General features: G+C 41.3%; 1 protein-coding gene across 5 annotated transcripts; it reads left to right on the top strand.

Moving 5' to 3' along the window:
- Positions 1-27,197: 27,197 nt before the first annotated feature.
- MYB (MYB proto-oncogene, transcription factor) lies at positions 27,198-115,588 on the top strand. 5 transcript variants are annotated; one of them, XM_075203186.1, is made up of 17 exons: positions 27,198-27,230; positions 54,122-54,214; positions 101,962-102,076; positions 102,807-102,878; positions 103,896-103,988; positions 104,321-104,541; positions 105,057-105,291; positions 106,491-106,559; positions 107,041-107,145; positions 108,424-108,666; positions 109,425-109,787; positions 110,231-110,379; positions 110,988-111,102; positions 111,203-111,328; positions 112,977-113,084; positions 113,586-113,693; positions 114,867-115,588. In XM_075203186.1, the coding sequence occupies exons 3-17, from the start codon at positions 101,999-102,001 to the stop codon at positions 114,975-114,977; spliced, it is 2,196 nt and encodes a 731-aa protein (XP_075059287.1). In that variant the 5' UTR covers positions 27,198-27,230; positions 54,122-54,214; positions 101,962-101,998; the 3' UTR covers positions 114,978-115,588. The 5 variants fall into 5 exon arrangements, with proteins under 5 accessions (XP_075059287.1, XP_075059286.1, XP_075059290.1 ...); XM_075203185.1 differs by lacking the exons at positions 27,198-27,230; positions 54,122-54,214 and adding an exon at positions 97,878-98,066; XM_075203189.1 differs by lacking the exons at positions 27,198-27,230; positions 54,122-54,214; positions 109,425-109,787 and adding an exon at positions 97,880-98,066.
- Positions 115,589-144,179: the final 28,591 nt, after the last annotated feature.

Below are 144,179 nucleotides of genomic sequence, written 5' to 3'. Positions count from 1 at the left end.
TTTGGGTGGAAAAAGGGGGACAGTCTCGAGAAAAACAAGACAATTGGGAGCCCTACTTATAAGGTCATTTATTGTATCTACATAATTTCTTGATCATATATTTGCTCTCTATGTAGTTTAACTAGGGTGTAATAATCTACACAATGCATATGTTCTCTTGTATTGGTATTGCATTCTCTTAAGTAATATGGGTTAATGCGGCGGTTCCCAAAGTGTGCGCCGCAGCTCCCAGGGGTGCCGCGGGCCAGCCATAGAAAAAACACACAAAACAAAAACTTACCAATCCGCTCAGCGGAGAGGAGGATGCTCGGTCCCGGCGCCGCGCGGATTGGTACGTTTTTGTGTTGTTTGTTTTTTCTATGGTTGGCACGCGGCAAAGGGGGACAGCGTGACAGAGAAGAAAGACAGCATGAGAGGAGCAGTGGAGGGGGACACAGCGTGAGAGGGGCAGTGGAGGGGGACACAGCATGAGAGGGGCAGTGGAGGGGGACACAGCATGAGAGGGGCAGTGGAGGGGGACAGCGTGACAGAGGAGGGGGACAGCGTGACAGAGGAGGGGGACAGCATGACAGAGGACAGGAGGGGGGACAGCGTGACAGAGGGCAGAGGGGACAGCGTGACAGAGGGCAGAGGAGGGGGGACAGCGGGGCAGAGGATGGGGGACAGCGGGGCAGAGGGGACAGCGTGATAGAGGACAGAGGAGGGGAGGGGGGACAGCTTGACAGAGGGCAGAGGGGACAGTGTGACAGAGGGCACAGGAGGGGGGACAGCAGGGCAGAGGAGGGGGGACAGTGGGGCAGAGGAGACAGCGTGACAGAGGGCAGAGGAGGGGGGACAGCATGACAGAGGGCAGAGGAGGGGGGACAGCGTGAGAGGGGGCAGCATGAGAGAGGGCAGAGGGGGCAGCGTGAGAGAGGGCAGTGGAGGGGGACACAGCGTGAGAGGGGCAGTGGAGAGGGACACAGTGTGAGATGGGCAGTGGAGGCGGACACAGCGTGAGAGGGGCAGTGGAGGGGGACCAAGTGTGAGAGGGGCAGTGGAGGGGGACACAGCGTGAGAGGGGCAGTGGAGGGGGACACAGCGTGACAGAGGAGGGGGACAGCGTGACAGAGGAGGGGGACAGCATGACAGAGGGCAGAGGGGACAGCGTGGCAGAGGGCAGAGGAGGGGGGACAGCAGGGCAGAGGAGGGGGACAGCGTGACAGAGGGCAGAGGAGGGGGACAGCGTGACAAAGGGCAGAGGAGGGGACAGCGTGAGAGGGGGCAGCGTGAGAGAGGGTAGAGTGTCTGGATGCAGAGGGGGCAGAGTGTCTGGATGAAGAGGAGGCAGAGTGTCTAGGGGCAGAGGGGGCATTTTTGCATACAACTAAGTAAGTATTTCTGTCCTGAGCTAAATACTTACAATTTTTTGACCCAACTACTTAGAAAACAGGACTGCTCAGTAATTATTTTGGAGGGGTGCCTTGAAAAAAATGATGGGGACTCTAAGGGTTCCGCGAACTGCAAAAGTTTGGGAACCACTGGGTTAATGTAAAAAGAGAAACCTAGAACAAAAAGCAGAGACATAAGTTATATGTTCCTCACCTGCATTTTTGGTCCATGACAGTATTTTCCTGTCCGTATTTTCTTCCTTGACAAGATGACAATCTCGTTTCCTTGTGCCTCCCTCTATCACAGCCAGATACTGTATGTTATCTAGGGCCTGTGCATTACAAGATAAGCTGTCCTGCCCTTCCTGATTATAAAGATATATCACTGCTGTATATCACTGTGTAAAGCTACCATATTATGGCATTAAACAGCTTTATAAATGAAGAAGTTTAGTTTTAAGAATAATAGAATTCAATGAAATGAGCTGTCTTAAATGTTATATTTTTTTAGTACATGCAACATAACATGGTAACATTAGTAACATAGTTGATGAGGTTGAAAAAAGTCCATCAAGATCAACCAATTTTGGATCCCCTGCTATCCCTCTTTTATATTTGAAATTTATCCAGATAAAGTATCCGCAATCTGTTTCAATTGGACAGCACGGTGGGTAAAGCTGGGTACACACTACACCGTTTTCGCCCAATAATCGGCTCCAACAGCCGACATACGACCACTCGTTCAAAATTCGGGTCAGTGTGTGCAGTGACACGATGGTCGAAAGTCTGCCCAAATGGACGATTGTCGCCTCATTTGGTTGGTCGTACCGTTTAATATTTTCGTTCCAATCTCGTTTCGGCTCTGTAGTGTGTATAAACTTCCGACCGATCCACGACAATCCTCCGATAATTCCTCGACCTGGGGGGCGTGTATATGTAAATTTTTTGAGGTCTGTCCCAGTCCCACGTGGTGTGGAATGCGCACATCACTGTGTTTTGTATCGATGTATATTGCACCTGTCTGGCTGCAGACCATTACACTTGTGTAAAGCACGTGTGTTATTACCCTTTGCGTCTATGTCGGCAATGTATTCATATTTACTCTTTATACACTTATACCTTTATAACCTATTAAAGTTATATTAACCTTTATTAACTTATAATTGTGAAGTACCCAGAATAAACCACACAGTGTTCAAGCAACATTTTCATTGCATGAAAAAGGTACAAAAATTGTAACACACACACAGCTGTCAGAATGATCCGCATGAGAAGTGAGCGCGCCCAAACCAATCAGAGAGCTGAGTACTGCAGAGTATTATTTTTAGTATTTAGTATTTTTAAAGGTGCTACTGGTTCGTGGCAGAACAGGTCTTGATGTCGCTTGAGTTTCTATTCCTTTTGATTTCTTTATCTACGAAACAAGGAAATAAAAAATGATTACCATTTAACTTTTATATCTGTAATTTATATTCTACGACATAAATACTCTCATTTTCTCACTTTGCACACTGCTCGAGATCAGTTTATATTTTGGTCCCTGTAGCGATGTATATTACTAAACTTCTATTTTATAGAAATGAATGAAGAGACAGTGTAGCCTTCTCTTTTTAGGCAGCTTTGGGAGTTAACTATAGCGAAAGCTCTGCCCCTGTATGCTAATGTGTTTGGTATCTCGTACATTTCCCGCAAATGTTGCTGCAATGTGTACGAAATTTAAATCATTGCTCACGACAACATGGCTGTAAAAAGTCGCTAAAGGGACGTCCGCTCTTCCCTTTATCGTCCTAAACAAGGCTAGTGTGTATGCAGTCCATGGACCGAGCGATCGGACCATCGATCGCATGTAAAATCGCTCGCCATAAAAAGTTGGTTGAAATTTCTGTAGTGTGTACCCAGCTTTAGTGGTTAGCACTTCTGCCTCCCAGCACTGGGGTCATGAGTTTGATTCCCGACAATGGCCTTATCTGTGTGGAGTTTATATGTTCTCCCCGTGTTTGCGTGGGTTTCCTCTGGGAGCTCCGATTTCCTTCCATAATCCAAAAACATACTAGTTGGTTATCAAAACCCTAGTCTCTCTCTATCTGTGTGTGTGTGTATGTGTGTGTGTGTATGTTAGGGAATTTAGACTGTAAGCCCCAATGGGGAAGGGACTGACGTGAGTGAGTTCTCTGTATAGCGCTGCGGAATTAGTGGTGCTATATAAATAAATGATGATGATGATGATGATGAATTGAGTAAAATCCCTCCTGACCCAATATTGCTGTCCTATTTCTCCCTTGAGACACTACTAGCCTTCATTTTAATTAACAGTAGTAACCTTGAATACTCTTTTCAGCTAAAATTTGTCTAACCCTTTCGCCATCACAAGCTTCCCTGACAGTAAATTCCATATCTTGACTGCCCTTACTGCAAACAACCCTTTCCTTTGCTGGTTGTGAAACTTCCTTTTCTCTATCGTTAGGGGGTGACTGTGTGTCCTGTGTACTGTCCTTGGGGTAAAAAGTTCCCATGAAAGTTTTCTGTATTGACCCTTAATGTATTTGTACATAGTAATCATATCCCCTCTTAGACGCCTCTTTTCTAAAGTAAACATGCCTAAACTAGCTAACCTTTTCTCATAACTTAATGTTTCCATACCCTTGTTGTGCTTCTCTGAACCCTTTCTAGTTCCAAAATGTCTTTTTTTTATAGACTGGTGCCTAGAACTGTACTTCGCATTGAAAATGAGGTCTTACCAACGATTTATATAGTGGCAAAATTACACTGTCTTCATTTTCATCTATGCATGCCAATACTTTATTTGCCCTTGCAGCTGCTGCTTGACATTGAGCACTATTGCTAAGTCTACTCTCTATAAGCACGTCCAAATCCTTTTCCATTATAAATTCCCCTAAACTTATTCCATTTAATTTATAGAATGCGTGCTTGTTCTTGATCCCTAAGTGCATAACTTTACATTTATCTATGTTAAACTTCATCTTCCATTTGGCCGCCCAATCCTCCAGTTTATTCAAATCCCTCTCCAGAGAGACTACAGCTTGCTCTGATTTTATTATTTTGCAAAGTTTGGCGTCATCTGCAAAAATGGAAACTTTGCTTTCTAAACCATCACCATGTTCATTAATAAATATATTAAAAGGGAGTGGCCCCAGAACAAAACCTTGAGGTACACCACTTAAAACTTGTGACCAATTAGAAAATATTCCATTTATCATAACTCTCTGTTCCCATTTCTCCAACCAGTTTCCGACCAATGTACAAATGTTGTTTCCTAGAACCAGTTCCCTTATTTTGTAAACCAACATCTTGTGTGGCACTGTATCAAACGCCTTTGAAAACCTAAGTAGACCGCATATACTGTACTACCATGGGCTAAGTTCCCACTAACTTCCTCATAGAGACTAATTAGATTAGTTTGACATGACCTATCCCTCAGAAATCCATGCTGATTCCCACTAATAATCTTATTGCGCACCAAGTAATCCTGAATACTATCCCTTAATTGACCTTCAAGTAGTTTCTCCATTATTGATGTCCGGCTTATCAGTCTAATTCCCTGGTGGTGATCTCATTCCCTTTTTAAACAATGGTACCACATCTGTTATTCACCAATCCCTTGGTACTGAGCCAGATGAAAATGAATCTATGGAAATTAGGAATAGTGATCTAGCTATTTCTGAGTTTAACTCCATAAGAACCCTTGAGTGTATGCCATCTGGACCTAAAGCTTTATTTATCTTAATGTTATTTAGTCATCTTTGGACTTCCTTTCTAAGCCAAGTATTAATTAATGGTATGGTTGCATTTCCATTTTTATGTATTATTCCTATTATTTGTCCCTCTATAGTAAATACTGAAAAAAGAAGGTATTCAATACCTCTGCTTTTTCATTATTATCATAAATCTCTCCACCCATCTCACTTCTTAGGGGTCATATATTGTCTTTTTTAATTATTTTGCCATTTATATACTAAAAAAACTTTTTAGGGTTTGTCTTACTTTCTTTTGCAACGTGTTTTTCATTTTCTAATTTAGCCAATCTAATTTCCTTTTTGTATAATTTATTACATTCCTTGTAGATACTGAAGGACTCCTCAGACTTAAGCAATTTAAATGCACGTCTCTTCCTTACCATTTCTTCCCTTACCTTTTTATTTAGCCACATTGGTTTAGACTTAATTCATTTACATTTATTTCCCATAGGAATGAACTTTTATCTGTATTAAAATTAAATTGGAGTTTGTTAGAATTTGTGGGTTTTTGTTTGTCTGGAAAGTTTCCTGGCCATGGACCCAAAATTTCGATATTTTGATCCCCGAGCCACTTAGTTATCACTTTTGCCTTATGGCAAGGTGCTCCACCATGCTGGAAAAGGCATTGTTCATCACCAAACTGTTCTTGGATGGTTGAAATCATCAATGAAGAATTTGCTCTTAGAGGATGTTTTGGTACCATTCTTTATTCATGGCTGTGTTCTTAGGCAAAATCGAGGTAGTTCTAGAAAGGTTCTACCTTTTCCCTCCATGATGTTAGCCAGACACCTTTGTTGCTCACAATAGGCCATTCAGAAATTTGAGCTCTAGGCCCCTGGGGCCATTAACCTGTCCCTGGCTGTACCTCTGTGTACTACATAAGTCTAAAGCCCATACTAACTAAAATATTTCTGTGCTCAGTTCCAGTTCAGACTCAACAGGACATTGTTTACAGTTAGGATAGTTTATATTGGGAAGGGCCAATTTTTATCCCCTGTATATCCAGGTTCAGTCGGATTGTCGCTGCAAAAAGTCCAATGCATAAGGTGTATAACAGAGGCGAAAGAGTGCACCCTTGTTGTGTACCTTTATCCAAAGTAAATATGAACGAGGCTGTTCCATTGAACAATACCAATGATAGAGCGCTCGGATGCAATGGCGGTACTACCATTGACGTGGCAGGTGCAGTGGACCGGGGCCCATGGAGATAATGGGCCCGCGGCATGGCAGATGCAGAGGGTCGAGGGCTTTGGTTCCCTCCTCCCTGCACCGGGGCCCACAGCTCGCTACTTCCGCATCTGCTTGGATGGCTTGCAAAAAATTGCCTTGAAGGCTGAAATGTCGCAAGGTGCTAACAATAAAAGGCCAAGAGTCTATCTAATGCCTTTTCAGAATCTAATGAAAGTACAATAGACAAATAGTTGTCGCATTAATATGAGAAATGATATCTGTCATTCTCCTGGTTTTGTCCAGGGATCATCTAGTGGGGACAAACTCCAACTGGTGAGTCATATAATGGTTAAAACAATTGACCAGAACTTTGTTGAAGAGCTTCACATCAGCGTGCAAGAGCAATATTGGCCTATAGTTGGAGCAGTAAATCTTTATTTGATTTTGGTATAGCGATGATAGGATATCTGGATGGAATTTGCCACCATGCAACAGTACATTATATATCTTGAATAGATGTGGGACCAATTCACCATGTAATAACACATCGTGTAGCCATCAGGGCCTAGGACCTTAGATAATTTTTGGCTTTGAGAGCCAGAGTAATTTCCTCCTTGGTGATGTCACCATTCAGAGATGTAACGTGTGAGAAATATAGTTTAGGAACAGAGTATTTATCTAAAAATATTTGGATAGCAGGGAGGTTGGTCTCCGGAGAGGAGGGTGAGTTATGTAAATTATACAGTAATTCATAATAGGAAGAAAACGGTCATTAATGATTCTAGAATCGTAAGATATTGTACCCATCTTATCTCTGATAGCCGTGATGGCTCGCTCGCGATGCCCTTGTAGCTTTCAACTATTCATCAGGAGTGCCTCTGCTTAGTTTCCCTTTCATAAAAGGATTGGTTCAGCCAGCGCAAGCTTTGCTTTTTCTGCTTGTAATGCATGTATTTCACTCCTCAGCTTTTGGATCTGTCGTAGCAATGTAGGAGAATGTGAACATTCGCAAAGATTTTCTACCCTTTGTAGTTCAGTGGTAAGTTGTTGCTGTTTCCTGAGAGAGGTGAACTTAATGATCCTATCCCGAATGACGGCATTATAGGATTCCCACGTTGTGGGGGTTGGGACTTCTGGTGCCGAATTTAGGCAAAATAGTCTTTAATGGAGGCCGATATAGTCTCTTGTGTGGGATATTATGGAGGGTCTCGTTAAGCCTTCAGGTAGAGCATCCACGAGGACTCTTCAGGAAATCAATGTCGATAGTATGGAATGGTCAGACCAGGTATTGGTAATTATGTCTACTTTTGTCAAGTGTTGAATAACATGAGCGCAACCCAGAATCAAATATATGTGTGGGTAGGAATCATGAGGAAAAGAGTAAAATGTATATTCCCGGGTGGATGGGTACAACAGCCTCCAAATATCAACCATATATATGTATAGAGACTTAGAGTGACGGGAAAGCGATGAGGTAGTCCAGGAGGACGCTATATCCAAAGATTATTAGAAATTCTTTTGTATGACATCAACCTGCAAATTTTATAACTAAGCTGGATAGTACATTTAACTTGCTTTGATATTATAAAGGTGCTTGTAACAGACAGCAATTCACAGCATCTGAATTGAATTGTTTCATAAAGCACAGACTTTTCTTTATGTTACCAGCAGTCCTAGGTTCCGTGTTTTGCTCTTTTGAACTCTGATCGAATGAATTCTACAGCTACAGGATCTAGCCCATCACATCTTGTATAGTACTCTACTTTTTTTTTCTTACACATTGAACTTGTAGCTAGTATAGGTAGTCAAGACGTACTTAAATTTGTACTAGTTTACACCAAGCCAGTAAGATCCAAGATCTAATGCAACAGCGGTTTACTAAGATCTGGTATAGTTGAGAACTTAGGGCTTAGTCAAACATATGTATTTTTCAAGTGGCTGAACTACATGCATTCACTGTAATTGCCATAGGGATCTAAGCTGCTTTAAAGATAAGGCTCTGTTTTTGCTGAGTCATCCATTCCTATGTGGACAAGTTTGAACTGAACTCTTATGCATCAAATAAGTGTGCACAGACTGTTTTCCATATGCCCACCATATTCCAATATGGAAAATGCACAGAAACTGTCAGCTCAACGATGCTCCAAGATCAGACAGAATAACATGGCTTTGCAAGATGACCCTTTTCATTAGATTAGGTATGAATTTAACAATATAATAGTGGTCACATACCAGAAGTACCGGTATACTTACCAGGGTCCAGTGTGCTGTTTGAGGCCTGTTAGCAGGCACCACTGGCAGGCTGCTCCCAGACGAACAAGCCCAAGCTTTAAATACTTGGTCACATTACCAAGTCCTGCCCATGATATGCTTCCTAGTTAAAGAGCAGACTATATAATCCTACTCAGTGCATCTTCAAGGTGCCAAATATTTTAGTCTATTAAGCCTTGCTACTTAGACGATTTTTGGCTTCTGTTTACTTACCTGTGTTCCAGCTTCAGTTATACCTGTATACTTACCTGTGTTCCAGCTCCAGTTATACCTGTATACTTACCTGTGTTCCAGCTCCAGTTATACCTGTATACTTACCTGTGTTCCAACTTCAGTGTAATCTTTGTCCTTGCCGCTAGTCCTGCTCCTGCACGTATCTACACGTATTTGGGTGCTCCAGTATTTCTTTTCCAGTTCCTACATACCTTATGCTTACTGGCCGGTCATGTCTTGTACCCGCACGACGTGACCCCAGCAAATACTGTACCTAATTGCAGGGGTCACTGGTAAAAGACCTATGCCATGTTAGACTCCGCATCTCCAATGCAGGTAGTGCCAAACCAGACTGAGCGTGTCAGATCTACTAGTATTCCTGTGTGTTCCAGACAGAATGGCACTAGGTTGAGAAAACTGGAGCTTTTTTGACAATTATGTATAAATCCCAGGAAATTCACCACAGTTTTAAATGCTAACAGGTTATTTTTGGTATACATGGTGTAGTTCTTACCTACACCAATCTAACCTGAGGATGTGTTACATATGCTCTGTATGGCGAGCTATGAGAGATGTGTTGTTGATGTTTATTCTATAGTGGTGATATATATTGCTCACAAAATCATACAAAGCAATCTAAAAAGTGTTACACTATGTTTGTATTCTTGGCAAAATACACATTTTTCATTATTATCTATTTTCTTTATCACAAATCATATAACTTATTATATAATTTAACTTTGTTCCCATTTGAATCTTTCTTTTATCCATTTCCAGTGTTTATAAAAAAAGTTGGCTTAAAATAAAGGGTGGGTCCAAAAAGGGATTTTCCTCTGGATTGAAAACAAAATAAAATAGATTGGCTGAATCTTAATAAATTCTGCATACAAACCTACCAATAAAATAATGTCAGTTGGGCAAAGGTGATTTCCATATGACTGTGTTAACTTTGAGAAACAGTTAGGGCCTGATTCATTAAGGCACGTAAATACTGATACATGCCGTATTTTGTGCAAAATCACTATGCGCATACCAAGAAACATATGCCAGAGAATGATGCAACATTCAATTCATATTCCACTGCAAGGACCTTTACTACTGTCTCCAATTTCATGGGCGGAACGGGGAGGGAAATGGGCATACGCAAGTAGTCAATGCAGCAGCATCCGATTCAAGCTTTGGGCATCTCAGTGGTACGTATTTTTCTGTAACACCTGCACCAGCTACAGGTCAGGTGTAAGTGCTGATGACGGTCGCATATGTAAGCTAGAACATGCATTTGTAATCAGAGGCAACTGTAAAAATGCATTTTATGTACAGTAGACATTCATAAAATCCTAATAAATGTACTTTATGGATAAAATCACTTTTTATTATTTTTATATTCACTAATGTCTGTATTACTAATAGGTGACATTAATTGTATACTTTTTTTCTGTGCATTCTTTTAGGACATTATATTCCACATAGGTATTGGACGTATCCTGCAGAGTATTGTCCGCTAACCTTGTGTTCATCAACCGACGTATCTTTACATCTGCTCCTTGTAGAATATGGACGCACTAATGTCCAATTTATGTGTGTTTAAAAAAATAACACGATATGTTCACTTTGCGAACCTTAATCAATCAGGCCCTTAATGTGCTATCCAGTGTCGGACTGGGGCATGAAGGGCCCACCGGGGGCTGCAACACCAGGGGCCCACCAGAAGGGGTGTGGCCAGCCATCAAAGAGGCAAGACCGTCAGACACTAGAGGGGGAGTGATCAGCCCACAAAGGACAGCTAGCACCCTAGTGTAGTATAAAAAGAATGCAGTGTGTACATAAAGAGTACACAGTCTTGACCTGCCCCATAGATTGGGCACAACAGTCACCAAAAAAAGAAGAAAAAAAAAATCAGGATTTTCCCACTAGACTCAGAACATTCGACAGACTGTCCTACCTGTTCTTGTCACCACCTGTGGTTGCTGGTTTCTTTAGTTGCGGCTTGTCTGGATCCTGGAATTTTGGGGGCCATATCTGGAAAAAAATGGGTACATTTAGAAAATTCCAACCAGTCGCGATCTTAAATCAATAGGACCCACAATTAATACTTAAGCCTTCCTAAAGCCCCAACATTAAAGTAATAGCATTCCCATTTAATAAATTAACCTATTTCCCTCCCTTCAGACAACCCCAGCAATAAATTAATAGCATTTATGTATAATAAATATACCTATTTCCCGCAACCGTCACTGCCATTACATAATTCATATTCACATTTAATAAATAGACCTCATGCTCCTCAAACTCAGCCCCACATTCAATTAATAGTCCCCAAACCACCTCATCTTAAATTAATAGTCACCACTATAAAATTAAATTGCTGCATCACTCCACAAACAAAATAGCACCCATTAGTTAGCCACCAGCTACCACACACATTACATTGCCACAAGCCCGCTGTGCCATCATACACACACTACTGTGCCCCTTCATCACCATGCTCACCATGCTGTGCCTCCTTATGATCAAACTGTGCCCTCCATGCTGCTTTTGCTCCCCCTTTCTCCTGGCTCCCCATCATCACCCTGTGTCATGCTGCTTTGGCCCCCCCTTCACACTCTGCCATGCTGTGCTCTGCCCCCACTTCACACTCTGCCATGCTGTGCTCTGCCCCCCCTTCACACTCTGCCATGCTGTGCTCTGCCCCCCCATTCACACTCTGCCATGCTGTGCTCTGACCCCCATTCACACTCTGCCATGCTGTGCTCTGCCCCCCCCTTCACACTCTGCCATGCTGTGCCCTGCCCCCCCTTCACACTCTGCCATGCTGTGCTCTGGTCCCCCCCCCCCCCCATTCACACTCTGCCATGCTGCCATGGCAGTTCACATGCCCTTATTGCCCCTCATCTTTCATGCCACTTTGTTTCTCTCCCCTCTTCCCCAAAATGACAGGCTGCGCGCTTTACTGACCTTATCAGAAATGGCTTCTGCTGCTCCTGCATTGTTCATGTAGCTCCTCTGGGCGGCAGGAGCCAGGACCTCTCCAACTGCGGGCGGTTCTTCTTTCCAGATGAGTCATGTGACATGACTCATCTGCCAATGACTGTGTCTGTACAGCGCATGTGCAGAGAGCCACAGACGCGTCTGGGCTCTCTGCACTTCAATCACCAGGCTGTCACCGGAGAATTTAGAGAACGGACCCAGCGGGGGCGTGGCTAACGTACCCAGCGGGGGGCATGGCTAACCAGCGTCTGGGCCTACCGGTGGATTGTCCGGCTCACCGGCAGGCCAGTCCGACGCTGGTGCTATCTATATAAAGTATTTGTCAATAATCAATGAAATGATTATTTATAGTCCAACTTCAATATTAATAATTTCATGTTTGCTTTCTAAAATGTTTAGCAGTTGACGTCATAACTATTATCACCTTCTCACATCCTAAGCACTTTAATATAAAAAAATGGACACAACACGTAACTTGTGGCCAATAATGAGCAGTTTATTTACCCAAAAAATACACTGTATGTAGAGGAGAATACTGTGAGATCGGCAAAGGCCCAAAGCCATTGTGGGTCACTTACCCTCTGGACATCAATAACCTGTACACCACATTTGTCTGAGCGCACCATTACCTTTATCTAGGGACAATTTGTCCCAGGCATTCCATAACCTGGAACCCTTCTTGTCTAATGTAACATACAAGCCCACCCCCATGGGTGTTACTTGTATCGAAAACCTAAGCCGACTTCGAAGGGAAACAGTTCCTCATGTCTCAATACTGTGTTTTTTCATCAAGAACAAGGACTCAACCAGCCGTGTAGCCACAAACACTTCCAAAGCACCGACACAAAACCACTGTCACTCACCGGACGGTTAGTGCCTCTGGTTTGGGACATGGGTCTCTCTCTCTCTTGCCGGCACCTGTTCGGCGCCGCGGCCATCCGCCATCTTGACCAAGGATTGTGCATGTGCAGAAACCACGGACTGTTAAAACCTTGCCCATAGTCTCATTGGTCAATCAATCACCTCTCACTACTTAAGGCACCTGTTACTCTATTACCGTTGCCTGTTCCTGGTTCTCATTCCCTTGTGACTCCGAGGTGTTTCCGGTTTCTACTCGTGCTCTCTGTTTACTGTGGAATATACCTGCGCCTGGACAAGTCTTCTCTCCATATCAGTGGTACAACTTGCTAGCCACAGACCACTTCACGCTACCTTGTAACATACCTGCACCCAGACAAGTCTTCTCTCCATATCAGTGGTACAACTTGCTAGCCGCAGACCACTTCACGCTACCTTATAACATACCTGCACCTGGACAAGTCGTCTCTCCATATCAGTGGTACAACTTGCTAGTCGCAGACCACTCTACGCTACCTGGTAACATACCTGCACCCGGACAAGTCGTCTCTCCATATCAGTGGTACAACTTGCTAGCCGCAGACCACTTTACGCTACCTTATAACATACCTGCACCTGAACAAGTCTTCTCTCCATATCAGTGGTACAACTTGCTAGCCGCAGACCGCTCCACGCTATCTAGTATTATACCAGCATCTGCACAAGTCTTTACATTTACCAGCGGGAACATATGTCAGGAGCAGCTTACCCTACTATTTTGCATGGTACCTGTTATTAGGACTAAAGCCTATAGTGCCTCTGAAGTATAGCTGCGAGTTGCTGACTCTCCTGCTGCATTAATGATTGGTCCTTCCATAGACTTTATCCAGTTGTCATATATTGGTCTGCTGTATGCTACCTGTGTGCTAATGCACTTTGGAACTTTCTCCTCCTTTTATTACGGCTCATTAGTCTACAGTGTTACCATTGTTTCCATTGTTCAGAGACTCTGCATTTATATCATTGAGATTCTCTTTCCTGTTCAGTTGTACAGTTCCGTATATTCACCACAATTCCCAGAGGGCCGCGACCTGCACAGTGGCAGCCACTAAAACCATACTCCCTTGCGGGAGTTCCTGGAGAAGACCAGCCACTGTGTTAGACTCCGCGCCTCTGGTAAAGTGAAATTCCACCTGGTGAATTCTGGGTAAAACTCCTAGTGTCCGTGACATCCACACTCCACCAGGTCCGCACAACAAGGCGGAGAACCTCCCTCACTACAGGCAGGACCTAGAAACAACTACCACACACCAGAGCCAGCAAACAGGAATGGGAGGGAAGCTTTTCTTGGATCTAAGAGGCAAAATTCACTCCTCCATGTAGCTTTATAGCCTGCCCCCTAAGCCTTCCCCCAATGATCAATACCGGGCGTACCCAAACCCTATACTCCTTCTTAACCATTTAGCAAGGGCCAACTAGTTACGTACACAAACTCAGCTTTTAATTTCCCTCAGGCTTAATTTCATCCCTCAGTTATAAAGGAATTAGAAGTCAATCGATCCCAAAAAACACATTTATATGAGAACTGAATCTCATGTAAGAATGCAACGTTAAGGTTTATAGGGTAAATCAGGATAAATGTATACATTTGATAGAGTGTTGGTGACATGAGTGAAACACCTAGGTTGTGATGCATAGACTACTCCAACATTTTGCTTTGTGTAGGACTCAAATAGTTATAACATGTAAAACAGGAACACTCAAGTATTTTCAGGACATAAAAACCACTCCACACTTCCCTTTGATTGCAAAATATGTAAACAGATGTAGATTTGGTACTGCATTTTGGAAGGTTAAAGACTTTCTATAATCTGTTTGTCTTCTATGGAATGCCTGAGACTAAGGTGCCCATACACGGGCTGATACCGTCACACAACCTAAGTACTAGGGATGTTCACCGGCGACTTTTGAGGTCTCGTGTTTTGTGTTTTGGATCCGGATTTTCTCGATGTTTTGGGTTCGGATTTGTTTTGCAAAACACCTGCCGAAACGTTTTGGTTCGGATTTAAGGTTTTGGATTCGGATTTTTTTTGAAAAAAAACTAAAAAGTGTAAAAATCAAGTTTTTGGGCTTATCAATAACATTCAATAACAATAATTTCCACTAATTTAAAGGCTATTCTGAACACCTAACACCTCACAATAATTATTTTTTTTTAGTACAAAACGTTGCAACGAGGTATCTTTCTGGACTGCGTAGAGGAGTGTTCCCCACAATACAATTAAAAACCCATCAACTGGTCTGAATTACACCCAAAAATAGTATCTGGACTGCGTAGAGGACTGGCCACTGGCCACCACAATATAATATATAGAAAACCTTCAACAGGTCTGAATTACACCCAAAAATAGTATCTGGACTGCGTAGAGGACTGGCCACTGGCCACCACAATATAATATATAGAAAAACTTCAACAGGTCTGAATTACACCCAAAAATAGTATCTGGACTGCGTAGAGTAGTGGGCACTGGGCACCACAATAAAAAATATATAGAAAACCTTCAACAGGTCTGAATTACACCCAAAAATAGTATCTGGACTACGTAGAGGACTGGCCACTGGCCACCACAATATAATATATAGAAAACCTTCAACAGGTCTGCATTACACTGCACATACGGCTGCTCCTCCATCCTCTCCATCATATACATGTTGGAGTTTCAGCGTGTGAAAACCTCTTGTTTTTGATAATGTCAGTGCATTTTGAATATTTTTCAATTTGCCCCACACCACTGAATGTACTTTATCTATGATACGCATCTATCTATCTTGACTGCGTAGTATGGTGGCCCCGGTACACAATTTGGTACCGAGGCCACAATATAATTAAAAAACCCTCCACGGGTCAGAATTCCACCAAAAAAGGGTATGGACTGCGTAGTGTGGTGTGCCCGGAACACAATTTTTTACAGCGCCAACAATATAATTAAAAAATTGGGCATCAACTGTCACCGTTGTTTAATATCTGATACACCTAAATATGGACTGCACAGTGGAGTGGCCCCGGTAGTAAATTTGGTGCTGGGGCCACAATACCTCCTCCAACTTCCAAGTGTAGTGTTTATAAAGACAGACAGCGTCGAAGTGTTATTAGTTGACTTTCTTAACCCTAAAATTGTCCCTGTTGCAAATATTCGTGCAATGGACAGTTACTTTTTCATTGAAAGACTCAAGCTTTCAAGTGTAGTGTTTATAAAATATAAACAACAATGCAGTAGTTTTAGAGCACGTCAATACCTCTTGTTTTAAATTATGACACGGCATTTTACTTTTGGTTTAATTTCTTGAATTTGTTTAAATTTGGTTTTACTTTTTGAACATGGCAAACGACTGTTGATTGGTCATATAATGCAAAAAAAAAAAGTTCCAAGATGGAATTGTCCTTGGGCCCTCACACCCACCCTTATGTTGTTGAAATAGGACATGCACACTTTAACAAACCAATCATTTCAGCGACAGGGCCTACCAAACAACTTTGGCTGAAATGATTGGTTTGTTTGGGCCCCCACACCAAAAAAGCTATTCATCTCTCCCTGTACAGACTAAACAGGCTCTACTGAGGCAAGATGTCGTCCTCATCCTCAACCTCTGATTCCTCTCCCCCTACAGTGTGTACTTTCTCCTCATCACACATTATCAATTCGTCCCCGCTGGACTCCACAACCACAGGTCCCTCTGTACTATCTGGAGGGCAGTGCTGTACTTCATTGAGGAATTGATTATTCATTTTTATAAACATCATTTTTTCAACGTTATGAGGAAGCAACCTCCTTCGCCGCTGAATGACCAGGTTTCCCGCTGCACTAAAAACTCTTTCCGAGTACACACTGGAGGGGGGACAACTCAGGTAAAATAGAGCCAGTTTGTACAGGGGCTTCCAAACTGCCTTTTTTTTCCTGCCAGTAACAATATGGACTGTCTGACATGTCTACTTGGATGGTGTCAGCAAAGTAATCATCCACAATTTTTTCTATTGTGACAGCATCCAATGCAGCGAGAGTAGACATGTCTGCAATGGTTGGCAGGTCCTTCAGTCCAGACCAGATGTTATCAGCATCCCCGCCAGCGCCTCTTTTGGGAAAACTGAGCTTTTTCCTCGCAGCCATAGATGTGGAAGAAAATGAGGGTGGAGCTGTTGGCATGTCACGGTCCTCTTCAGAGGACAATCTCCTGACCAGCAGGTCTTTGCACCGCTGTAGACTTGTGTCCGCCGGAAACAGAGACACAACATACGCTTTAAACCGAGGATCGAGCACGGTGGCCAGAATGTATTCCTCTGACTTTAAAAGAGTGACCACCCTCGGATCCTGGCAAAGCGTACGAAGGGCTACATCCACAAGAGCTACATGCTTGGTGTAATCGCAATGGCTTACCAGCTCCTCCCTCACTTTCTCCAGCTGCTTCTGCAACAGCCTGATCAGGGGAATGACCTGACTCAAGCTGGCAGTGTCGGAACTGACTTCTCGTGTAGCAAGTTCAAATGGCTGCAGAACCTTGCACAACACGGAAATCAGTCTCCACTGCGCTTGACTGAGGCGCATCCCCACTCCTTTGCCTATGTCGTAGGTGACTGTGTAGGCCTGAATGGCCTTTTGCTGCTCCTCCATCCTCTGCAGCATATAGAGAGTGGAGTTCTAGCGCGTCACAACCTCTTGTTTGAGGTGATGGCAGAGCAGGTTCATGCTTTTTTGATGTGCCTCTAGTCTGCGGTAGGCACTGGCTGAATGCCGAAAGTGTCCAGCAATTTTGCGCGCCACCGCAAGCATCTCCTGCACACCCCTGTCACTCTTGAGGTAATGCTGCACCACCAAATTAATGGTGTGGGCAAAACATGGGACGTGCTGGAAATTGCCCATATTTAATGCCCGCACAATGTTACTGGCATTTTCTGACACCACAAATCCCCATGAGAGTCTAAGTGGGGTAAGCCACTGGGAGATAATTTCCCTCAGTTTCTCTAATTTGTTGTCAGCGTTGTGCCTCTTATTAAAGCCTGTAATACACAATGTTGCCTGCCTTTGCACGAGCAGCCATTTTGTAGATGCTGCTACTGATGCAGCTGTTGCTGTTGCTGCGGAAGGGGATGCATCTACCCAGTGGGCTGTCACAGTCATATAGTCCTTCGTTTGCCCAGAACCACTTGTCCACATGTCCGTGGTTAAGTGGACAGTGGGTACAACTGCATTTTTTAGAGCACTGAGGACACTTGATCGTACTTCTCTGTACATTTTTGGTATCGCCTGCCTAGTAAAGTGGAATCTCGACGGGATTTGGTACCGGGGACACAATACCTCCATCAACCCTCTAAATCCCACTCTACTGATGGCGGACACCGGGCGCACGTCTAACACCAACATTGCAGTTACAGCCGCAGTTATACGCTTTGCAATAGGGTGACTACTATTGTATTTTGTGGTCATGGCAAACGACTGTTGGACGGTCAATTGTTTTGTGAAAGACTTAGCGGTCTTACGACTTCCCCTCTGGGAAGATGACTGACTAACAGCAGCAACAGCAGCAGTGGCAGTAGTAGGCGTACCGCTGCAGGATTCCTCGGATGAATCCCGTATTGAGGAGGACTCAGTCTGGCTGCTGACTTGGGCTGCAGGACTGAATCTGATGGAGATTGTGGAGAAAGTTGACGAGGAGGGTGTTGCTGGTGTGTATCCAACTGGACCACGGGATTTAGGTGTCCCTGTACCGATGAGGGTCCTAGCCCCAGTTCCTGAACTAACCACTGAACTATGAAGGTTATTCAGGTGACGTATAAGAGAGGATGTTCCTAGGTGGGCAAGATCCTTACCCCTGCTTATTTGAGCTTTACATAAGCTACATATGGCCATACATTGGTTGTCTGGATTTGGATAAAAATAACTCCAGACCGAAGAGGTGCATTTTTTGGTCTTCTGACCAGGCATGACGATGGGCTTTTTCATCCCATGGACATCAGCTGTTTCCCCCCCTGGTGCCTCATTTACAATAACCACATCACCATCCTCATCATCAAGTTCCTCCACAGCGCCAGCTACATCATCAATAGCCTCCTCCCGAGCCACCTCTTCCCGTACAGTGATGGGAAGGTCAGGCTTGACAACCACCAACACCCTTGGACTCGCCTTGAGGATTTGTGATAATTTCTCTTTAGAAGGCAGAGTTGTTTGCTGTTTTGTTGCTGACAGCATAACTCTCTTCAATTTTTTGTAGGGGGGGGAGGAGGAGGAGGGATAAGATCCGTGGGTGAAGCTGAACCACTAGTCATGAACACGGGCCAGGGCCTAAGCCGTTCCTTGCCACTCCGTGTCGTAAATGGCATATTGGCAACTTTACGTTTCTCCTCAGATGATTTTAAGTTTCTCTTTTTGCTACTTTTTCTTAACTTGGGCTTTTTGGATTTTATATGCCCGGTACTACGAGATTGGGCATCGGGCTTGGAAGACGACGTTGATGGCATTTCATCGTCTATGTCATGACTAGTGGCAGCAGCTTCAGCATTAGGAGGAAGTGGGTCTTGATCTTTCCCTACTTTATCCTCCAAATTTTTGTTCTCCATTATATGTAGCACAAGATACTGCAGAATGTGTGAACTTGGTAATATTGCAGTACCAATGGACTTATACTGCTGGATTGGTTTTGCAAATTTGGTTATAATTACTTTTTTTTTTTAATTTTAATATTTTTTATAACTTTTTTTTATTTTTTAAAAACTTGGGAATAATGGGGAAATAACTATGCCCTTAGAAGCACAGAGCACAGGACACAGCACCACTGGACTGAACAGGACACAGCACAGGACCCAGCAGCACTACTGAACTCAGCAGGACAGAGCACAGGACACAGCACCACTGGACTGATACTGCAGAATGTGTGAACTTTGTAATATTGCAGTACCACTGGACTTTTACTGCTGAATGTGTGAACTTGGTAATATTGCAGTACCAATGGGCTTATACTGCTGGATTGGTTTTGCAAATTTGGTTATAATTATATATTTTTTTTAAATTTTTTATTTTTATTTTTTTTTATAACTTTTTTTTTATTTTTTAAAAACTTGGGAATAATGGGGAAATAACTATGCCCTTAGAAGCACAGAGCACAGGACACAGCACCACTGGACTGAACAGGACACAGCACAGGACCCAGCAGCACTACGTAACTCAGCAGGACAGAGCACAGGACACAGCACCACTGGACTGATACTGCAGAATGTGTGAACTTTGTAATATTGCAGTAGCACTGGACTTTTACTGCTGAATGTGTGAACTTGGTAATATTGCAGTACCAATGGGCTTATACTGCAGGATTGGTTGTGCAAATTTTGTGGTAATTAAAAAAAAATTAAATTAGTTTTTGGTATTTTTTTAAATAACTTTTTTTTATTTTTTTAAACACAGGGGAATATTGGGGGAAATAACTATGCCCTAAGAAGCACAGAGCACAGGACACAGCACCACTGGACTGAACAGGACACAGCACAGGAGCACCACTGAACTCAGAAAGACAGAGCACAGGACACAGCACCACTGGACTGAGCACAGCACAGCACAGCACTGAACTGAACAGCACGAGATATAGCAGGACAGAGGACCACCTAACACACCCTCCCTCTACCCTGATCAATGCCCGAGTGAAGATGGCGGCGACTAGCGGGGAATTTATAGGATCCGAGTATCGCGAGATCCGACAACGGGATTATGAGTCAGAGCCTCAGTTTCAGATTTGAATTTGGCGCCAATACCCGGATCTGTCTCGGATCCGACTCGGATCGGCAACGTTCGGGTGGGCTCGGATTTCAGAAATCCGAGTGCGCTCATCTCTACTAAGTACCAAGCGAAAGGATCTATATGCAACTTGGCTGAACACGACTGTGCGAATTTGAAGACTCTGGTTATTTGCTACTTGCGGCAGACATATTAATCATATGGGGTACAATTAATGCAGTCACGTCACCGCACACACAGTCCATTCATGGCCATCATCTGATTTAAATTTCTGCAAGTCAATATCTGACATATTGTATTTAAATGTTGATCGATAAAAATAGTTATTTTGGACCCATAGACAAGGAAATTTGCAGCTCATTAGAGCTAATATAAATCACATTGTGTATGAGCAAAAATGCTTAAGTTGTGTGGACTAGTGGGCCATGCTGCCATAATGAAATGGCATCTGCTGTAGGTGAAAACCATATTAAGCGAGGTACCCAGGTGTTCCTGGAGAGAGGTAAAAATGTCATGCATGAGAAATAAGGACAACTGAACAAGTCATTACATTTATAATATACAGTAAATGTAGAAACTTCCAAAGCTAGTAAATGCTTGATATATCCAGCAAATGTATTGTTATCAGGCTATACTTATGTTAATACTTTTTAGTTTACATTAAGTAATTTATTACTTTTTCTGGCTGCGATTTTATGGGTTTTTTCTTTTAAAGACAGGATAAAAAACAAAATCTTGCACATCTATAGCATTATCAAATCTTCTAAAAAGTAAAAGTGGAGGTGTTGTTCATCGCCACCAATTAGATTCTAGCTATCATCTAGTACATTCTACAAAATGTAGCTAGAATGTGATTGTTTGCTATGGCCAACGCCTCCATTTTTCCTTTTTAGAAGGTTTGTTACCCCTACCCCCTAATATTTCAGGATTATTTATTTGAATTATAGGAAAAATGCCACTCTTGTCATTTTCTCTAAAACCAAGCAACATCAATACTTTAACTGTCTGATACAATGTAAATCATAGGTTCCCAAAGTGTGTGCCGCAGCTCCCAGGGGTGCCGCAGTGCTGTCACAGGGGTGCCGTGGCCATGGGACAAAAAAAACAAAGCAACAACTTACCAATCTGGTGGGGCCCGGGACCCAGCATCCTCCTCCCTCCTCATTGAATGTTGGGCGTGATGACGTCATGCCCGACATTCAGTGACAAGCGGCAGGAGAGAGGAGGATGCTGAGTCCCAGGCACCGCCGAATTGGTAAGAAGAAAGAAGAAAAGACAGAAGAAATAGAAGAAAGAATGTCAAGTATGGTAAGTAAAGAAATGGAGGGGAATAGTGATAGAAAACAGAAATGGAGGGGGCAAAATAATGAAGGAGGGGGCAGAGTGAGGATCCAGAGGGGGCAGCGTGTGTGTATGCTGATGCAGAGGGGCACAGAGTGTGTGGATGATGATGCAGGGACACATAGTGTGTGGATGATAATGCAGGGGCACAGAGTGTGTGGATAATGATGATGCAGGGGCACAGAGTTTGTGGATGATGATGCAGGGGCACAGAGTGTGTGGATGATGATGATGCAGGGGTACGGAGTGTGTGGATGATGATGATGCAGGAGCGCAGAGTGTGTGGATGATGATGCAGGGTCACAGAGTGTGTGGATGATGATGATGCAGGGGCACAGAGTGTGTGGATGGAGATGATGCAGGGGCACAGAGTGTGTGGATGAAGATGATGCAGGGTCACAGAGTGTGTAGATGATGATGATGCAGGGTCACAGAGTGTGTGGATGATGATGATGCAGGGTCACAGAGTGTGTGGATGATGATGATACAGGGGCACAAAGTGTGTAGATGATGATGATGCAGGGTCACAGAGTGTGTGGATGATGATGATGCAGGGGCACAGAGTGTGTAGATGATGATGATGCAGGGTCACAGAGTGTGTGGATGATGATGATGCAGGGTCACAGAGTGTGTAGATGATGATGATGCAGGGGCACAGAGTGTGTGGATGATGATGCAGGGGCACATAGTGTGTGGATGATGATGCAGGGGCAAAGAAGGTGTGGATGATGATGCAGGGGCACAGAGTGTGTGGAGATGATGCAGGGGCACAGAGTGTGTGGATGATGATGATGCAGGGGCACAGAGTGTGTGGATGATGATGATGCAGGGGCACAGAGTGTGTAGATGATGATGCAGGGTCACAGAGTGTGTGGATGATGATGCAGGGGCACAGAGTGTGTGGATGATGATGCAGGGGCACAGAGTGTGTGGATGATGATGCAGGGGCACAGAGTGTGTAAGTTGTAAATTATTCTTTGACAGAAATAGAATTGAAAAAAATATATAAAAATATTCTTTTCCCTTGAATTTATGTGTATATTTGCATACAACTAAATAAGTATTTCTGTCCTGAGCTAAATACTTATTACGTTTTTTGACCCAACTACTTATAAAACAGGACTGCTCCGTAATTATTTTGGAGGGGTGACTTGAAAAAATTATGGAGTCTCTAAGGGTGCCACGAACTGCAAAAGTTTGGGAACCACTGATGTAAATAGATATAATGCTTTAACATTGCCACTACTTACTTAGTTTGTGAATGCCTCAGTGTAAACATTGACAATCTGTGGGTAGAGGGACTATAAATTATTTAAAAAATATATGTTTAGAGATATTATTTTACAGTTAGATCTCATAACTCAGTGATTCATATTCACCATAAAGGAAAACTCCTTTGTATGAGTCAAACTGTGGGCTTCTACCACGAAAATATGTTTGTTCCTGGGAGCCACTGAAACAAAAAAACAGGGCTTCCCTCATATTGATGTACCCTTAGTACAGTACACCCGCACACAATGGCAGTTATCTCTTCCTGTGACTATTTTTAAGGGATCTCATGAACCCTCCTACACTGTTTATTTGCCCTTTTCTTGTGGTTTGTATGTGATGTAAAGATAAACCAAACATTACGTTTTGCCAGATTTTTTTTCATTGTATTCTAGATGTTTATCACGATAACAATCAGTGTTTTGAAAATGTTCTACTTTTAAAAAATGTTTTATTTCCATTTTAATTGTCTATTATGCTTCTTAAAGGGCGCAAACAACTTTAGTATACGGAATACAATTTATAGCTTTTTAATGTGAGACTTAAATAAAGAGACTTAGTTTACAGTGATACTGATTTTATACTGCTGTACCCTAGTCCACTGCTTCTCAATTACAGTATTAATTTATCCATAAAATTCCATTATAAGTACAGATGAACATTGAGAACATTGGTAGAGTCTTAGGAGTATATTTACTAAACTGTGGGTTTGAAAAAGTGGAGATGTTGCCTATAGCAACCAATCAGATTCTAGCTATCATTTATTTAGTACATTCTTCAAAATGATAGCAAGAATCTGATTGGTTACTATAGGCAACATCTCCACTTTTTCAAACCCACAGTTTAGTAAATATACCCCTTAGTGTGATATATATCGCTGATCACAGCGATACAGAAAGAAGTACAGCTGCTATTCAATAATACTTCCCTGCTGTGTGATCCTCACTGAAAATCCCTCGCTGCAATGAAACTCTTGTTTTGTGACAAACAGTACAGGATCAATTAAAGTGACAGAGGGGACTTTCGTCGCACATGCACAGTAAAAGTCAATTATGGGATAAGAAAGAGAAGAGTATGCAATCTGCGAAGAGGATCCTCTCCAGCTGGACCACACTGGAAAAGGTAAGTAACAACATTCTGAAATGGCGTTAAGTTTTTAGTGCTTGCAGTGAAAAGATTTTATTTTCACCGCTTGATGAATAGATGCGGTTCACCGTTCCCATAGAAGTCTATGTTGACAGTGCTAAACAGCTGAAGGTTGCTTAAGGCCAGAGAAATCTCTGATTTCTTTCTCTGGTGTTAAGGCATTGTTGACGGATTACAGGTACTTTACCCCTTATTAAATACACCCCTTACTGAGGTCCGACATTGATGTTGGGCACAAAGGACTGACTCCCTGTCGGTGTTCCAATACATCCCAAATGTGTTCCATGGGGTTGATGTCAGGTCTCTCACATTCTTCTACACCAAACTCGGAACACCATTTTTTGATGGACCTTGCTTTGTGTATGGAGACATTGTCAACTGGCCACACTCTAGAATGTCATTGTAGCATTAAGGTTTCCCTTCACTGGAACTAAGGAGAGCCCAGACCAAACAATGAAACACAGCCCCATGCCATTATTCCACCTCCATCAAACTTTACAGTAATCAATATGCATTCAGGTAGGAAGAGTTCCCCTTGCATCTGCCAAACCTAGATTCGTCTGTCAGATTGCCAAGTGGTAAACCATGTCTCACCACTCAAAGAACACATTTCCACTGTTTTAGAGTCCAATTGTGGTGTGCTTTACAACACTCCAGTTGACGTTTGGCATTCTGCACAGTGATCTGAGGCTTGTGTGCAGCTGCTTAGCCACAAAAATCCAATCAATTAAGCCCCCAATAAACAGTTCTTGTGTTGATGTTGCTTCCAGAGGTCATTCAGAATATGGTAGTGAGTGTTGCAACAGAGGATAGATGATTTTTGTTCGCTACGCGCTTCATCACTTCTGCGAGCTTGTTGTCCTACCGCTCTGTGGCTGAGCTCCTAGACAATTAACCGTCACAATAACAGCATTTGCAATTGACTGGGGCAGCTCTAGCAGGGCAGACATTTGATGAACTGACTTGTTGGAAAGCTGGAATCCTATGACATTGGCACATAGATAGACACTGTGCTTTTCAGTACGATAATGTTTGGCTATGGCTGTATGCTTTATTTGATGCACCTGTTAATAATGGGTGTGGCTGAAATGGCCATAACATTAATTAAAATTGGGGACCACATACTTTTGGTTGGTGATGTAGTGTATGTGAAAGGTAAATTCAGCCTTTCTCTTGAGGAAAGTTAGCATTCATGTTATAGTAACCATTCCAACTACATTTAATAAGGCCATACATACATGAATACTTCTAATTTGTCCTAGATAAGTCAGCCTTCCATTATTTGTATACAGTGTATGGTGGTGCAATTTAGTAAAATAGCTGTACTTGGATGTTAGATTAATTAAATTGACTCTTGACATAAGATATCAGTAAACTACAATAATTATGCAACAGGCAAGGATGTTAGCTTTGCTATTTAAACATTCATAATTATATATAACAATACAGAGGACTCTGATTTAATTCCATGGATTACATGTGAAGGAAGAAATGCTTGTTGAAGATTTACACAGTGCACACAATAGACAGCCAGGCATACCTGTCTGCCATTTGATATTTTGGCAATGTTTATATTTAGTTTTCCTTCCTAATGTAATGCTTTGTGAGTGACCAAATCCTACTGTCTTTGTGTATTATTTTGAAGGTTGTGGCTTCCTTCATTTGGGCCCACCCTTAGGAATGTTTAATTAAAGGAGTACATAGTCTGGATCCTACTAGTATTCTCTGTGTTTACTGTCTACAAACTACATCTAAAAGTCCCTTGTTACAGAAACAAACTTTTAGGGTAGGTACCCATCTGAATGTGAGGTCAGTAGATGGCATACTTACCAACTTTTAAAAATTAATTTCAGAGACATCATTAATTGAACACAGCCAAAGGGAGCTTGGCCTGCTTCTCCTAAAGGGTATGTCCTGCTCTACCCATAGGCATATATAACCATTTATTAAATTGCATACTATTGTACTATTTTATTTATTAATTATACATTACTTTATTTTACCTGTAACACCTAGTATATTGTACATGCCACTACATATATGTCACTATACTGTATCTATCTATATATATATATATATATATATATATATATATATATATATATATATATATATATATATAAATATAAAACAATTTGGCACATCTTATGGAGATTTTACCCCTGGTCTGAGAATCTCCTTCTGTGTAATATACAGGTGAACAGGCTACTCGTTGTTTCTCCATCTCAGGAGCCATCTTTCCTGAGCCTTCTGCGACCCCCTCCTCAGGGCGCGTTGTCTTTGGAAACATGGCCATCCAGTAGATCCTAGTTCATTCTAATTTGAGACAGGCACACAAATTGGTATTCACAACACAAGTCAGGGAACAGTCTACTCTCCCAAGAGTCAGGGAGGTCTCTCAATATTCTGGGAGAATAGGCAAGTATGGTAGATAGGCATCCACAGATTTTATCAAAATGTTCACTAAAAACCTCATGTTTTAGAAGTTATAGTACAGAATTTATATTACAGAGCAATACTCTACACATTGTGTTTATTATGGTTCTAGAGTGTGATTTAGTTTATATGTTATATAGTTATTTACAGACATGTAGTACTTTTTATACACTTGATAAAGTAGAGTGTGTGGTTCAAATCCTAATTCCCACTGTTTTTATGTTTTGTGAGTCATCATCATAATTATTATCATACAGTCAGGGCCGGCGTCACCATTAGGCAGCTTTAGGCAGTTGCCTAGGGCGCCGTGCTCTGGGGGCCAGCACTATGGAGTTGCAGGTCCGCCCATCTGCTATGTTCCAGCCATTGTGGAGATGTTAAGGAAATGCAGTGTGTACAGCACCGCCTCTTCTATCGCTCCAGTGTTGGGCTCCCAGCAGCGTTGTGACGTCACAATGCTGCCAGTGTAGAGGAGCCGAGAGGCTCAGAAAAAACTAATTACCTGGGCCCAGGCATGCCAGGGGGCCTGGCCCGGGCCCTCACTGCCCGCTTTTTTTTTTGTTTTTTTTTGTATTTTGCACTGTGAATACTTTCCGGATGCACTGTATGTGTGAGAAAAGCTGGTGGGTAGCAGGGGACATGTCAGTTTGTAACAGGTGAGTGTTTTTTTGTTTTGTTTTGAAATTTAACATTTGGAGCCACCCCTCTAGGTATCCTGCATTTGCTCCTGGGCAGCAGTGAAGCCTGGACAACATTCTGCGTCAGACATTAGTACATATGGACATCACTGCATCTGGATTGCAGCCTTACCAACCAGCCAGGAGGAGGTAAGAGCTACTATTTTTATATTACAAATGTCAAGTGTGTGAGGGGTTAGGTAGTGGGAATTGGGGTGAACAGGGGCGGTTGGCTGAAGCTTTGCCTAGGGCGCTGAGAAACCTTGCACCAGCCCTGCACACAGTACAGTATTACAGGAGAGTGATGTCATAGCTCTAACAACAGTGGGTTCCTTAAAGCACAAATCATTTCTAAAGTGAAAATATGACATACAGATTGCCAGATAGACATAATAAATTAATTATTTCCCGTCCTCTATTTAATATGACCTGCTATTGTATAATGTAGGAAAGTAAATTGACAATGGGGCTTTATTTATTTTTCTATCTATCTATCTATCTATCTATCTATCTATCTATCTATCTATCTGTCTATCTATCTGGATTTGCTGATTTTAAATTCATGAGTTTATATGTACAGAATAATGTTTTGGCTTAAATCATATGTCTAGGCAGAATAATCAGTATCCTGTGGACAAAAGAAGATAAGTACTGATGTATGTCTCTCTAAGGCTTTGTAAATTTCCTGTGTATTTGGTCACCTGTGTATGTTGCAGTACATAGAAAGTCTTCAAATAGCTCAACCTATTTTAATACCCTGATCCACGAGACAATATCTCACAGAATTCTGCATCATTGCAGCTATCCTGCTTTCCATAAGGAACGCTTAGATCCCAAGTAAATATTTGTTGCTTCTGCATAATACACCATCACACACCCACTAAAAACAGACATAAGCCCCACTACAAATGACTCTACAATCTATTAATGTAACAGTATGTAGAGTCTGTTTTAATTGCGAGAAGTTTGTCAATTTATTTATAGTAACGTTTATTTTATATAATTTCTAATAGTTATGAGTTATGTTCATTATGTCTCCTGGACTTCATCAACAATATGGTATCTGTTCTGTAATATACCGATATATTATTTGCTTTTTAACGTAAAAGGAAATCATGTTGTCTGTAAATAATGAAACACAACTGATCTATTTACTTTTGAGATGTTACTTAACTACTTGGGTGGTAGCAAAAAGTCAATAATTCATCCGAATCATGCACTGATCCTGTAAAAATGAAATGCTTTTACATTAAGTATCTAAAGGCTGAGTAGTATTGACTTAGATTTTCCTGGACTGTACCACTAAAAATTAAAGCACTATCTGGTGAAATGCTTATTCTGTTGGCCAAAGTTGGGACGGAATGTTGGACATGGCTTACTGCTGAGTGTTTGCAGAACATCATACAGATCTATGCTTCCAGGAAAGACGTGTACAGAGATTATAAGATTTATTGAAGAAGAAAAACTGTAGATGTACATAACATTGTATGACAGCACTGCTTAGGGCAATTGGAACTTGGAAAAGAAATGCATATGGCTTTGAAGACAGTCCATCTTATTGAGTTATTCACATTGTAAGCAACTTTCCCCAAAATACTGCATGCTAAGGAAAACTGGTTTTTAGTTGGATTCTGTACAACATTTGCAACACTATTAAAACTGTACTTTGATGAATTCACAAAGCATATTTTCATGTTTCAAAAGAGAACACAGTGGAATGAACAACGGATTGACAAACTGCATTAAAAAGTAATCAGAAATTTTGGGGGCCAGTACAAAATAAACAGGCAGGGATCGCTCCTGCTCAACCCCAGTTATGGCACACGAGCAAACGCATGCTACACTTCTCTCTTGTTGGTTCGCTCCTACCTGTTATTGCAGCTTTCACAACCTGCTACTGGTTCCTTGTCTGGTTCCTGGGATCCATTTTAAAAATGTATGGGCACAGTTAATATGGAAAGCTGAGCAATAACTGAACACCGTGTATAACAAATATCACTCAGTATATAATACAACCAGCCTTCAAAAGGACCACACATTACCATTATTTTTGAGAATGAAAATACATCCAAATTACACCTGAGCACTCGCACATCACTTTTTTCAAAATGCTCCTACATGCCCCTCGCTCCAAAATTTCATCACCTGCCACTCAGAAACACACTTGCTGCAAAATGCACCCACATGCACTCAGACTCCCACAAGCTCTCAGATTTCCCATGTACTTCAAAACTCCCCTACATGGCACTTAGAAATTAATTTAAATGAAATACAAACATCTGTTGTTTCCCCTTTTAAAAAACAAATAGGAAACTTCTTTCCTTCTGTTGTCCAAATGTAAATGTGAATATATACAACCACATAAAATACATTTTTACAGTTGCTGATTGCATACACCTGTTAAAGCTTGTATACACAGCCGTCATCATTAGGAAGCGGCACTTAAACTGGACCTGTAGCTCAAACAAGAGATGACGCTGAAAAACAAGTACTTTTGAGGTGCCCAGAGCTTGGATCTGACAGTACTGCGTGCACTCGCGATTGTCACGCTCTTACTGTACATTGACTATGTCCAAAAGCCCCTTCCCCGCCCTGTTCCCTCCATTAAATCATAGGCTGTACTAAGTGTCTTTGCACTCAAAGATTAATTAACCGTGGCTGTGTTCTGTGGTGTATGAGCCGGTTCTGGGCATGCGCAGAGTGATTTTGTGGATTGCCGTTTATGAACCTTAATGAATAAGGCCCATAGAGCCTCAATTAAAGTTAGCAGTAAACCAGTAAATTAAGTTACAGCCAGAGGGTACACCAATTTTGCACCTTGGCAAAACCATGTTGCGCTGCATGCATGGGGGAGGGGGCATGGGTCATATTTCTAAATGTGCAGACACATTTCCAGTTCGTAGGGGCGTGTTCTAGCTCAACTTGCAGTGCTAAAATTAAGGTGTTTAGTATATGTGTGTTATATGCAAAAGTAGGCAGTTTTTTTCCATGCAAACGGAAAAAAAAAATTACATTTTCACCACATGCATTGCAACATGGCTTATCCAGCTACAATTTTTTTAGCACTAATTAGCTGGATCTGCTTAGCTGAGTCCACAGTGTGAAACAGTTATTTTCCAGAAAACCTTTCTATTTGTGCTCTACATAATAGACATGTATCATGTATACATATAATAGACATAATCATGAAACACTGGCTGTATCCAAATAACTGTTTTCAGACAGACACTTTATTAATTTTTGTGGTATACCAGTTTATTGATACTATGCCACACCTTATTTTATACATTTCATATTATCCTTGTCATCACGGGCCTAACCACCCTTTAATTGTACGCCCTGATATAGATTGGGTTTTGACTGCAAGAGAAAGATAAAGATTTTGTTTTTGTTTCTTTTATGACTTGCATGAGTGCAGAATTAAGGATCTAAGTTTATTTCAAAAATTCAATGCAATAGATGATTACATATTACACCACTGCAGCCATTGTACTTGTTTACACATTAGCCTGCACATTAGTTTTTGAGCCAGCAGTGTTATTTTGCATACTAATAGTATAAAAACCTATGAAGGAATCCTGCAGTACTCTTGATGTAATTAGAAACCTGCCACTCCTCATCTCCTATGACCTCAGAACTAGCATGATGCTGTCTCTGACATCTACCCTTCTTAAAGACAACCTACACTCATGCACTGTCCAATGTCCTTATCATCAAGGCAGACAAACACATGAAGTTGTTAAAAAGAGTTGGGGATCATTTCTTTTTTTTAGAAATGGTTCAGTCTAAAATATTGGATGTTATTACGGTAGTTTTCTCGCTGGATTTCAGCTCGCAGCTCCCTGAGCCACGAGCTGAAATCCAGCTTACTATTACCGTAATAACGGTAATAGTTTTAACGCCGTGGGATATTCAAACAATTGAATATGCCCCATTGTGTATTCTATTGCATATGTTTCTCTGTACGCATGACAATATTTTCTATACTACATTCTCAATAATTACCTACTCCCTAATATACAGTCATAGCCAAAAGTTTTGAGAATGACACAAGTATTATTTTTCACAAAGTCTGCTGCCTCAGTTTTTAAGATGCCAATTTGCATATACTCCAGAATGTCATGAAGAGTGATCAGATGAATTGCAATTAATTTCAAATTCCTTCTTTGCCATGACAATGAACTTTATCCAAAAAACAGGTCAGTGATTCTCTCGTTAACACAGGTGAGAGTGTTGACGAGGAGAAGGCTAGAGATAACTCTGTCATGCTGATTGAGTTAGAATAACAGACTGGAAGCTTTAGCAACATCTGACAAAAAGGTCTAAAAACACTGAAGCAGCAAATTTTGTGAAAACCAATACTTTTGTCCTTCTCAAAACTTTTGGCCATGACTGTACACTATATGGACAGAAAGTATTCAGACACTTGACCATTACACCAACAGGAACTGTAACGACATTGTATTCAAATACATATACTTTAATATGGAGTTTGTCCCTCTTTTTGTAGTAATAACAGCTTCCATTTTTATTGGAAGGCTTTAGCAATACGTTGGAGTGTTTCTGTGGAATTTGTGAACATTTTTTGTTTAGAGCATTTATGAGGTCAGGCACTGATGTTGGACGAGAAGGCCTGGCTTGCAATCTACTTTCCAGTTTATCCCAAAGGTGTTCGATGAGGTTGAGGTCAGGGCTCTATGCAGGCCAGTCAGGTTCTTCCACACCAAACTCATCAAACCATGTCTCTGTAGTCCTTGCTTTGTGCACTGGGGCACAGTCATGTTGGAATAGAAAAGGGCCTTCCCCAAACTGTTGCCACAAAGTTGGAAGCATAGCATTGTCCAAAATGACTTGGTATGCTGAAGCATTAAGATTGCCCTTCACTGGAGATAAGGGGTCTAGCCCAAAACCCTGTAAAACAGTTACATCCATTATCCCTCCTCCACCAAACTTCACAGTTGGCATAATGCAGTCAGGCAGGTAACGTTCTCCTGGCATCCGCCAAAACACAGACTCACCCATCTAAATCCAAATAGAGAAGCGTGATTCGTCACTCCAGAGAACACGTTTCCACTGCTCCACAGTCCAGTGTCAGTGTGCTTTACACCACTCCATCCGGTCAAACAATTTACATTAGTTTTGTTTCAGCTGACAAGCTATTAAAATATCGGTTTCAACTGTTTCAATGTAAGTTATTAAAAGATACTTTTTGATGCTATTTGATTATTGATGGCTATAAGGCTTGCCAAAAAGCTCATGTTAAGATTGTGTAATTAAAAATGTACAAATATAGTTTTGTGTTGAACACCTGTATTGATGTGTAAGTTACCAGATTCTGAAAAATAAATCTGGGGCACTCCTTTTTAAGCCATAGCCTATACAGGGCACATCAAAGTTTGTGGTGATTGACAAAAGAATAAATAAAAATTAAAATGCGTGTGTTTAATTAGCAGGGTGCTAATTAAACATAATTTGACGAAAGTGTACACTTACAGCAAAAAAAAAACAAATTCGCAATGATGACTTTCCTTGGTTTAGCAAAATTAAATGTACTTATTTAAGCATTAAAGTTAACATTTAGTATGCCCATAATATGGAGAAAAGGATATCATTTTGTAGCTATATTGTCAGATACCCATTTCCAGCAATACATTACACAGTGATACCCCCATTGTCAGTCTTATATTGCCCAGAGATTACTCCATTACCAGTCATATATTGCATAGAGATGGATCCCTGTCCCCTGCTACATATCTAGTGGAGTCCCAAGAAACTAGAGATGAGCGCACTCGGATTTCTGAAATCCGAGCCCACCCGAACGTTGCGGATCCGAGCCGGATCCGAGACAGATCCGGGTATTCCCGCCAATTGCAAAACTGAAACCGAGGCTCTGAGTCATAATCCCGCTGTCGGATCTCGCGATACTCGTATTCTATAAATTCCCCGCTAGTCGCCGCCATCTTCACTCGGGCATTGATTAGGGTAGAGGGAGGGTGTGTTAGGTGGTCCTCTGTCCTGCTATATCTCGTGCTCTGCTGTTCAGTTCTGTGCTGTGCTGTGCTCTTCAGTTCTGTGCTGTGCTGTGTTCTGTTCAGTCCAGTGGTGCTGTGTCCTGTGCTGTGTCCTTCTGAGTTCAGTGGTGCTGCTGGGTCCTGTACTGTGCCCTGTTCAGTCCAGTGGTGCTGTGTCCTGTGCTCTGTCCTTCTGAGTTCAGTGGTGCTGCTGGGTCCTGTGCTGTGTCCTCTTCAGTCCAGTGTTGCTGTGTCCTGTGCTCTGTCCTTCTAAGGGTATTGTTATTTCCCCATTATTCCCAAGTTGTTAAAAATTTAAAAAAAAAAATATAAAAAAAATAAATTAAAAAAAAATATCCAAAAACAATCCTGCAGTATAAGTCCATTGGTACTGCAATATTACTAAGTTCACACATTCTGCAGTATCGTGTGCTACATATATTGGAGAACAAAAATTTGGAGGATAAAGTAGGGAAAGATCAAGACCCACTTCCTCCTAATGCTGAAGCTGCTGGCACTAGTCATGACATAGACGATGAAATGCCATCAACGTCGTCTGCCAAGGCTGATGCCCAATCTCCTAGTAGAGGGCATGTAAAATAAAAAAAGCCAAAGTTCAGTAAAATTAGCAAAAAAAGGAAATTTAAAACATCTGAGGAGAAACGTAAAGTTGCCAATATGCCATTTACGACACGGAGTGGCAAGGAACGGCTTAGGCCCTGGCCCGTGTTCATGACTAGTGGTTCAGCTTCACCCAAGGATCTTAGCCCTCCTCCTCCTCCCCCCCCTACAAAAAATTGAAGAGAGTTATGCTGTCAGCAACAAAACAGCAAACAACTCTGCCTTCTAAAGAGAAATTATCAGAAATCCCCAAGGCGAGTCCAAGGGTGTTGGTGGTTGTCAAGCCTGACCTTCCCATCACTGTACGGGAAAAGGTGGCTCGGGAGGAGGCTATTGATGTAGCTGGCGCTGTGGAGGAACTTGATGATGAGGATGCTGATGTGGTTATTGTAAATGAGGCACCAGGGGGGGAAACAGCTGATGTCCATGGGATTAAAAAGCCCATTGTCATGCCTGGTCAGAAGACCAAAAAATGCACCTCTTCGGTCTGGAGTTATTTTTATCCAAATCCGGACAACCAATGTATGGCCATATGTAGCTTATGTAAAGCTCAAATAAGCAGGGGTAAGGATCTTGCCCACCTAGGGACATCCTCCCTTATACGTCACCTGAATAACCTTCATAGTTCAATGGTTAGTTCAGGAACTGGGGCTAGGACCGTCATCAGTACAGGGACACCTAAATCCCTTGGTCCTGTTGGATACACACCAGCAACACCCTCCTCGTCAACTTCCTCCATGATCTCCATCAGATTTAGTCCTGCAGCCCAAGTCACCAGCCAGACTGAGTCCTCTTCAATACGGGATTCATCCGAGGAATCCTGCAGCGGTACGCCTACTACTGCCACTGCTGCTGTTGCTACTGTTAGTCGGTCATCTTCCAAGAGGGGAAGTCGTAAGACCGCTACGTCTTTCACAAAACAATTGACCGTCCAACAGTCGTTTGCCATGACCACAAAATACGATAGTAGTCACCCTATTGCAAAGCGTATAACTGCGGCTGTAACTGCTATGTTGGTGTTAGACGTGCGCCCGGTGTCCGCCATCAGTGGAGTGGGATTTAGAGGGTTGATGGAGGTATTGTGTCCCCGGTACCAAATCCCGTCGAGATTCCACTTCACCAGGCAGGCGATACCAAAGATGTACAGAGAAGTACGAGCAAGTGTCCTCAGTGCTCTTAAAAATGCTGTTGTACCCACTGTCCACTTAACCACGGACATGTGGACAAGTGGTTCAGGGCAAACAAAGGACTATATGACTGTGACAGCCCACTGGGTAGATGCATCGCCTTCCGCAGCAACAGCAGCAGCTGCATCAATAGCAGCATCTACACAACGGCTGCTCGTGCAAAGTCAGGCAACATTGTGTATTACAGGCTTTAATAAGAGGCACAACGCTGACAACATATTAGAGAAACTGAGGGAAGTTTTCTCCCAGTGGCTTACCCCACTTAGACTCTCATGGGGATTTGTGGTGTCAGACAATGTCAGTAACATTGTGCGGGCATTAAATATGGGCAATTTCCATCACGTCCCATGTTTTGCACACACTGTTAATTTGGTGGTGCAGCATTACCTCAAGAGTGACAGGGGTGTGCAGGAGATGCTTGCGGTGGCGCGCAAAATTGCTGGACACTTTCGGCATTCTGCCAGTGCCTACCGCAGACTGGAGAACCATCAAAAAAGTCTGAACCTGCCCTGCCATCACCTCAAACAAGAGGTTGTAATGCGCTGGAACTCCACCCTCTATATGCTGCAGAGGATGGAGGAGCAGCAAAAGGCCATTCAAGCCTACACAGCCACCTACGACATAGGCAAAAGAGTGGGGATGCGCCTGAGTCAAGTGCACTGGAGACTGATTTCCGTGTTGTGCAAGGTTCTGCAGCCATTTGAACTTGCCACATGAGAAGTCAGTTCCGACACTGCCAGCTTGAGTCAGGTGATTCCCCTGATCAGGCTTTTGCAGAAGCAGCTGGAGAAAGTGAGGGAGGAGCTGGTACACCATTGCGATTCCACCAAGCATGTAGCTCTTGTGGATGAAGCCCTTTGTACGCTTTGCCAGGATCCGAGGGTGGTCACTCTTTTAAAGTCAGAGGAATACATTCTGGCCACCGTTCTCGATCCTCGGTTTAAAGCGTATGTTGTGTCTCTGTTTCCGGCGGACACAAGTCTACAGCGGTGCAAAGACCTGCTGGTCAGGAGATTGTCCTCTGAAGAGGACCGTGACATGCCAACAGCTCCACCTTCATTTTCTTCCACACCTGTGGCTGCAAGGAAAAAGCTCAGTTTTCATAAAAGACCCGCTGGCGGGGATGCTGAGAACATCTGGTCCGGACTGAAGGACCTGCCAACCATTGCAGACATGTCTACTGTCGCTGCATTGGATGCTGTCACAATAGAAAAAATGGTGGAGGATTATTTTGCTGACACCATCCAAATACACATGTCAGACAGTCCATATTGTTACTGGCAGGAAAAAAAGGCAGTTTGGAAGCCCCTGTACAAACTGGCTCTATTTTACCTGAGTTGTCCCCCCTCCAGTGTGTACTCGGAAAGAGTTTTTAGTGCAGTGGGGAACCTGGTCAGTGAGCGGCGAAGGAGGTTGCTTCCTCAGAACGTTGAAAAAATGATGTTCATAAAAATGAATTATCAATTACTCAATCAAGTACAGCATTGGCCTCCAGATACTACAGAGGGACCTGTGATTGTGGAGTCCAGCGGGGACGAATTGATAATGTGTGAGGATGAGGAAGTACACACTGAAGGGGGTGAGGAATCTGAGGATGAGGACGACTTCTTGCCTCAGTAGAGCCTGTTTAGTTTGTACAGGGAGAGATGAATAGCTTTTTTGGTGTGGGGGCCCAAACAAACCAATCATTTCAGCCACAGTTGTTTGGTAGGCCCTGTCGCTGAAATGATTGGTTTGTTAAAGTGTGCATGTCCTATTTCAACAACATAAGGGTGGGTGGGAGGGCCCAAGGACAATTCCATCTTGCAACTCATTTTTTGGCATTATGTGACCGTTCAACAGTCGTTTGCCATGAGCACAAAGTAAAACAAAATTAAAACCTATTAAACAAATTAAACCAAAAGTTAAATGCCCTGTCTTAATAAAAAAAAGAGGTATTGACGTCCTCAAACTACTGTTCTGTTTATAACTTAGAAACACTACACTTGAAAGCTTGATCCTTTAAATGAAAAAGTCACTCTTCATTGCACGAATATTTGCAACAGGGACAGTTTTTTGGTTAACAAAGTCAACAAATAACACTTCGACCCTGTCTGTCTTTCACATACTTGATGGGATCTCAATGATGAATGTTCAGTACCATGGTCGTCTAAAACAAGAGGTATTGACGTGCTCGAACTACTGTAGGGTTTATAACTTAGAAACACTACACTTGAAAGTCGGAGGAGGTATTGTGGCCCCGGTACCAAATTGGGTACCGGGACCACTCCACTATGCAGTCCAGAAAGCTACCTCGGTGAAACGTTTTGGACTAAAAATAATATTGTGAGGTGTTCAGAATAGACTGGAAATTAGTGGAAATGATTGGTTTTGAATGTTATTGAGGTTAATAATAGCGTAGGAGTGAAAATAAAAAAAAACAACTTGATTTTAACACTTTTTATGCTTTTTTCAAAATAAATCCGAATCTAAAACCTTAAATCCGAACCAAAACCTTTCGTCAGGTGTTTTGTGAAACAAATCCGAACCCAATACCTCAAGCAAATCCGAACCCAAAACACGAGACACCAAAAGTGGCCGGTGCACATCCCTACAAGAAACATAATCCTATATCAATCAATATCAAGGATGATAGCTTAATATATGTCAACTAACAAGTATCAATAACTGAACACAAGAGCCGACAGATTCTGTCTCTCCAGTTCCATCAGTAAAATCGGTTACTCGTTATCTGTCATTCCGTGGACTTAAGGGCTATTATGGCTGCTTGAAAGACGTGAAACCGATTGGTCAAGTTGGATGTTGTTCATGTGAGGGAAACAATCGTGCCAGGCACAGCATGGGTGTCTTACATGTTCAGCAATGTGGTGTGATGCAGGGGCGGATCTAGGCAATTGCTCTACCCGGGGCGATTTTAGGGGAAGCGATTTAGGCCCCGCCCCCTTTCTGATTTCTAAGGCTGCCGCGGCTGCACAGTATGTGAAGGTCCGTTCGGCAGTGACAGTGTGCTGCCCGGCTGCTCTGATTGTGTTTAAAACACAATCAGAGCAGCCGGGCAGCACACCGTCACTGCCGCACAAACCTGCACAGTGTGCAGCTGTCGGCAGCAAACCCCTGCTAGGGGGGGTGGGCGATTGCCCCGATCGCCCCCCCCCCTCCCCTTGAATCCGCCACTGGTGTGATGAAGGGTTGAGTGTGTGATGGTGAAAATGGACATTGATCAGAAGAGTTTGTAATCATACAAAGGGTGAAAAACAGTGGTGCTGGGTGGATAGTTGATTCTAAACTAAATAATCACACATCAGTTAATTGGCTGCAGTAGAGTAATTTTACAGGCATACCCACAGGAGCGGATTGGGAATTTAAAGCGGCCCTGGAAAAAATTATTGACGTGGCTTCATGTGGGCGGGGCCAACTCAAATGTAGGTGTGGCCAACACAAAAGTAGGCGGGGTTTAGAACTCTTGGAATTTGGTTGGGGAAACATTTACGAAAACCCAGTTGTGATGACTTAATACACAGTGGGTCATTTCTAAAGAAATGCAGGGAAAAAGCTGCTAGTCCTGTGTTATAAAATTGCATTAATCCTTTTGCATGATCTGGGACTGGTTTATGTCTCTGTGCTCAAACGTGTTTAGTTATCTACCAACACATCTTACCAATATTCCCTTCATAGATATCTGACTTTGTTTAATAAGTTTAACTATTACGAAACATGTTGACGCAATCTTATCTGATCAGTCTGCCAGAGCAGCATATGAGCACCTCACCACACTGATGCATCTTCCCCTGACGTCAAGAGATACAGACTACCAGTGAAATCTCTGTTTAATAAATAAAAATGTGTACTGTGTGTTTAAAAAATGCATTAAAAATAATCCTTATAATAAATGGCTATCCAGTGATTTTCTGATGTTGTTTCTTTAGCTCTTGTGGGGCATTTCCTGGGACAGAAGTCTGATAGGCAGGCAAGTCCTGAAATGGGAACACTCCCAGGGAGAAAAGAAGATTGCAAGAATCTAACAATAGGATTAAATATAGGGAAGGAGGGTAGGTGCTGATGCTAGATGGCAAGTTAGTCATAGATTCTTGCAAACTTTTTTTTTTGCTTTTCGAGAAGATTTGGCATGTACCAACAGCTGATGGGTAGAATAGCCCTCATCTGGTGGTTGTGCTTTGAAATTGTAACCTTTGGTCACCATAATGGTTAACCAAAGTACACTCCTTGTTGATGAATATCTAGCTGCACTCATTATGGCAGGTAAAGAAACTTTTTTTGAAACTGCCTTAATTGTTGCTGCCCCTCTGACCAGATGGGGTCTATACTGTATTAATAATCTTATTTTTCATTGCAGTTAGTATTCAACCCTTGATCATATTAACTATGGCTTCTCTATAAGCGGCTGTTTCTAGAAGTTATGAATATTTGAGTAATGTTCAGCCTTAGTAGGGCTATGTGCTGCATGTAAGATTTTAAGACCAACACAATAGAAAGAGAAGGATTGTGTGAGTACTTTATAAGGTCTAATACAGTGACATTTTCTCTAAAGGAAAAATTCTTTGTTCTTCCCTTCAAAAGGATGTGGTAACCGTACGGTGTTTCAGTAAGCCAGGTGTGTCTGTGCATTGGACAGATATGTCTACTTCTATCTCTTCTTGTTTTTTTCTAAATAAAGCCAGCTTTAGGGGTGCAGTTTTTAGTGGGATAATAAGTCTGCTAATTTGTTTACCTCTCCTAAGGCAAACTTGTTTTTGTAATGGACAGGTCTACATTTCTAAAGCCTCCCTGCATAGCTCTGGACCATGTGCCTCCCATTTTGTTTAAGTAAGTGACTGCAAACAACTTTTCTAATTGTATTAGAATGTACAGTCTCTGTCAGTGGAATGAGACTAGGGTTTTGAGACCTAATTTTAATGCTCTCAGTTCTGGTAGGTTTCATCATCATCATCATCACCATTTATTTATATAGCGCCACTGATTCTGCAGCGCTGTACAGAGAACTCATTCACATCAGTCCCTGCCCCATTGGAGCTTACAGTCTAAATTCCCTAACATACACACAGAGAGAGAGACTAGGGTCAATTTTGATAGCAGCCAATTAACCTACTAGTATGTTTTTGGAGTGTGGGAGGAAATCCACGCAAACACAGGGAGAACATACAAACTCCACACAGATAAGGCCATGGTCGGGAATTGAACTCATGACCCCAGCGCTGTGAGGCAGAAGTGATAACCACTTAGCCACCATGCTGCCCCATGTGTATGTTTACTATTTCTCTTAACCATGTGACCCCTTGTTTATTCTGAGATGATGCTCAACAACCCTCTAGAGAAGCATCTCTTCTGACTATTAGATTGGGCAATGTCTTTATAAACAGATGCGGAGGGGTGGAAGGCATAGTGCACCAATGCCTGCACCTGTATAACTGTTTTTATCAAAGGGATGTGTGGAGACCATGAGTTGTTTCAAACGCTTCAGTTTGCACAGGAGGAATTGGGACTCTCTTAATAGGAGAGGTGTGTGGAAGAAACCTAATAATAAGGCTACCAGTTTTCCTATTATCTGGGCTAATTTCCCGATTGGTAGTGAAAGAGATTGGGAAATATTTTATTGTGCATTGGTAATTTTCTTTGGAGCATAAAACAGGGGTTTCTAGAATGGATCTTAGAAAGTAAGGGTAAGGAGGGATTTGTTTGAAGTTTCTTTCTTCTATGAGAACTAAATGATTTGGATGCATTATGACCATGTCATCCAAATATATGTTTCTGGAGCAGCTGACTATCTCCTTTATAACCCTGAATATAAAGGGGACATTGGAGAGACTGAATTCCATCACTATCCATTGGAATGTATGGTGTCTATACTTGAAATTAAAATTAAAAGGAGTCTGCAACTCACTAGACAGGGTAGTGTCTGGTAGGGAAAATGTACATATTTGTTTAAAGACAATTTTATTGAGTGACAGTACAGGTCATACATGAAATGATATAGTGATACAATACTATGAATCAACACATCCAAAGACTATAAAGTCAATGAATTGTGGAATTGCAACAGAAATCAAGGTAAGAGAAGAGAGGGGAAAGCTGCGTAGATCCAGCTGGAATGGGAATACTGGTTTTGGGAGGACCAAAAGATTACACTAGAATGCATTCCCCATGTTATAGTGTCAAACGCTTTCGATGAATTGTTAACAATACTTCTAACGCACTCCATATAAATGTACTAAATTCCGGTGAGACGGGGATGTCAGTGAAACCTGGTATTAGAGACTTGAACTTGGGACAGAGTTACCAGGTAAAAGCATTCATCTGGGAGCATTGGCCCATATAGATCTAAAGGTGATGAAGACACAGACCTGGGACGGGACTTGATTCCACCTATAAAGCAAAGTATAAATGTGTCCCTTAATTGGGACACATATTGAAGCCTTTGATTTGTTTTTGTTTTTCATATCATAGACCAGTCCTCATGGATAAGGGACACCCTTATCTCCTGTTCCCACGTAGTCTCAAAGGAGAACTTATCCAAGGGAGGTGGGCAATCATTATTTTGTGGCAGAGATTAAACCCTTGGCTGTCAGATGGAACTGACATAGGGATTCCAGTTTAGAGCGATGGCGGCTCTGTCCATGAGGATATATGGATATATAGAAGTGTTGTTGTCAGGGTTGCGCATGAGGGATGAGTGAGGTCATGCTGTCTCAGCTGGTATTGGCTTGACTTCACCCAGAGGCGCGGAGTCTAACAGAGCGGAAGGTATTCACCAGGGATCCCTGCAAGGAGATTTGGGCTTAGCGGCTTCCACCCTGCAGGTTGCAGCCCTCTAAGTAAGATCCCAGTGAGACAGAACAGAGAGACAACTTGAGAGGCAAACTGAGGCAGAGGAATGAGGCCCAATGAAGAGTAGGGCACATGAGTCTCTAGTAGAACACTGGAGTGGAGGAGGTGATGACCCAGGATAGGGCTATCTACAGAGGGGTTGCTATGCAGAGGTCAGGATACGCAGCAGACGATGATCCACAGCTATTACCACTTGGAGGTGGAACGGATCAGCAGAGGTTTGCGGTACATCCAGGACAGGTATTGGGCGTTGATCACAGCGACTACCACTAATGACTGGAACAGGTAAGCAGAGATCAGCGGTACACAGGATATGCAGCAGACGATGAACCACAGCTATTACCACTTGGAGGTGGAACAGATCAGTGGAGGTCAGTGGTGCATGCAGGATAGGTAGCGGGCGTTGATCATAGCGATTACCACTAACGAGTGGAACAGGTAAGCAGAGATCAGCGGTACACAGGATATGCAGCAGACGATGAACCACAGCTATTACCACTTGAAGGTGGAACGGATCAGCGGAGGTCAGCGGTGCATGCAGGATAGGTAGCGGGCGTTGATCACAGAGATTACCACTAACGAGTGGAACAGGTAAGCAGAGATCAGCGGTATACAGGATATACAGCAGACGATGAACCACAGCTAATACCACTTGGAGGTGGAATGGATCAGCAGAGGTTTGCGGTACATCCAGGACAGGTATTGGGCGTTGATCACAGCGACTACCACTAACGACTGGAACAGGTAAGCAGAGATCAGCGGTAAACAGTATATGCAGCAGACGATGAACCACAGCTATTACCACTTGGAGGTGGAACGAATCAGCGGAGGTCAGCGGTGCATGCAGGATAGGTACCGGGCATTGATCACAACGAGGAGAAAGGAGCTGCTTCAGGCCAGGTGAAGACTTGAAGAACCAGCACTGAAAGGTGAAGGGAGGAGCCTTATAAAGGAATACTGACCAATGACCAGATAGGCCAGGTAACACAGGTGAGGCAATTGCAAAGGCGCAGTCTGCTGCTGACAGGACAGCATGCACAAAAGGGAGAATCAGGATGAGGGCTGGCGTGCCGATCCTCAAGTGGAGATACCAGGAGACCGGAGTGTGACAGTTGTGTTTTTATATCTATGAAAATGTTTGCCTGTGAGGGGTAATTTGGATTCAGAAAAGGAGCCTATTCAGTCCAGATTGCTGAGGAATTTGATCTTGTCCTGTATCCAAATTGGGAAGGTGTTTCCTAGGAAAAGTTCCACAGAGGGCCCAGCATGGAGAGTAGGTGATGAGATGGCATTGTCCTATCCCAGAGGCCACAGGAGAAGTGCATGGTAGGTATACTTCTGTCATGTATACTTACCTCTCCTCGCTCCAGCGCCATCCCTGCCTTCTCCATCGAAACTGCGCTTTCAGGTATTGGTGGTCACATGACCGCAACTCGGGGTGGGGAATTTAAAACTGAAAGTGTATTTAAACCTCACTCTTACACTCGTTCAGTGTGAGAGCAACTTGTAGGTGTCATGACTCCCATACCTGTGCTGTATCTTTGTGCCTCTTGGTATCCTGATTGTCTCCTGTGTACTAGTTTCTACTTGGCTGACCATTCCTGCTCTCCTGCATTTGTGTACCGATTCCAGCTTGTTGGCTTCCCGCTGCCTCAGTGTTAACTGCCAGATACTGTTACTTGACCCGGCTTGGCCTGACCCTGATTCCGCCTGCTGATTCTGTACCTCGCCGCCAGATAGTATTACCAGACCCAGTTTGTCCAGACCCTGATTCTGTCTGCTGATTCTGTACCTCGCCTAGCTGTCTGACTACTCTCATCACTATAATATCCTATATACCAGTGTCTACATCTTCAGCAGTGCTATATCTGGAGGCAGGTGCGTGGACCGCAACCTGCAAGCCCTCGGCAGTAAAGCCTATGCTGTCTTGCGGTGGTTCTTGGTGAACACCGTGGGGATCGTCAGACTCCGCACCTCTGGTCAGACGACACCAACCTAGATTAGCACCAGAATCCTATTCTATTCGTTACAACTCCTTATTGAAGAAAATATTTATGGTAGTTTTAAACCTGAGCAAACCACTTTTGCTATCATCAGTCTGATGTGATCGTTTCCCAGAACTGGACTTTTTACCTATGGCTGAGTGTTTCCATAAGGAGACACTTACCAAAATATCCCCTTTATCATACATCTCACCAGTTTCATCCCGTGTGGTTCAATGTGTGCTTTGCTTTCCCTTGGTTACCGCTATCTGCTGTTCAGCCTGGCGTTCCTCTATCATCGGACGCCATCTTGCCTAGTGGTCTCCGCATGCGTTTCCCTGGGAACCTGAAAAACCTCTGCTCCACAGTGATTGGATCATCTGTAGCTAGTTCCCTTTATAAGGGCCCTCCTCCCTTTAATAGGTGTCAGATCATCAGGTCTCTCTACCTGATAGGAAGCATTTCCTCTGACTCCTGTTGTTCCTGACATCGTGGATGGTGCAGCCTGTTGCTACTCAGAATACCTGTGCTGCTCACTGCTTCCCAGCAATTACCTGAGCAGCTCATCTCTACTCAGCAATACCTGTGCTGTTCACTAACTGTCAGCATTATCTGTGCAGCTCAGAATTCCTGTGCGGCTCACTGCTTCTCAGCAACTACCTGTGCAGCTCATCACTACTCAGCAACACCTGTGCAACATATTACTTCCCAGCATTATCGCCGCAGAGCATCGCTCATCATTGGTCCTGTTCCAGCGTTATAACACCTGTGTGGATCTCAGTACTATTGCTCTCTACAGCTCATTGCGTCCCAGCATTACCACCGCAGAGCATCGCTCATCATTGGTCCTGTTCCAGCGTTATAACACCTGTGTGGATCTCAGTGCTATTGCTCTCTGCAGCTCATCACTTCCCCGCCATATTAATTCAGCTTCCCTCACAGTCAAGACCTGTAGATTCACTGCAGAGCATCGCTCCTCATCGGTTCTGTTCCAGAGTTATACGCCTGTATGGACCTCAGCTCTCCAGCTCTCTGCTGTGCATCTCTTCACAACTACTTGGTGGTTCTTCTCTGCTCTGCGACCCTAGAAGACAGCGACCAGCGGTGGAGAGCAGCCAAGGCCATATTCCCTTGCAGGAATCCCCAGTGAACACATCTCCACCGTTAGACTTTGCACCTCTCTGGGGGTAAGCTGTCACTCTAGCAGCGATCAGGACCATTCCCATTATCTGGCTTTCGTGACACACTTCTTTTACAGTAACCCCAATGACCTTGTTGTTAAATGCTCATGACTGGTTGCTTCTTCTATACTTGTGTAAGCACAGGGATTACAGGGTGACCATCCTACTCTGTAGGACCAACTCTCCATAGGAAAGGACTTGCTATTTTGTCATCTGCCACTTTGGATTAGTTCTTATTACAATTTGTCAGCCTAATTGGTCTTAGAGATACCCTTTATAATAGAAACTGGATCAATGTCTGGGGCAAATAATGTAGGGATGTCAGAGATCCTGGGAATGATTTATCAATACTAGCTCATCTTACCATGTCAGGAAGGAGCAAGAGGCTAGTTAGCAAAATCCCAGCCAGATTTATATAATTGCCCAGTAAGAACTAAAACATCTAGTGGGGAGATTTATACCAGTCAGACATAACCTGGTTATTTGTAGGTCACAACTCTTTCTTCTGCTAGTGGAGACAAATGACCTGGTAATTGTCAGCAGTCGCGGCAGCCGCGGGCACCGCAGCAACTCTCTGTGCCCTGCTGGTGGCGTCCCGGCCGTCTCCATGACGTTGCCTAGGCAACGTCTGGGATGCATCAGGCTCCCTGCTGCCGTGCCCGGCCAGCTGTCAAACAGCAGGGCTCACGCACGAAGGGTTGTTTAAGTTCAGATAATTATGGCTGAATAGGTTAACGCAGCTGGGCATTCTGCTTTTTCATTGGCAGTAGTGCCAGTAGATTATTTTGCAAAACCCTGCCCTGATTGGTCCTAAGCACTATTTAGGGCAGTGAGGACTAAGCCTCACTGCCGGTTATAGCGTTCTGTTTTCAGTATTGCTGCCTGCCTCTGTGCTGTGTTGGTGTTTAACCTTAGATTGTTCCCTAGTGTATGACCTCTTCCCGTTCCTGGATTCTGAATATTTGCCTGTGACCCTGGCCTTCTGCCTGTACCCGGACTGAGAACTTTTGCTTGTGACCCTTATCCAGCTAGCACCTGTCATCTCTACCTGTGCTCTGCCCATCCGCAGATCTCTGGCCGGTCCCTACTCCGTGTATTACCTCCTGTACCCATGGGCTGCCGTGTGAACATAAACTTGTACTACACTGAGTGTAAGTCCTGGGGGCATCAAAGTAACTGTGAGAATATCCAGTCTCTACAGGAAAGGCGGCTGCTATAGGTGAAGACCTCTACTGCTATAGTTCTACAAGTTTATGCCGCACTGGTTGCCATAACAGTAATACCTTCTAATTCCCGGTCCACTGTCTGGGGTGATGAGATATTTTAGCTCTCTAGAGATTACCTGTCATAAGGCGAAATACTGTAATTGGTGTTACAGCTACAGACAGATGATGTTTGCCTGCTATAGGCATATCTGGTTTGCCTGTAGGCTATTTGTGCCAACTATGGCATCCTTCAACATGCTGGCTATGGGCAGTTGCAGGAAATAAGGAAACTGTGCTTGAAGGAGCACCTCTGTACCTGGAAATATTGTGAGTTTTTTTTTGACTTTTTCAATTCATCAAAGGGGAAAACATCTGGGGCCTGATTCATTAAGGATCTTAACTTGAGAAACTTCTTATTTCAGTCTCTTTGACAAAACCATGTAACAATGCAAGGGGTGCAAATTAGTATTTTGTTTTGCACATAAGTTAAATACTGACTGTTTTTTTCATGTAGCACACAAATATCAACTTTAAATTTCAGTGTACAAATAAGCTATCAAGTATTTGTGCGCTACATGAAGTTTCTCAAGTTAAGATCCTTAATGAATCAGGCCCCTGGTGCTCTTTTATCCCCTGGAAGCGTTTCTGAATGATAGGGGAAGAGGGGTATAAATTCTCCCTGTGTCAATGAAGAGTCTATTGTAGTTTTGAGGTATTATTTTTTCTCTTCCTGATAATTATTTATTCCTTAGATGAGGAACTAGACTTGTTTGCCGTGAGTTTGTATTAGCTACAGACATTGGCTGAGTGCTGAGTTTGGCGTGTGACCGTACAGCAGCTTGCTTAGCATAATATACTCACATTTATACTTCTCATTCCCACAAAAAAAGCCTACTTTGTAAGCAGTTCTGACACTTACGACTCCTTATGCTTAAAGTGGCGGAACGGGAGAGGAAAAGGGCATGTAAACGCAGCCGAGTACGGTAAAGGCATGTTCATGTAATTGTAAAATGAGGGCTGGTGCAAATACATGCTAGCTAGCCCCTTCTGATTGTCTGATTGTGAATTGAACTCTGAAGCTGATAGATGCTTTCTTCATTGATCCTGCCTATATTATATTATTTAGTGGACATATTTCAACATTAATTCTATGCTACTTTCATTCATACAAGAAAAGTAAGATTACATATGCGGTAAACAGATTTTAAACAGATTAAAATAAACTTATATTTGGTAAGTCATAAAGTGCGTGTACCGGTTTCTTTATGGCCCCTAGGTCCGGAGCCTCTCGCTGTGGTAAGGGATAAGATGAACGCTCCCCTCCAGCAGCTCGTCAGCTGTTTCTCACAGCTCGATAGCTCTGTGAATTCTGGGTTGTTGCTGCCAAGTAACCGTTCTCATTGGACCCTACGCATTTTGTCATAATGACTTCATCAGGGGATGTCCAATCATCAGTACTATGCTGTTTTTATAGTGTCCGAGCCCAATCATATGGAGCATTTAGTCACTTCTCAATCGTATGCGTGTCGTATTTGTGATACACCAGAATTGTTCAGGATCTGGCAATAACAATATTTGTTTTTCTAGGACAAGTTTAAATGTAACCAGATATATAAAGAAGAGTCATAGTAAGGTAATTTGACAACACACGAAATATATATAAATATTGATATAAATAGTGAAGCCATGCATCCCATCCCACACCAACACTGGCCAATGATAAACTTAGTATAGTGAGGCACAGGGATTGATGTTTCACAAAGGAGGGAAAACTATCTATATACCGATAATATTACCATCTGAAATTTTATTTTAAAGGCATACTTGCTAATTTGTCACAAAATGGAAGACAAACTACAAACATAAGTGTTGTTGCCTCCTACAAAAAAGCTTTTAATTCAAAATCCATGTTGAACCCAAGGTATATATTCATTTGGATTCTTCTTGATTTAAAGTCCTATTATAGTCTCCTCCTCTCCAGTGTTGTTTAACTGATTTTATTGCTAGAAATTTAATTTCTGATGGATCCTTATCATGATGTAACTTAAAATGATTAGATAGGTTATGAGTTTCCAATCCTATCTCAATATTGCGAATGTGGTTGTTCACCCGTGTTTTTAATTTCCTGAATGTCCATCCCACATACTGCACACCGCATGGACATGAAATAAGATAAATGATTCCCATAGAGTCACAGGTGAGATGATCTTTTACATGAAAAATATCTCCTGTTGTTCTACATATAAATTGTATTGTAGGTTTGGTGTTAGTAATTCTCGTAGACTTGCAAGCTTTGCACTTTGTGCAATGGAAAAAAACTTTTGTCTTCTGTTTCTCCATAAGCCAGTTCCCTGTTGTTTTTGTTTCTACTGGCAAATGGCTATTGACCATTTATTGTTTTAAATTAGCGGCCTTCCTGAAAATGATTTTAGGATTCTTCGGAAGGATGTGAGAACAAAAAAAACTATTTAAAAAAATAATGTTTTTGTTTGCTTGTTTTTTTTTTTTTTTAAATCCCAGTTTATTAGTAGTACATTAACCTCATCTGCTTAATACAACCATCTGCAGCATAGGAACTGTGGCTTCCCCTGACTCTATAGAGGTGGGTTCTTGAATTACTTGATGATTGGTCGTCTCATGCCAGGTAAAATTATTTAATTGAAATCCTACCTTAACCCTTCCATTTTACTATGTGAGCCTCTCTATATGTTGAGTGAGAAAAGGAATTAGACTTGCTCAAAAATGAGAAGATCCTTTGAAAACATTAATATTCACTTACATATAGAATATACAAAATGTGCTATTTCATTGATACAAAACTCTATCAATTTTAAAATGCGCCATCACTTAAACATAGTGGCTGAACCAAAATATTCAAGGAATGGATACAGCCTATAAATTCACCCTTCAGTAATGGCCTGTCCCTTTCGAATCGGCTCCATTCTCTTGAATATTCAGTCAGCTTACAAAATGGCTGCCTCCACTGTCTGCACATAACAAGTGGACCTGAAGTTGACAAACTAACATTCACATTATTGACATCTACCAGGTTGTCCTCCTCAAAATACACACATCAGGGACAACAAGTTAATCAATTACAATCTGACAGATATTCATTTCCCTATACTATATAGGTTGTACCAGTGCTTTCAGTGACAAAAAAAAAGGTAAGACGAACCAGACAACAGATAAAGTTGTAGGAAAAGACTAGCGACAAGGCTGTATAGACAAGAGGGGCAACAGACAAGATGGATGGACATGAGGAGCAGTGGGGAAAGGCAGCAGCAATGTATAGAAAGGAGAACAGGCAAGAGACAATGAGGGACAGATATAAAGGGAGCAGAAATAAAGAAAAATATGGGAGATTTGAAGAAGCAAGTGGGCAGATTTCAGAGTACATATAGTGCAGTTCAAACAGGGGCATGAAGGGCCCACCAGGGATCTCTCCTACCTGTTCTTGTTGCTTTCACTACCTGTAGCTGTTGCTGGTGCCTTAAGGTCAGTTACTTTGTCTGGATCCTGGAACGTTGGGACCCTGCTTGGAAAAAGGGATAGATAGATATATGAAATATGGAAAACCTAGCATTGAGTTAAAACTAGGCGCCCATCAACCAGCTCTGACCTTAAATCAATAACACCCACATTTAATAATTAGGCTTTTCCTCCCTGTAACCATCCCCTGCATTAAATTAATAGTATTCATATTTAATAAATAAACCTATACCCCCAAACATTAAATATTAGTTACATTTAATAAATACACCTGTTTTCCCCAACCAGCCCAGACATTAAATTATTAGTATTTGCATTTAATAACTACATCTATCCACACCCCCCCCCCACAAAAAAGAAAAACAGCTCAGACATTAGGTTAATAGTATTTACATTTAATAAATAAATCTCTTTACAAAAAACAACCCGACCCTAAATAATTAGTATTCACATTAACTAAATAGCCACTATTCTCCCCAAACACAGCTCCACATTCAGTTATTAACCCCAAAACCACCGCAATAATTTATTTCATCACCCCACTTTAAATTATTCGGCACAACCATTGAACAGTTCCCATCATCGCCCCACCAAAAAAACAATACTTTCCACACACTACTAAACTATTAGTTGCCATCCACATCCATTAATTTAATAGCCACCTACCCCACCCACCACACATTTCTAGAATTTGGCAAAATCTTAAAATATGAATTTTCCACATCCCTAAAAATGAGTCTTTCAAGAGTTAATGCACATTAAATAAACATTAATAATGACCAGTAACATATAGGATCACCAGGCAAAGAGTGTTCCTAACTTACCTCTGTAAGGGAAACTAGAAGATGCAAAGAACAGCAGGGCTGAGTGTGTAAGTGCAGCCGAAGCCTGCACTACATGAACAAAAGTATTTGGCCACACCTGTTAATTATGAAATTGAGGTGTTTAAATCAGACCCGTTGCCAGAAGTGTGCAAAATCAAGCACTTAGCCTTGCAGTCTCCATTGGAAACATTTGTAGTACAAAATGGGTCATTCTGAAGAGCTCGGTGACTTCAGGCGTGGTTGTCACGATTCACAGCAGGGAATATGGTTCCTAAGTTTGTCATGCAGAAATACAGGTACAGGTAGGGGGACTCAGAGAGCAGAGATCTTGTAGATTAGTCACACTGAACAGCTGAGCTGAGATGCTGGAAAGGATGGTAAACTGTGAGCTTATATGCAGGAATAAGCAGAGCTGAGTCAGTCATGCAGAGATACAGGAAGCAGGTAAGAAATCTCTGTGAGCTGAGAACTGTAGACTAGGCACGCTGGTGCAGCTTAGCTAAGGTGCTGGAAAGGATGGTAACTCTGTGAGTTGATATCCAGGAATGAGCAGCTGAGTCAGTCATGAAGCAGGTAAGCTGGAGCCAGGGAGCCAAGTCGTCACACAGTCAGGGCTGACAAACAAAGAACAGTCAACTGAGTGTTGGCCCAGGTGCCTTAAATAGTGAGGTGATGACAGGCTTGGAGGAATAGGAGCACAGAGGAGAAGTTGTATCTGACAGGGCGGATCTGCGCATGTGCAGATCGATCCTGAATCAAGATGACCGCCGTCATAGGACGGACGCTGCGCCCGGCGTTGGCGGGGATCCCCACTTTTGGCAAGTGAGAGTATTGAGCCCCTTGTATTGGGGCGATATGTGATAGTGGTACTGTGATAGGGTCCACCTTTGCAATAAGACGGTTGCAAAGACCAATGCCAAGTTTCGGATAAAACCAATGCCAAGTGTTGGATAGAGTGGTGTAAAACACATCGGCACTGGACTGTGCAGCAGTGGAAACGTTTTCTGTGGAGTGATGAATCATGCTTCTCTGTTTAGCAGTCAGATGGGCAAGTCTGGGTTTGGTGGATGCCGGGAGAACGTTATCTGCCAGACTTTATTATGCCAACTGTGAAATTTGATGGAGGAGGGATAATGGTATGGGACTGTTTTTCAGGGTTTGGGCTAGGCTTCTTATCTCCAGTAAAGGGCAATCTTAATGCTTCAGTATACCAAGTCATTTTGGACAATACTATGCTTCCAACTTTGTGGCAACAGAGGGGGACGGCACTTTTCTATTTCAACATGACTGTGCCCCAGTGCACAAAGCAAGGGCTACAAAGACATGGTTTGATGAGTTTGGTGTGAAAGAACTTGACTGGCCCGCACAGTAATAAACTTCATCTCATGTTATTCCATGCCCCCAGAACCTGATAATTTCCCAACATCCATAATCTTCCAGACAGTGGCATGTTAACATTTCGGGGACAAGTAATTAACATATTCAATGTAAAATGTTTGTCCCTAAATTTTGTCCGATCAAGTTGCAACTTGATAAAACAGAAAAAAAAGCTCTCAATGTAGACGTGGCCATATATTTATTAAAGAAAGTGATTAAAAATATGTGCTTTTACTCATCCACACATCTGGTGGCACTGTCCCATTATCCAACCATTGTGGAACACAGTACTGATCTGCCTTAACCAACTTACAGCTGTACATATCTCCAGAGACCCCGCAATTTTTTTGCTCAATAAAGCCGCCCCATCTATAAGCAAACCAATGGACCGCCTAACACTCTAGGAAGACACTTCCCCCTACCAAACCAGAACTGATAAATAGATTATGGCACATCTCGTCTATGGAATACATTACAGCCCTCCTTATCAACACTCTTCCCAAATTTCACGAGACATGGATCCCCTGGTACAGATTACATGACTTCCCAGTTAAGGGTAGTTTGTAAATGAAACCTTCTAGCCCTCTCCATCATCATCCCCTCCCTGCTGTCCCTCTTCCTTTCCCTTTCTTCCAGACTCTCCCTCTAGTCTCTCTTCCTTTACAATAATATAGGAAAAATACTTAAACTCTATTGTTAAGATATAACGTGCAACGAATATTTGTGTCATACTGTTTTCTCTCATTGTACTTGTTCTACAATGTTGTCCATTGAACAAATTGTGAAAAATAAAGAGATTTAAAAAAATGTGCTTTTATACAGCTAATGTTTGCAGGTATAGGTGACGTAGTGTGGGAATAGTTTCCAATGTTTATACTTACTTTACACAATATCAAAATGTTCTGTACATCAAATACAACCATCTGCATAAGTAGGCCAAAACTAGAACATCTCCACATTTATCAAAGACAAGGATTCATACTGAAACTAAATAGACTATTTTGTTTCTTGTCTTGCCCTAGTTTTGCAGCTGGAAGCTTGAGGCTGCCCCATTCTTTTCTACGGCACATTTAATACATTGACTGTGTGTTCACTTGGTGTATTTCATATGTAATGTTTTATGAACATTTTACATGTCCCCACTTCACTTGTTTTTGAAGAGCTCTATTGATTACATTGCATAATACTAAAATTCATAAGCTGTCTAAACATGTAAAATGTTGTCCACAGACCATATGGTGAATACTTACTGAAAGCTTTACATGAATACAACACCCAGAGGCCACACTCCCAGACACTGCATTCAGCATCCTTAATCCTCACTAGATGTGTTCTCTGTCTTTAAGCTGTTAGTTTTAAGCAGCTGTTAATAAACTGAGCCATGGACCTTCTGTGGTGATGACTACACAGATAAGGGAATACTTAATGATACAACATGAATGACAAATGCCTAGAGTTATTATAAATATTTAACGAAATTAGTGGTGCTCTGTTCTGTATATGTTTGTGATTAGAAATTCCCATTGTTACAAATATGTGTTTTATTATTTTCATTTTGTTTACTCTCCAATATGGTCTTTGTAGACCTTATAGTAACAGTGGCTTACCATTGAAATGGTAGTAAAGATAGATTCTTCAAACACTTGTAGGTCCATGAAGTCCAAGCGTTGCCAGTTTCAAAACCAAATTTAAGATAAATAATTAAAATATTTATATATTTTAATTAAATAAATTATAGGATGGCAAAAAGGTGAGACTCCTACAGTGGACCAGAGATAGAGGTTTTGTCTCAAAGTGGTCTCCAAGGATCTGTCTATGGGTAATGGAGTCCCATGATTGACAGATATATAATACTTTCTAAAGGGAACCTCCTTATCCACAATCACAGGACATGACACACTGACATGTCCACTGGTGAAGAACCTTAATTCTGTGAAATTTGGATGGAGCAAATCAAACATTTTTGTCGGGTTTGGCACTGCAAGTGTTAAAAAGTATCTCTTTACATAATAATTACAATAGTGCAGGAATTAATGTAAACATGTTTTCCAGTGTTGAATTTACATGTTTAATGCTGTAGCAAAAAAGAATAACTATGTTGTTTATTTTTATTTTAAATTTCCATATGTCTCTCTCTTCTGCTTTAGCAATCAAATGATACATAACTTTCTTAATTTACCAGCTGCAACAAAGGATGTGATGTGAAAAGACAGTGAAAGGAATCCAGCTGATTGTCAAAGGTAAACCATATAAAGCAGTATGGCATACATTAATACATTGTTTTTCCTTTTAAATAATACATCTCGGTTATTACAAGTATAGTAACTAATTATTGAATTGTTGTAATTGATCTCACCCTTAATTCTCGGTATAATTGTTTTATTTCTATTTAAATATATGCCGGTCATTCCACAGACAATCAGCAGGTGGCTTACTTGAACAATCTGTGGAGAAGCAGGTACAGTATTTTGCTGTTGTGGGTCTAGCGTAGCCTACAAAGGCATAGAGGTAAAAGCGTTCAGAATACTACATAAGACTGCCAGGCAAAATAATGAGGGGAAGTATTTTACTATTTTCAGAAAGACATACAGGAAACTTTATTTTATTTATCCTACAGACTTATTAGAAGTAATATATTTACAATAATATATAATCCCACAGTTACTTAATTGCCTATTATTATTAACAAAATGCTGTAAATAGGTAATGCTTATGTTCTCAATCAGGTTATTGCTGTCAAATAATAAATACATTGTTGCAGGCATGATGTATCTATATAAGTGTTGAGCAACAGTGACTACATACAGTTCAGAAGCCCAGTTGGCATTAGTAGTTTTCCAGTTGGACATGAAGGAACCAGCATGGTGTGCTGATACACAGGCTCGGGTTTGTAGACAGTCCACATAATGGGGGCCACAGAAACCGGAATTAAAGGGGCGGCAGAAAATCCCTTATTTCTCATTTTATTATGTATGCCTGTCAACAGGAGAAAAAATATTGATCATGGTATTTATTTTTGGGTAGAACAAATGTATTTCTTATCTTTACTTCTTTTATACAGATATACATGAAGTGTGTGTTGGGGGAAGGGGGGTATGGAGATTTATGGTAATGGAGAGAAGGTGATATAAACCAAAATGAGTCAGGCACAATTTTTGTATCACCCATTTTTTGACTCTGCATCTTGTTAAAAGGCACTCACTCAGTCCAATCTCACTCCATTATACTAATTTTTTATATTCTACATGCAACATTTCTCACAACAATGGGTGGTACTTATTGGAAATTGTTCTCAGTCTATCAACCCCAGTTGCATCCCACTCTTAATACCCTATCGAGCTGTGAGCAGTTCCTGCAGCTAGCTAACGCTTGTGCCACCTAATTCCTGCCACACAGTTTTAGCCCTGTGTCATGGGCACTAGGAGTCTTTGCCCAGGATATCACCAGATGATGTTCTTACCAGAGTAATATAGCTGGTACTATGGTCCTCTGGTAGCAGGGTGACAACGGAACAGGAGAATCAGCAGATGGTGAGAGAATGCTCAATGAAAGTCTATGACTAGCAGCAACTGGTAATGACTTAGATGTATGAACACGAGGAACCAGATGGACAAGTAAACGTGAGGAGAGTCAGTGGTCTGCGTACAGCAAGTTGTACCACTGCTATAGAGAGGAGGAATGTCCAGGAGTAGAGAGGAGGTAGTGAGAGTCAGTGGTCTGCGTATAGCAAGTTGTACCACTGTCTATAGTGAAGGAATGGGTTCCAGGTGCAAGTAGGTAACGGGGAAGTCAGTGGTCTGCGTACAGCAAGTTGTACCACTGCTTATGTGAGAGGATACTTGAAACTGGTGCCAATGGGAAACAGGAGTCAGTGGTCTGCGTTCAGCAAGTTGTACCACTGCTATCTATATGTGAGAAGGGGCACAAGGAGATGAATGGAATACAGAGGATACACGGGCGGAACACGGAACTTGATCCCACGATGATAACCACAATACAATAATAACTGACAAGCGCTGCTTGAAGTATGCAAAGTCACTATAGAGATCCAGGTAATAGGAAACAAAGTCAATAGTAACAATAGCTTCAGTAGATGGAAGACTCCGGAGATGAACACAACACAGTCCAGACGGATATGCAACACACTAGCAAAGTCAATGGAAAGTATGCATACCGCGGTTCAGGAGAGCAGGCTATCAAGGAGCAGTGCAGGGATACCTGAACGGCTGAACGCCGGCAGGAGGAGAGACCACTGGAGGATGGAAGCGGTAATCAGGTTGGTGCAGCGCACGAAAGGTAACCGGTAATCAAAGGAGCAATACTCAGGAAGCAGTAGTAAGTAAAACTAGAAACATGAAGAACACGGGAGAGTTGAGGCTGTCTGGTATCCGGCAGTAGTAGCGAAGGCAGCGGAGGGGAGACACGCTGAACACAGGAGAGTAGAGACGGTCTGGAATCCGGCAGCAGTCGCAGATAGGAATCAGTGGAGAGCTGACACGACGAACACAGGAGAGTTGAGACGGTCTGGATCCCGGCAGTAGTAACGGAGGCAGCGGAGAGCAGACACGCTGAACACAGGAGAGTTGAGGCGGTCTGGAATCCGGCAGCAGTAGCAGATAGGAATCAGCTGAGTGCAGACACGATGAACACAGGAGAGTTGAAGTGGTCTGGAAACCACAATCGTAGTAGACAGGAATCAGCTGGAGCTGAATACACGAGGAAACACAGGAACACCTTCAGAGGCTCATGGGGAATGAGACTCCAAGATCAGGCAACTAGGTAATGATCACAGGTGGTTTAAATAGGGAGGGTTGCCTGATCACCCAATTAATTAAAAGCAACAGGTACTGAAGGTTTCATAAGGGCTGCACATGCGCAGACCCTCAGGATGGCGGACGGCCACGGTTCCTGAACACAGGAGAAATGGCACTCACAGTCCGGTGAGTGACACCCTGTTTTGACGTGTGTTGCGTCTGTGCCTCACTGTGACTAGGATGTATTTACATGGTGACCCCTTCACAAATCCGTGTTCCTCCCATTCTCTCGTAGTCACAAGCTGTCGCAAGTGTTAATTGCGTCCAAGATGCAGGCGGATTTGGTGCTTTCTGCACATGCGTGGTAGTGTTTTTTTGATGGATGCGCCAGAGCCGGATTTAGACCTCATAGGGCCCTAGGCAGGATACTGTTTTTGGGGCCCCTCCCTGCAACAATCCATAGCACTATATTTTTGCAGCCTACCATATACCCCTATATTTACGTAGAAGTGAAAGCATGTGCCGCCGCATGCCTACCATATACCCCTATAGTTAAGTAGATATGAAAGTATGAAAGCATGTGCACGCCGCCAAAGGAGGTGAGGGCGTGGCTTGCATCTTTGGGGGCGTACCTAACATGTGAAAAGAGCAAGGCCACCCTGCTGCAGAAAAAGGCACCCCTAAATAATTACCAAGCAGTCCCGTTTTTTTAAGTAGTTGGGTCAAAACAACATAATAAATATTGAAGTCAGGGCAGAAATACTTACTTAAGTTGTTTGCAAAAATAATACGCATAAATCCAAGTATGTGCTCTTGTCACTTTTGTCCCTCTATCATCACACTGTGCCCCTTCATTGTCACTTTTGCCCCTTCACAATATCACATGTGCCCTTTCACCATCACCTCTGTGCCCATCACCATCACCACCTCTGTGCCAATCACCATCACCACCACTGTGCCAATCACCATCACCACCTCTGTGCCCATTACCACCTCTGTGCCCTTCACCATCACCACTTCTGTGCCAATCACCATCACCACCTCTGTGCCTCTTCACCATCACCACCTCTGTGCCCTTCACCATCACCACCTCTGTGCCAATCACCATCACCAATTCTGTGCCCCTTCACCATCACCACCTCTGTGCCCTTCACCATCACCACCTCTGTGCCCATCACCACTTCTGTGCCAATCACCATCACCACTTCTGTGCCAATCACCATCTCTGTGCCCTTCACCATCACCACCTCTGTGCCCTTCACCATCACCACTTCTGTGCCAATCACCATCACCACTTCTGTGCCAATCACCATCTCTGTGCCCTTCACCACCTCTGTGCCCATCACCATCACCACTTCTGTGCCCCTTCACCATCACCACTTCTGTGCCCCTTCACCATCACCACTTCTGTGCCCCTTCACCACCTCTGTGCCCATCACCATCACCACTTCTGTGCCCCTTCACCATCACCACTTCTGTGCCCCTTCACCATCACCACTTCTGTGCCCCTTCACCACTTCTGTCCCTTGTTTTACTTACCTTTCTATTGCGCGCTGCTCCTCCTCCGTCAGTCCAGATGTAAAAAAAAAAAAGAAAGAGTCACGTGATCGCTCGTCGGGTCCCGGCAGCCTCTCCTCCTCTCTCTATCACTGAGAGGAGAAGAGGCTGCCGGGACCCGATTCGCGGCACCCGACCCCCCCCCTCCTCCGATTCGCGGCACCCCCCCTCCCCCGCACGAGTCGCGGGGGGGGGGGGTGCCGCGAGTCGGGGGAGGGGCCGAATTTTTTCTTTTTTTTCCATTTTTTAAAAAATTACTCCTGTCCCCCCCAGCTGTGCCCCCCCAGAGCCGCTAGGCCCTAGGCAGGTGCCTAGGTTGCCTAGCGGTAAATCCGGCCCTGGGATGCGCCTAAACCGGACTTTGCATCCGACTCTAAATGAGGTCCAATATGTTTAAATTGTAAGTAACAAATAATCACTTCATAATAAACATCTATAGTGATGTTAGCAGTATGCTTTCTAATAGCAAGAGCTAATTCTTACTTATCATATTGCATGTAATAATTGCATTCCATCACTGTCATATTCGTATTGTAATTAGAACTACAAGCAATGCTTTAGAAAAGGAAGTAGTGCTATTTAAACCTAATCTGGCCTTTACTCAAACATCAGGCCTTTAAATCTCAGCTTACTTGTAAAATTAGCAAATTGTAATCAGGGAGGGGATATTTGTCCGTGTACCAAAGGTCATTGCCATAAATGTTTGCATTTAGATGTGGGTTAGTGTCACATTGTTGTCAGCACAAGTTAGCACAAACTTGCTATGGTTACCACAGTCTACCTTTTAAGTAATGTCAACAGTTCTATAGGGAGAAGTAGATTTTTATACTTCCAACAGGAAGCTGGTTCAAATAAAATCTGATCAAGGTGTTTAGTGTAATTTGCTGGGGAACAAATTCTAAAAACTTATTTTAACAATAAAGTTTGCTGTGGTTCAACTTTATATTAGAAATGCCTTTACATCTCTCACACTGCAGTGAATGTGTAGAAGTGACAAATAGGAGTGTAAAAACTATATTTGCATAATTTTCCACTCTCATTCCCACTGCAACGCTGCCAGTGCACCAGGATAATGTCAGTGTAGACATCATCTAGCCTTGCTCAGCTGCATCTGTGGCATATCTGCATACATGATCCATTTGACCATGTTTTTTGCCCACTTGTTACTTAAGCACTGGTTAGCTCAATGAGGAACTAAGAAGGAAAATGGAAACAAAGCACTCCAGGCACAATGGATCATGTTGGCAGATGACAATGGATAATTTGTCACACAATCAGAAACCCATGTGAGTCAGAACACATCTTTTATGTATTTATTACTTTCAAATTCATGAACATTCATACATGGAGTTTTTAAAAAAATATTTTTTGTGTTTGTATGTATTTTCACTTTATCAGACCAGACCACAAAATCTTCAAATATTTTTAATTCCACTCCACTTGGGAAAAATCTCCCGAACCCCACCTTCCGGTGTCATATTTACACTGGCAAACTGCAGTCAATGAACAATAAGCTTCTGTTCGGTATAGCGCAAGTTAGACAATAGAAGCAAATGTCTGATTGGTTGCTAAGGTTTAGTGCAAATTTTATACTTAATTGCAATGGTAGAAAATGAGCCCTAAATTCTCCACACTAAGGATGTCCTGAAATTCAACTTTACAAGCATGCAGTAAAGTTGTTGGCCCTCTTAATACCTATAGATTAAAATGGGGCAACTGATAGAGGACGCTAGCGCTCCAGAATTTTTCTGATAGAATTATGAAGAAGTATACCAGCAGCCACATGATGCTAAGTGCTAATGTTATATTATATTACTGCCGGGCCTGCTAAGAGAAGTAATTAATTTAGACTTTGATGACTTTATAATGTTAATAGTTTTGTTAAATTAGGCTTAAAAGGGGCGTTTTTATAAATAATTTTAAAACGGTATTCCATCTTTAGGCAAGTTTAATTTTTTGGTTTGCACATGTCCTTTTGCAAGTTTTACTAAATATAATTTTAAGCTTTATCTTGCTTTATATCTTCTAAGCAGAGTTGTTTCTCTTTCTTGTTATTACATACCGCACAGCTCAGTTATGCTCTGCTCTGTGCATTTAATACAATTGTATCAAAATGCACAGAGCGATTTTGATTTAAATCTAAGAGCAACAAATAGGTTATATAAAGTCCTCACTGGAAAGCTCACAATGAACACAGAAAGATAAATCTATATACTCAGTAAATTTTTTAGAGAGTGCATGTAAAAGCTACCAAATTAAAATTGTTTGACGATGAGATTAATACAAAGAAGCAGCAAGAAGTGAACCGCATGAAAGCAATATGTAGGCAAAAAGAACAATAAGATAATCTGTATTTTATGAATAGATTTATTTGATCTGCATATTATATATTCTGAAGCACTATTGCTGAATTTTATTTTCCTGTCATTTCCATTGTAAATGCACAGCTTAATTTACAGTACAATCACATTAACATCAAAACAGACATATCTCATTATAAATCTTGAGCAATCAGATTTCATTTGGCAAAACATTTTAGAATACCTACACTGACATTTACATTGTACATGCAATCAACACTGCTGCTGTTATGCTGAAAGAACAAAGGGGTCTATTTTTGAATTTGTAATAGCCCAAAAATCCAGACAAAAATGCTGTTTTCCTAAGGAAAATGGCTATCGCATGTTTTTTTTTCTTTTATCAAGAAGTAAGTAGAGTGCAAGTGAAATGTCACATGTAAGTTAAAGTTGATAGAGGCCTTAATATTAAGAATGATTACTTTTACCCCTTGCCCATACAGTGCCATTAACTGTCATTCACAACCTTCATACCCAACCCAAATGCAACAATCGATAGAAAAAGCAAGAGGGAAACTGAGCTTTCTTCTGTACTACACCAAACACAGCAAGGAAGGATAGGAGCAAACTGGAAAGGGAGAACAGGATGGGTGGATAGGGGAGAGAAGGGGAGGAGCAGCGGATAAATAGAGAATCAAAAGGGGAGAGAAGGAGAGGAGCAGATGGGAAAGGGAGAAACAGGAGGAAAGGGAAGGGCTGTGCACTCTGTCAGACAGTCTTGGCATTCTACCTAGCTTGACAGTCAGGGAGTGGCTGGTCCCAGCTATCAGCTATATGACATTTAATATGGTGATTGGTCCCTGGGGTGGGGACAGTCAACAGGTCAGCCATGGCCTTCCTATCGCCATGACGGTACAATTCTAGCTGTAGTACGGGCCCATAAGTCAAAGGGCCAGCACAGGGCCCTCTTGAGTCATGGACCCAATATGCACTGCACATCCTGCACCCATAGTGAATAGGCCACTGGGGGTCAGATACAAAAGGTCTGAGGATCTGAGGTGACGTTGTGCATAATTACTTTGTATCTTGTGGTTGCTGTTTACAATTACAAATATAACTAAATGATAACCCACAAAATACTGTGCTTTAACTTCTAGAAAAAGCAAACAAATTGAACAGATAACTATTAGATATGCGTTAAATTGATAAAACTGTTCTGTTGAATATTACAGTTTCTACTGCAGTATATTGTGTGCTTCTTGGGCCTTAAGTGTTCTGTCCCCTATGGCTTTTATACCCAGTTCTAACCCAACCACAACCATAGAGCATAATGTGTTGGCAACATCATTTCCCCAGCTCTGGGAATGTAGAATGTGCAAATACATTGCAGAATGAGTGTATTTGGGAAGCAAAATGGAATTTTAAGGTTGTTTTGCCAGAACTTTGCACCACTGCAAAATGGCCTGTTTCATTGTGAAATTGTGCTGCAATTTCACTTACATAATCACAATATTGGAATTCAAATTTGCTGAAAACACTAATACAACTGGATAATGGTTGGCAATATTACATACCAGTACTTTGCAATGATTTGCAGAGTGAATATGTATTCGCAGTGAACCTAGTTTAAAAATAGACAAGAGGAGGACATATGTGTGACAAAATAATAGTACAAAGTGTGATTTAACTTAGATTTTGTACTGGTTTAGAAGGATTTTTGTCTACAGCTAACAGCAAGCTGACAGGATGTGTCTGCCGTGTGAGTAATCAAACAGAACACCTGCATAGAACTCATTTTTAAAGGCAAGGTGAGAGTGTCATCTGTCCATGAAATTAAGACTGTGGGAGGAGTAAAAAGTATTTAAACCTGTTTTTATCATTTGTACGTGTGACCATGCTGAAGAAGTCGGCCAATGTTTAGGGAGTTGGTGTCTGTTTATTTAGCATTAGGGTCACAAGAAAAGGTTTTGAACTTTGTGTTATCTGTTACTTTGGTATCCTGACACTAAAAGCAAAGAATCAAGCAAGATGTTGTTTGTGTGAGCATCACCAGAAGGGTGCCCATGCCACATTATATATTTTGAATTTAAAATTTACTGTAAACAGACACTCACACATGCTGAATTACACTGTGACCATATATACATTTAATTTGTATGTCTACAGATGAAACAGTTTAGATATATATTTAAAGAGGCCTCACAATTCTTTATGAATTACATGAGACAGAAAAAGAGGATGAAGGTGACAATTGTAGAGTGACTGGTGCTATAAATCAGTATATTTAGTTTCTGCAAGCAGACAGAAATGCTTCCAATTTCACCCCTGGCTTTGTCCATTGTTCCCTCACCTTGGCCAAAGCAGTAAGTGGTCAGTGCAAGTTGTAAGAAAGACAGCAGCACAGTACTGCCTTATCACTTTTCAGTAATCCTTTTGCTCATCTTTGTAAATCACTGAAGGCAGTAACTGGTAAAGAGGCCATGATTAATACAATCAATAATAGACATGGCACCAAGCAGTAGAGGAAATATGGCCACAGCCTTTTATTTAAAACTACCCCACAGACCACGTATACCACAAAGGAAAATCCAACAATCCAAGGGTCATGTTTACAGTACCCAATCCAACTGGACACCTAATGCCCTATCCTGGTGACAATCCAAAACTGGGGTATAATAACCTAAACCCAAGGACCATGAACCCCTCCAGGACTACTGGCCTTCCAGGTCCTGAGGTTCCCCCCAAAATATAGCCAAACAGTCCCACTTTCACTGGGGACAACCATTAAACCCCCTCACCTTATCTGTAACACAATCTGTAAAAAAATTCAAGGACAACAACGTCTCCAGTTAATATTACCATGTATACTTTTCTTAATTATTATATTATTTTTTTCTCCTTTTTTAGATTCCTTTATTATCAATTCACATATTAGACTATACCAGTCTCCTCTGCTTTGTTTTTGCTTATTTTCTATTTTTTAAAGAACAATTAATAATATCACAATAATTCACAGTGTAACATAACAATAATCAACATCCTACTCTACTCTATGACCTGCTTTGTTCTTGGTGTGCTGAGTGTAGTTGCTCCCGAGCTTTCTTTTGGAAAGAGGGTATGTGTGCGTGCCATCTGCTTTTATTTCTGCCCACTTCTGTCAAGTATGTCACTCACTTCCTCCACTTCTACTATTCTCTATTATCTAATCACTTTCTCCTTAATCTTGCACTAATTAATTTGCTGAATCCTGTAAATCCTGCTGCCTTGCTTGATTTATATGCTCATCCAAGTCCTCTTGACAACAGGGGGATCCACCTCAGACTCCATGCTGTGGTCAAGATTCGCGGGTTCAATCCTTGCAGTTGCTGTATGTTTTATTAGTTGCTTAATAAATCCAGATGCAGGAGTAAAGCCCTGAACAAAAGAAAGTAATTTAGAATTAGTAAAGGCAAACAGAAAACATATTAAGACATCTCATGGCAATACTTATATTACCTCTAGATAAATGTACCACACATATGAATTATTTGGCTGCATTCAAAATTTTCATCCTAAATTCTAAGGAACCTGTAAACCAGAAAGTAAATAGAATTTGTAAAAGCTGTCACATTCCCACACTGCAATCAGTAGACTTACATTCAATTTTATTGATATGATATAAAGAAAATACAGAATATGAGTCATAATTACTAATGCATGATATAAATAATTTTAAGAGCCATGCCAGGTAAAGAAAATATAATAAATATAATGCTACCAATAGGTAGCACCACATAAGAAAAGTAATAAAGCAAAAACAGCCCTCACAAATACATTTATGTGAGCAACGGAAGTAGTCAAAACATTGCCCATTTTTTTCAGTAAAACATTTCAGCAAAATGTCACACAAACAAATTTATCAAACTATTTACAAAATCAGAGAACAGCAATATGGTTCAATACTGCAAGTAAGTTCTGAAGTTGTGTCAATTTGAAAGTGTAGTGCAATGTGTGTGACATACATAGATTTATCCCTGGCAGATATACTGTAATAGTGGCAAGTATGCAGGAGCTTCAATGGGAATGCAACAAAAAAGTTCCAATATCTGGTGCCTATGTATATTAGAGTAATGGCAAAAATATATACAGCTTGCCTTTATAATATGCAACATGAAGTTATTTGTAGAGAAAAGGATATCACTCTATGGGGCCTATTTATGTAAACAACAGTTTTCGGGGATTAAACACTGATTTGCTATTTATGATAGCAGCATCGCAGCAGGTATCATAGATATCTGCTGCTTTGCATCTCCTATCGGTTTACTGAGCACTCCCCATAACAATGTATGGGGAGTGCTCAGTAACGCTATTTAACAATGAATGTAATCAACTTTTCAAACATGATAATGTACGTCAGCTGAAGCTGGCGTACATTATCATTAATGAAAAGTTTCAGTGCTGTCAGCTCTGCTCCGAAGAGCAGAGCTGGACAGCGCATGTGTGGAGGGATCACATGATCCCTCCCTGTCACTCACCGCTCTCTCTCTGCAACTATAGTTGCAGAGCGAGAGCAGAGATGTCTGTGCGCATGCCCAAGGGTTTCACTCGGTGCATGCGCACTGGAGTCAGAAGAGGAGCCCCGTTCATCGCATACTGCTTCAGAACCGAAGAGGCAGTGGTAAGTATGATTTCCACTTCACAGGAACAGCAGTTTTTCGGAACTGCTGTTCCTGTGTTGCTTTTTTAATAAATATGAGAAATAGTTCAATCCTTATTAATGCGATAAGGATTGAAAACTATTTTTCATGTTCTGCGAGTTTTGATAAATGTGCCCCTTAATGATTTACCATTAGCACAATGAAATGTATCAAGCGGAGAATTTTCCGGCGGGTTTGAAAAACCAACCAGATTCTATCTATCATTTATTTAGTGCATTCTACAAAATGAAAGCTAGAATCTGATTGGTTGCTATAGGCAACATCTCCACTTTTCAAACCCGCCAGAAAACTCTCAGCTTGATACATTTACCACCTGGAATCTATCTACAGAAGCACTGCCACTTTGATTCTAATGTTGTTCAACTTGTGACATTGAATGGTCAGTGGCTGTGATAAAATTAATAATTTAATTAATCATGTTTTAATTTGATTAATAGATGGTTATTACAGAATAATGACAATTAACACAATACCATATTTATGCTTCCACTTGATTGACCTCCCAAGTAATGATCTGGAGACAGTCTCTATTTTCGATCCAAAATAGCTGCCCTCCTATTGGTTATTTAAACATGTATGAATATACCTCCAACCAGATGTTCATAAATACATCTGTCAGGGTTTTAGAATTTAGTCTGTTGATCCACATTATTATTGTAAGCCTCGCTTTATTTACAGAACAAGAACCTTTTTGAATTGACCGCTTCTGTGCTCTAAATCATTTATGCACATGGGAACATCTGCCTACAATATGCATACAAGATTGTGGCTATAGTCCTGGCTTCTTTACTTTGCATTGTTGCAGCTACCAGATGCAAAGTTCTACACTGCTTCCATACATCCATTGAGTACACATTGCTACACCACTGTATTACAGTTTGCTTCAACCTTATTCTCATTTAAAGAACTCTGGAAAGCAAGGGGACAGGGCCGTCTTTCCCATTGGGCACAATGGGCAGGTGCCCGGGGGCCCTGCAGCCCAGGGGGGCCCGTCGGAGGCAGCACAAAAAAAACCCTGAAAAAAAAGAAGAAAATACTTACCTTGCTGTCGGCTGGCGATCCGGCTCCCTCCCTGGTCCCCTCCTCCGTGCGGCGCTGGCAGTGCATGTCGGGCGTGATGTCATCACGCCCGCCCGACATCCATTGCGGAGCGCGACGAAGGAGGAGACCAGGGATGGAGCCGGATCGCCAGCCGACAGCAAGGTAAGTATTTTCTTCTTCTTTTTTTTCAGGTTTTTTTTTGTGCTGCCTCCGACGGGCCCCCCTGGGCTGCAGAGCCCATATATATATAGCCACTTTTTTTTTATATATATATATATATATATATATATATATATATATATATGGGCCCCGGTGCACTGCTTTGCCGGGGGCCCAAAAGTTTGTTAAGAGGGCCCTGCAAGGGGATACAGTATTTGTTACATTTTAATATACATGGACATCAATATCTTCTTTAATGTAGCAGATAGCACAGCAACCAAATTGACTCTAACAGCTTCCTGCAGAGAGTTGCAAAATGGTACCCCCTGAACTGTACACAAGCATTGGAACCATGTACACTACAAATAAACTCTTTCAAATAAAGTTTTACCATGACATTTACCTTTTTGGAAATTTAAATGAAATACATGCATGCTAGCCATACAGGAGAACACGCTTCACTCCCACTAAAATATTTTACAGAAAGTGCATGCAAGCAGACACAATTATGTCATCCAAGCATAATTAATTGACACACTTGTGGTTTGTGTGTATTTATATATTGAACTGTGGAGATGTCTCCGTGTTTCTTCAAAGGGTTGGAATACCAACTAATGTGTTCCATACACTAAAGTGTCTCATTTAAATATATAAAATACAGGAAGCTCTTTCAGAAGCTGGCAGAGACTTGATTTGCTACAGTTTGTCACCTAAACTGGGGCTCATGCTGTTGGATGCATATGGATAAAAAAAATAAGCTCTAAAAAGCTGAATGTAAAAATTTTGTATTTACCCCCACATGCTTAGTCAGCGGCATCTCAAGATGCCACCAGCTCTGCACCAATATGTGCCAGGTGTTCATCAGGCATACTATCACTAAGATATACTTACACCCAACAGGTCATGAACACAAGGCAACTTTGTGAACATTTATTTTGATAGTGAAAACCCCTTTGCTTTTAAGATTTATTAAAAATAAATTCTCTTTAAATAAAGCACGAATGAAAGTAGCTTAATATTCATTTTAAAATACACCTACAAAATCATATAATATAGGTTTGATCAATGAAGAAAGCGCTATAAGCTTCAGAGCTGAAGCCGCAATCAGTCAATCAGAAGCGGCTAGCTGATGCTGGTGACTTCCATCATCAGTGTGTACTTGTACCAGCCCCCAGGCACTGCAATTAATACTGCTTTTGACAGGTGTATAAAATCATATAATATAAGCTTGATCACTGAAGAAAGCACTAGTGGCTTCAGAGGTGAAGTCACAATCAGAAGCGGTTAACTGGTCCTTGCAACCACCATCATCAGTGTGTATTTGAACCAGACCTCAGGCACCTGTTATTGATACAGCTACTGACAGATGTATATGCCTCTCCATGCAGGTCTGCCTTAGTTCACAATTATGCAAACAAACCCCTACTGTACGCATTCTGCATTTACATGCCCTTTCCCTCAACCTTTCTCCTCTCCAAGTGTAACGAGGGGCATGTGTCAGATCTGCATACAATGTAGGATGTAGGCATGCGAAGTATAAATTGGGCAGCACAGTGGCTAAGTGCTTAGCACTTCTGCCTCACAGCACTGGGGTCATGAGTTCAATTCCCAACCATGGCCTTATCTGTGTGGAGTTTGTATGCTCTCCCTGCGTGGGTTTCCTCCGGGTGCTCTGGTTTCCTTCCACACTCCAAAAACATACTAGTAGGTTAATTGGCTGCTATCAAAATTGACCCTAGTCTCTGTCTGTGTGTGCATGTTAGGGAATTTAGACTGTAAGCTCCAATGGGGCAGGGACTGATGTGAATGAGTTCTCTGTACAGTGCTGCAGAATTAGTGGCGCTATATAAATAAATGGTGATGATGATAGTTTACTCTAAGCTTATCACTGCACACATGGATCAATATTTGCATCATCCAACACAATTTGATCCTGCCTGATCAAAATTTCAACATTTTAGAACAGATTTTGATTGAACTGTACAATTTTATGGGGCCACACCATATCAATGTCTGACCTATTTGCTTAAAATTGACCAAAGTGGCTGACACAATCAGCATGTGTGTGACCAACTTTAGGCTTTGTGTAAAGAGAAAAGTAGTAAGAACTCAAAACCACTCAACTTTCCCCCCTCTTTTGTGCAAACTCCCACTTTTTTCACTCTGCCCCAAGTGATTTCCCCCTCAGGGTGTCTATCCCAGTGTGTCCACTGTTTATTGTTTCTTCTCTTCATTTAGAGTCATTTGTTTCACATTAGCATAACACTGCTACATTCAAAGGTGAAATGACTCCTAAGAGAGCTAAGAATCTTGGCATACTAACTTACTGAAGAGTGGTAAAAAAAAAGTAATGTACTGTAGTATAAAACTGGTGCCATGATTTTCATTAAAAAGGTAGAATCTTCTTTTTTGACAACAGTCCACCCGACAATAATACATTGTGGCATAAAGATCTAATATCTCTCAGATCACGTTGTAGCATTATATTTACATATATATAATTCTTGTTAGAGGTAACATGATCAACAATAAATATAGTTTTACACACACACACCAGGGGCGGATCTAGAATTTTCTTTTAGGGGGGCGTTTTATAGATTATTCCTGGCCCCTCCCCCTCTCCCTGTCTATTATTATTATTAATATTTATTTATAAGGCGCCACAAGGCATCCGCAGCGCCGTACAGAGACAAACAAAATTACAATACAATGGGAGACAGCACAGTACAGTAAACACAGCAACTCAGTAAGCTCAATGCACAGCTAGAGAGGGCGGGGAAGGGGGAGGGAGGATCCGCAAACGACGGGGCCCAAGAAGAAGGGGGCGGAAGACCAGGAGACCCCCAGGGGGGAGGAGGGAGCGAGAGTGGACCTGGGGTGGAGGACCCTCGAGGAGGAGGGCTAAGTAGCTGGAGAGCAGAGTTAGAAGTGGTGGAAACAGGAGGAGAGATGGCCCTGCTCAGAGGAGCGTACAATCTAAGGGGAGGGGTGGACAGACAGAGAGGCGCAGGGGAGAGAGGGAGAGTAGGGGGACAGAGGCAGAAGATAAGGTAGGAAGTTAAGTGGGAGACAGAAAGGCTTTAAGAAAAAGGTTGGTTTTTAGGGCCCGTTTGAAACTGGACAGATTAGGGGAAGTTCTGATGGAGGGAGGGAGCTTGTTCCAGTGGAGGGGGGCAGCGCGGGTGAAGTCTTGGATACGCGCGTGGGAGGAGGTTATAAGGGGGGAAGAGAGGCGACGGTCAGAGGCAGAACGGAGAGGGTGGGATGGAGCATGAATAGAGAGGAGGGTGGAGGCCAGTGAGGAGGAGGTTGCAGTAGTCCAGGTGGGAGATGATCAGAGAGTGGATAAGGCATTTGGTGGCATCTTGGGAGAGGAAGGGCCGGATGCGAGCGATGTTGCGCAGCTGGAAGCGGCAGGATTTAGCAAGAGAGAGGATGTGGGGGCCAAAGGAGAGAGAGGAGTCGAGGATGACACCAAGACAGCGAAGTTGGGGGACAGGGGAGATAGAGGTGTTGTCGACAGTGATGGAGAGGTCAGAAGGGGATGGGGTATGAGAGGGAGAAAAAACTATGAGCTCAGTTTTGGCAAGGTTAAGTTTGAGGAATCGAGAGGACATCCAGGAGGAGATGGCAGAGAGGCAGGCGGACACCCTAGAGAGGAGGGAGGGAGAGAGATCAGGAGAGGAGAGGTATAGTTGAGTGTCGTCAGCGTAAAGGTGGTAGCTGAAGCCGAAGGAGCTGATGAGTTCACCCAGGGAGGAGGTGTATAGAGAGAAGAGTAAGGGTCCCAGAACAGAGCCTTGAGGGACCCCGACTGGAAGGGTGGATGGGGGGGAGAGAGACCCAGAGGTTGTGACAGAGAAGGAACGGTGAGTAAGGTAAGAGGTGAACCAGGACAGGACTGGGCCGGAGAGGCTGAAAGACTGGAGGGTGTGAAGGAGGAGGGGGGTGGTCAACGGTGTCAAAGGCTGCAGAGAGGTCAAGGAGGATGAGAAGGGAGAAGTGGCCCCTGGCTTTAGCAGAGAGGAGGTCATTGGTGACTTTAGCCAGGGCAGTTTCAGTGGAGTGGAGGGGGCGGAAACCAGACTGGAGAGTATCAAGGAGGGAGTATTCAGAAAGGTAGGAGGTGAGACGGCTGCAGACGAGCCTCTCGAGAATTTTGGAGGCAAAAGGGAGAAGAAATATGGGGCGATAGTTCGAGAGAGAAGTGGGGTCGAGATTAGGTTTCTTAAGAATGGGGGATACGAGAGCATGTTTGAAGGAGGAGGGGAAGATGCCAGTGGAGAGGGAGAGATTAAAGAGGTGAGCGAGGTGGGAGCAGGTGGTGGGGGAAAGGGAGAGAAGAAGGTGGGAGGGGATGAGATCCAGGGGACAGGTAGTGGGGGGGGGGATGAAATGAGAGAGTGGACTTCCTCGCCGGTGGTGGGACGGAAGGAGTGGAGGGGAAGGTGGTTGGGGGGGGAGGACAGAAGAGTGGGAGGGGTGGAAGAGAGAGTGGAGGAGGAGATTTCAAGTCGGATGGCCTCGATTTTAGAGGAGAAGAAGGAGGCGAAATCGGAGGCAGTCAGGGAGGAGGGAGGAGGGAGGGGGGGAGGGGAGGGGGCCAGGAGAGTGCTGAAGGTGGCAAAGAGGCGGCGGGGGTTAGAGGACTGGGAAGAGATGAGGGATTTAAAGAAAGATTGTTTAGTGAGTGAGAGGGCAGAGCTGTAGGATGAAAGGATGAATTTAATGTGGAGGAAGTCAGCCAGGGAGCGGGATTTTCTCCAGTGACGTTCGGCAGAACGGGAGCATTTTTGGAGGAAGCTGGTAAATTTGGAGTGCCAGGGTTGGGGTTTGGAGCAGCGGGGGTGGACGGAGTGGGTAGGGGCGACCGCGTCCAGAGCGGAGGTGAGGGTGTGATTGTAGAGGGAGACCGCCTGGTTGGGGCAGGCCTGGGAGGAAAGGGGAGAAAGGAGGGTATCGAGAGAGGAGGACAGAGAGGCAGAGTCAAGAGCGTCGAGGTTGCGTATGGACAGAGTAGGTTTGGGCAGGGGGAGGGGAGCAGGAGAAGAGGAGAGAGAGAAGGAGAAGAGATGGTGGTCGGATAGAGGAAAGGGAGAAGTCGGAGAGATTACATAGGTAGAAGACAAGATCAAGGGAGTGACCAAGGCAGTGGGTAGAGGAGGAGGTCCATTGGGTGAGACCAAGGGAGGAAGAGAGGGTGAGCAGTTTGCTGGAAGCAGGGTAGGTGGGGTTGTCGATGGGGATGTTAAAGTCACCGAGAATGATCGAGGGGAGATCGGAGGTGAGGTAGTGAGGAAGTCAGCTAGCAAAGTTGTCAAGGAAGAGGGAGGTGGGGCCAGGGGGGCGGTAGATGACAGTGACGCGGAGATGGATGGGGTAGAAGAGGCGGATGGAGTGAGCTTCAAAAGAGGAGAAGGAGAGGGAGGGTTCAGGGGGAATGACACGAAAAGTACAGGTGGAGGAGAGGAGGAGGCCAACTCCACCGCCTGGGCGGGCACCAGGCCTGGCGGAGTGGGTGAAGGAGAGGCCACCATAGGAGAGGGCAGCGGGTGAAGTAGTATCAGAATCGGAGAGCCAGGTTTCAGTAATGGCAAGAAGGTTAAAGGAGTTGGATAGAAAGAGGTCGTGGATAGCAGTCAGCTTGTTGCGGACGGATCTGGCATTCCAGAGGGCACAGAAGAAAGGGGGAGAGGAGAGGGGGGAAATGGGGATGAGGTTAGCAAGATGAGCAGCGCGCGGGGGATGGCGGGGAGGAACGGGAGAGGTAGGGCGGGGGGAGAGTATGGGTATGGAGTGAGAGCGGGGAGGCATAGTAGGGAGAGAGAGTAACAGAACAGTGAGATAGTGGGGACAGTGAAAAACAGGTAAGAACAATGGCAGGAAGACAATGAAAAGGTGGAAGATAATAATGAATTAGGGCGTGGAGGGCATGGAACAACAGTACAGTGAGATAATAAGGACAATGAAGACAGGTAAGAATGATAGCAGAACAGTAAGATAATAAGGACAGCGGATAACAGGTAAGAATAAGCAGGGAGACAATAGCAAGATGGAGGACAATAACCAATTAGGGCGTGGAAGGCAAGGAATAATAGAAGGAGAGGTAATAAGGACAATGGAAATAGGCAAGAATAATAACAGGTAAAAGTAGTTGCTGGTAAATATAAAATCAGGAAAAACAAGATAAAGGCATATAAATAGTAGAATAATAACAGGTAAAAAGTAGTTACTTGTAAATGTACAATCAGGAAAAACAAAATAATGGCATATAAAATAATGTTTTATATGCAGTTGATGCAGTTAAGCCAGGGATTCAGCAGGAGAAGGGTTAATTGACAAGCCGGGTCGGTACACAGTAGATCAGTTGGTGCAGATAATCCAGGGATTTAGCAGAAGAAGGGTTAACTGACAAGCCGGGTCGGTACAAAGTAGATCAGTTGATGTAGATAAGCCAGGGATTCAGCAGGAGAAGGGTTAATTGATAAGCCGGGTCGGTACACAGTAGATCAGTAGGTGCAGATAAGCCAGGGATTCAGCAGGAGAAGGGTTAACTGACAAGCCGGGTCGGTACACAGTAGATCAGTTGATGCAGATAAGCCAGTGATTCAGCAGGAGAAGGGTTAACTGACAATCCGGGTCGGTACACAGTAGATCAGTTGATACAGATAAGCCAGGGACTCAGCAGGAGAAGGGTTAATTGACAAGCAGGGTCGGTACACAGTAGATCAGTTGATGTAGATAAGCCAGGGACTCAGCAGGAGAAGGGTTAACTGACAAGCCGGGTCGGTACACAGTAGATCAGTTGATGCAGATAAGCCAGTGATTCAGCAGGAGAAGGGTTAACTGACAAGCCGGGTCGGTACACAGTAGATCAGTTGGTGCAGATAAGCCAGGGATTCAGCAGGAGAAGGGTTAATTGACAAGCCGGGTCGGTACACAGTAGACCAGACTCTAGACCAGAGTCTAGACCAGACTCCTGTAGTCCCTGTGCCCTACTACTATGTGTCTTGCAAATTAATATATTTTAGAATACAAGTTGCTCAGGTCTGTTCTTTGCTTTATTTCAAGTAAAACACTATAAAGTAGAGATGCTCAGGCTCGGTTCCCCGAGAACCGAATACACCCGAACTTAGCAGATCCAAGTACCGAGCTGAGCCGGCTCGGTACGTTTGCGCACCCTCGGAATTGTAAGCAAGGCAAAACGTCATTGTTATGTCGTCGGATCTCGCAAGCTTTGGATTCTATAAGTACCGCCCTCCGCGGCGATCCAGCGCCATTTCACAGACGGACACAGAAGGGGTAGCACAGTTCTTGGCAGTCTCTAGTGCAGTTGGGCAGCGTCATAGGTAGAAAAGAAAGAGGAGGGGTAGCAGTGTTCTTCAAAGTCTCCAATGACATTCAGGAGAGCTCCATTGCTGAAATAGAAATAATAGGTCTGGCAGGCTTGGTCTTCTATATCTGCAGTCACATTGTACTGTGTTATATAGGTAACATACAAAGAGGAGAGCTCCATTACTCCATTGCTAATTGTCATTGCTGAAATACAAATAATAGGTCTGGCAGGCTTGGTCCTCTAAATCTGCAGTCTTTGTTTGAAAGTTATGAAAATTATATTGTGACCTGTAAGGTGGTCAAAATTGACTGCAAATGACTTGAAATTAGTGTTATTGAGGTTAAAAATAATGTAGGGGGAAAAAAGCAAAAAATAGCAATTTTAGCCCCCCCCCCCCCCCCCAAAAAAAAATAATCGGAATTTTAGAAGAAAACACTATGTTAATCCAGATCCAAAACCAAAACATGGGGGTCAGTGAACATCTCTACTATAAAGCTATAAAATCACATCACTAAGAGCAACAAATAACAGATATGTCTGCCCTATTTCATACTTGGCCCTCTTCACCATGCTGCTTCCCCTTTATCACACTGCACCATCTTCATCACACTGCTCCCCCTTGATCACACTGGGCTCTCTTATCATACTACCTTCCATCATCCTGCCGTTCTTTGCTTACCTTTCAATGGTCTTTTTTTCTTCTATTTTCTTTTCTGTCTACTGCTCCTCTTGGCGCAGCTCCTCAATGACAGCATCGGGACGTGTTGATGACGTCATGTTCGATAGTCACAGACAGTTCCATGTCATGAATAGCACAGACCATAACATCTTGCATACTCTATCCAACTAACACACATGACACTCTCTAGCACACATGTGACGTGTTACAAGAAAGATAGCTGTAAACGTTTGCATAAATTTGTTCACTAGTGTAATAGTTAATTTACTATAAGCACAGCAAGTCTCTGAATCAGAAATGGACACCTTGGATATGTGGGCTGGGGAAAGCAACATTACACTTTTCCCTTTTAGAGACTCTGAAAGTTCTAATCTTAATCTCTAACAACATTCAACAAGGGTCACAGCAATATCATTATGATGTAGTGTAGCTCAGAGGGAGTCTCCGTATACAGTAATCACAGTGAGGGCTCTCACCCACATCAGTAAAATACAAGATAATAATGTAAACAGAGAAGTGAATACAGCACAGGTATATACAAGTTTATTACTGTTTTACAACTTCCAGTATTACTTACTAGATATTAAAATTGAGAAGAAATCTGCAGACAAGATGCCTAAATGAACAATACAATTGCAAGGGGGAAACTCCACTTTTCCAGCTGGTAATAAACACAGGATGTACCCATTAATATGTCTCTGTCATACGTATGTGTAAGATCTTAGGAGAACAAACACATGATGTGAGACCCTACAAAGGACTGATCAATTAATGTATCCCTATCATAAGAATCCATCAGGAAACATAGGAAGGACCAGTGGTGGATCCAGAGGAAACAATCGCCCCCTTTAGAGAAATAAAACATAAATGAGGCTCCAGACATGAAAAAGTTGTACATTGACTAAGGGTAGGGCCAGATTTAGCAATAGGCAAGCAGGACCTGGCTGGCAAATTTTAGCCTGGGGTGGGGGGGGGGGGGGGGGGGGCAAGACTCAACCCAGCAGCCTATTACAAACATTGTAAAGAAAAAAATGCCCACTATGGGACTGGTCCACTATGGGACTGGATATCACATTTCTGTTTTTCTGATAATTCTCTAGACAAGAGGGATATTTTTATAAAGCTGTATTGTGTCCACTCCTGCAACGTCTAGTATTCTACATATAATTCCCTCAATACTGCGGACAGGTCACAGACAATTCTCTCATGCACCTCTCACATATATGCTTTTTACTGATTTTTGTTCTGACATCCATTGATTTCTATTCAGATGAACGCTCCTCTCACATAAAGCGTATCACTCCCAATAAATGTTCTGCTGGTTTATTTTATAACAACTGTTCATGTGTATTCTAATAAACACTCTTTCATCCTTTGGTGTTTCTATAGCTAGGTACACACTACAGAAATTTCGACCAACTTTTTATGCCGAGCGATTTTACATGCGATCGATGGTCCGATCGCTTGGTCCATGGACTGCATACACACTAGCCTTGTTTAGGACGATAAAGGGAAGAGCGGACGCCCCTTTAGCGACTTTTTACAGCCATGTTGTCGTGAGGAATGACTGTAATTTCGTACTCACTGTTGTGGATTGGTCGGAAGTTTATACACACTACACAGCGGAAACGAGATTGGAATTAAAATATTAAACGGTACGACCAACCAAATGAGGCGAGAATCGTCCATTTGGGCAGACTTTCGTCCATCGTGTCACTACACACACTGACCCGACTTTTGAACGAGCGGTCGTATGTCGGCTGTTTGAGCCGATTATTTGACGAAAACAGTGTAGTGTGTACCCAGCTTAAATCTATGTTCATCTCTATTATCCATGCTCACTAATGTTTGATTAAATGGAGGTAAAAAGTGCTAGAAATCGACATATAAAAAATACAATTGGTGAATAAATAAATAAATGTAATCTTGAAACATATGGACTTCAATTATGACCTAGTACAAATTATATAGTGACCAGTTTATTAAAGTAATGTAATGTAGAGTAATATAAAATAAAATCCTTACTGTATAATTAAATAGCACTGATATGTATTCTTATTTATTCTTTGTATCTTTCTTTTTACAATACATTCATCTTTTCTTCTCTTCTTTTTCTTTTATTCAGTTTCTTATTGTTTATTAGTATATAGATCTTTTTCTTATTCATATTTATTTTTTTATTTTTTTAGTAGAAACCAACCATCTCAAACTTGATTATAAAAGAAAAGGTGGAGCGCTCTCACTATGTTTGTTGTTTGCAGCACCACATACAAATACATACAAATACAGATCACTAAGAGGGCGCAATTAGATCTATATATGTTTATTTTAGTCAATATGTGTGTTGATAAAAGTAGGCTTTGGCAAGCTTATCTACTGAAATAATGGCTTAAATTCAGTCTCAGATTAGGGTATATTGGTAAACCTATATCTCATTATATACCCTTATCTGAGACTGACTTTTAGCCATTATTCAAGTAGATAAACCTGCCAAAGCCTACTTTTATCAACACACATATTGGATAAAATAAACATATATAGATCTAATTGTGCCCTCTTAGTTATCTGCATCTCAAACTTGAAACTGACCTCTATTAGTTGTATAGAGGGGGTTCAGTATGATGTCACTTCCGGTTTGACGCCACTTTCGGTTCATGATCCGTTCAATACTACTTTCATTCTAGCATTCTGGAGTTTAGAGGCAAGAATAAGAAGGCAGATATAGGTGACAGTGTGCTAGGGGGTACGATTGCCCCAATCGCGCCCCCTGTATACGCCCCTGACACACACACATTAATCAACTGTATATATCAATATTGTAAGCAAGAAAAAATAAAATAACATGTCGAGTCAATGCAAAAACAAATTAAATAAACAAACAAACCAGTACCTATAGCATATATGAGCATAACACATTGGTCTCAAGCAATTTTGATCTAAATAGGTACAATTGAATATACTTAGTGTAGCAAGAAAATTCCGTTTTATAGTCTATGGTTCTATTTATATTATATTCCCTAAATTTCTATTCAATTTCTATTATAATATTATATTAAGTGATGGTCAGCATCCAGTCACCCATACCTTGGAGGTCTTGTAAAAATCAAATCATTTTGCATGTCTTAAAAGGCCATACTCACTAAACAAGGGACAACTGCAAAATGTGAAGTCTGTACCCAGTGGAGTTGATTAAAACATCTCACGCACAAAGGTGCTATTTTCAAACCCTCTCTAAAAAAGAAAACAGTATTTTTATCCAAACCAAATGGACTGTAACATCACTAGGGACACAAAGGTCTTCACTGCAAGGTTGATAGAAACTTTCCACCAAATATTTCCCTTGGGTCTACAACTTAGGTTCTGCCCAATGGAAGAACCATCAAAAAGTTCAGAATGGTAGGAACTAAGGAGCCACACCAGTCCCCTAAATCTTAAGGGCAGTGCTAATAAGGGTCTACTGCACCCCATGAATACTAGGTGGTGAAAAGACAAACATAAAATGTGAAAGTAATGCAAACAAGCAAAGAGTTTTTTTTTCAATAAATATTCTTGTAAATATGCTGTCTGGGCCATGAATGGAATTATAAAAGTGTTATTACCAAGCTAGGAGGCCAAAGCACAGGAAGCTTATGCAGCAAAATAAATAAATAAATGTTATGCTAAAGTATAATAATCATCTCTGTAAATTTCACCCTTCCCCACTAACTTTTAGACACTCATGCAAATAGCACCTCAGGCTTTCTGCTGTCGGGCCAATGGCCAGAGACCAAGTTAGGCTGTCCATTAGCAGAGTAGTTGTCAGAGGCGGGCTGGGCCGGGGGGCAGGGGGGCATCGGCCCCCCGGGCCGCTCAGATTTTGTGCTTTTATGGCCTGGGGGTAGGCCGGCCGGCCGCCCCCGATGCAATTTCTTCGGATTTTTTTCTGCGACCTGATGTCATCAGATGCGGCCGCGTCAGCGCACAGGCGGCCGCGTCAGCGCACAGGCGGCCGCATCACATGACAGGGGATGCGGCCGTGTCATCATTGACGTGGCCGCATCCCCTGTAATGAGATGCGGCCGCCTGTGTGCCCCCCTGCCTGCAGCATCCCAGCCCGCGCCTGGTAGTTGTCAATCCCTCTTGGAACAGGACTACAATCAAAAGGCCAAGACTATACAAACTCTTGTTGCAGAATCAGGTGCATTACTGCCAGCGTTCAGCAAAGACTGTACTATGCTGCCCTGTTATTCGCATCATGGACAGCAAAATGTTACTTCTGCCATCTCCTCTGCTACATTTACACGCTAAACCGTGTGCATAGCCATTTATCCATGTTTGCAAGTGTCTGCATCATGCCCCTGGAAGTTGGTTTTGTACATAAAAAATATCAGTATTATTATGTTATACCATTTGTTTCTGAAAACCCAGTTTCCCTGCTAATGTAAAAAAAATGCTAATGTAAAAAAATGCAGATTGCTTCAGGGAATGTCGAATTTGCATGCTAGCCAGCTTTTCTAGGTAATTAGTTTAATGACAAAGCAAGCCAAGTTATATGCAAATCAAGTATTAAAACATTGAAATCAGATAAGCAAATTAGTTTATCCTAGAGGGATATGATCTGTTTGTGTATGTTGGAGGTGGGGTCAATTTGAGGTGTCAAAATATTGTGTGAATGCTAATAATACATAGGCTATACAGTACCTTACAGTTGTTTATAGCTAGGTGTCACTATGAGTCTCTGGGGAAAGAGTGCTTTTCTCTATTGGCCCTTCATTGGCATTATGTCTTCACAAATTCTGGATATGCTTCGGTAGAAAAGTATAGGATAGCAGGGGACCGAGTCAAGACCTTAGACAGGAAAAATTAAAGTGCACTGTTGTAGGATATTTACATAATAGGCAGAGTAAGTAATTTCAAATGACAGAACTATCAACAATGTCATTTTAATAAGATGACTGTTTATACAGCAAAGCGCATTTATAAGCAAATTTTAATCAATGTAATAATGTTTAAATGTATGATTGTCTAGGGTTAGTTGTCATTATGGCAGGGGATTACTGTATTATGTATTGTATCGCGCCATCGGCGGGTCTGGCAGCTGTCTTGTCAACATTGTGACTGACGGCTTTACGACTGTCGACAGTGTCAACATTTTTACCACAGACACACTTATACTGTCGCCATTTCCTACTGTTGAGAGTATGACTAACAAGTTATATTGCTATTAATTAACCCTTATTAATTACTCTATACTTAGAATTTGTCTAATCCCTACTCCAAAATCGAAACATACTGGATAATTTATCCCTCCCTGAATTATCTCAGTCCTGTGCCTTCACAACGGACAACAATAATCACCATATTCTGTAAGTTGCTTATATATACATTCAATTTTCGCAGCAATTTCCATAAGATGGCCATACAGTGATCATCCAAATATGCTGTCATTTTATTTTGGGAATTCTTGGGGATTTTTTTTTTTTTTTATTTGTTTAGCTAAAAGCTTTTTATATGCACTCTAGGAAATAATATATGCTCCAGAAAACAACCCCATATGTATATAACGCCACGCCCTTTTACATGTTTTTGGACATCTTGAGCACTGTGGTTTACCAGCGCACAAGATACCTCCAACCCCTTATAAAAACGTCCATGTGGACATAGCCTTACTGCTGTGACTGCAAAAGTTTGGGAGTGGGAATGAATTTTGTTGGCTCCTGTGATTGCAAACATTTTCATGTTTTTGAAGATTAAAATGCATACATCTAAACGCAATATCCTGGTAATAGTGAAGGTGATGCAAAGTCAAATGCTTTCACTTCCTGGTAAGGTCTGTGTAGCTGATAAGTTGTGCTGCACCTTTAGACAGATGAACAAGCTATAAAACAATATATGAAGTGGCATAATTATGAAAGTTATACTTATCGTCCAGCAAGTGTGTCATGAACAGGTGATTTATTTGTCTTGACAGCCATAATGACTATAAAAGACTATATAATTATTTTGTCATTTCCCTATTTTTGCATGTGCACAATATTCACAATTGCATTGTTGTCTCCAGGAGTGGGCAAAGAACCAGTGTCACGCTTATCAACTCAATTGCCGCTTACAGTTCAAAAGATGAATGAGTTTTATAGCTCAATTGGGAAGTGCTGAGTAGGAGCGGCCAGAAAGGGGTGGGGGAGAGAGACTGTCTGTTTATTGCAGGATACAATGGTACTATGCAGGTATAACACCTGTTGTATGCAACTTGTGGCATAGGTTTATTAACTCTTTAACTTTCTTCAGAAGGCATATGCACTAAGCCTAGATGGAAATACACCTCACTGTAACCTAAAGCAAGTTACTTGTTCCTTTAAAGCTACAAATTCATGTTACTCTGCTACACTAGCAGTGGAAAGTCTGTCATAATCAGATGCCCATGTTATTGTGTTACACTATTAGATAATGTGGTCTGCTCCAATCAAGTGTCCACTGACTGAGGTTACTGTGTGGCACAAAGTGGTCTTGGACACTGATAGTGTCACAAAAATAATATAAGTAAATGGACTTGTACATACACAGTGTTTCTGATAAGCATTAGCTTCATTTTGCATCAATTTCAACCTTAAACCCTAATACAATGTGACTGGGTCTCCTCCTCCCCTGAAACCAAAACAATGTCCGCAGATTATGGTGGTTCAGTGAGGGCAGAATTTCATGGAAAGCCCAGAAGTGGAAGGCTGACGATTCTCTGGTCCCAAGCATGGGGACCAGAGAGCGGTAGCACTGGAAGTTCTCTCATTTACTGTGGAAAGGCTCTAATGAACCCAAAGTTCCCTCTTGGAACTTTCAGAAGGTTCACCACCACAGTGGAACTCAGTAAGCTCCAGCTTCCAGGCTGCATTCCCAGAACCAACTCTCAGCCTCCTAGTGCTGAATTTGACACATAAATGGTGCTATACCCTGGTGACAAAGCCCTGGAAGTAAGTTTGAAGTGGCCTAAGTGGTGCCAGTGTCAAGAGGGGGCTGAGCATATGGACAAGTGGGTGGGTACTCCCCTGCCACTATACTTAAAATAAACTTTCCAGACTGAGCCTTCTGGACAGGATCAGCCAGCATTGGTTAAGGGTGCTGTTCTACTCTTCCTATTACTCTTATAAAAGGAGGGCTAGTAGCCCATGTAAATTGTGTATTCTGGTGATATATTTATATGCCCTTGGAAAATCTCTTGTACAAGCTCATTAAGCTAATAAACACAATTATTATTAGATTCTATTTGTTCCTATGACAAAACTGTGCCTGCATTTCTGAGTGCCTGTGACCAAGATTAAAGCTCACAATTTAATCCATTCCCTGTCTGTCCTGCTTTGTGCCCAGCATACCTGGCTCAGCACTGTCAGCTACTCTCCAGACCTGATACACAGGAGGATTCAACTAGAGCAATCAGCAAAGAGATGCCGCTGGAGCTGCATAGATATTTGAATGGTTTTAGGTACAGCTGAAGAGCCTGATGGTGACAGTGACTATCCTCCTACAACTGGGGACACCACATTGGTGTACCGCTGACACTCACAATCAGTAAATGGCTGGGTTAGCCAAGCGGTGCCAGTAGGACTAGTCCGAATACTTCACAACATTGTGTTGTTGCAAATCAGGTTTTGTGGCAGCGAGCACAGAAATATCCATGCCTAGTGCTTTTGGAGTGATAGGCCACTGCCCTTTTCCTAAAAAGATCCTTGCATTCTAAATACTTCAGGCTATCAGAACAAATGGGGACTATTCCACCTAAATTGGAACATTATGGAAGTTTGAGTTAAAGAAAACTGCAATACCACAAAAATCGTGGTGGAGCAGGGTGGCATAATAAGCCCATCCTACCACAAGAAGGATCTGCCATAATCAAGGGTGTACTGGCTGATGTTACAGTAGAGAAGGGTCAGCCATAATCCTACATAGGTTTCTGGCAAATCAAATGATTTATGAAGTAAGTGTCTTAGTAGTGGTCAAACTTATTTTAGCTTGAACTTCATGTTGGTGCTACATTGATCTGGGATCCCAAGTGTCAGTGTGCCATTGTTCTGGGACCCTATTAGAAGCGATTTCTAATAGAATTTATTGTACATATAATGTATTGCATATGCGAGACTGAGAGAACACCAAAGAAAGATTCACCAAACAGGCTGCTCACTTCTGCTAGAAGGCCCTTTTCAAGACGCAGTTAACTATCACGTTTAATATAATATGTCATTTAAAATAATAAAAATAAATCTATATTTCGTATATTAGTATAGTCCTAATGTAAATGATGTAAAATAATGAGCAATAGGTTCTTATAAACAATTTACTACAATCAGTGCCCAAAATGAAGCATATGGTAGCTTTTAGAAAAGTAGCAATCTTTAGGTTCCAAGGATGTTACAATTTTACTTAGTAATATAGTCATCAGGTTTTTTTTTTTTTGCTGCTTGCTTAATTTCATTGCCAAAGCATGTCACTACACTTCAAAACATCCACTGATGTCTATGGGAGCGCATTGTGTACATACCCACCGCCTTTAATACAAAATCGGATTAACCAGCTTTTGCTGTATTTTTACCATTCTTGTTAATAGCCTATTCATTCCAAGGGCCCATTCATTTGATGGACTTGTGCACTAAATGTAGAAAATCCAGTGAAATGGATAGGCCATTGATATTCATCAGCATTGACAAAAATGAAGCACCCCAGCATTGCTTTTTTTTCTCCACATCAATAGAGCTTCAATTATTCTTAATAGATACATGCAAGGCAATGATAAAGGTAGGGTGCCCCAGACTCCCATCCACGTCAGCCAATCACATCAAAGCTAACGTGGGAAACCGCTTGTGCTTGACTGAGCAACTAAGGTGAGTCTCAGTCTCATTCAATTAAGTTCACAATCATTTTGACAGGTGTGTTGAACAGTTTGTGTCGCCGTTTGCAGAGTTTTTTATTTCACGTGAATTACATATATAATTATCTCGGATTACAATAGAAAGAATAACAAATAAAGAATGCATCCCATGGAGTACAAGAAGAAAATCACTGGATTACAAAACAATTCCTTGAATTAAAAATTAAGGACATTTCCCATGGATTGCAAGAAGAATTCAATGGATTACACATTTTCCCCATGGATTACAAAGAATACCAATTGGAATTACAATTTTTTCTGTGAATTAAAAAGGGAATTTCAATTGGATTACAGATTTTCTCAAGGATTATAATAATAATTACCATTAGATTACAAGAAAAAATATTTTTATTGGTGAACTGGGATTTGGAGAAATTCAGTTAAAATTTATTGAACAATTGTGTTTGTTTGTTTTTTTTAAATGTTTTTGACTTTTTAGTATAATGGGACAAGTCTTGTGGAGCAATTATGGGGATTTACAAGGCCTGAGTATCCCAATATTCCTCATTACCACAGTACCCACAGCTCAGGATGCCATTAAAACCACCAGAGCTTTTTTCAGGGCAAGTAGTCTTTTAGAGGAGAACACAGCCTCGCACTGATAGATCTCCCAGTTAATATTGAGGACCAGTCTAACCTGGTTTCCTCTATAGCTAGGGCTTTTTGAGGGATTTATATGGAGCCCACTGCCCGATTTCATTTATATACTTAATGTACAGAGTTTCTTTCATTCATTTTAATAGCCCATTAATTTCAACAGGGTTTCAACACTCAGTGACCACCTTATTAGTTACACATGTACAGCTACTCATTAATGCGAGTATCTAATCAGCCAATCATGTGACAGCAACTCAATGCATAAAAGCATATAGAAGTGGTCAAGCGGTTCAGTTGCTATTCAGACCAAACTCCTGAATGAGGGAGTGATCTAAGTGAGTTTGAATACCTCAGAAACTTCTGATCTCCAGGAATTTTCTCTCACACCTGTCTCTACAGTTTACAGAGAATAGCAAAAAAAAAAACAACATCCAGTAAGTGGCAGTTCTGTGGGTGATACTGCCTTGTTAATTGGAGGGTCAGAGAAAAATGGCCACACTGGATCAAGCTTACAGGAAGCCTACGATAACTAAAATAACCATGAACTACAACCCTGAAGTGGATGGGCTACAGCATATTAACACCACATAAGGTTCCAGTCCTGTCAGCTAAGAGCAGGGGCTACAGTGGACACAGGTCCACCAAAATTGGACAGTTGATGAGCGGTAAAACAGTTCTGGGTCTGACAAGTCTCGGTTTCTACTGCGACATGCTGATGTTAGGGTCATAATCTGAAGTAAACCACATGAATCCATGGATCATCCAATGATGTGGTAGAACGAGAGATTTGCAGCATGACAGCCTCATTTAGAGTCGGACACAATGTGCATCTAAGACATGCAGGAGAGGGAGTGTGCCGCAGCTTGGTAGGGTTTATGAGTGGCAAGCAACCCCAGTCGAGTCCCACTCGTAATACCCGAGCTGCGAGCGGTTCCTGCAGTTAGCTAACTGCTTGCGCCACCTAATTCGTGCCGCACCGTTTTAGCCCTTTTTTGACGTGTGTTGCGTCTCCACCTCACTGCGTCTAGGATTTACTTACATGGTCACGCCTTCACAATTCTGCGTTCCGCCCTTTCTCTCGTAGTGAGACGCAAGCTGTCGCAAGTGTAAATTGCGTCCAAGATGCAGGCGGATATGGTGCTTGCTGCACATGCATGATCGTGTGTTTTTGGTTGATGCGCCTAAAACGGACTTTGCGTCCAACTCTAAATGAGGCTCTGAATGTGCAGCCGACAAATCTCCAGCACCTGTGTGATGTTATCATGTCAGCATCTCTATGGAAAGTTTCAGCACCTTCTTAAATCCTTACCATGTAAAATTCAGGCTGTGAGCAAAAGAAGTAGGGGTCACATCCAGTACAACAATGTGTACTACATATACACTGAGGGCCTGATTCATTAAGGAAAGTAAAGTAAGAAAAATGAGTAAGTTTGTTCCTGGACAAACCATGTTATAATGCAAGGGGTGCAAATTAGTTTATTATTTTGCATGTAAAAAAAATACTGGCTGATTTTTCATGTAGCACAAAAATATTTCATATCTTTATACTTTATATTGAAATTTAAAGCTGAACTAGGACAAGCCCTACCCCAACTATAAATCTGTCCTCACATTTTAAATTTACCCTCCCTTCCAAAGCAACATGGCTTTGCCAATATGCAAAGCTACTCTTTCTTTTGCTTTCCTTTCCTTAATGACTCAGGCCCTGAGTGTATATGTAGCATACTTGCCAACTTTTCCTCGTTGGCTTCAGGCAGATCCCAGGGGAGGTGGGCATGCGGGGGCGGGGCTTGACAAATTGCATAATTTTGGCTAAGATGACGCGATATTTACGTATTTGCGTCATTAAGCCCCCCACCCCCGCCACTTATCTATTGTGGGGGGCGAGAACCGGGAGGTTGCCCTGCTCTCCCAGAAATGCGGGAGTCTCCCGGATATTCCGGGAGAGTAGGCAACTATGCGTTAAAGAAAAGCAGCTAAGGAATCTCTAGAGACTGAAATGTCTTTTACATTTCTGTCTCCATTACTGAAGTCATGTTGTCTTACCTGTCAGTATTTGATTAAATCTCGGTCTCCATGAAAATGGCCACCTCCATAGGCATCAATACATGGACATAGGACACAATTTCTGAACAACGTCATCACGCCACAGATGGCGAAGCCAACCACGTCTTGTACTGGCTCAGCATCAGGGAGAATGTCAGACTCTTCAGGGAGTGAGGGAGATCACCCCTATTTCAGGGAGTCTCCCTGATATTCAGGGAGAGTTGGCAAGTATGATATGTAGTACACATGGATAACCCTATTGAAATGAATAGGCTATTGACATGAATGGGAAAAGCTCCATTTTGCTGGCATTCTGGATGCATTCATAAACACATGCAAATGCATACTGTGCAAATCAGTCTATTTATTTTCACATGCAGCCTGCAATTGTGTTTTTTAACGCAAATGCAACACCATTTGGTAATGGCCTTAAATATGTTGTTCACCATGGTTTAAATATTATATATTTTCCATTGCAAATCTGCAGCTGCTGTCCAAGAAGTTTTATTATGAAGATTGAACAGTGGAGTTTGCGAGGTTTTGTTTGCATATTTATCACAACCTGCCATCACTGCACTGCAGATGTACTTGTTTTTGAAAAAACTACTGGGAACAGGAAAATGATACAATTGCAAACAAATGCAAATTTTTCATAAAGTTCACACTTTAAGAGGGATATATGAAGTGTGTAAACCAGATATTTAATTAAGGTAAGCATATTTTAATGGTTTTATATAAAAAAAAAATAGTGATAGTAGACATTTGAGGACTGAATCATCCAGAAACGAAAATGCACATACGTGCCATAGTTTGCGCAGAAAAGCGCACTGCGCATGGCCAGATCCGGACCATATGCCAGTGATTGTAGCAATGTCCAATTTATCTTCGAGCACAAAGGACCCTTATGATTTATTTATGATTTATGGTTTACTCCTGGACAAAACCATGTTACAATGCAAGTGGTGCATATTAGTTAATTTTTGTACATAAGAAAAATACTGGGTTTTTTTTCCTAGATCAACTTTAAATTTCAGTGTACAAATAAGCTATCAAGTATTTGTGTGCTACATGAAAAAGGACTATCATATCTTCCATAATTCCAGTGGTAACTCTCTTGTCGTCCGCAGGTCATCACATCCTAAACCTTACCAGTGCTATCCACCTGGCAACCTGCAGGCTAATGTTTCTTCCGTAATCACCACTTTGCCTCTTAAAAGATGCGGAAACAGTGGTTTCCGCATGTTTTAAGTATCAAAAAAGGTTGATGTATAGACCCCTAAACCGTTAATATCTTGACCACAGGCAAAGGCGTATTTTATTATGGGAATATATTAGTCAGGGCAGGCGAGAGCAATCTCCCACCCACACACTCACTTGAACTTCCCCCCAGTGTTGCACCCCGCACCAGATTATTTTTACCTTAGCAGGCGGGAGTTGGCAGAGGCATTCTCTGCTCCTCAGTTTGGGAGTGTGGCACTTGGTTGTGATATCATAGCAAGGTGTCACACTCCCAGCGTAACACTAACAGGGGAGCAGCAGTCAGAAGCTTTACATGTAAGAAGTTGCTGGTTGTTTCTCTTTTAAGTCAAAGGCCGGTGTTCCATGTGGGGGCGCCGAGGGGGCTTTAAAAAACACTGGATGAGTGACATGTTACAACCTCAACCAATATAACATGGTTTTGTCAAGTAGCAAAATGTCACCTTTTAGCTGAATTTACTAACTCTAACGAGACATTTCGCAGATTTCTTTTACAGAAGTAATGCTTATTTTTGCTTGCGCCCCATAGAGGTGCGAGCAAAAATGAGCATTACTTTTTTACCATAGTAACGATAAAAATATGCGGCCACGATGTTCTGAGGAACATCGCGGCCAACTGAATCTGCCCCTAAATGAGGCCTGTAGGGAGCAGGTGGCTAAGTGGTTAGCACTTCTGCCTTACAGCACTGGGGTCATGAGTTCAGTTTCCGACCATGGTCTTATCTGTGAGGAGTTTGTATGTTCTACCCGTGTTTGTGTGGGTTTCCTCCGGGTGCTCCGGTTTCCTCCCACACTCCAAAAACATACTGGTAAGTTAATTGGCTGCTAACAAATTGACCCTAGTCTGTGTGTGTGTGTGTGTGTGTCTGTCTGTGTGTGTTAGGGAATTTAGACTGTAAGCCCCAATGGGGCAGGTGCTGATGTGAGTTCTCTGTACAGCGCTGCAAATTAGTGGCGCTATATAAATAAATGGTAATGATAATAATAATAGTTCACAATTTCTAAACCAGGAGGTTACCTATCATTATTAACCTACTATTGTGGGGACTTTGCTTTAGACCCACATAGTTAACATAAAATAACAGGCTGCATGTTTTCTTCATAGTAATGGGACATTCACTAACACAGATTCTTCATCTTTGCGGGTCAGGCCCTGGTCTGGCACATAATCTGACGAATATCATTGAGTTTGATTTGAAATTACTCCACTCACTTCTAACTCAAATACTGCATATCTGATTATCTAGCAAATGATTAGACATTACATTTGGGTTTATTTGGTTCTATTTAGCACATTTCACCCATTACAATAAGGTGATAATTTTCTTTAACAAAATTATTGCAATTAGACAATTGTAAATACTCTAAATTACAAAGGTGTGTACGCTTCCTAAAATTCAAATTAAGCAATAATGACCTCATTTTAAATTGAAAATAAATGTACACTGCACAATTGTGTAGTTCCATGTGTTAACCTACAGAAAACATTTTTCATAATTGCTCCACATTTAAATAAACATATGGTTATGCAAATACAAGGTCCATTTTTATCATCATGCCTTTATGCCTTCCAGACAGGTTTTGGTAGGTGCACACAATATGCAGATCTCTTCATTTGCATAGTCAGTGTTCAGATGTGCAAGTTTTTGTTTCTATCAAGCACCTTCCACGTTACAATAGGCAGAGTTGTTTAATATAAAGTGAACAGACTACACATTTTCCCTAATGTGCAAATGCCATTGTGTACTTATAATATACCTATACAATGAGGAGAGACTACAATGAAGTTCCATTGCAGACACAAGCTCATATACTTAGCAGCAACTCCTAATTGTTATGATGATGTGTGTTTAGTAAGATAAAATGCTAGTGCAGCCAGTGTAGTACAAACAGGTTCACAAAGTCTGCGAAAGTGAATATTATTCACTATGCAGGTATATAGATTCAGGCTGAATTAAGCAATAGTCAAGATGTTGTAAGTGCTTCAAAGTGAATATAAAAACTGTAATGTGACATTGTTGTGTGTTTTTGTTTTTTTTGTTTCTAGTTCATACCATGCTGCAAAATGCTTAAATTAAAATAAATACATTCATCAGATCATTTTTATATTTGATGACAGTGCAAAAATGTAGTTGCAAATAAGTTACAGGGTGAGGATCCTTCTTTTTTTAATTGTCAGAAAAAAAGCAAACTTAAATCCACAGAGCTTTATACAGTCCCTGCCATGTTTAGCTATTTTATTGCACATATGTTCTAACACACATGTTCCCCCAACACACACAGCTCACAGTTCTTCCTAAGTGTTTTCCAAATGCAATAACCTTGGCTCATTTAATTATTGTTAACAAAATAAATAAAACACCTCTCCAAGTTACTGTATAAGAAAATTTTAAGGAAGTACATTGTATGACATTGTGTACCAGATTAATGGATGATGCTAGAATATGCAATATAATTTAACATCACATGTTTTTATCTACCCTGAGAAATTCATGAAAAAGCATGGTCAATTAGTACCATTTTGTGCATTTTAGTGTAGCTTGTAGCTCTAACTTTTTTTATTAAATCACTCAACATTTGTTATTGCACAGCACGTTTTCATTGAAATTTCAGTTTTAGCTAATGGGTATTTTATATAGCTACAACTGTTCACTTAGTTGAAATAATGAAGTCTGTTACTTTACACTGTATGCAATGTTATACAATTTGTAAGGGTGCACGAATTGTGTGATATCATGTAACCATACACTTGGCCACACAAGGTTATGTACATACATATGCTGTTCTCTAGTACTATAGCATTGTAGGAACATATGAGAGCATTTAGTAGCATAAAAACTTAAACTTATATTGTATTTCTGCTCCAATGCAGACAATTCATCTGGAAAACAGTGTCCTTGACATAGCCTAATAATCATTTATTGAACCTGTGGCAGAGCAGACAGACTCTGTGGTACAGACAACTGGCTCGCTTCTCTGTACCATATGTATAGAATAAATGTTGCACAGCATCTGTGGAGTTTATTCATGAAAAGTACTGGATCTGCTGCAAATCACTTTTTGTTTTGCACCAGACGCACCTTTATGGCCCGCCCTGTTCAATTCAAGGTGCACGTCTACTTTCTAGTCTTTAGAGGCACTTCCACAAACTCTAAATGTATCTAGGTTTGCAGGGAGATGGATTGAAAAATCTCAAGATGCACACTGTGAAAAGTGTGAAGAGGTTTCTGTCCTCCTTGAGCTTGCCATAGGACACATGCATTGTGGTTTGTCCGGTGTATTGCCACAGTCAAACTCCAAACCTGCCATCTGATATTTTGTGTAGGGTGCACCGTTTAAGAGGACACTCATTGCTCTTGAATACTATCTATTATAGAATACATTGACTGACAGCATGTAATAATTATACCTAGTACAGTTTTTCACCCCTTTTCTAGTAATCTATTATCTTTATTTAGGATGTAAACATTTTCTTCTTTTGTCCTTGAAACAGTTGCTATTGTCAGGATTTCTTAGGAAAATAGACTTTTATAGTCTTCCTCTAATCTTTCCAGCCGGGATAATTTCCTACCTTTTTTGTGGAGTGCTGATTAAGTAGAATAAATGTAGGAGTTAATTATGTTTATTCTGTAAAAGTAATGTTTTAATATAGTGTTGAACCACCATATTTTACTCATGAGCATAAGCGGAGGCAGAAGTGATGGTAAAATGGCAATATAATTGTAAGCCTGCATGTACGTGTTGTGGTAGTCTGTAGTACTTCAAGACACCTAGCTGCTGATGTCCTAAAGCTAACCACCTGGCTATTGCTTATTTTTTGCATCTCAGGGTCATGCAGATTAAAGTGGGCAAACAAGAGTCCCTGCACATACCTTTGTGATATAGATGGACAAATGTGAATAGATGAGGCAGGTGAAGTGATGATAAGAATAATGGGGGCCAGGTCATCTTCTGATGGGAATAAGTTTGTTTGCATGACAGCTATGTACAGTCTATAAATACACAATTCACTGCAACACATTCACTTTCACAACATCAACTCTCATTATTATCCAACCCACAGTGTGATAGTGGGAAAGCATCACTGTCTGTGGCAATTTCCCTCCTAAAACACCTCTGTCACTCCTCTTGACCCTGTGACCTCTCTTTGAGTCCTCAGGTGACTATGACCCCTCAACGTGCTTAACACCAGGTACTTTCTCACTTCACCGGACTGTGTAATTCCTTTGACTAGAGTACTCAAGTTCTCTCCACTAGAACTCACACAATATTGTGCAACCATGGCCTTGGATTTCAACTCTTAGATTCAGCTGCTCTCTAAACTATCCTTACATTGAAGTCAACAAAGATCTTCTACAACCCATCTCATTCCTGAATCCCACTCTCAACTCTCAGAATTCTGAACCAATGGGACTTCGCACCCCCTCTCCTTAAAAAGGGTATCACACACACTTACGCCACAAGGAGGCATTACATAACATTATCGAACATAAGGAGTAGAAACACGGGAAATCCTAAAGAGAAGCTATGGTAAACATTCTATTCCTCCTATACAGATTATCCCCATTGTGTAGACTTGTTCAATATAAATGTAAACGTTATAAATGTTCATTCAGTATTTGCTACTTGTACAATGGTTATTACTACAAAATAATGAGGAAAAGCACTTATCAACTAGTTTAAAATAAATAAGGAAGGATAGTTGAAAATCTCACGGCAATACTATAGAATATACTTTCTACTTTAAAAGACATTGGAGTTGTTCACATCAAGTGTAATTTTAATAGACTCCTTACCTTTCATTGAGCTTAGACGTACATTTTACACTACAATATGTCAGCATAAGTTTGATGGAAACTTACATCACTTCTCTGTGCTGTTGAAGATCCTTCTCTTTCCATTATCTCTATAAGTCTCTCTCTTCCAGCTCATCTCTGCTCCCCTCCTCACATCATGATACTGTTCCTGTCACTTGCAGCCCTGACAAAAGTAACACACCATGTACAGATGTACAGGTCACTAACTTAGACAAGATCAGAAGACTAATATCTTGAAATACTCTGTGCTGCTGTGATAGAATAGAAGGGTGCCCAGCATATGATGTTTGAATACCACACATTAAATTAAAAGAATTTGGAACCGGATGGCTGGTTCTGTTTAAAATGAATTATATAGATTGCTTGGCAAAACTGTAAAACAGGGTGCTTTGCATTCCCACTCAGAAACATGAGGAAAGTTGTCGGCACTTTCAATTACAGAAGTGAATAACCCTTTACAATTGATGCCTAAATTTGTGTTAAGTTTGGTTTTGGTAAACCAAATAATCATTACTTAAGAAGGATACACATGGGCCGTTCTTCCAGCTCAGCTAAAGCACCACACTACATGATCTCTGTACAATTTGATCACAAACATGGTAGAGATAGTGACATTCAGCATTCAGGCCGAGTGGTTGAATCTCTTAGAGATAACTGCACACATCTTCCATCTGTATCTGCCAACATGCTTGGTTATTGCTTCAACTGATTATTATTGGGGATCAGGCATGTTTTGGTGCTATATATGTTGTAAAATTCTTTTTGCTTAAGTATTCTGCCCTGCTGATACTTCCCTCACCATGCAGCATTTCAGTGAGAAAATAAACATTACCCCGTTCTAAGTCTGAGGCCATTGTCAGCTACAGAGTCCTGCAAGCTAACTTGTAGCTCCCTTCCTTTTTTCTAAAACAGAATGAGATGACAGAGAGATACCCTTACCCTTCTGGTGCAGTTTGTGGTATAATATTTTTTATCATATATTGTTATTATATCATTACAGGACCATACCAGGATCTTGCAGTGCTGCAATCCTTTTCCTAATCATCTTCTGGGAACAGAAATGTTGCACCATGTACTGTGCGTTTGTAATAATATGACATTGTATGTAGTGGTTGAAGTGGAAATTTAGAAGTGGCAGTATGAAAAATGTAATGGGAACATAAGTGAATGGAATTTGATAAGTTTACAATGAAGGCAGTATGAATAGTGGCAGTATGGCATACCGCCATATACCAGTCCACTTCGACCACTGACTGTATGTAAATATTTGTATTGTAAGTCCAGAAAAGACAGTAAGGTGAAGCCAAATTGATTTATTTTGTATTTAACACCTAACAAACATAAACTTCTCATTGTGTTTTAAAGTAGCTTGGCACACAGGAATGTAGGTTTGCATTTCTTAAAGTATCACTGCCTAAAACTATGGTTGCTTTCTGTCTAAAGCCAAGCAATTTCAATGAGAAAACACTGTGACTTCAATGCATGAAACCACAGCAATTTCATCAGTTGAAACCACCTGTAATTTTATCAGATAGAAACCCTGCAATTTTATTCCACAAAATGCTAGGACTTTTTTTTATACTGGCTATACACAGAAAAGAGTTACGTTGAAGGGACCACTGAGAACCAAAATAATTGGTGGAAAAGGTGATAAGGGATTGGGGCGGGGGTGGGGGGGGGGGGGCTGAATGTAGTAGAACTGTGGGTTAACTAACCACAAGGAAACAGCAGAAGAAAAATAAAATAAATCAAGCATATAAATGGGTAAAATAACTTTAGCGGGTAATATTAAAATACCTGAAGAGCAGTGAACACACTTCTACTCCTTTCTTTTGTATGTTGGACGTAATTCTCAGTGTCATCTTCTCTTGTCCTGCATTCAGTTAAAATCTGAACGTATGCACAGTTAATTTTTTGTACTGTATAATTGATGTATATCTCAGTATAAGTTCCTGTACAGTAGATATGTTTCCATGTCATTGCTTACATGGAAACATAGAATGTGATAGCAGAGAAGAACTGTGCTGCCCATTTAGTCTGACCATTTGTTATCTCTGATTATCTCAGACCCTATTTCATATTTTATTACAGATTTTGTACCACTCTATGTCTATCCCATGCATTTGGAGAGGTGGAAGAGAGAGGGCAAGTGGTGGTCAAGTTCAATGTTCATGTAACTGCCACACAGCCATGGACACATCCATAAATACGCCTTTTAGGTGGTGAATCCCTTGTGGGTACTGGAGGGTTTTTGCAACAATACACAATGATGATGATTTCATGTGCCAGAGTTTATATGTGCTTCAAGCATGTACATGCATTAGCAAATATGCCCAGAAACCAAGCTGCACAGAGCTTTTCCTATTCATTTTAATAGGCCATTCATTTCAATGGGGAGTGCCCTACATGCAGAAACTCCACTGAAATTTATAATTTATTAAAATGAATGGAAGAAGCTCTGTAAAGAAAAAAATGAATAAAATCTACAGGGTGGCCCCCTCAACCAGCCACAGAGCTAGACAGCCTGGGCTGGCCACCACAAAACCTGGAGGATGAATGTAGAGTTTTTCTACTATGGTGAACACCAGCAGCAGATTAGTTTCCACTAAAGCAGGGGAACAACAAGTAAGAGAGCCTGGGCTTGTTCCCACTACTAACAGGGGAACCGGACCATGCTAATATGTGTATGTACACAATGAGCTCCCATAAACATTAATGGACGTTGTCAACTGCAGTGATATGCTTTTAACGTACATTAATGTAATAAAGTTAGCCCAAAGAAACGCACAGATGCAAGAAATTAGCACAAATGGGTAAAAACACATAGAATATAGTGGGTTTTATGTTTATATCCATATGTATGTTTTGCACTTGAATTAAAAACACAAGTCAGGCTCATGGTTTAAACACAAGTGTGAAACCAGCTTAAACCGAAAACAAAAATTAAAACCATAATTTAGTTTTCTAAATTCTGGCTTAAAAAAGTTTTCTTTTTTTTAAATTTCCACTTTCAATTTTGTAAAATAAAAAGCTCTGCTAATCGAACTATATGCCAACCACACAGGCTATATTAAAATTATAATGTATCAACTATCTTCCCCTATTTTAAGATCATTTATTGTTATTTTGTATATATACATTCAGCAGGGGGCCCTACCTCTAATAACCCAATATAGATCTATGAGTACTTTAATTTAAAAGTACGCATAAGAGACATAGGTTTAATTTTATTGCAAACCAATAAAGACGTTTGTTTTAATTGATATCTGAGTGCACCTTATCAAAAATAACGACATGCTTTTCTGGAAACGATTAATTCTACCCACTCTTTTAGTAGTGGCCTTTCACGTATTAATGCTCAGCAATTTTACCTGTAATAAATATACGTGGCTATATGTTATGCAACCTACACATGATCAATAACCCATAATTGTAAAGTTAGTAGATATTTATTATGAATAGCAGAATTGTAAAAACAATAAGTTGCAGACTATAGAAAACTAGCAAAATAGCAGTAAACACATCAAAATGTCCTGTATTTATGTAATACAGAGTACATTCAAATATCAACATTTTTGCAAATTATGTCATGCACTTAGGCTTGCCATGTCAGCAAATTATCATGGGCCACTTATGACAGACACATGTTACATACAACTTACATTTTCAGATCTGAAGTAGAATACACAGTGATCACTATCATCCTGACATTATACTGCAGCTGTTAACATGTATTCTTTACAGAGCAAGTTTCTTTGTTTATTGACACATCAATAAATGCCTAATATGAAATTACAATTATCACAAACTGTCCAAATTTATGTGCAATCCAATCTAAAAATCTTTTGCATCTCAATTAATGTGCAATATTTTGAAATGTATCTCTATTTTAAATATCCAGAGTATGGCAGCTAAATAATGCATAAAACATGCTTATATGATGCATTACTATATTTAAAATGCAGGCAAGGACACTGGACACTGGCTACACCTGCTCAAACCAGTACAGGCATGACAGCTCCCCATAAGGAAGGGGACTTTCATAGGGACTTACCCTTGGGAAAGATATGGGTAGACCAGCACCCATAATGGTGCTTTGCTGACTGCACTAATAAAAAATAGCATAAATCATAATAAAAAATTATGACAGCAGGCAAAGGAGGGTAGCTAGGCTGCCAGGGGAGTGAAGCTATGTCTGGTATATGATTCCTCTAAACTAGCCACAAGTAAGCACACTGTTTTAATTTAAAAAAAAATGGTTTAAACTGCCATCAATATTGAATAAACAATAAGATGGTCAGTTAGGCTGTTTGTTTTTACCAGTAAATGAATCCCTTTGCCAAACTGGTGACATATAACGCCATAAAAAAATACTTTTTTTTTTAATTGAAGTTTATGCGTTGTAAATAAATTGGTATATTGCAGGATCGCAGACGATAGCTCTGCTACCCACCAACTGAAAATCACTTGTGTAGATTACCCCATAAGAAGCTCCTGCAAAATGGGCAATCGCAGGAAAGCACTTAATTGTTCAGCACTAATCCCTAAGAATAGTTTGTTTACAAAATATTTCCAATCATACTGAACACATGGGATTTACTAAGTCATATACATTTGTTGCAATAATAAAAAAAAGTTTTGTATAGTACAACGTAATGTATACTTATGTGGCCATGTTTTTAGTTAATACCTTGTGTTTAAAAAGGGGATGGGGCTTCTTACTTTAAACACAACCAGTTCAACCAATATACATCTTATTGTTTAGTACCACCTCCATAATCCCCCTCGGCTATAATAAAAATAATTGTTTTAATATTGAAAATGTTCATTGTTTCCTGATGTTGTTAATTCAATTTTAAAAAAGCAATATTTTGAAGGCACGCTAGTAAATATATACACACTATCAGGGCCTTAACTAGGGCTGTGCGATAGGGGCGACAGCCCAGGGTGCAATGCTGAAGGGGGGCGCAGTTTAGGAATATTTTAGGTTCATTTGGTTAAAATTGAGGGCTAGGGGGGGCGGCGTTAATCTTGCTCGCCACAGGCGCTAGGATTCTAAGTTACGGCTCTGTACCATATAATGATGATAATGGATGAATTGCACGTCCCGGGTAGGCATAATACCTGAGAAACAGACCAATTGTCAGTGAATAACAATGTGAATACCAAGCATAAAGTGTAAAACTTTAGGTTATCATGTAAATTCTTTAAAGCCAAACAGCTCCTCCAGTCAGATATCTGCAGGATGTGTGTGGGGTGTCATCTGTTTTCAAAAAACAAGAATGTACGATTTGAATAAAAGGAAACCCCGAGCAGATAGTGTTCTGCACAAGAAATTTGCACTAATAAAAAATAGCATTTCTTATTTGACACAACTTGTCTCAGTGCCTGCAGAGTGTCGTGAAGTAAAAGTCTCCAATGAATTCCACACATAATGATTAAGCTATCGCTCACTAATATAGTGGATAATGAACCTGCCGCGCCTTTCGGCATGCGGGACACGTCATACTTGACAGCTCAGGCTAATAGCGTGACACTCTGCTTCCTCGTATTGTGCTTTTATTTACTTTCTGCACTTGCAGCGTGTGCCCACCGCTCAGAGCGGGGTTTATGCCTGAAAGGGCGCCTGTGCTTTGGCGCTACCCCCACCTCTCCTCCCCGCTACTGCCCCAGCACTACCACTGCTACCCCGGGGGCAAGAGCGCCTGCGCAGGGCGCCAGATTTGGCGGGAGGGGGGTGTGTCCAATGGGCTTTTGTTTGAGGGAATCTCTGTTTACAGTTAGTAGTCTTTCATCTCAACCTGTTCCCTCCTCCAGTCTCCTCCCCTGCTACCTCCCCTCCTTTTCTGCAGCTCCTGAGAAAGTTTTCATAGCGCTGTATCAACTTGCAAGAAGTACATTCACCTTCTTGCTCACCCTCCCCTGACCTTGATGTAAGGATGGCCAGGAGACCCAGGAACAGGTAACAATATAGAAAAGAAAGCCCAAGATGTTCTTCTCATCTGGATTGATCAGATCATCTGTCTGGAGTGAAGTTATTTTGTTCCACTTAGTATTTTATGACCGTGACCTTCTTTTGCAAGATGCAGAGATCTGGTGGATCCCTTCCCAGAAGAGGCAGCAGAAGGATACAGGAATGACACTTAACGGACTGACCCATTTATGATGAGCCTTTCTTCTCTCACTTGTTACTTATGACTTGTTCTCATTTCGCGGAGGTGTGCTAGTAACATATACATGCTTGGCAGGATCTTGTAACTGTCTTTGCACTTTTTGTGGCATATGGCAAGTGTGGGTGACGTTACAGGCTTGCTTGGTGGTTGATTTAAATGTCATTCATACTTTGCGGAGTTCTAATTTGTGTGTCAGGTGACAGGCAAGTAGAAGTGCTACATTCATGCCATAACGCCCATCTACTCACGTTTAGTTAATATTTCCATACATTATAGGCTCATATTTTGTATGCTGGTGACTGTGAAATAGTAGATGAGCTGTTAGAGGTCTGCGCTATGCCGGCACAGTAGGCGCCCTGTGTGGGCACATTGACAGGGGGTACACAGTGTGGTCATGTCACCCTGGTGTTGAGGTCAGTCTGCACATCCACATGTCTTATTCATACCCACGCGTGGGATCTTATCAGGTGTGTCCCTGGATCTCGCACACGTGGACGGCACAGACTGCTTTTCGTTTCACTTCGGGCATCTGGGGGGACTTTTGCCAATACAAATAAACTGTTTTCTTCAACTATAAACTTGTGCCCCGGGATAATATCTCCATATGATAGTCGTGGTAGAAAGCAGATTATGTTTGACAGGGTGACATTTAGTGATGCCGGCTTTGTTCTACTGAATGCACAGTCGGGAAACGCACCAAGACCGGTTCCCGCAGCTGCTGCAGTACTTCTTGGGACACGTTAGACCAATAATACTCCGGTTCCAGCAAAATGATGGCATTTTTGCCGAGCTGATCAGTACACCCACCACCTCATGCTGTGACTCAAATATTTACAATGTTTTGTGAGAAATGCAGGTGAGTTTTTAAAGTGAGTGCACGGAACCTTGCCTGGGTATGGGAAGTAGCACACGGGGCTGTGTGCATGGACTAGCATCCAGAAGGCATAGCTAAATCTACACATTACACATGCAGCAACAGCTAATCACATGTCTGGGAAAATAAACAAGATGACTTGCATTTGATTTGCAGCATATTCTCTGAGTATGTACTGAGGTGTTTGTTCCCTTGTCAGATTACAGTGGTTCTGTTAGACAATTGCTTTACTATAGATGATTATGGGTGTACTGGATGTGGGTTAAACCAGGACAAGACAGATGTGTGTAAGGCAGTGGATCTCAAACATTTTCAGTTCAAGACACCCTTAGGGTGTCCATCATTTTTCAAGGCACCCATAAGCCAAAATAATTACCAAGTAGTCCCCCACTTTTCTTACCACTGGCCCTGGCTGAGGCACCGCAGGGGAGCCTAGGCACACTTTTTGGGAACCATTGGTGTAAGGTTTAGTTATGATGACTGTATTAGCTGTACAGGAACCTGATGTAGGACATAACTGTATTCTTATTCAATACATATATAGTGGTATAAAAGTTATCATACAGGTTGCATGTTTAATATGTAGGTTGCTATTCAAAGTAAGTTATTCAAAATCCATTTTCATTTTTTTCCCTTATCTGGCCTGAGCAGCATCTAATAGCTCTTTTCACATGGATTTTTGCTGCAGAGTACACCTGCTTATATTTTAGGTTCATGGCTCCTGTGGTAGCTGTCGTGTTAATGGAAAGGGGAATAGCAGTTATTTGTCAGCTGCATGTCTGTTTGCATATTGGTAGAATAAATGTACCATCTCCACAGTCTTTGGCGTCAAACCATTTTGGTTTTAAGTCTCTCTCTCTCTCTCTCTCTCTCTCTCTCTCTCTCTCTCTCTCTCTCTCTCTCTCTCTCTCTCTCTCTCTCTCTCGCACTTTAACACTTTCATTCTCAAAGAGATTTGAAAGTTTTGCAAGATAATATACAGGCTACAACCAATATTATTCAACATAGAAGGGTTTAACTACCCCTATAGCAGTTCCGTGGACAATCTACCCAGTCTGTTTGTCTTGGCCTATTTGTAAAAGCGGCAAAAAAACAGCCCCCACCCATCTGCCCATCTATCTTCCCCTTCACCTCTTAGACCATTGCATAACTGAGTTCCTTCCAAAGTTATAACTTACTGCTTACCTTACTCTAACCACACACTATTATGAAACTGGTCAAATTCATTAACCCACTCCCCTCTCTTATGATGGAAGTAATGTACACATGTTGATAAAAAAAAAAAAAAGTACAACGCCAAACTGCCTTCAACTATCTTTGAGCTGCATCTCATTTTTTTTTTTTTATTAAACTCTTCACAAACCTGCTCTATCAAGGCAGATGATCTCTCTTTTATCAAGTAGTTTCATTTAACATCATCTTTTTCCATACTGGGACATCTGGTGTAAAACACGATGTTTTTAAGCCAAGCTAAGTGCTATGTGAGGGTACATATGAAAAACCTGAAATGAGTTTCCTGTTTGAGAATATGCCCATTCTCATTAATGAAACGTGTACCAGCACCAGATTATACTGCATATGCAACTAAACCATTTTGTCTACTTTTTCTGTATTTTTCAGGGGTCCGCCTTTTATTTTATATTTTAAAGATGACATGTAGCTAGTGATTGTGAGAACACTAACATTTTCCTTTCACTTAAATGCTGCTAACGGGGAAATCCCTTAGTCATAAATTAGGCTGACATAGTAATTCTAAAACAGTATAAGGTATTTTGGATAGGGCCTTAAATAGCACTGGCAAGATGCAAAATAAGAGCATCTCTGCAAAAGTAAAACAACGTCTTGCCTGCTTTTGAATAGGTTAATAACTTTTAACTTGGCTGCTTAGCAGTGCTCTTGTAAATCTGCTTTTGTCTGCTTTGACCATGAACTGCGGGTGTGTTGGCAATTGTGTTTGTTTACTAAACAATGTGATAGCTGTGGCTTTTGGCCAAATTCATATTCGTAAAGTTGTCTTGTACATTAGTAATTTCACTCTTATTTAGGTCAGGCAGTAATAATTTTAAAATAAGAAATATTTTCTTCTTTTTAGTAATATTAAACTATTATTTACTAATATGCATTATTATTATTATTATTATTATTATTATTATTATTATTATTATTATTTTAAGTGGATGTGCTTGCATTGTGTTGATGAAACTTATATGCTCTTATATTTTGAAGCATGTCTTATTAGAATGCAATGATTTTTTTAACTAGTTTTACATGCAGATATGTTTTCTGGTGTTGTGAAGTTGCACAGATGTAGACCACAGCAGAAAGTTAGGGCAACGTTCTTCCTTCTAGAGAAGGCTAAGACAAAAGTTTGGGTTGCCTCCAGACAGGCACAAATGTTTGAGTATTTTATAAAGCACATAAAGAATCTCAGGGCCTGCTTGTGTAAATGACACACAATATCAGGCTCTTTTTTTACTATCGTCAGACGTTCAGGTTTATTTTGACTTTATTGGTGGAAAGGTTGCCAAATGTGCAATTTGCCACTCATCTGACAGCAGAAGCAGGTCTGAACATGCAGAGCAATGAGCAGTCTGCCAGGACCTTTGTCTTGTATCTGTGGATACCAAAAACAGTAGAACCTGTTCAGATTATCAGTGCAGTGGAATAGCGTGCAAAATCTAGTTGTGCAGGGTTTACGGATTTTGTGGGCGATCCATGTCTTTTTTTGTCTCATTGTGATTTTGTAGCAGGAGAATTTGAAGAACTAAGGTGACAATGTTTTCTTATGCTATGTCTGTTTCTATTCACAGCATATACAGTTCTGAGGAAGAAGATGATGACATAGAAATGTATGAGCATGATTATGACGGCCTGTTCTCCAAAGGAAAACGGCACTTGGGCAAAACTCGATGGACTCGGGAAGAGGTAACTCTATTGGTGGATGAATGGTGATCACACTCTTACAGGCTCATCATTTTTTTGTGATATGTTTTGTTCACAGTGATTTCTTCATTGAGAATCACTCTGGTATCCAGGTCCTAGGTTGTTGTAATGTGGTTGCTTAGAGAGTGAGAAGTAGTGACACTTTTCTCCATGCCAACTGGCAACTCCTAGCTTATTTGATGTAAGGAGATCTTGAGATCTGTAAGGCTAACAAAACAGATATTATAAATCCAGAAATGAACACATCTGTTGTATTGCAACATATGTTTCCAGTTACTCCATTGATATGCAGCCTTTCTAAATTACTTAAATACAAATAGCGCATGACTCTCTATTAACATTATTTTAGATTTTATATGAAGACTATTCAGGTTCTATTCAGACAGGTTTTGAACATAATTGTCTGACATATTTTACTTTTCCCCAGAGTTCGTAACATAACTAATTCTCATTACATAATGTTAATCTATATAAAAGGAATTGTTTTGACACATATTAGTTAAGACAACATTAGAACTAGCTACAATGCTAACATTCTGCAATAACTTATTCTAGAATTAGTGAATAGCAATTAACTTGGTGAAAAACATGGGTGCCATCATTACTTCACCTAGAGATCACCAGTCTACAAGGCGCCAAAGATTGTAAATGACATGTAAAAATACTGCTGTATTAAAACCATTATTTATACTTGGTTTTTCCTTTGTTCCAGGATGAGAAACTCAAAAAATTAGTAGAACAGAATGGCACAGAAGACTGGAAAGTCATAGCTAACTTCCTTCCTGTAAGTCTTTTGACTTTTTGTTTGGGTATAATGTCAACCTAATCTTTATCAGTCTTTTTAATACTTCTAAATGTTGGCATAAGAAAGATAGTTTAAATGTTATATTGAAATTCATAATAAATTTGGTATTCATTTTTTTTTTTAAACAGGGGACTTATACATTATACTTTATAAACAGTTGAAAGGGTTGAGTCTGAAAACTGCATTTGTATTACCATAAAACATGAGTTCTAGCATTGCTATAACATGTGTCATTAAAATGTAGAACTTTTGTAAAACCCTTTTTCTTAAATGATATTATAGGCTGCAGGTGCCACTATTCCAGTGCTGTGTATAAAATCTTCTAGGTGTCAGTCTATTAATTTCTATAGACGTCAGCCTTAACAGTGACATCTGTTGGCTAAAAGCATGTACTACGCTTTATTAAAAAAAAACAGAAGAAACATAAAAAAAAATCATCATCATTTATTTATATATTGATAGCAAATTCCGTAGCACTGTACAATTTGGAACAAAAACAGTTATAAAACAATACTGGGTAATACAGACCGAGAGGTAAGAAGGCCCTGCCCACAAGCTTACAATCTATGGGATAAAGATCATTTTCCACTAGGACCAATTTTTCACACAATATAAAATAATTACTTTGATGATACCTCTGATCATAAGCTGCCTTGTCAAATACAAGTATCAGTTTAGGGCATGAGAGCTTTAAGTTAACATACTTTGCTCAATTAAGAATTACACATTGAGGGACTTATGTTAAGTTGAAGACAAATTGCATTTTTGATGTATGATCGCTTTTTCTACATCTGAGTTTGCGCACAAAGCACTAGTTGCAGTACCAGTGCTTTGTGCGCTTGTTCAGATGTAAAAAAGTGTATCATACATCAAAAACACAATTTGTCCTCAACTTAACATGATCCCCTGAATAATAATAAGAATATGCTTTGATAAAAACAAATTGAACTAAATGGTTAAAGTATTTTCTCTTTCCTCCTCAAAAAAAAAAAAAAGAACCGAACAGATGTTCAGTGCCAGCATCGGTGGCAGAAGGTTTTAAACCCTGAACTTATTAAAGGACCATGGACCAAAGAAGAGGATCAGCGGGTAAGCTTTCTGTATCATTGAACCTACTCTGCCCACCACACCACTACTACTTTTGCTCTTACTGTTACTACAGTTTTTATAATTTCCAACTAATATATCTGTGGTAATGTACTAAAACACAGTAAAGCAATACATTTCATGTTGGGTTTTTTAGAACATAAAGTATTCATAAGGCTGATCTTGGCCTAGATCTTGTACTGTGTAGCTATATATGTGCAAACCATATAAATAAGATATTTGTGATTCAAAGTATTGTTCTGATGTATTTGCTAGACCAATTAAAGTGTAATGTTATTTGTGAAAAAGATTTCATATTCCATATATTTTTGAAGGTGATAGAACTAGTACAGAAATATGGCCCCAAACGTTGGTCTGTGATTGCCAAGCACTTGAAAGGGAGAATCGGCAAGCAGTGCAGAGAGAGGTGGCACAATCATCTCAATCCAGAAGTGAAGAAGACCTCTTGGACCGAGGAAGAGGACAGAATAATATATGAAGCTCACAAACGTCTGGGAAATAGATGGGCAGAAATCGCAAAGCTTCTTCCTGGGAGGTACTGAAACAAATATCACATTAACCATGGTTTTCATTAAGTGTGAATTGACTTTATTAGATTTTTTATTTTATTGAGTCCAGTATTTTTATGTTTGTTACTCTACCTTCTTTATAGACCGACTGCATATAAAAATTGTATCCAGGTCTTTCATTTAAAAATTCAATACATTTTATTGACGTAAACCTAAACTACTGGCATTCAATAAAATGTTTTACTACCTTTAAAAATGTTCAATTTCCAAGTGCAGCATGCTTTAATTAAAGTATCCATGCCCTCCTTTTAAACATGACCCACATAGAATACTTATGTTGCTTTAAAACCTAAGACTTCATAGTGTTCAGACCTACAAGGAGTCTACACCAGTAAATCCCACATTCTTAATAGTTGCTATAAGTAATATTACTTTAATAAATATATATAAAGAAAGAGTTCTACATGTCAACTCCTGTTTAGTTCTTATATACGTATTTATGATAATTAAACTTTTATATTATTTGCATTTTCCTGTGCAGAACGGATAACGCTATCAAGAACCACTGGAATTCTACTATGCGTCGCAAGGTCGAACAGGAAGGTTATCTACAGGAATCATCCAAAACCAACCAGCCTTCTCTGGCCACAAACTTCCCAAAAAGCAACCACTTGTTGGGCTTCACCACTCAAACTCCAAATTCGACACAGATCTCTCAAAGCAGCCATGCTGCAGTGAACAACTTCTCTTATTACCATTTGGCCGAGCCACAGAATGTAAGTATTTTACGTGTAGGGACGCCTGTATACAGTAACTTAGGCATACATTTATAAACCACAATTTAAAAGACTTCTGATCAGCTTGATTCCATACCAGCTTTTTTGCATAAGACTTTTGTTGTGACTATTTTGAACATGTACATGTACTTATGTTTGTGCATCTTGTGCATTTATGTTCTAATTGCACTTTCACGAAGGAGAAATATCTGATTTAGTAATAACAAAATTTAAAGTTACTTTGACCCCTTTCCAGTCTTAGGGGTGATTTACTAAAGCCATTACTTCCCTTCATATCCAAGCACAGGTTAGAATGTTTTTAAAATTGTTACATAGGTGTCGTCTCACCGAAAATTCATCAGCTGAAGTAAACTTACACCATTAGAAAGTGACCTCATAGATGTGCTCTCTGAAAATTGATCATTATAGAGCTACACAGTATGGATACACTTAACCCTTCTATTTCCAAAAGATGCTCTGTTTAAAGGAAGTGCCAGAAGATCCAGATCATCACCCGACTGTTCTATTTGAATGAATGCAGTAGATATCTTTCTATGTTAGACCGTGAATAAGGATCTTAAAAGGCCAAGGGATGCAATTCCTGCTTAGATTACATGTTATGTTAACATCAGATTCATGAAGTTCTTTCAAGACTCTCCGTCCAAATCACACCTAATTTGGATATGTGGAAAAATAATGCAAAAATTCATGCAAACCTTTTAGTCGTAATGTAGTCAATCTTATTATTATCTTATTATTATCTTATTTGGTAATGCAGTCATCTCCAATGTTTTAGTAACAATAGTTCATGTTGACTGTTTATCCAAAAACCTCCACTTGCAACTTTAAACTTAGGATGAGTCAGCAGACAATGCAAATGATAGAGACATGGAAAGCAAACAACAAACAGATATCTGCAAACCAGAAAGACACCACAGAGGGGGGGGGATTCAATTCCCCCATAAGTACTGCCGCGCTAAAACTCGTAATTACCGTTATTACAGTGTTTTAACGCCGGCTTTTTGCTCTCAGCACCCTGAGCTGCGAGCAGAAAGCCGGGTTAATATTATTGTAATATTGATAACGTGGCGGTACTTCGGGGGGCATTGAATTTCCCTCTATGACTGATAGCTGTTGTGTGAAATGTGTAATTTGTCTGACATTGTATTAATTACTTTTTTTTTCTTATATATTTATAGGCATCTTATCCTGTTGCACTGCATGTAAATATAGTCAACGTCCCTCAACCAGCAACCACTGTTGTTCAGGTACATTTTTGCTATTAATATCAAATTAAATTTTTGAACACTGAACATCCAGGTTAGTTTTAAAAAAAATTGAAAATTTGACATATTTAGTAATCATGCATGATAACATTGTAGAGGGAATATGCCCATATTATTTACAATTTTTATTAAGATTTGTGTGGATGTGTTTGTTAGAAGCTCCTTACCAGAGCTAATTCATTGTGTCTGTGAAATCTCACATACAGTGGATAGAAAAGCTAGGAAAAGAGGAAGCAATGACTAAGCAATAATAGTGGATTCATTGCTAGTTTGTGTTTCGTTATCACAATTTTCTGATTTGGACATATAGTATTTTTATATTTAGTTATGCTAATTGCTGTAAAGAATCTTAAATCTTAAAGAAGCATTTGGCCACATCTATGCATTTTAAAATATAACACCAGTTAATTGTCTTACTGGAATGTTGATATCTTATGTAAAAAAAAAAATGTTTTTCTCTCAGAGACACTATAATGATGAAGATCCAGAAAAAGAAAAGAGGATAAAAGAATTAGAATTACTACTTATGTCAACAGAGAATGAATTAAAGGGACATCCTGCAATACCAGTAAGATATCTGTGATTAATGGACCAGTAAACATAAATTTAAATAATTTTTGTTCAATTCTCTTTCCTCTGCCCCTCTAGTCCCCTGTCTTAGCATTTCCAGCAGCAGTAGCTAAACCTGGTTATATTTTCATTCTGTGTTTACATGTAGTTACATTTTCCTGAAGCATTTTAAATTACTTGCCACCTTGTCCTGTCACATTCAGTAGAAGTGTCTTAAGCTGGACCCACACAGACCTATCTTGCCTCCTAGACCAGAAGGTTGGGTGACAAGATAATTGTTCGTTTTGACCACACATGTGGTTTGCCAAATCGGATTAAATTCAGGCTGAGCAGCCGGTTCATTTTTGTCTGCATGTCGGCTATTAGTGCAATGGGAAAATGACCGCATTTTCTAGCATGCCCAATAATGATCCTCTCAATTTCAAGAGGCTCATTATCAGGGATCACCCTTGCCATTTTCCCAGTATTTCAACAGGCATGGGTACTTTTACCACTACATTACAGAATTCCACTGGTAGCTGAAGTCTACATTATCACACAGTGTAACTGGAACCAACTAGAGCTGTGTTTATTTGAAATACAATGCAGGACATCATGAAATACATCCTGTGATCTTCCTTTTAAACACAACTTAACACATTTGTTTTAAATAACATCAAGTGCTAAGCAAATCTAAATTTCTTGTCTATGTCCTCTATATCTGCTTGGCTATAATATGTGAATTTAACAAAACATTACAGATAACCTTACATTACAAGTCTTTCTTTGTTCTGGTTAATTTGAAAATACATAATACAAAATAGTAGGTCTATGTAGAGTTTTGGAATATAGTAACATTAGTGCATAGGCCAAGCATAATATCTCGGATATACACTGGATTATATATTTCACTTATGCATGTTTTGTGCAATGTAAACTGTTGGTTATTCCTGAGCATATGCAGTGGATCAGTATTTAAACTTCCTGATTGTTTTTACACACAAACAATGACCTTGCCACTTCAGTAGAGCTGCAATATGAAATAGTAATATTGCAAGATGACACAACACACAGCAACATTTCAGGCAGGGTACTACATTGATGAAAGGAAACATCTTGACAACTGTTTCAGTAGTGTAAGTTCTTCAGATGATGCAACTGCTTTTATCTGGCCCCTAGCTATGTGTGAGACACCTTGAGCAATTTCATTCTAAGTTCCTTCTTTTTTACTTTTTTTTTTTTTACTTTTTTTTAATTTTCAAATTTTTTAGTTTTCACCTTCTTTTTTGAAACACAGAATCACGCAGAAGCCTATCCTGTATGGCATAGTACAACAATTGCTGACAACTCTAGGCCCCATGGGGACAGTGCTCCCGTGTCCTGCCTCGGTGACCCTAATATTTGTACACCTTCCCCGCCAGTGGACCATGGCTGCCTTCCTGAAGAAAGTGCTTCCCCAGCCAGGTGCTTTGGTGTAAACCTATTAATACAGATGAAAAACTTGCCTGAATACTCGGAAACACTTCAGCTTATAGATTCTGTAAGTAGCACAGACATTTTTGCAGATACAACGCATAGTTCATATATATATTAGAAGGCAGAACACTGACATGTAGAACAGAGCACAACCTCATTTTCAGGCTCACTTAATAAAACTTCCAAGGTTTATACTTCAGTCTTTTTAGACTGACTTTAAGTACATCTAATATTTTGTTATATGTTCCAAATAAGTTAGGGGACTAGCATAGTGGTTTATTACTGTGCATTCAGAATAGCTCAGTTTGTAGACTTTACTAGAACGTCGGTGGATATGTCTGTGCACATTTCTATATGTTTATATGGCTCAATGATTTTACTATTTATGTTCTTATTTATTATTTATCTAATTGCATAAAATGCTTGCCTTTCTTGTTTAAGCTTAACAAGCCTGCATGTTGTATGTTTATTAATGCTTCAGTCACATGTGCTTCTTTTGTTTAAGGAAGTATGCAACTCCATGTTCTGTGGCACTACTAAACGCAGTGCTTTTTTAAAGAAATCATCTTTGTATCCAGGAAAATGTTACTTAAGTTGCAGTTACAGAAAATGTGATCGTTGCGGTGATAGATCATAGATAGTCCTTATAAAACCATGGATAGAAAAAAGAAAACTGGAGATCCTTTGTACCCTGTAATTGTAGCCCTTTACATTTTGGCAAGTTGTAATAAATTAAGCAGTGCCTCAATTTATTTTTGTAGAACTGTTTGAAGTGGCACCTTACATTATGTTAAAGTTCCGTGCCTCCTACATTGTTTTCAGGACTCTTCGTCGTGCAGTGAACACAACAGTTTTGAAACCAATGAGCAAGCAGATTCCTCACCCAGCAAATCTCCCTCAGGCCGAGACTCAGAGCCTCCGGAGGGGATGGGCAGCCTGTGCAGCCCAGCGGATGTACCCGATACAAACTTAAGCAAAAGCATGTTGTATCTGGGTTCGCTCACCTCGCCCAGCTACCCTTATTCCCCAAAATGTACTCTGTCGCCGCTGATCGTCTTGTGCAAAAAGAGAGGGCGCCTGAGTTGCTTAGCCAGTGGAGACAGCGGTCTCTTCAACATGGCTGACATTGCCAGTTCTACGCCCAAGCGCTCCCCTATTGACAGCCTGCCTTTCTCTCCCTCTCAGGTAGATAACAACTTCTGCAAAGCTCTCACTAATTCTCAGCAGTCACCAGAGAATTAACAATAAAGAAACTAATTGTTAGGAAAAAATGACTAATTCCTCACACTCGTTGATTTCACGTCGTGGTTCAATCACAGTTAAAACTTGATCTCTGAAATTAGTTTACCAGCAATACTAACTGGTGTTTTTGTTTTGCATTCTGGAGGAGGGTTAAGTTACTTGGTAAAGTTGCTGGTGCTTTCCTGACTTTGCTCTTGCACTTCATTTCTTTGGTGATGGTATCCTGTGACACTGTTCTTAATAACTGCTTTCTTTTTTCCCCTTAACACTATAACCCACTTGCTGACTAGTGTTTTTGATTGCGTGTGTGTGTATGCAAATATATTTATTTTCTCTGTGTATCATGTCTTTAACCATTATTTAACCACTTTACTTACTCTTTGCAGTTCTTAAACCCCTCAGCAGCAGCACATGAGAGTTTGGATATGGAGCACCCCACTCTTACTTCCACCCCACTCTGCACTTCTCAGAAGACTACCATAACCACACCACTTCACCGGGACCAAACACCACGGCTTCAAAAAGATAATCACATGTAGGTTATTTCTGCTTTCAGATTTGTCCTTGTTAATTTCACTTGGTTCATATTATCACCAAGCAGACACCGCATGCAACTATAGTAACGTTTATGTTCATTTGTACGATGCATTCGTAACATGTCTTGGAATATGTTTAATTTTAATTGGTTTCTTGCCCTTATTTGCTTTTTATTTTATTTTTTTTATATATTTTTTTTTATCTTGATGGCGCTATCCACTATCATGTTATATACTATTACTTGAGTCTCACATAACCAAGTGTTACACTAACCGCTGCCTGGCTCTAGTAGTGTTTGCCCTGATTATCAGAGGAAACCATCTACAATGGACCAGGTTGTTTAAAATAATCCCTACCAAAGCAGAGGGTGCTCGGTAGAAGATTGGTCCCAGAGAAATTAAATATTTGGGCATGCTACATTTACCCCTACTTTGTTGCATGCAAATATCTATATTGTCTTTGGTTCTTAGTATTAACAATTAAATGTGATTCCCAAATAGTTATGTTTCTTTAATTGCTTAAAGCTTATTTGTAAAAGTTTAGTCTTAAATCAATTTGAAAATTGTGGAGAATACCAAACCAGTATTTGTTTCTGGTCATTTAAAGCCTTAGGACTCCAGCCATACGAAGATCAATTTTGGATAGCTCTCCAAGAACTCCCACGCCTTTCAGAAATGCTTTAGCAGCTCAGGAATTCAAATACGGGCCACTAAAACTTTTGGTGAGTTAGTAAACTGCATGTTTTGTCTAATTTATACAGATAGAGTAAGTATGCAAAATATATTTTAGCAGTCAGTATATTTTCCCTTTAATTCTTTCAGCATCACACCCCCTCACACCTTGCAGAAGACCTGCAGGAAGTAATCAAGCAAGAGTCTGACGAGTCTGGCATTGTACCTGAGCTCCAAGAGACTGACGAACCTCTGTTAAAAAAAATTAAACAAGAGGTGAGCAAACATGTCTTCAGAGGTTTCTGAGTTATCATAGGCACTGTGGAATAACAATAGTAATAATAATTCTCTAGAACCATCTGCATGAATATGTCCAATGTTTTTTTAATATGAAGTATAGGGATTAGATTTATCAAACCTTCTAAAAAGGAAAAGTGGAGGTGTTGCCCATAGCAATCAGTAGATTCTAGCTATCATTTATATAGTGCATTCTAGAAAATGATATAGGCAACATCTCCACTCTTCCTTCTGCACCATTTGTTTTCCAACCTTTTCTCATACATTCTTTATTGACTTATAAGATATGTATTTGCAGGAGAGGAAGGGAGCAGAAAGCACCACTGAGGACCCCTCATGGCTGTCTGTTGTGTGTAAACAAATTACGGTTAATCCTAGAATAGAATATAAAACAGTCAGTATTTCCACAAGAAAACAAGTATTGTTTTCTTGTAACAAATAATCATTGTCCCTATGTTCTTTACAATTTCTATTTAACACTGCAGGGATTAACCCTTAGATTGTACGCTGCTCTGGGCAGGGCCATCTCTCCTACTGTTTCCACCACTTCTATCTCTGCTCTCCAGCTACTCAGCCCTCCTCCTTGAGGTCCTTCGACCCCTCTTGCTTTTCTCTACATCCCTCTGTGGCCCTTACCTGTCATCCGCGCCCTCCCTCTTGGGCTCAGGCTACCAGCGTATGCGGATTATCCCTCTCCCCCACCCTCCCTGCCTCTCTCTTTAGCTGTGCTTTGAGCTTCCTGAAATACTGTGCATATTGTTAATTGTACCGTGCTGTCTCACCTTGTACTGTGATATTGTTTGAACCTGCACGGCGCTACAGACACCTTGTGGCGCCCTATAAATAAAAATTGATAATAATAAAATAATAACAGGGAGCCTTTCGGAGACTAAAATTGCCAATAATAGAACTATAGTTTGAAATGAAGTAAATAATAATTACATAGGGGTCTATTTATTAAAACAGTGCGGAGACAATCATTATGCATCGCTGCCAATGGTAATTTTTACATGCCGGGGCTCCTCTGGGGGTCTCGGCGAGGTCCCCCCTCCAGCATGAACTCTTACTATTTAATGGCAGCCTAGCGATTAGCATATTAATCTATTGGGACTGCGGTAAGAAACGTTAAATGGATTATAGCAGGAGAAACCTTTGATTTTCTCCTGCCATAAACCCTTTCTAAATTGTACGATGACCATTTTACAGAGAAAACTGCTGTTTTCTCTGTTGTAATGGTTGATCCACTTTAATAAATATACCCCCTTTAACTTCTGTCAGGGTATGAGAACTTTATATAGACATTTTTGAATGTCACAATTCTTTTGTTATTGGATGAACTTTTATTTTTCAATTTTGTAGCCCTTGTCCCAGCAGTGAGGCATAAGCAGAAACTATTCATATTATTGTCAGAAAAATAGATATGCCTGCAGTAAGATTCATCATTATTCATTAATCCAGACTGTCATTATTATCAATCCCAGACAGTTAATATATTACAAATGAATGCCTTTGTGTGAATATGTTAATTCAATGAAAATACATGTGGTTAGTTCCTACAGGAATGCACTTAGCTGTCTATTAAATTGTGTTGCTTACACTGTTTATATATGTGTATTGTCCTTCTCAGGTGGAGTCTCCAACTTATAAGGTTGGCAACTTCTTCTCCAGTCACTGGGATAATGAGAACCTCACTGCTCAGTTATTTACACAGCAGAATGTCCTGGAAGATACTCCAGTAAGTGTGCATCACAGTGCTATATAGGAAAGAGATCATCTGTATATGCTACTGATAGGCAAACACCATCTCTTCTTTTCAGTTTCAATCTAAATGAATATAAAATACTTCTGATCAGATATATCCTTGTAATTTCTGATATCCTTGTTGAATATTTAAAGTTATTATTCATTTTATGTATTTTATTCAGTTTTAGACAGCAGTGTTTGCAGAATTGTGCAAGGCTAGTTTCCCTGCTTGTAACCTAGTGCTGCTGCATATGACACAGGGAGAAAAGTGTCTTGTCCAAAATCACAAGGATACAAACCAAGGACTCCAGTAGTAACCACTGGGCTTCTCCTTCTCCCAATTTCTGGATATCTTATTCGCTCTACTAGAATGGGTCTACACAATAACCATGTCCATGACTTTGGTCCCAATATATACACTAAATCACCTTTACAGCGGTGTTGTTTTGTATACTTCTCTATGGACCTGTAAACGTTTTGTCTTGTTTTTCAGAATCTTCTTACCAGTTCTCTGCTAATGAAACCTATGTCAGATAGAGAGGACCACAGAGTGAAATGTTTTACAGTACCCAGGAATAGATCATTGTCAAGCCCATTACAGGTAATTGGGATCTATTTTAGTGGTACTAATTAGTCACTGAGTTTATTATCTATAGTAGCATACAGGCTAATCCACACAAATGTTTATACAGCACAGAAAAGAACAAATTACATTACAATGGAATGGTACTCAAGAGCTAAATTGTCAGCCTGAATAAGAGAGCAGGAATACCACTCCAAACTCAACATGAACCAACAAATTGTTTGCTTATGGTCTGCATTAGCTTATGTCTTGGAAAATGGAAGTGTTTCAATGAAAGTGAAAATGTATTGCTTTGTTAACATTGAATTGGGCTTTGCTGTTTGCTTTTAATGACCCATTTACTAGCTACTAGTTGTGCTTAATGTGGATGGAGGGGAATTAAAGAATAAAGTAGCCATAACTGTACTTTTGGTAGGGTACAAAGTAGTAGTGATACATTTTACTTGGACTCATTTTTCAAGATAAGCTTTTGAGAGATATTCTGTTCATCAGGTTGTAGCAGTTCTTAATTATAAACATGCATAATTGTGTGAGCTGAGATGACAACCAGCCTTACAAGTGTTAAGCAAGTAATAAAATCCTAACAGATAGATACCATCAATGATGTGCTAATAAGGTACATGTAATGTAAAGATAGCACCATCGTCAAAGAAATGGACGTTGTTTCATTAGTATAATAATTAGTCGTACACTTCAATTTCTTTCTGAAACTTGAATCTGTTTGTATTGCTTTTTCTTTAATTTTGTGTCATGATTATTATAAAGTCCAACCTGTAAATATTATATAAAAAATAGATGTTAAATCGATATTGTGTCCTTTAGTAGGATATATGTATAATACATATCTGCATATTGGCAGTAGCAATCATCAATGGGGAACCAAAGTGACTGACTATGTCTCTTCATTCAAATGCTATTGCTTGCCAAGTTTACATGCAGTGATTATTCATGATAACTACTGTTCCATTAATGTCTATGACTATTTCATTCTGTGCAGGACACCTCAAATAACTACACAAAACTTTGTTGCTGGATCAAAGTTGCTGTGTTGCCTAATTTTGAGGCCCAAGTTTTCAGGTTGTGAAGATCAAACAAACTCATTTCTCTGCAACTTGAAGCCCACCATAAAGACCATATTTTCATTGCATTCTTATAGACATGTTAATAACAATCTTTCTCCTCTCCCCTCAGCAACTTGGCAATACATGGGAAGCTATGTCGTGTGGGAAAACAGAAGAGCAGAAGCTGTATACAGAAATGTATCACAAATACATGAAAAATGTGTTTGCACTGGTCATGTGATGACACTGTGGGGCCTGAACAAGCATTATCATTCTAGAAACACTTCAAGACTATTTGGAATTCCTCTACATGAAGCTTTGGGAATTTTGTCAATTGGGAGAATTTTGTTGTGGTACAACAGTTGGGAGAAGCACCAAGTGCATTTTGTTCTAGTCACTGAGCATATTGTTGGATTTTCATCCTACCAAAGAATTTGCAGGGGGATGGATGTTTCCACACTTAAAAAGTGACAATTCTGCCTATATGTTTAGGTGTTGCATTGTAATTTAGTTTAGATTTCACAAAATGAACAAGCAAACTTAATACCAGTATTGTTGTTTTATATATGTGTTGGCATATTTCCAGCAGGAACTCTACCAGGTTTTGGTTATTTGCCAGCAGACAAAATGCATTGATACACAACAGTAGCAAGCATTATTACAATTCAATATTTATCACAGGCACAAAAAGAAACATGGGAAGTGGAATCAATATTGTGAATGCTCAGAACTGTAATTTTTTTAAAACTATTTGTAAACATATCTGTGTGCGTGCTAATTTTATTTTTTACATTTATATATAAAATTAGCTTGCTTTAAATGGCTACTGACTGGAAATAGTTTTTTTTTTTTTTTATTAAAAAAAAAAAAAAAGGAAATTATATTTTTACTCACTAATTTAATTTTTTTTTATAAAGAAATTGCCAAGAATTCTGTTTTGGTTTTTGTATGTTATTATATACCCCTATCCCTGCTGCTATACTTGTAGCATGTAGACATGCTGGCATTGTGAAAGCATAATTGGATATAGGTATAAAAAGACCACTATGTTGATGTCTGCTTAATTATGCACTAGCATTTCATAACATTTTTGTATTTTTTTAAGAACTATTTTGTACATTTTCTAAATAAAAATACTGGGAGATTGTTTTGAAAATTGCACCTTCAGTTGTTTGGGAGAAGACTGCATTTATGTGTCCATGTTTTTATTTCTTTAGTTTGTTTGTTTCACCTCAGTTCTTTTTTTATAGACTCCTTGTTTTTTCTACCCAATGTTCTATTGTTTTGTACAGTTACTGCCTTTTATCTGGACTTGAGAACACTGTATTGTTGGGTTTTGTTGTTTGTATAATTTGAATCTGCTGCCTTAATGGATTTAGTGCAGCATCTCTGCACTTATTTTGTACTGCCTTTGTAAAAAAAAAATATCAAAAACTAAAATAAAGAGTGTTTTCTAAATAACATTGTGTTTTTATGTCTAAATATTCACAAAGGTTTCACCTTTAAAACAAGGCCTTGCTACAAAACATCTGTACACTACCCCAATTTTATACTTTCCACCTGACTTGTTAGGGTGGTGTTAGTAGAGTGTGTTTGGCCTCAACCCTCAGGATGGAAAGCTAGGTTAAGTGAGGAACTAAAGAATCAAATATAAATCGGGGCACGGTATATCCAATGGATACTAGTATGTGTTGGAACTGGACAGAATAGACGGAATTCACATCGGCATGGATTAAGAATGTCACAGCATGCCAGAATATCAGTAATCCGAGCTATGCTAATCCAAGTATGTCAGTTTGATGAAGGAAGATAGGAGCAGCTGAACGTAGCAGTGGCTTTGATGAGTGCCAGAAGCCTAAAGACAGCTAGCAAAAGTGAAGTCTAGTAGCAGTAGAAAAGGCGTCCGAATGCTATGGCTCAGGTTTATAGTGGCAGTTCAGTTGGAGTATTTTTCCCTGTTACAATATGGGGGGAATTCAGTTGCCCGCAAGATATTTTTTAACATTGCGTTAAGTCATTTTAACCCTGTTTTTTATCATTTTTAAGCAATTCCATTTTAAACGCTCAGTTTTTTTTTCATGAAACGGTCCTCTCGCGCTCCAGTAGAAGGTCTATTGAAAGAATAGGGTGGTTGAGAGCCCGCCGCATTAAAAGCTATTGTTTTTTAAAGCGTTGCGTTAAACAGGCCAATATGCTGTTTTATCTCGCACCTCTTTGGGGTGTGTTAAAAATAACCTATGAAAACTATTTGAAATCATGTAATAATGGAAAAAAAGGATAAACTAAGTTTATCAGTAATGCATAACAATAAAAAGTTGATTTTCTTGTGAAAAAATAATGAAAAAAAACAAAACATAAAAAAATAAATAAAATAAGAATCACTAATTAAATATATTTATGTATGTTTTTGGTACAAATATGTATGTACTAAGGCGTTTTGACATATAGATGATTCTAGTAAAAAATAGTGAAATAAAAAATGTTGCTAAAGAAAGTAATGTAATGTAGATATTATCAAACAAATAGGTTGTGTAATGCAACTAATGTATGAAAATGTATGCCAATCCTTTTTTTTGTTTTATACATGAATGCGTATTAATTGAATATGCCCCTGAGAGTCTATTGACCCAAGTCAGCTTTGGATGGGGGAGGATCTGTCCCCGGAGAAGAAGACATTGTAGTGCAAGGTGGCTGGCCAACCATGCTTTGTATATCACACTTAAGTGGTGTGGGCAGAACTCTTCTCCATCATGGTAGTACTAGCAAGTACTGAAAACTGTGTGGGTAGATTGCAGGAAGAGGAGTTCAGGCGCACCTGGTATGGTGCTCTGTCTTTAAACATCAGTTTTACACCAAGTTTCTTAAAGCCTATGTATTTATATAATATTTTTATACCATGGTCATGCTCACAGACCCCAAGTTCTGCTTATTGATTACCGAACAGTTATAACCACATACAAAATTTCAACAATGTAAACTGTTAAAACCAAATTCTGGACTCCAATATACAATGCAGAGCTGCATATGGCACAGTATTAACTTATCTCTTTCTGGTATGGGTCACTTATATCCTAGCATCTATTTAGCAAGCCTGAACATTTTGTATTTGTGATTGTATGACTCTAGTAACAGGGTGAGAAGCTTAAGATTTAAAACATCATTTCAGTAGAATGGTAAGGATCTATTACTATCTATTGCTTCGGAACAGGTAAGTTTGATAAGAAATAAATACATTTCCTACTTTGCATGACATTACCTATTATGGTATCTTCACAGTGCTATCATAATATCCAGCTAGATCTATCTAATAGACCATATCAGCCTAAAAGTGTTTCTTGATTTAATAAAATCTATTCCGATGAACAGAGTTTTGACTACACCAACTGGTAAAACAAAGCAGATGACAGTATGGTTCTGTGTATGTGTGATCATCTGGTTGATGACTAACATTGCAATTTCTTCATCCCACCCACCACTAAAGAAAAAGTTTTTATCTATTACCTTTCCTGTATAGTTTTTATCTTTGTTGGGCCAGGCATATGCCTTTTTCTGTCTGCACCAGCTATTTAGTTCAAGCTGCTGATGTTGGCCAAATGACGAGACTGTTGGGTGGGTAGGAGACTGAGGGCTGCATAGTCATTAATCAACCAAAAATGGAGAATTATATTGCTAAAATAGACACTTTAGGTCTATTATGTACATTTAACACCTAAAAAAAGTCCACAAAGGTGAACTTATGCTTTATAGAGGAATACAATCTAGTCTAGCTAAGCCTGCCCTTATATATATATATTATGCCCATCATTTTCAACCAAATAGCATCAGAAGACCTCATGTAAACGACAACTTGACATATCAGAGTGTGTCTAGTAAGGAGAAGTGACTAATGTATTGTATTTTTTCCCAAAAAGACCATGGGGCATATTTAAGAAATCACGGTAGTGCACTATCGTGCACTTACCGTGAAATCAGGTCCCGATGTGCCCTCCGCAAATTTATTAAAGGTGCATCGCAGCAGATATCATGGATATCCATGCGATAAGGATTGATAACTATTTCTCATTTTTGCCGATGAATGATAAATGTGCCCCCATATCTGAAAAGTAATGCTAAAATGTAGATTAATCCTACTAGAGCTATAACATGATCAGAGCCATAACCCTTTTTGTAAATTGATAAGAGCTTTGTAAATAATACCGGATTCTACTTGACATAGATGCTCTGGCTAGTGTCAATAAACTGGGGTTATAAGTTACTGAGGAGTCAACTCCATAGATTTCCTATTACCTTGACAGACTGTGGCATGAGTTAAGTAATTGCTGTGTATTCTCAGAGAAGCCTGTCCTTTTGTTACTCAAAGTGCTTTCAGAATATGTTATCAGGACAGCTTTGTACCTCAGAGGATATTCTCAAACATTGTGGTTGGCCAGAATTAATATAAAATGTCAGAGAAAGATGTAATTATCGCGTCTGTATTTTCTTCAAATTGCTATTGTTTAACTGCCATAAGATAAATGTTCACTTATACGTAAAAGTGGGTGTGGTTCACAAAACAATTTTTACGAAAAAATAAATGAGATTTGGAGTAATAAAAAAAGAGTCTTATTTTAACAATGTAAAATTCTGAAAAGATTGTGAATAAATGTAGTGAAAAGCCTGATAAAATGTAGTTTGCAATGTCATAAAAATAGTGAAGGATGCTTGGCTAGGGATTGAGTTGGTCTCCAAATGAACAGATATGATAGCCAACGTCCGGAGGCCTGCCTTAATAAAGCCTGATTGTCACTGTCCTAAGCAATATACATTGTTTTGGCCAGTAATATTCAGGGCTTAAAATGATGTGTAACTGGTTTAAAAGCACTTGAGCGAGCAGAGGCCTTGGAGGTTGAGTGAACCGGCTTTTCCGGTCCTGCACATCCTTTAGTTCCTCCACTTTTCTTTACTATAAAGCAAGTACATCTACTATTGGACACTAATATGTAGCAAAGCCTAAATATAACTGACCTAAAAAATATACAAGATATAACTGATAAAAGTATACTTACAGGACCACTATAAATTAATAATTATTAATCCCACTCCCCTTTGCATAATATAAACATTCCTTTCCCTCTAACCCCAATGTACAGGGGTTTAATATGATGCTTTGTTGGACTAATATTGTTTCACCTCAGCAACAAAAACCTATCTTTTGCTAGTCATCTCAATGTGGAAGCGCATAAACCTGTGCCCACCCATGTGGCTTAGTTTGGTACAGTGTCGTATTTATAACAGGTGCTGGGTCTACAGTGAATCAAGTTGGCCCTGCACTGCCCACCCTGGAATGTTGGGGACCCTATTTGAAAAAAAAATGGGTACATTTAGAAAATTCCAACCAGCCCTGGCGTTAAATCAATAGGACCCACGATTAATACTTGAACCTTTCTCCAGCTCCAGCATAAAAAAAAATAAAAGTATTCCCATTTAATAAATAAACCTATTTCCCTCCCTCCAAACAGCCCCAGCAATAAATTAATAGCATTTACGTATAATAAATATACCTATTTCCCGCAACTGTCACTGCCAGTAAATAATTCATATTCACATTCAATAAATAGACCTTATGCTCCTCAAACTCAGCCCCATATTCAATAAATAGCCCCCAAACCACCCCATCTTAAATTAATAGTCCCCACTATAAAATTAAATTGCCCCACCATCACCCCATAAACAAAATAGCACCCATTAGTTAGTCACCACCTACCACACACACACACATTACATTGCCACAAGCCCGCTGTGCCATCACACACACACCTTACTGTGCCCCTTCATCACCATGCTCTGCCCCCTTATGATCACACTGCGCCCTCCATGCTGGTTTTGCTCCCCCCTTCTCCTGGCCCCCCTTCATCACCCTGTGCCATGCTGCTTTGGCCCCCCTTCACACTCTGCCATGCTGCTTTGGCCCCCCTTCATCACCCTGTGCCATGCTGCTTTGGCCTCTCTTCACACTTTGCCATTCTGCTTTGGCCCCACTTCACACTCTGCCATTCTGCTTTGGCCCCCCTTCACACTCTGCCATGCTGCCTTTGCTCCTCTTCACTCTCTGCCATGCTGCCTTTGCTCCCCCTTCACACTCTGCCATGCTGCCTTTGCTCCTCTTCACTCTCTGCCATGCTGCCTTTGCCCCTCTTCACTCTCTGCCATGCTGCCTTTGCTCCCCCTTCACACTCTGCCATGGTGCCTTTGCTCCCCCTTACTTCCGTTCCTTCACTTACATTTTCTATCAGCTTCTTTCTTCTCTTTTCTTCTCTTCTTGTCTTCTGTCTGCTTGCTGACTCCTCTCTGCGCCGCTCCTCACTGTACGTCGGGCGTGATGACGTCATATCCGACATTCAGTGCAAACGGAGCAGAGAGGAGGGAGGAGGGGCGCCATCAGGTTCGTGGCCTACTGGGGGATACCCCGGTTCCCCGACGGGCCAGTCCGACCCTGCAGCTCTCTGTTTCCCCAGTCACTGCTGTGCAGGTATGAACATGCTACATAAGTTCGTTTGTGACTGCAGTGCTTTGCATGAAAGAAGAGCAGCGTGCAGTGATTCGTTTTTTTTGTGGTCTGGTGCCAATATTTATAGGAGACTTTGTGCACAGTATGGAGAAAGTGTTTTGTCACAAAGAAGTGTGTTTAAATGGATAAAGAAGTTCACAGAAGATAGCACAAGTGTCAGCCATGAAGAAGGAGCCGGACGCCCGTACATGCCCACGACTAATGAGAACATTGAGCGTGCACGTGAACTGATTCTGTTGGATAGGCGAGTAACAGTGGATTATGTAGTAAATCATTTGCAAATCAGCCATGGCTCTGCCTATGCAATAATCCATGACAGACTCGGGTTTCAAAAAGTTTGCGCGAGATGGGTGCTGAAAGAACTCACAGAAGAGCACAAACAGAAACGTTTGGACATCTGCAAACAAACTTTGGACCGGTACACTAAGGAAGATTAAAGTTTCTTAAAAAGAATCATTACTGGTAACGAGATATGGATTCATCACTACCAGCCTGAGTGTAAATGGCAGAGTATGGAATGGAAACACCCTCAAACGCCAACCAAGAAACAGTTCAAAAGTCAACCATAAGCTGGAAAATTAATGCTTACTGTTTTCTGGGATTCTCAAGGGGCAGTATTGGAATGTTATCAGGAAAAAGGTTCAACAATCAACAGTGGTCGTTGCAGTAAGATGCTCACTGAAGAGCTAAAACCTAAAATTCAAACATAACGCAGAGGACTGCTATCTACGAATGTTGCGTCATTGTATGGCAATGCACGTCTGCACACTGCTGCTCATATTGTCAACATCCTCCAAAAACTTTGTTTTGAGGTGTGAAAGCATCCGCCCTATATGCCCCATTGGACTATCAACTGTTTGGTCCCCTGAAAGAAGCCCTAAGAGGATGAAGATTCACATCTGATGAAGAGGTGAAGACAGTGGTGCATTCGTGGCTCGCAGCTCAGCCTAAAAAAATTTTAATGAGGGAATATGAAAGCTTGTTGACAGATGGACAAAGTGTATTGAAAAGCATGTATTTGTCTTTTCTGAAAGTTGATTAAAATAAAATCTACAGCCAGAGTGCGGATAATTTTTGACTCACCCTCGTATAAATAAATTGAGATTACTATGACATTCTGAGACCATAAAACAACAAGGCTTTAATAAGCTTGTTCTTTTATGTAGTTCACAGAAATCTGAGGTGACTTCTAATATCCATAATATTGTTTCCTTAATATGAAAATTTTACTAATGAATACTGAAGTGATGACATCAGAACTCACTAGATGTATGTGATGACATCACAACTCACTGTTCATTCCATACAGATATTTCTTTACAGGTGTTTATACATGTCATATAGTAACCTCTCATATGTGTTCTAATGGAATTAATACAATTTGATGTACTTTTTGCAGAGAATATATATCTGGTGGTAATTTGTCCATGTTTATCAAAGCACGTTAAAATCAAAACACACACACAAGAGATGCAATATGCAAATGTCATATCTGTTGAGATGTGATGTTGTTCTGTCCATTCATAATACATATATACTACACTGTTGCTGCTTTGGAAGCTATGAACCATAGAGAAGAGTTGTAAACCCCATAAAAACATCCCAGATGTAGCATCTGTTGTTTGGAAAAAAACAAATCAAAAAAACATTTCCTTTGGGGATTGTGAGCTTTTCGGTTTTGTTACTTTTGTGCTCTGTCAGGCAAGTAAACATAACTGTTTGCTAGTCATAGTATTAACACTGTTTAACACAGACAGACGGAGGTGGGCAAATTATTTTCAGTGCTCACATTTTCAACTAAAAAAAAATATCTGTATATACATCACTAATCAGGGGTGATATCTCTACTCTCCAAATATAAGTGATCTTTGACAGGAGTTTTTGCGGATAATTCTGCCACTTGTGTATTTTATAATAGGAATAATGTACTCTTTCTACAGTAAGGAGTTCTATGACCATGTAAAAGCAGAATGTCTCAGGCTGAGGCGGGTCACTGAATACTACTGTAACTACAAATATCATTTATATTTCATACTTGCCAACAATTTTGATCTCCCCTCCGAGATCTTGGTACCGAGTCCAGTTGGCATGGCCGTGCATATCACTCCATCAAGCCCCACCATTCAACGATGCAATTTTCAGCTTATTACAGTGGGGCGGGATCAGGATGACACAATTTGCTGTGAATTACATCATTAAGTCTTGCCCCCATCTACGATGCGGGAGGTTGCACTGTTATCCTGGGAGAACTACTAGAAATGTGTGAGTCTCCTGGACATACCGGGAGAGTCAGCAAACATGTTATATTTTATAACTATGCTAGAATTTATAGTATGGAGTACTCTGTTCAGAACTGATCTGAAAGTGGCATGGTTATCATAAAGTAGGTTTAGACAGTTGTGGGCATGGTTGGGTGGATTAGGAATGGCTTGGGCGAATTGGGAAACTAGTTTGGGTAAGTCAGTGTAAAGATTATTTTTCCCCGTTTTGCTTTTCTAAAAGTTGAGAAGTAAACATTGTAGCTAAGAGGGCCCAGGGCCATCTTTTCCACTGGGCAAGATGGGAAGGTGCCCGGGGGCCCCGTAGGCAGGGCTCTTAATTAGAATAAATAATCCTACAAAAAAAAAAAAATTACTGCAAAAAAAAAACCCTTCAAGGGTCACAGAGGGAGTAAATTTAAAAAAAGTGATCTTAATGTATATAAATATATATATATATATATATATATATATATATATATATATATATATATAGAGAGAGAGAGAGAGAGAGAGAGAGAGAGAGAGAGAGAGAGAGAGAGAGAGAGAGCGAGAGGGAGAGGGCCTGATTATCAAATACACTGACTAGGCTGCAGCCTAAGATGCAAAGCTTTTGGGGGGTATTAAGAAATAGAAGCTCTCCTGTTTGTTCGGTCTATCATCTGTGCAATTACTGCTACTTCTGTGTGTAGGATCATTCCCTGATGCAGCTGGTTGCTAGGCAAATAATTACAAGCTTCATTCAGCTCTCAGTCTGGCAGCCTCAGGTGTGTAATCACCTGTCACACTCATGCAGCTAATCATTCTGCAATTCTGATTGGCGCTGCTAGCTTTATAAACATCCTTCTGGCAGCATACCAATGCTGATAATAGTTCTTGCTTGACCTAGTGAGCGTTGTATCCTGACCTGTTCTGTGATCAGTGTTTGACCCGGATTGTTTATAGGAATTGCTGTGTTCTCCACTCCTGACTCTTGGTTTTGCTAAATGGATTGTATCTCATATCTCTACCTGCCCTGACCCCTAGTTTGTTTAATGGATTCCGCTGTTTTCTCTACTCCTGATCCCTGCCTGTCGGACTCTGAGTTCTGCCAAATCCATTCTGGTTGCTCACTACCTATTATCGTGAGCTGTTGTCCTTCAGACAAGTGCAGACTACTCTGCATTAATCTCTGCCTGTCTGGCTCAGTGTTCTGCTAATATGTATTGGTTGCTCATTACCTCCTACTGTGGTATGTCCTCTCCACCAGGCAGGTGCTAAATTAACAACTACTACTACTTGTTGCCCCAAGGACCTAAGACCTGTGGGCAACAGAGTACTGTGGAACATAACAAGTTCCCGAGAATGGGACCTGCTAAAGGGGAACATCTCACAGGCGGGAGCAACATTTATGGGGGTGCAAAATTGTAACAGGAAGAGGTTTAAAGTAAAATATGAGACTTAAGCCAATGAGTTACGCTTAGGCAGGGTCTGGAGGATAAGCGAATAGGAAAGACAAGGATGGCAACAGGCACCAGCGTGATAGCCTCCTTCACCTTTACATCTTCATCCTCAGTAGCGCTTGTTCATGCTTACCTTCTGGTATACAGTTACGATTTTATTGAAAATGAGTGGCAAAGAATGCCTTGATACACGGGAACATAAAGATTGGTAGGAGGGCAGTGAAGGAAGCAGGATAATAAATTAAGAATGAGCTCTTTGTTACCAATAACTTATTAATCTGGCATGGAAGGCGAGGGGGACGCTACAAACATATTAGTCTTGGGTTACTTATAATTCATATACACAAGTTTCAATGTTGAAACAAAACATGCATGATCCTTACAATTAGGCCTTTTCACTGACAGTTAAATATTATCATGAAACCTTGTAAAATGAGACATTTTACACACATTACTTCACTGCTATCAAATAGAAAGTGATATTTTACAGTAGTGACATCACTAACTTACAAATATAATTGACGAGATCACTATTCCTCAAAAATAGGGACATGTAACATCATCAGCATCATTAAAATGTTCCTATTGTAATCACTATTATGTATGTATGTATGAGGCCTGTTTTTTAAAGTGTTAGAATAGTGGAGTTTCCTTTTGATAGTCTGTTGACGGGTTACCACATCTAAAACTACCTTACTTATTTTGGCTATTTAAGGTTGAACGCAATATAATGCTCCATTTTGTCTACCCTCTGGTTGCCGGGGACACCGGACTCGATCTCAACCCCTCCCCTTTTCCTCTTTCAGCTCTTACCCTCCCTTCTCACTACCATATATACTGTCAGACTCTCTCACACCTCTTTAAGGGTTTTCATTGACACACTGTTATGTAATCCTTCAACCTCTTCATATTGTGTAAACGCCCGAACTGGGTTTGTTCTTTATATTCCGGTTTTCAATTTATGATGTCATTTATTTATGCCGTCTTGTGTGTGTTTATTGTGTGACAAAAATTTGCAAATAAAAAGTTTTTTAAAAAACAAAAAAAACAATGAAAGCCTTTTGAAAGTAATGAATTTAATTCTATACAAGTACTACATAAACCAAATGGGCAGCATAGTGGCATGGCGGATTCAAACCTACCTGGGCGCTAGGTGCTTAAAGTTTGTATGTTCTTCTTGTGTCCGTCTGAGTGCTGTGGTTTCCTTCTACAGTCCAAAAATATACTGCTGGTTTAGTAGGCTTTTAACTAAATGTGTGCATGTATGTGCAATGAGATGTCTTCATTTCTAGCCATGCCCCCCCTCACCCTCCTCTCATCCCCCACCTTCCTTCTCCTACCCAGTTATGCCCTCTCTCCTCCTCTCCTATTACTACCCCTTCTCTAGCCTGTATGCTCCATACCTTTCCTCTCTTTATGTGACTGTGTGGCCACCTCCATCAGATTTGGAAGACGCATGGGGTTATTAAAGTCACGTGTCGGTGGAGGTTTATAATATGTAGAGTGGGTATTATTGTATAGGTTGGGGTGTTATTTATATAATGTGGGGAAAGTATTAATGTTGTGGGGTCTGGTGGGACTTACAGTGGTAAAAAGACCCAAAACAGGCATTACATCACTGGGGGCAGGACCGAAATGACGCGATTCGCGAAGCCTCACCCACCTTACTCCTCCTGCACAATTCTTAAAGTTATCTAGATGTTATACTGTATAATATAGTTCACATGTCTACTAAACTTCAGTACTCCATACTTCACTGCAGTTCACCACTTCTCTGCAGGGGCATTCACATGGATGCTAATAAGCAAACATTTTCCTTAAGCAGGCAGCTTCTCCTCAATGCAATTCTACTGCACGCTGTATAACTCTCAACTGCAAATGTGGAGAGGGGCCCTGCAGCTGCTGTGTCCGTGAAGAGGGCGAAGAAGGAAGATAAAAGCTGGAATGGTGAGTATTCCTCCTCTTTTCTTGCAGGTCCCGGTGGCAGCGGGCAAGTGAGCAAATGTGGAGACGATCTGGAAACAAGCATTGGAGAGATGAAGAGAAGCCCCCAGAGACTGGCCGGATGACGATGATGAAGACGGCTTTGAAGTATGGGAGCCGGAAGAGGAAAAGGTCGACTGAGTGTTCAAAGAAGACGGAGTGATTTACGTAGAGTGGTACCTCAGTGAAATCTACGAAGACATAGCACCCGTCAAGAGGACCTCTGCAGGGAAGCCAAGGAAGAGAGGTTGTGCACATGGAAGGAGGAGAAAGACACGTGGTGCTGGGAGTGTAAACGCTGTGGACACTTGGCATGCGACTGTCCAGAGGATGAGGAGTACTGGGAGGAAGTCTTCGAGAGGCAGGATAGACAGAGCCTGCTGGCTTCTGGATCTCAGGTAATTCCTCTGGCTAAACAAGATTTCAGGGCCGGAATACCAGCGGCTGCAAGAAGCAGAGACCAGGGTATGGAAGACGTCGGATACGTCGTATGATTGTCCCTTGGGGGTGGAGGAGTTGGTCCCTGAGAAAGAAGGCAGACCTGAGAAGACTCTCCACTGGGAAACACGGTACTCGGAGGCATGGGAAGATTCCTGCTCGGTGGTACCTGAGAGAATGCAAACTATCAGTACACCGGAACAGAGAGCTGCCAAAGAGGTACTGCATGGAGCAGATGGTACTCTGGACAGTACAGCTGGTGAGTGGTGGACGATGCAATGATCCGAAGAAGAGCACAGAGCCACCAAGGAGGTATCAGAAGAATGGGAGATCCTGGCGACCGTTGAGGAAGAGACTCTGGATATAGGCCTTGGACGAGGAAGTCGCCAGGATGATGTGGATCCTGCGTGAGAGGGCATTACCAAGGAGGATCCGAAGAAGGTGGGTCAGGCATCTCGGTAAGCGACCCTTGGAGTTGGATGTTGAGGAGAAGACGGTTGTGGGGACCACAATGGAAAAAGTTGGGGAACATGTGGAGAAGGGCCCTGCAGCTGCTGTCCCTGCTAGTGAATGCGAATCACCAACCCAGTGGGCTGTCACAATCATTGGTTTGCCCAGTTCCGCTTGTACACATATCTGTGGTTAAGTGTACAGTGGATAGAATGGCATCTTGTAGCCCAATAATTACATTTTTACAAAGCTTCTGGTAGAGGTGAGGTATAGCTTTTCTAAAATGGTGTCGTGATTGACGGGGACAGAAGACCCAGTTGCATTATTAGTGGATATTGGACGCAGATCTAATACTAGCATAGTCGCCATTGACGTCTGTGATCCGCTTTGCCACTGGGTGACAGCTTCATACTTGCTTCCTCTGGCAAAGAAATGTTTAACAGTCAATTGTTGTAAACTACTAGTAGTCTTCTTCTTGGTCTGCTTCAGGGTTGAAAATCCACCCCCAGCAGCAGAAGCAGCAGCAGTGGGCCTAACGCTCAAGGATTCTTCTGAGGAGTCATTGATAGGGGAGGAGCCATCTCGCCTTAGAAACTTGAATGCAGGACTAACTCCGATCACTTGTGAGGATATTGATGATGAAGGTGTTGGGGTGTAGATTGCAGATGCTGGGATCTAGCTGAGAGAAGGGAGGTAGCTGATGCTGGACTGCTTGTTGATATTTTTTAGCATAAATTTCTGATTTTCACAAAAGCTTTCCATGAACTCGCTTCAAATGTCGTAAAATGGATGAGGTTCCTAGATGGTTAAGATCCCTACCTCTACTGACTGTGGCTTTACAATGCTACAAATGGCTAGACAACTGTTGTCAGGATTTGGATAAAAATATTTCCACACAGAAGAGGTGGGTTTTTTGGTCTTATGCCCAGGCATGACAATGGCCTTCTTCTTATCACTTGCAAGAACTGCTGCATCTTTGTTTGAAAGTGTATGTAAATAATATTGTGATTTGTGAGGTGATCAAAATTGACTGCAAATGACTTGAAATTAGTGTTATTGAGGTAATAATAATGTAGGGGGGAAAAAAAGCAAAAATATGTGATTTTAGCCGTGGTGGTGGGGAGGGGGGGGGGAACATCTCTAGTAAAATCCCTTGGGCTATAATACTAGTCTAGTGATCTCTCTGCCAGTCTCCGGATTTCTCACAACTCCACAACTGCCTCTCTTTGCTACAACCCTCTCTCCAGGGGTTCTCTTTAGTGATATGTGGTTCTCCCCCTTTCTGGGATTTCGGGACTCCTTCCCTCTATATAGGCAGCCACACTGTTGCATGCAGCAAACCCACTTTCTCTTTCGGGGTCCGTCCCCTTATGGGGCTCCCCCACTCTTGCTTAGGGGACAGTAGTGTTTGCCTCTAGGTGGCAGCCATCACTCAGCCGCTCCTGGGCATTGCTGGGGGACCCTGGGACCCTCACTCCACTGTCCCAGCTTTCACATCAGCTCTCCTGGTCTGTGTCTCTCACTGTCTGGCTCTTTTTCCTATACTTTTCTGCCTCAATGTACTCCAATCCCCCCTTGCTGAGAACCCTTCCTTCTTCTCATTCTAGCAGGCTGGGGTGTGTTGTCAACACACCAACCAGCCTAAGTCACTGGGGTGCGTGGTTCCTTAAAACGCCACTAAGGGGGCGTTACATAAGGGGGATTGAGGCAGGTCTCATGGCCATATAAATGGCATGTGAGGAGGTCTGATTGCATGTGGTAATAATAAACAGACTTTTATGGTGTAAGATCAGTTTTCTATCATATTATCCAAGCAAGTATGAGTATGGACTAAAAGCTATTTTCTACAAAAATAACATGGGGGAAAAATGCAGTATTTCATTTTGAAAATAAAATAAACAACTGAATATTAGACAATCTTTTATTCACACAAATAATGCTGATTAGTAAATGACAAAAGTAAGAAAAGAGTTGATATAGTTAGATCAATAGGGTATATGTATATATGATAGGGCATTTCTTAATGTTTTTCCGCTAATGTTACTAGATTTCCCAATAATATATATTGTTTAGCATATTTTTGGATTAACATTAATGTAATGTGGGAGCTTGGAGGAGCTATTAATTTAAAGTGAGAGTTAGTGGATATGGGTCTCTTTTTATTAAATGTGATCATTATTAATGTAATGGGGAGTTAATGGGAGTATTAATATATTGCTTCTGCTAACAGTGCACTGTGGGGGGGTCTCTGTATTATATGTGGGGGGATAATAAGTTATTGACAGGGCCAGGTAGAGGGGGGGGGGGGTCTATTTATGAAATGTTGTTCCTACTGATTTAATGTTGTTTTCGATGAGATATACCTTTCAGGTTGTATCAGGTTATCAAAAGCTACAAGAACAGATTGGAGAGAGCACCAGAGCCTGCCAACTGTCCTGATTCTCGCGGGAGCTGTACCACATAGTCAGGAATTTATCAGGACTGCAAGGAGAGTCGGGAGGTATGTTCTGCTTCATGTTACACTTCAAATCCAACCCCAGCCGGCAACTCTTACCCTGCTGTGGTGTCCAGTGTAGGAGTGGTCAAAGAGCTCAAGCTGCTGCTCCATGTCTTTGATACTATTGACCACCCCATAATTTTTTAAACTCTCCAATCTGTAGGTCTCTGTAATACTGTTGTCTCCTCCTACCTCACTAACAGCTCCTTTTCGGTCTCCATACCCAACTCAACCTTCCCCATTTTCCTTTACCTGTTGGTGTTCCTCAAGGATCCATTCTTGGCTCCCTGCTCTACTCCTTTTACACATCCTCTATTGGTAACCTCATCAGTTCCTTTGGCCTCTAGTAACTTCTCTATGCTGATGACACCAAAATCTATCTTTCCTTCCTTGACCTCTCCCCTTCCCTTATCTTTTGTGTCTCCTGCTGGCTCTGGGCCATCTCAGCTTGGATGTTCCAGAGCTTTCTTAAACTCATTGGGTCTTATTAATCTTCCAATTGCATGTCATATCTTGCATGAAAGTGCTCTGCCCAACGGACGTTAGTCCAATAAACGCAATTGCATGCAAATAAAGTCCAAACACAAAAGACACTTCTGACTGCGTATGATTTGAAGGATGGGAAGGGGAGAACGCACATAGGCAATGTACAGTAATGGTAGTTCTGAGGTTGATTCAAGCTTTGGGCATCTCTTAGATACGTGTTTTTAACCGTATCACTTGTACCAGCTATAGGGCAGATGTAAGTGCCGACTGATATTAATGATTGACATGTATCATGTTGGAACAGTGTTTGAAAGTAAGAGAAACTGTAAAAATGCATTTAATGTACAGTACACATTAAGAACATCCTGATTTATATATATCATGTGAAAAAAGTAACAAAAAATATTTTTTGAAATGTATTTTTAATAATGATTATAGTAATAAGAGTTGTTAATATATTTAATAGATTTTTTTATTTGGTATGCGTTCTGATGGGACATGATATTGCACATATGCATTGTGCGTATCCTGCAGTGTATTCTGTCTGTCTGCATACGGCAAGTAACGTATAGGTAGAGCATACTTAGACCCATATTCAAATGGAAATATTTATTGAGATCCTCTTGTACTTGACTATGTTTATATGGACATGCCAGTTACATGCGGTTTTAAAAAATTTAAATTGCATTCACATTGTGTTCTAAGATTAATCAGGCTCAACATGTCTCCTATCATATTGCAATTTGGACAAGAGACACAGCATTAGAGTCATGTGGACTATTTGAGCTACGCTTGCGTGATCTCTACCCTCCACAAGTTTGAACCCTGTGCAGGACGCTGTAACTTCTAAGTAGAGATGCTCACTGACCCCCGTGTTTTGGTTTTGGTTTTGGTTTTGGATCTGGATTACCTTCGTGTATTGGTTTTGGTTTTGGTTTTGCAAAACCGCCCTTGCGTGTTTTGGTTTTGGCTTTGGTTTTGTTTTGTTTTGTTTTGCTATTTTGATTAAAAATCAATGTTTTTGGACATAAAATAACCTAATTTAGTGCTCCACCTGTTTCTTGGATAAGTAAGGTAATTCTAAAGCTAATAAATTAGGAAGAAAACAGTTTAATCCCTGGTAGGCCGTCCTTAATTCTCCGCACAATCCTGGTTGTCTTCCTCTTCATCTTTGCCTATTGGTAATGCAGCCATCGTCTTTGGGTGTATATTACACCCTCCACTTGTAGTTGAATAGAAAAAAAGCAGCCTGCATAGACTTTGGAATTAGAAAGTAAAAATAAATGGACCACGGTAGTTTGGTGGCTATCTATGCCCCCCGCCCTCCACTTGTAGTTGAATAGAAAAAAATCAGCCTGCATAGACTGTGGAATTAGAAAGTAAAAATAAATGGACCACGGTAGTTTGGTGACTATCTATGCCCCCCGCCCTCCACTTGTAGTTGAATAGAAAAAAATCAGCCTGCATAGACTGTGGAATTAGAAAGTAAAAATAAATGGACCACGGTAGTTTGGTGACTATCTATGCCCCCCGCCCTCCACTTGTAGTTAAATAGAAAAAAAGCAGCCTGCATAGACTGTGGAATTAGAAAGTAAAAATAAATGGACCACGGTAGTTTGGTATCTGTCTGCATCAGACCCCCTCTCCACTAGGCGTAAAATAGTAAGCTATTCAGCTGTTATAGAGTCTAGAATATAAATAGAAATTGAGAAAGGCAATTTGGTATCTGTCTGCATCATAATCATCAGCATCATCATTAGTGCCTTCGTCGCCTACACAAATCTCCCCCTCATCCTCTTCTAATTCAAAAGTGGCATCCTCAATTGGTGTATCACCGACTACACTCGGTCTGTTAAGGCACACATCAGCAGAACTGCTGAAAGGAACCTTCTTTATTGGTACACTGTCACTAACAGAATGCTAACGATTAGACATACCACTGGTGGATGGACTCTCCCCAGGGATTGGTGTCATTTCTGATTCAGAGCATACATTATCCTCTAATGCCTTACTGTTTCCTTGCAGCTCGGCTTTCACGCGTAACAGTACTTGTGCACCACTTTTAGACTCCAAATTACTTGGTTTTGCTTTGTCAGGAGTGTCCGTACAAGAAAAAGGCTCAGTAACATTTTTTGATCTGCCACTAATAGAGAAAGGCCAAGGCCTGATTCTTTCTTTCTACGCGTGTAGAATGGCATATTGGCAATTTTTTTTTTATCGGCAGTTAACTTTTCCTCAGTTACACTTCTTTTGCGCTTCAACACGGTAAAAAAATTTTGGGTGTGTGTTTTCTTGACTGATTTCAAAAGACTGTGTAGTTTGACATCACCTTTCCCAGATGACGTACTAGGAACACTACCATCAGGACTGGTGACAGAACCTGGTTGCTGATTCTGCTCATATGTGGACTGCTTAGAATCCATTATGAGCCCAACGCACTTGTAGTGCTACAAATTGTTTTAGATACTGCTGACAAATATGACTTTTGACAGCCAGAAATATTAATGCAAAAGAATGGGGGACACCCCAAAAGCACTTGGGAGTGCTAAATATTATATTTTAAGTCTGCTGACAAATATGACTTATGACAGCCAGAAATATTAATGCAAAAGAATGGGGGACACCCCAAAAGCACTTGGGAGTGCTAAATATTATATTTTAAGTCTGCTGACAAATAGGACTTTTGACAGCCAGAAATATTAATGCAAAGGAATGGGGGACACCCCAAAGCACTTGTAGTGCCAAATATTGAAAAAAAAGACTCCTCTATCCTCCTCTCTTCTCTATCAGTTGTTATCAGAATTGTAATCAGAATTGTATTGTCTGTCCCTGCTCTAATCAGCCTGTGACTACACCCTGCTCTCTCCCTCTGTCAAATGGCGATGGATTGCTGTGGAGGCAGCTATTTATAATTTTCAAATATCGCGAGAACCGAGCCCCGAGATCCGACGACGTCACGATGACGTTCGGCCTCGATTTGGATTCCGAGCGGGCGGGAGAGTACCAAGCCTGCTAGGCAAAGTTCGGGTGGGTTCGGTTCTCGGTGAACCGAGCCCGCCCATCTCTACTTCTAAGCGTGAAACATCTTTGAGTAGCCGATAATTAGGTCAATTTAAACATTGCTTATCAGCCACTTTTTGTGCACACTGCAGCACTTTGGTTCCAGGAGCTGAACTGTACAAATATACTGTACAAATTTATAGCACATTTTTAGCTGAAGTGAGTACAAAATAGGAACTGTATAAGTCCTCAATGCAGCAACTGATTATCATATATTGATTGCATATTATCCATTGTTTATTATTTGATTACCTTTTATATAAATGTGTTTTAATTGGGTTTTATTTATCATTTATAAATAAATATTTATGCATAATTATAAAAGGGAATGCGACTCTCTTTGATATTAATGTGAACTGACAATCTACCTAGTGCAGTCACAGTATGTTCTTCCTTCTCATTCAAACATCACATTCCAGTCCCTATCGAATATCTAAATCATGCCGCTTCCACCTCTGAAATATAACCAAGATCTGGCCCTTTCTCACAATGGAAGCTACCAAAACTCTTATTCACTGCCCTGTAATCGCTCACTGTGATTATTGTAATCCCCTCCTCTTTGGCCTAGCCAGCTCCCACCTTGCCCCTCTTCAGTTTATCCTCAATGCCGCTTCCCTATTTCTCTCGCCCATTGCTATTTTTGCAGTCCCTCTTTGCCAGATGGTACACTGGCTCCCTGTGGCATACAGAATTAAATTTAAACTCCCCACCCTGGGTTACAAACAATACCTTCAGCCAATCCCCCCTACATCTCCAACCTCATCTCTACTCACATTCTTTCCTGCCCCCTTCACTCTGCCAACAACTGCCCCCTCAGTACCACACTGACTACTTATTCCCACTCCCCATCCAGGACTTCACCCATGCTGTTCCTCACCTGTGGACTGACCTGCCACACCCTGTCAGATAATCAGATATTTGTTGAACGCACAGGGAACAATCTCTGATACCTGCCAATAACAAGCTTCACCTGCTATAGCCTGCCACTCCACGTCTTATTTCACTGTCCTGGACATTAATACTTAGCAATTACATTTTTGTTTACTCTTATTTCCATTTTCACTTTTAACTCTACTATTGTAGTACTACATTGTCTTTGCCATTTTATTGCTCTACCATAACATTGCTTTGCCATTGTGTTACCTTGCTGCTGTTTTACCACTAATTGCATTGCTGACTAAATATGCCACTGTCATACCTCCCTGGTCACCATCCAGATTTCTACATTACCTAAGCCCAGACACCATGATAGCCCCTACACCATACTGGTCTTGCCCAAATAGACTTCTGCACCACCTGTACCACCGAGGCCCATGCACTATCATGGCTTCAGTATCTTGCAGACCTCGGCAGCATAGTGAACCACACTGTGCCTATTGTTCCCATTTATTTTTTTTGTCTGTGATTATCCCCTCCATTTAGAATGTAAGCTCTCACGGGCAGGGTCCTCTACACTATGTCTCATGTCTGTACCCTATGTCTCATATCTGCCCACTGTGCCCCTGTTTTGACTTGTGCTCTATTGTTTTTGCATATCATGCAATTTGATCTGTTAATTGCATCCATGTATTTATTATTCTGCTGATCTGTACCCATTGTTCTTATCTGTATGTTGTTATGTCATTTTATTGTATTGTAGCACTGGTGACACGAGCAGGCTGCACATGTGCTTTAGATGCCTTGCCTGCAGGCAGAGAACAGCATTTCCCAGCATGCAGTGGGGAAGAGGAGCTGGGGAAGAATCAGTTGATACACAGCAGTTGGAATTCTGAGAGGGACTGGGAGGGAGAGGCCAGAGTTGGAAGAGGAGAAGGAGCATGGAGAAGAGGATAGGAAACAGTGCTGAGCAAGGGATACAGCAGTGATGAGAGAGACTAGCGTTGTATAGACAGAGGTAGATGCCATAACAGGAGGCACTATAAGCTGGACTGCTCTGAGAGGTTTGAACAGAGGAGCAGAGAGAGAAAGAGAGAAACTCTTAAGTACCAGTGTTTCTTATCTTATTCATGTGATTGGACTGAGTCATATGTGTTAGTTAGATAGGGTTGTGGTGGGCAGCCCTGAAAAAAGTTAACTTACACCCTTTTGCAGGACTGATATAATATTACAAGGGTGACGATAGGGATAGTTAGCTAGGGTGATTGGTGTCAGGCGCCATCTCCGCAATGACACAGCTGCATCTCGTTGCCTAGCAGCAGGACGTTCCTTGTACTTGCAAGCAATGCGTGCATATGTTCTGTTTAGTCGCATCCTGTTGCTAGGCAGCAGGATGCTGTCTCCGCACACCTGTCAGCGGTCAGCACATCTGACTGCCAAATCTCCATCACCCAATCAGGATGCACCTTGTGGTTTATAGAGCACCCTCTGACACATGTGTTGAGTGCCAGAGTATTGGTTCACTTCTGCTACAGCGCTTCCTGAACTTCTGATCCAGTGTTCTTCAGTTCTAACTCGGCTTCCTGTCACTATTCTCCTGCGTTTCGTTTTGGTACCTTGCTGCCTGGCTGGTTTGACTATTTGGCTTGACTTGACTTGTCTCTGGAACATCCCTGTGTACCATAACGCTCGTTTGGCTTTGACCTGGACTGCCTGACTATGCCTGTCTACTACTGTCGTACACCAGTGACTGTCTTGGAGAACCACGACCTGCGTACCCTCTGCAGCTAAGCCCAAATTCCCTTGCGGAGGTCCCTGGTGAATTCCGGGGGTACGTTAGACTCCGCGCCTCCCTGTTCAGTTGTGCTAATACCGGCCATCTCTGACAATTGGGCTGCATCAAATCAAGAGAAAGCAGCAAAAGTGTTCTGTTATACATACAATATTTACAGAGAGGACATAATTTATTTGGCAAGGAGCCTGTTATATGGATAGGGACATTGTCTTGCACTTAAGGCTGCAAACTGCTTTATATTAGACCCGAAAGGATAAGGGGCATATATATACTACCTTATGATAAAGATGCATATCTATCTATATATATATATATATATATATATATATATATATATATATATATATATATATACAGTGCTTTTTGTAAGAAAAAAGGTGCCAGAATTCATATCGTGATCAATCACTGTACACACACCCACACACGTCAGTTGTATAATGAAACATAACAGTCACCACCCACAGTAAGCACTCAGCGCGTGACCACACGACCAATCACAAGCTGAGCATCGCCTCAAGCCGAGCAGTGCGATCACAACCAGCGCGGACGAAGTACGCATGCATCAGACTCAATACACAAGCAGCCCACATGCACCGTTTTAATGATTTTTCCGCCGACCTGCTACGCTCGACAGGGCAATTCAAGTACACATGGACCAAACATCAAATGTTCAAAAGTTACTTTTAAAACTTGGAAAATCCATCGGAAAAAAGGTGCCAGAACTCAGTTCCGGTGAGTTCTATGACAAGAAAAGCACTGGATATATATATATATATATATATATATTAGGGATGAGCGCGCTCGGATTTCTGAAATTCGAGCCCACCCGAACGTTGCGGATCCGAGTCGGATCCGAGACAGATCCGGGTATTGGCGCCAAATTCAAAAGTGAAACTGAGGCTCTGACTCATAATCCCGTTGTCGGATCTCGCGATACTCGGATCCTATAAATTCCCCGCTAGTCGCCGCCATCTTCACTCGGGCATTGATCAGGGTAGAGGGAGGGTGTGTTAGGTGGTCCTCTGTGCTGTTTAGTTCTGTGCTGTTTAGTTCTGTGCTGTTTAGTGCTGTGCTGTTTAGTGCTGTGCTGTGCTGTGCTGTGCTGTGTTCTGCAGTATCAGTCCAGTGGTGCTGTGTGCTGTGCTCTGTCCTTCTGAGGTCAGTGGTGCTGCTGGGTCCTGTGCTGTGTCCTGTTCAGTCCAGTGGTGCTGTGTCCTGTGCTCTGTGCTTCTAAGGGCATAGTTATTTCCCCAATATTCCCCTGTGTTTAAAAAAATAAAAAAAAGTTTTTTTTATAAAATACCAAAAACTACTTTAATATTTTTTAATTACCACAAAATTTTCACAACCAATCCTGCAGTATAAGCCCATTGGTACTGCAATATTACCAAGTTCACACATTCAGCAGTAAAAGTCCAGTGGTACTGCAATATTACAAAGTTTACACATTCTGCAGTATCAGTCCAGTGGTGCTGTGTCCTGTGCTCTGTCCTGCTGAGTTCCGTAGTGCTGCTGGGTCCTGTGCCGTGTCCTGTTCAGTCCAGTGGTGCTGTGTCCTGTGCTCTGTGCTTCTAAGGGCATAGTTATTTCCCCATTATTCCCAAGTTTGTAAAAAATAAAAAAAAAGTAAAAAAAAATAAAAAAATTAAAAAAAAAAAAAAATATATAATAATTATAACCAAATTTGCAAAACCAATCCAGCATTATAAGTCCATTGGTACTGCAATATTACCAAGTTCACACATTCAGCAGTAAAAGTCCAGTGGTACTGCAATATTACAAAGTTTACACATTCTGCAGTATCAGTCCAGTGGTGCTGTGTCCTGTGCTCTGTCCTGCTGAGTTCCGTAGTGCTGCTGGGTCCTGTGCCGTGTCCTGTTCAGTCCAGTGGTGCTGTGTCCTGTGCTCTGTGCTTCTAAGGGCATAGTTATTTCCCCATTATTCCCAAGTTTGTAAAAAATAAAAAAAAAGTAAAAAAAAATAAAAAATTAAAAAAAAAAAAAATATATATAATAATTATAACCAAATTTGCAAAACCAATCCAGCATTATAAGTCCATTGGTACTGCAATATTACCAAGTTCACACATTCAGCAGTAAAAGTCCAGTGGTACTGCAATATTACAAAGTTTACACATTCTGCAGTATCAGTCCAGTGGTGCTGTGTCCTGTGCTCTGTCCTGCTGAGTTCCGTAGTGCTGCTGGGTCCTGTGCCGTGTCCTGTTCAGTCCAGTGGTGCTGTGTCCTGTGCTCTGTGCTTCTAAGGGCATAGTTATTTCCCCATTATTCCCAAGTTTGTAAAAAATAAAAAAAAAGTAAAAAAAAATAAAAAATTTAAAAAAAAAAAAATATATATAATAATTATAACCAAATTTGCAAAACCAATCCAGCATTATAAGTCCATTGGTACTGCAATATTACCAAGTTCACACATTCTGCAGTATCTTGTGCTACATATAATGGAGACCAAAAATTTGGAGGATAAAGTAGGGAAAGATCAAGACCCACTTCCTCCTAATGCTGAAGCTGCTGCCACTAGTCATGACATAGACGATGAAATGCCATCAACGTCGTCTTCCAAGCCCGATGCCCAATCTCGTAGTACCGGGCATGTAAAATCCAAAAAGCCCAAGTTAAGAAAAAGTAGCAAAAAGAGAAACTTAAAATCATCTGAGGAGAAACGTAAAGTTGCCAATATGCCATTTACGACACGGAGTGGCAAGGAACGGCTTAGGCCCTGGCCCGTGTTCATGACTAGTGGTTCAGCTTCACCCACGGATCTTAGCCCTCCTCCTCCTCCCCCCCCCTACAAAAAATTGAAGAGAGTTATGCTGTCAGCAACAAAACAGCAAACAACTCTGCCTTCTAAAGAGAAATTATCACAAATCCCCAAGGCGAGTCCAAGCGTGTTGGTGGTTGTCAAGCCTGACCTTCCCATCACTGTACGGGAAGAGGTGGCTCGGGAGGAGGCTATTGATGATGTAGCTGGCGCTGTGGAGGAACTTGATGATGAGGATGGTGATGTGGTTATTGTAAATGAGGCACCAGGGGGGGAAACAGCTGATGTCCATGGGATGAAAAAGCCCATCGTCATGCCTGGTCAGAAGACCAAAAAATGCACCTCTTCGGTCTGGAGTTATTTTTATCCAAATCCAGACAACCAATGTATGGCAATATGTAGCTTATGTAAAGCTCAAATAAGCAGGGGTAAGGATCTTGCCCACCTAGGAACATCCTCCCTTATACGTCACCTGAATAACCTTCATAGTTCAGTGGTTAGTTCAGGAACTGGGGCTAGGACCCTCATCGGTACAGGGACACCTAAATCCCGTGGTCCAGTTGGATACACACCAGCAACACCCTCCTCGTCAACTTCCTCCACAATCTCCATCAGATTCAGTCCTGCAGCCCAAGTCACCAGCCAGACTGAGTCCTCCTCAATACGGGATTCATCCGAGGAATCCTGCAGCGGTACGCCTACTACTGCCACTGCTGCTGTTGCTGCTGTTAGTCGGTCATCTTCCCAGAGGGGAAGTCGTAAGACCGCTAAGTCTTTCACCAAACAATTGACCGTCCAACAGTCGTTTGCCATGACCACCAAATACGATAGTAGTCACCCTATTGCAAAGCGTATAACTGCGGCTGTAACTGCAATGTTGGTGTTAGACGTGCGCCCGGTGTCCGCCATCAGTGGAGTGGGATTTAGAGGGTTGATGGAGGTATTGTGTCCCCGGTACCAAATCCCCTCGAGATTCCACTTCACTAGGCAGGCGATACCAAAAATGTACAGAGAAGTACGATCAAGTGTCCTCAGTGCTCTTAAAAATGCGGTTGTACCCACTGTCCACTTAACCACGGACATGTGGACAAGTGGTTCTGGGCAAACGAAGGACTATATGACTGTGACAGCCCACTGGGTAGATGCATCCCCTTCCGCAGCAACAGCAACAGCTGCATCAGTAGCAGCATCTACAAAATGGCTGCTCATGCAAAGGCAGGCAACATTGTGCATTACAGGCTTTAATAAGAGGCACAACGCTGCCAACATATTAGAGAAAATGAGGGAAATTATCTCCCAGTGGCTTACCCCACTTAGACTCTCATGGGGATTTGTGGTGTCAGACAATGCCAGTAACATTGTGCGGGCATTAAATATGGGCAATTTCCAGCACGTCCCATGTTTTGCCCACACCATTAATTTGGTGGTGCAGCATTACCTCAAGAGTGACAGGGGTGTGCAGGAGATGCTTGCGGTGGCCCGCAAAATTGCTGGACACTTTCGGCATTCAGCCAGTGCCTACCGCAGACTAGAGGCACATCAGAAAAGCTTGAACCTGCCCTGCCATCACCTCAAACAAGAGGTTGTGACGCGCTGGAACTCCACCCTCTATATGCTGCAGAGGATGGAGGAGCAGCAAAAGGCCATTCAGGCCTACACAGCCACCTACGACATAGGCAAAGGAGTGGGGATGCGCCTGAGTCAAGCGCAGTGGAGACTGATTTCCGTGTTGTGCAAGGTTCTGCAGCCATTTGAACTTGCCACACGAGAAGTCAGTTCCGACACTGCCAGCTTGAGTCAGGTCATTCCCCTGATCAGGCTGTTGCAGAAGCAGCTGGAGAAAGTGAGGGAGGAGCTGGTAAGCCATTGCGATTACAGCAAGCATGTAGCTCTTGTGGATGTAGCCCTTCGTACGCTTTGCCAGGATCCGAGGGTGGTCACTCTTTTAAAGTCAGAGGAATACATTCTGGCCACCGTGCTCGATCCTCGGTTTAAAGCGTATGTTGTGTCTCTGTTTCCGGCGGACACAAATCTACAGCGGTGCAAAGACCTGCTGGTCAGGAGATTGTCCTCTGAAGAGGACCGTGACATGCCAACAGCTCCACCCTCATTTTCTTCCACATCTATGGCTGCGAGGAAAAAGCTCAGTTTTCCCAAAAGAGGCACTGGCGGGGATGCTGATAACATCTGGTCCGGACTGAAGGACCTGCCAACCATTGCAGACATGTCTACTCTCGCTGCATTGGATGCTGTCACAATAGAAAAAATTGTGGATGATTACTTTGCTGACACCATCCAAGTAGACATGTCAGACAGTCCATATTGTTACTGGCAGGAAAAAAAGGCAGTTTGGAAGCCCCTGTACAAACTGGCTCTATTTTACCTGAGTTGTCCCCCCTCCAGTGTGTACTCGGAAAGAGTTTTTAGTGCAGCGGGGAACCTGGTCAGTGAGCGGCGAAGGAGGTTGCTTCCTCACAACGTTGAAAAAATGATGTTTATAAAAATGAATAATCAATTCCTCAATGAAGTACAGCACTGCCCTCCAGATACTACAGAGGGACCTGTGGTTGTGGAGTCCAGCGGGGACGAATTGATAATGTGTGATGAGGAGGAAGTAGACACTGTAGGGGGAGAGGAATCAGAGGTTGAGGATGAGGACGACATCTTGCCTCAGTAGAGCCTGTTTAGTCTGTACAGGGAGAGATGAATAGCTTTTTTGGTGTGGGGGCCCAAACAAACCAATCATTTCAGTCAAAGTTGTTTGGTAGGCCCTGTCGCTGAAATGATTGGTTTGTTAAAGTGTGCATGTCCTATTTCAACAGCAGACCTCTCAACTGCAGCTCATCCCTCCTCTGCGGGGATAATGTCTCCTGTGCTCTGACACGTCACTCTGTGTACTCTCAGCCTCAGGATCTGACACTACAGCTACCATGCCTCTTGTAGCAGCCCTCACTCCAGGGCCTCTTCCATGTGCAGTGTCCCCCTCTCTCTTGGGTTCACTATAGTGGCATGGAGTTCTCCCCCTCATCCAGGGCACACATTCCTTGCCCTGGCTCAGTCACCACGCTCAGACTTCCAGGCAATGCTGGGGGAGCCTGGGAGCTTCCACCCCAGGTCCCCAGCTACAACTCTCCTCTCCTGTGTCTTCTCTCTCTTTCTGACACTTGAAAGATCGTGCCTTTAAATGAAAAAGTCAGTCTTGATTGCACGACTATGTGCAAGTGCAACAGGGACATTTTTTTGGGTTTACAAAGTCAAACAGTAACACTACGACCCTGTCTGTCTGGGGTCTGTCAATGACGAATTGTCTGGAGCATGTTTTGAGGAGGTATTGTGGCCCCGGTATCAAATTGGGTACCGGGGCCACCCCACTATGCAGTCCAGATACTTGTTTGGTGGAATTCCGACACGTGGAGGGTTTTTTAATTATATTGTGGCCTCGGTACCAAATTGTGTACCGGGGCCACCACACTACGCAGTCAAGATACTTGTTTGGTGGAATTCAGACCAGTTGAGGGTTTTATTATTATATTGTGTGGACCACTCTATCTATACCACACTACAACTCTATACCACTCTATTTCCTACTTTAATTCTATTTAATTCTATTTCCTACTTTAATTCTATTACTAATTAATTAACATAAAGAGGAACCAAAAAAACCAATTTTACCAAAAGTATAATATGACTTAGACTTACAAACACTACACTTGAAAGATCGTGCCTTTAAATGAAAAAGTAAGTCTTCATTGCACGACTATGTGCAACAGGGACAGTTTTTTTCTTTACAAAGTCAACTAATAACACTTGGACCCTGTCTGTCTTTAACATACTTAATGGGATCTCAATGACGAATTGTCTGTAGCATGTTTGGAGGAGGTATTGTGGCCCCGGTATCAAGTTGGGTACCGGGGCCACCCCACTACGCAGTCCAGATACTTGTTTGGTGGAATTCTGACACGTGGAGGGTGTATTTATTTTATTGTGGCCCCGGTATCAAGTTGGGTACCGGGGCCACCCCACTACGCAGTCCAGATACTTGTTTGGTGGAATTCTGACACGTGGAGGGTGTATTTATTTTATTGTGGCCCCGGTATCAAGTTGGGTACCGGGGCCACCCCACTACGCAGTCCAGATACTTGTTTGGTGGAATTCTGACACGTGGAGGGTGTATTTATTTTATTGTGGCCCCGGTATCAAGTTGGGTACCGGGGCCACCCCACTACGCAGTCCAGATACTTGTTTGGTGGAATTCTGACACGTGGAGGGTGTATTTATTTTATTGTGGCCCCGGTATCAAGTTGGGTACCGGGGCCACCCCACTACGCAGTCCAGATACTTGTTTGGTGGAATTCTGACACGTGGAGGGTGTATTTATTTTATTGTGGCCCCGGTATCAAGTTGGGTACCGGGGCCACCCCACTACGCAGTCCAGATACTTGTTTGGTGGAATTCTGACACGTGGAGGGTGTATTTATTTTATTGTGGCCCCGGTACCAAATTGTGTACCGGGGCCACCACACTACGCAGTCAAGATAGATAGATGCGTATCATAGATAAAGTACATTCAGTGGTGTGGGGCAAATTGAAAAATATTCAAAATGCACTGACATTATCAAAAACAAGAGGTTGTCACATGCTAAAACTCCAACATGTATATGATGGAGAGGATGGAGGAGCAGCCGTATGTGTAGTGTAATGCAGACCTGTTGAAGGTTTTTTATATATTTTATTGTGGTGCCCAGTGCCCACTCCTCTACGCAGTCCAGGTACATTTATTGGTGCGAATCAAACAAGTTGATGGTTTTCTTATTATATATATTGTGGTGACCC

The sequence above is a fragment of the Mixophyes fleayi genome, chromosome 3 (genome assembly GCF_038048845.1).
Source record: "Mixophyes fleayi isolate aMixFle1 chromosome 3, aMixFle1.hap1, whole genome shotgun sequence".
NCBI lineage: Eukaryota > Metazoa > Chordata > Amphibia > Anura > Limnodynastidae > Mixophyes > Mixophyes fleayi.
This window is presented reverse-complemented; position numbering and strand designations above follow the sequence as displayed.

What these genes read in the sequence shown, in the direction of transcription:
- MYB (XM_075203184.1), top strand. Translation starts at nt 101,927, where the DNA reads ATGTTTTCTTATGCTATGTCTGTTTCTATTCACAGCATATACAGTTCT. An exon ending in CTTCAAAAAGATAATCACAT is followed by an intron (nt 110,380 to 110,987) that starts GTAGGTTATTTC and finishes GGTCATTTAAAG; the next exon opens with CCTTAGGACTCCAGCCATAC. An exon ending in TAAAAAAAATTAAACAAGAG is followed by an intron (nt 111,329 to 112,976) that starts GTGAGCAAACAT and finishes TGTCCTTCTCAG; the next exon opens with GTGGAGTCTCCAACTTATAA.